This window comes from Acomys minous (genome assembly GCF_964271855.1).
Source record: "Acomys minous genome assembly, chromosome: 19".
Classification (NCBI taxonomy): domain Eukaryota; kingdom Metazoa; phylum Chordata; class Mammalia; order Rodentia; family Muridae; genus Acomys; species Acomys minous.
The window spans coordinates 56,813,055-56,934,950 of NC_140499.1; the positions used below are offsets into that span (position 1 = coordinate 56,813,055).

At 48.4% G+C, this 121,896-nt stretch overlaps 1 protein-coding gene and 1 long non-coding RNA gene across 11 annotated transcripts; one reads left to right on the top strand and one right to left on the bottom strand.

The window, feature by feature from the left end:
* Positions 1–71,866: 71,866 nt before the first annotated feature.
* On the bottom strand, positions 71,867–110,855 carry FHDC1 (FH2 domain containing 1). 8 transcript variants are annotated; one of them, XM_084768906.1, is made up of 14 exons: positions 110,714–110,844; positions 109,970–110,066; positions 109,415–109,512; positions 102,230–102,870; positions 93,450–93,511; positions 92,499–92,601; positions 86,302–86,387; positions 86,102–86,202; positions 83,868–83,938; positions 83,664–83,771; positions 82,230–82,300; positions 80,046–80,163; positions 76,446–76,610; positions 71,867–74,368 (listed from the first exon to the last, which is right to left on the bottom strand). In XM_084768906.1, the coding sequence occupies exons 4-14, from the start codon at positions 102,731–102,733 to the stop codon at positions 72,305–72,307; spliced, it is 3,453 nt and encodes a 1,150-aa protein (XP_084625032.1). In that variant the 5' UTR covers positions 102,734–102,870; positions 109,415–109,512; positions 109,970–110,066; positions 110,714–110,844; the 3' UTR covers positions 71,867–72,304. The 8 variants fall into 8 exon arrangements, with proteins under 8 accessions (XP_084625032.1, XP_084625029.1, XP_084625033.1 ...); XM_084768903.1 differs by having other exon boundaries at positions 109,341–109,512; XM_084768907.1 differs by lacking the exon at positions 109,970–110,066 and having other exon boundaries at positions 110,714–110,855.
* On the top strand, positions 109,437–118,080 carry LOC311590090. 3 transcript variants are annotated; one of them, XR_014776759.1, is made up of 5 exons: positions 109,437–109,457; positions 110,747–110,994; positions 116,120–116,310; positions 116,951–117,015; positions 117,106–118,080. It is a non-coding gene; the product is annotated as an uncharacterized lncRNA (long non-coding RNA). The 3 variants fall into 3 exon arrangements; XR_014776761.1 differs by lacking the exons at positions 109,437–109,457; positions 110,747–110,994 and adding an exon at positions 112,854–113,431; XR_014776760.1 differs by lacking the exons at positions 109,437–109,457; positions 116,951–117,015 and having other exon boundaries at positions 110,872–110,994.
* The last annotated feature ends 3,816 nt before the right edge of the window (positions 118,081–121,896 follow it).

The window sequence follows — 121,896 nt, forward strand, 5'->3', positions numbered from 1 at the left end:
CAATCTAAATGTTAGTATCATTCCAAACAGAGTGAAATTAAAACAGCTCCAACTCATCTTTACAGATACATCTAGAATAAGCTTAGACCAAATATTTTGACACCTTGGGCGAGATGACATGTGAAATAAATCATCAGACACTCAGGGAGGTTTGGGATGTCACCATCTCTCACCACACTGGCTCCCACCTTATTGTAAACCTTACAGAAAGAGCCAGAGTGTTGATTTTCACCAGTGACTGGAAGGAAACAGACAAGAGGAGGAAGGAGACTCTCAGCTCTACCACATGCTGCCTCCAGGAACCATAGAACCTTGACTAATGGAACATTTAACTTTGTTTTGTTTTGTTTCGGTTTTGGTTTTTTGAGACAGGCTTGAGATAGCCTTGACTATCCTAGACTCATTTTGTAGACCAGGCTGGCATCGAACTCACCACCCACCTCTGCCTCCCGAGTGCTGGGATTAAAGGCATGCGCTACCACCACCCGACTTGACTTTCTTTAAAGTAGTTCCTACTTAAAAGTGTAGATGTCTCAATCAATGCATAGGACTTTTTTTTCCCCCAAAAGACAAAACCTCCGAATTAAAAATTCCTAACTTTTCACGGCTCCAGCTGGATACTCGGCAGTGACAATTGGTCTGAACTCTTCCGGATCAGGAACGGAGCTCTGCCTCTAGGCGAGTCCCTTCTGACCTGCACACTGGTCCTTCCTTAGAGAGTGGCCCGCACCAGAGCCAGGAAGCACCATGGTCATGTGGCTCAGCCCATGCCAACTCCTAACTTGCCCAGGGAACCTCCAGCTAATCTGGAAGTTTGGTTGCTAGCCAAAAGGAAGGGTTGCGCAACTCTGAAAGTGTAGGCTTGAGAAAACACGCACACACACACACACACACACACACACACACACACACACACACACGTACAAACAAGAGGCCAGACAAAACTGAAAGCCACTGAGAAGGGTTCTGTTTCCCTAGCTCATTGCCCTGTAAAGCAATAAGATGTGTTAGCGATTACAGTCCCATCCAAAGGGCCGTATCATCAGTCTAAGGAGCAAGTACCCAGGGCCCCATACTGTTATCCCCTGCATGCAAGTGAAAGTTATAAAGGCCTTCTGTGCTCATCTTTGCAGGTCTTCTTTATGCCCAGGTCTGGACTAGACGTGTTTGTCTTAGAGGGATCCGGGTCAGGGGTCCTGCAGGGCATCAGCAATGCCTTCCCCAGGCTGGATGGGCCAAAAGGAGCTGCTGTGTCAGGCAAAGTGGAAGGATGGACCGAGGCCCCAGCTGAAGGGCCTAGCCTCCAGAGGTCAGTTCTGATGTCACTACCTCAGTTTCCCTCCCCTTCCCTCCAGAAAGCTTGGTGGGGTACTACAGGTCAGGTGGGACAGAGATAGATGGGGCTTTCCCAGGGGGGCGCAGAGGACAGGCAGGCAGTGGCTCTCACCACTGAGGAAGGGAGAGAGCGGCCTTGCACTAATCCCTGTGAGAACTGGCTTCAGGAGGAGCAGGGCAGGAGGCCAGCTGCAGAGCCAGGCTGCCCACAGGAGAGCCAATGCCAGCGTAGGCCTGGGGCAGAAGGTCATGAGACAGCAGGGAGCTGCTGGGCTGGGAGGTTTTCTTTGGGACCACTTTCTTGAATTTCCTCCACCCCCAACACACACACACACACACACACACACACACACACACACACACACACACCCACCAGGAAAATCTGGGCAGTTTTGCTTTGCCAACTTCTGGGAGGAGGGGGGCCTCTGGTAGCTCAGTGCTGATCACTGCTTTTTTTTTTTTTTTTTTTTTTTTTTTTTTGCTTTGAAAGGATATAAAGGACAGGACTCTGTCATAAGATTTTCCTGAAGCTACAATAGTCCTTTTTGTTCTCAGGAACATGGTCCCAGCAGATGCCTGGAACCACAAAGGGTACCAACCCTGTGTATGACTTTCGTACAGATTGTGCTAAACAACTGTAGTTAAGAATGAAATAAAACAATAATAACAAGTGCCACGTTTGCTTCAATGTCAACTTGATGCATCCATCCTAGAATCATCTGGAAGAGGCTCAGGGAGAGACTGCATTGGGTCACCTGCGGGCGTGTCTGCACAGGGTTGTCTTAGTTAATTGCTGTGAGCGGTACCATTCCCTAGGCAGGGTGTCCAGCACTGTGTAAGAGTGGAACACTCGGGAGCTGAGCACAAGCAAGCGAGCGTGCATGCATTTTTTTTCCTCTGCTCTGGACTCTGGATGTGATGTGCCAAGTTGTTGGTGCCTTGGCTTTCCCACACTGATGGAGCTGAAATAACCCTTCTTCCCCTGAGTTGCTTTTTGTCAGGTTAATTTATTACAAAAGAAATGAAACAAAGAAAATAATATAACAGCATTTACATATATTCTCTTTCTCTCTCAGAATATCTTATTGTCGATGCTGGACACAATAGCACACGCCTTTAAGCCCAGCACTCAGGAGACAGAGGCAGGAGTAGCCCTGTAACCAGAGGCAAGCTTGGTCTGCACGGCAAGGCCCAAGCCAGGCAGAGGGCACACAATAAAACCTGTCTTAAATTTTGTTTTTTAGTTAGTTTGTTTAAAATCTTATGGTACCTTACCATTTTCACCTCCCAGTCTCTCTTTGGCAGATCTAAATCCCTGGCAGCATTTTGAGTCCACCGTGAGGTAAGTTAAGGGTAACTCAAGTCCCCAGATACCGGACCATCCTGCTGATGGGGGAATCTAAGCGGGCTCGCAGGCAGCCAGCACCCGCAGCTGACAAGGGACCTCTGACAAGGGGCCATTCACATCCTGGGTGGGGCAGTAAGGCAGTACAAGCCTGCTATTCAGTACAGAACGCAGTTTGAAATGTATGCATATTTTATGTCTATAATCTACACACATTTTACATCTAAAATCTACCATTTAATATTTTCCTGTCACGGATGACCCTTTCTCTCTTGTGCTTAACTTTCCATGTCGAGTCATTTTGTCGACTAGTGAGGCTTCCTTCCCCTCAGATCTGGTCGTGAGGGGAAGAATTCAGTCAAGAGACACAGATAGTTCAGGCAGAAGTTCACTTAGCAAAGAAGAAGTGGCCTCTTGCTGGGATGCATAAGGGCACAGTGAGTTCTGCACCGGGAGATTTAAAGGCACTGGATCGACTCTGCAGTGGTTCTGACCTTGCTAATTCTGTGACCCTTTAATACATCTCCTCATGTGGTGGTGAGCCCACAACTGTAAAGTTCTTTTCTTTCTTTCTTTCTTTCTTTCTTTCTTTCTTTCTTTCTTTTAAAGATATATTTATTACGTACACAAGTGTTCTGCTTACATGTATGCCCGCCCACCAGAAGAGGGCACCAGCTCTCATTATAGATGGCTGTGAGCCACCATGTGGTTGCTGGGAACCGAACTCAGGACCTCTGGAAAACCAGACAGTGCTCTTAACCGCTGAGCCATCTCTCTAGCACCAAAGTTATTTTCATTGTTACTCCATCACTGCAGTTTTGCAACTGTTAATGAATCGTAATATAAATATTTTTTGGAGGTGAAGGTTTATCAAAGTAGTCGCAACCCACAGATTGGGAACCACTGCTTTAGGGTGGTGTGGTTTGTTTTGGTTTGGTTTTTCTTCACAGCAGTCAAAAGCCACAACATAAATGATCTAATGAACCCGGGTCCTTTTGAAGATGTAATGTGCCTGGCGGGATAACAACCTGGTGCCTTAGTTTCTGCTATAATGGAAATTAATCAGCAGCCTCCAAGACACTTCATCACAAAGGGGCGTTTTGTCAGGGTGTGTGTGGGGGGGGGGACACAGCACCCTGAGCATGGCGGTATACCCCTTGAAACTCAGAACTTGGGAGACAGAGGCAGGTGGGCCTCTGTGAGGTCAACGTCATCCTGGTCTATCAAGTTTTGGGCTACTCAGGTGTCTTCATTAGGGTTTATTGCTGTGAAGAGACACCATGACCGTGGCAACTGTTATAAGAAAAACATCTCACTGGGGCTGGCTTCCAGTTTTAGAGGTTCAGTCCATTATTATCACGGCGGGAAGCATGGCAGCGTGCAGGCAGACACGGGACTGGCGGGCGGAGAGTTCTACGTCTTGACCCGCAGGCAGCATAAGGAGACTGTGTTCCACAGTGGGCGGAGCTTGAGCATAGGTGACCTCAAAGCCCACCTCCACAGTGACACAGTCCCAAACACACACACAACAAGGCCACACCTACTTCCACAAAGCCACACCTACTTCCACAAGGCCACACCTACTTCCACAAGGCCATACCTCTTAATAGCACCACTCTTGGGCCAAGCATTCAAACACAATCCTTTATTAGGGCTATGCCACAAACCACCACACCAGGGTTACACAATGAGACCCTGAAACAAGAATAAACCAAACTGAAGTGTCCTGGTCACCTTGTGTCTAATTCCTTGCCTCCTGCATAGACTAATGTGTTAAATCGTGTATTGCCACCCAAACTTTACTCCTCCTTTAAAACTGAATACTGGGGCTGGAGAGATGGCTCAGAGGTTAAGAGCAGTGTCTGTTCTTCCAGAGGTCCTGAGTTCAATTCTTGGCAACCATATGGAGGCTCACAACCATCTATAATGTGGTCTAATGCCCTCTTCTGGCATACAGGTATACATGCAGATAGAGCACTCAAATACAAAAACAAACAAACAAACAAACAAACAAACCTGAATACTTCCTGAGGTTCTGGTGCGAGCTTCATGGTTGATGACACTATGGACAATATGTACTGGGCTTGGTGTTACCACCTCTGGGTCTGGCTCTGCACTGAGCAGAGGCCATGTGGCTCAGAATTGGGAGTGCAGGCTTCTGTCAACATTTTGTGGTGCTGAACCTGGCTGTGTAACTTCTGGCCTCTCCAAGCTCTCCTGCCCTTCAGTCAAGGTGGGGATGATCTTTCTCATGGGGCTGTGGAACACATATAATATAATTTGTGTAAGCCACTGGGCACAGTACCTGACACATAGAAGTAATTCACCAGGCACTGTGTGTTAATGAGACATCCTCACTCCGACAAAAGGCCTGAGGTAAACCAGCCTGTTGCTGTGTCAGTGGATGGTAAAGGAAGTTGCTTGCCTCACAGTGTTCAGGAGACACAAGGGACAGAGAAGGGGCTGGAATCCCACTGTCCCCTTCAAGGACACTGCCACCCGCAATAACTTAATTTTTTTCCACAAGGCTCCACCTCTTAGAGTGATCACCACCTTCCAGTAGTGTACACCTGGGGACCAAACCTTTAGTATATGGGCTTTGGGGGGACATTCCGGCCCCAAATCACTATTATGGCTTATACAGTTTTAAAGATTTATTTTTATTTATTTTATGTATGTGAGTACGCTGTCTTCACGCACACCAGAAGAGGGCATCAGATCCTATTACAGATGGTTGTGAGCCCTCATGTGGTTGCTGGGAATTGAACTCAGGACCTTGGGGAGAGCAGCCAGTGCTCTTAACCACTGAACAATCTCACCAGCCCCTATTATGGTATATATTAATAACAAGGTACAAACAACAGAATAGCTTAAAAAAGAGAAATTTACCTTCCTATTGTTATAAAGGTTCAGTCTGAAATGAAGGCATAGACAAGGTTAGGTTTGTTTTTTTTATTTTTGTTTTTGTTTTTGTTTTTCCTGAGGCCTAAGAAGGAGTCTGCCCTGGGCCTCCTCCCTGACTGACAGTAGTTTTCTGGCATTCTCCATGTGTGTGTCTGGCTCCATATGGTCAAATTCTCTGGGCACACACAACAGTGTGAATTCTCCTACAAGCAGGGTCACATTCTGAGGTCCTGGGCTCATGACTGAAACTATCCTTTGAGGAGACACGATGAAAGATAGGATTTTGTCTGTTTTATTATTATTATTATCACCATTGTCTTTTTAATTATTATTTTCTACTGCCAACTAGTTAAGCACAGTGGACCAGGAAGACCATCATTAAGTGCTGGCCAACCAGCAGCCTCAGGAAGTAGACCGTTTACTTCTAGTCACATGTGCCCAGTGCACCTGTAACCAGGGCAAATTGCTGTCCGGCACCTGTCTTTCCACAGCAGAGAGCTCCCCACGCCTGGCCGTAAGTCGTGCCTTCACTGTTTCTCCACTTTCTTTCCATCTGCAGCTGGAGTAAAGGGAAGCAGTGTACATGAGAGCCGCCTCCAACTGCTGTGTGCAGCTTATAAAACACCCAAGAGTCGGTGCTTTATGAAGAAAGTATGTTTAGAGAGGGCCTACTAGCTTGTGCCTTTAATCTCAGCATTCAGGAAACTGAGGCAAAAGGACTGCTGTGAATCTGAGGCCAGCCTGGCCTCCAAAGTGAGAAATCTGTTGGCGAAAAACACGAGCAAGGGAAAAGCTGTGGGAGAGGCAGACGAGGACGAGGAGTCATATGGTTCATTCTGGTGCCTGGGAGTTCCAAATATGGTGGCACCAGTGCCTCGGCGAGGACCCACAGGACAGGTCACAACACGGTGTAGAAGCCTAAAGGAAGCTGCCTCTGGCCAGAAGGGCCAAGCAGCATGGGATGGCCATGCTGGATGGTGCACTCTCAGGAGAACCAGCCTTATTCTGGGACGCTCATCCATTCATGACAATGGGGCTGCACAACCCGACTGCCGTTTCCTATACCCATTTCTTGGCATTCCCATCACATCACCACCTTACAAAGGGACCAGGCTTTCTGTTCGGGGACACGCCTTGTCCAAACATGAAGCTCACGGCTGCCTTACCTCACATTCGCAGTGTAACTGCGTGTTACTGTGGCAAAGTGACTGGTTCTGGACATCCAGGAAGGAATGGGAGTCTCTCTCTCTCTCTCTGTCACACACACACACACACACACACACACACACACACACACACACACACCTGTCATTCCAGCTCTCTGCAGTTGTCTCCAGCCCTTCCCCTCACAGAGGACAAACTTGCTTTTAGCATCCCTGCCCTTCCTCGGGGGTGCTGTGGCAATCCCTTCTAATTAGAATCCCGTTCTAAATGCACGAGGGGAGTTTGCTTGTTGAAGAAAGCCTAGGGACTACCCTCGTGTCAACAGAGTGACAGGATCGGTGGCTCTGGCATTTTGGGTAAGCACAGAGTTTTCTGTGTGGCTGGGGTTTGCTTCGGTTTCAAGGGCACCTAAGCACAGCTTTGCAGCCTAAAGACGGGTGTGACAGTCAGGAGGCAAGGAGGCGATGACAGCTATATCCAGGCCATTGATTCCTGACTTCTGCCAGGGCCCATCCTGCAGGATCTTTCAGCACCTGGGATTCAGTCTTTCTTCCCTGCCTGGAGGGCAGCCTCTGTAGGCCCATGTAGCACCCCAGTGGGCCCCGCCTTTTCAGTGTCTGTGGTTCCTGGGTTCTGGACCTGGAATCTCTTCTTCTTTCTAGACTGTCTGGGTCCTTTCTTCTCTCAGGAGGAGCCTAATTTCAATTTCCAAAACCAGAAGTATTCTTCTGACGACATAAATCATACTGGCTTGCAGGAAAGGAGAGCAGGAGGGGACGGGATCCCTTCCCTTTGCCAGCTGTCAGATTTAGCACACAGAAGTGCAGGCCACTCAGTTACCTTAGTCTCTCAGGATGCCTCACAAAGGTTTTTTTTCTTTTTCTTTTTCTTCTTTTCTTTCTTTCTTTCTTTTTTTTTTTTTTTTTTTTTTTTTTTTTTTGGTTTTTTTTTTTGGTTTTTTGAGACAGGGTCTCTCTGTGTTAGCCTTGGCTGTCCTGTCCTGGACTTTGTAAACCAGGCTGGCCTCGAACTCACAGTAATCCACCTGCCTCTGCCTCCCACGTGCTGGGACTAAAGGCATGGGCCACCACGCTCGGCCTTCACAAAGTTTTTAAAAACCATCTTAATTGCTTTTAATTAGAATTTATTATTTATTTTCGTAATGTGTGTGTGTGTGTGTGTGTGTGTGTGAGAGAGAGAGAGAGAGAGAGAGAGAGAGAGAGAGAGAGAGAGAGAGAGAGAGAGGGAGGGAGAGGGAGAGGGAGAGAGACAGAGAGACAGAGAGACAGAGAGACAGAGAGACAGAGAGACAGAGAGACAGAGAGCACCTGTGCAGAGGTCAGAGGACAAGTTGCAGAAATTGATTTTCTCCCTCCTCCATGTGGGTTCCATCAAACCTAAGTTGTCAGACCTGGTGACAAGTGCCTTTACCTACGTAGCCATCTCACTGACCTACCTTAACTATTTTTAGGTGTACAGTTTGGTAATATTACGTAGAGTTACATAACAATAATTAACATTGAACATAAGTATATGCTAGACAACAGTTGAGACATATGTATGCTAAAAAAAAAACCAAACAGATTTAACCAGATGTGTGTGTTTTACCTGGCAACCTATTCCATTTTTCCCAGTTTATTATATATATAGTTCTTTATTCTTTTGTATTACCAGTTTCTTGTTTTCTTCAAAGAGAAAAAAAAGTGCCCTTGGGAACTGAGGCTGTCCTGCCCCATACCCTTCCAGCGGGGGTGCTGGCAGCTGAGACACATAAGCCAGCAGCTTTGGTGGCAACTCTGAACAATCTAGATGCTGAATAAAAACACAGCTCTGGGAGGCAGCGGTGGGGGGGGGGGGTGTCCTGGCACTGTCCTTCCCTCTGTAGTGTTTACTCATTGGGCAGCCTGTCCTCTTCTAAGTCATTAGCCCAGCCCTCCCCCACCCCCAACTTCCCCACCCCCCACCCCCCACCTCCAAATGAAAGGTGTTGCTGCCGATAAGCTTAACATGTGCTCTTTGCACCCAAACTCTAAAATGATTAAAAAAAAAAAAAAAAAAAGAAGCTGGTGCCAGACAGGGTAGCAGGCATCACTGGGGGGGGGGGGCAGGGGAGGTAGGTGGGGGGGTGGTGGGTGGTGGGAGGCTTGTCCAGTATGGGGATCAAAGAACCCACAATGGGCACCTCTGCCAAGAAAGACTCCATGCCTTACAGCTCTGAGTGGAAGAAGGTAAGCTTTCTCAAGATTGTCCGTTTTAATGATGAACTCAACACCTTCCTGTTCTGTTTAGATAGTTCTAGGCCAGGGGTTCTCAACCTTCCTCGTGCCGTGACCCTCTAATACACTTCCTCATGTTGTCACGACCCCTAACCATAAAATTATTTTCACTGCACTTCATAACTGTAATGTTGCTACTGTTGTGAGTTCTTGTGTATATACATAGCAGGACATCTGATGTGTGATCCCCATGAAAATTTTGACACCCCCCTCCCCCCGCCCCAGCGAAGGGGTCTCAACCCATAGATTGAGAGCCGCTCTTCTAGACTTTCGGAGTGGAGCTCTTCAGGAGAAGAAAATTCCAAATGGGAAACACCTCAGGGCTGAAGGGCTCCCGACCTAGCTGCTCTCTGTTGCTGTGATACACATCATGACCAAAAGCAACCTGCAGAAGAACAAGTGACTTGCATCTTACAGATTACAGCCCACTGTGCAGGGAAGTGACGACGGGAACTCAGGGCAGGAACCTAGAGGCAAAGACCGAAGCGGAAGCCGTGGAGATAGGGTGCTCACTAGCTTGTCTTCCACAGCTCAGCCAGCTTGCTTTCTGAAACCACCCAGGACCACGTGCCCAGGGATGGCACCATCTACAGTGGGCAGGGCTCCTCTGCATCACTCAAGAAACTGCCTGGCAGACACCTACAGGCTAACTTGGTGGAGACAGTTTCTTACTCGAGATTCGCTCTTCTCAAATGTCTATCTTTGTGTCAAATTGATACAAGCCAACCAGCTGGGCAAGTCTTCTCCACTCTGATGCCCTAGGCTTTACCTGGCTAGCTTTAGAAACGCATGGCCAGCTTGTAGGATTTCAGCAATGATGGGTTAATATGTCAGGCACATTAAAGTATACATGTGGTCCACATATACAAACAATTCTCTCTACCTTGTAGAGACTTTTATGATAATCTGTGTTCATAATACCAAAATATGTCATCTCAACGTGTTTCTAGAAACAATTGAGTGCGATGCATATTGGGCACTCCCACATGGTAGACCGCATGATAGACTCTGGAACATAAGGCCAACTGCTAAGGCCTGCTTCGGTATGCTGATGGCCACTTGGCAAACAGTAACAACAGAACCACCAATCACAGCGGAGAGCAGTTTCATGGTCGTAGACAGTGTGCACAGGACACGGCAATGCAGAGCAGGGCATCGTGGGATGGGAGGGAGTGTCAGAAGTGCAGAGGACTAACGAAAGTGCCTGGAGGAGATGGACCCTGGGCAAGGTCTTAAAGAATAAATGGCAATTTTTAATGTTTTTAATCTTTTATTGTTTTATGTGTGTGTGGGTTTCCCCTGCATGTATGTCTGTGAACCATGTATGTGTCTGGTGCTCTTGCAGGCCAGGAGAGGGTCTTAGATTCCCTGGGACTTGGGGGTGGTGGTGGTTAAGATGGCTATGATCTAGGAATCAGACCCTAGAATCAATCCTCTAGAATGGCAGCCAATGCTCTTAACGCCTGAGCCATCTCTCCAGGTCCACAAGTGGCCATTTAAACAATGGCATCGCTCCTTTGGTGGAGAGGATTCCACAGACGCCCAGGCCTATCTCCGCTGCGATTCTGTACCCTCGGTTTCTATGGAGCATCCTGTAGAGCCCACCACGGGAAACAGACAGAGAGGCACAACGCCCTTTCTATGCCTCCATTTCGGCCAAACACTTAGTCGCTTTGGGGGAGATTCTTGGAGTGACTCCAGCCCTCCCACCCAAGCTCCAACGAATGCGAAGTTTCACAGAGGTTGGTCTCCAGAGTGCTCACACGCAGGCTGTCTCCTGTGAGCCCTGAATGGCTGCCTTTGAGGCCAGTGGCCTAGGCAGGCTGCGTCTGTCTGCTGTTCTCTGTCGTGTTTGCAGCTCAGCTGTCACTAAGGATTCTGAGGACCAGCTGGGCTTTCAACAACTACTTCAGTTCAAGGACAGAGTCACAAAAGCTGCTGTTGACTCAAAGAGACCTTGTCCCACCTTCACCTCAATAGCCACTTTCTCTGACAGCCACGTCAGCATTAATCCCATTCACCAACTTAACTCTCCATGGAAAAAGCCCCAGCGCTGCTAAAAATCTGAAGCTGTGGCAACTGTGTGCTTTCTGGGGGAGGATTGCCACTTGTGTTCACTTCATGTCCCCTATGAAGGACCCTAGCAAAGGTCAATGTCAGGGAGGAGATATGACCCCAAGGGCTCTCACTCCAAGGAAGAGGATATTTTAGTGACAATTCATACATTCGAGACTCAAGGGTCCCTTCCAGATGAAGGATCCTGAAGTCACTGTACTGTCCCGAAGCTCACAATAATAACTAGATACCCCTAAGATTAAGTTTGTTTGTTTCTGGTTTTTCAAGATAGGGTTTCATCTGTGTAGCGTTGTCTGTCTTTGGAACTCTCTGTGTAGACCAAACTGGCCTCGAACTCACTCACAGATATCCACCTGGCTCTGCCTCCTGAGTGCTGGGATTAAAGGTGTGCGCCACCACGCCCGGCCCTAAGATTAAGTTTAAAGAATGGTTAGTAGCAGCCTGGGCTGGCAGAGAGGCTCTAGAGACTGCAGAGGCCTGCTGTAAAAGGGGCCATGACCACAGCAGCAGCATTCTGAGGCTCAAGTGTCACGGGTTCTGTAGTGCCGCCCTTAACTAACCCTCAGGCCTCTCTTGACATGAGCTCTTCTTCACCTCTCTTCTTCACCCCTCTCCTCCCCGTCTTCTCTGCTTTCCTGTTTCCCCTCCCTCCCCACCCCTTCTCATAGTCTTTATGGCTCACATTTTGACCACATGTCCTAGTTTACTTTTCTGTTGCTGTGATACAATAACCAAAAACACCTGGGGGAGGAGGAGGCTAGGGGTAACTTCATCTTACACTCCCAAGTGACAGCCAATCAACTGAGAGAATTCAGAGCAGGACCTTAATCAGCAACTGTGCAGAACACACTCTCTCTCAGCTACCTTATACAGCCTAGACCAGCCTGCCTAAGAATAGGTTCTCCCTATGGTAGGTTGGGCCCTCCTCCATCAATTAACAGTTGAGAAAATGCCCTCCATGGACAAGTCCAGAATTCTTCACCTAAGGTTCCCTCTTCCCAGGTGTGTCAAGGTGACAACCAAAATTAGCCATCCCACCCCTGTTCTTGCTTGTCCATATGACTGGATTTCCTTTCCTTTTTCTTCACCCAGTTCATCTAGAAGCGAAGCCCTAGCCTCAAAAATCATGATTCTCAGGTTGATGAAACAATTAAACCAAAAGGATCAAGGGGATTCGGGGAGGAAAAATGTTTAGGGAAGACTATGCTGTAGTAAAAGAGCTTATTCGAGCAAGAATTTAACTGCTCTATAAACCCCAGAGTGATGTGAGTAAGCAGGACAGAAGACTGGTGGGCAGAGAGAGAGAGAGAGAGAGAGAGAGAGAGAGAGAGAGAGAGAGAGAGAGAGAGAGAGAGATAAAGTCTTAGCTCCAGGCTGAGGTCTCTTACTTTGTGATCGGTGACGTTCTTTCCCCACCAGATTTTCAGTCCGGAAGTGGAGTCCTCTGCTTTGCTTCACACCACTGTTTGCTTTCCCTCTTGCAAGCCAAGGAGTCTGTATTCTCAGGGGGCACTCACAAGCGGAGCCCACATCCACACCGAGTCACAAGCGGAGCCCACATCCACACCGAGGCACCTATCACGTCCGTCCTCTTGTCTCTCCCTCGCAGTGATCAGCGGTCAGTGGTGTTCCTCCAGGGTGTTCTCATGGCTCCTGTGTCTAAATGATGCATTTTCTGTTTCTATGGCTACTTCAACACACACACACACACACACACACACACACACACACACACACACACACACACTTAAAAATACTAAATAAGTAAGTAAACCCGAGGGAGGGAGATGTATGTTCAACTTGAAAGAATCTCTGTCTTGTGAATTAGATCGACAACAATAAAAATCTCCTATGCAGACATTATGATATAGAAACTTTTGAACAGATGCAAAGACAAATTGTAAAAGCTACCAGAGAGTTAAGACAGGAAATTAAATAAAGAAAATGACAGGGATATGTTATAGTTCAGTGGTAGAGCACTTGCCTAGTGGGCACAAGCCCCTGCCTTCAGTGCTACCACCGGGGGTGGGGGGGCAGGGGGGGGAGGAGATTTATCACCTAGACTATAACCAAATTAAAAATCCCTCTCTTTACCAAGAGCATTAAGAGAGGGACAAGGCATATCACGGAAAAGAGCTGCTCACAGCACCTGGTGCCCTGCTAGAGCCCAGGTAGTAAAAGCAGAGGCAAGTAACACAGATAAAAAACCATCTGTTCTTTTTCAGTGAGTAAAACATGTAGGCAGGCCCCTTGCTAAGCAAGATCTCCAACTGGCCAATGGCATGGAAAAGCCACTTATAGCACATATTCATCAGGAGGTACAAATTAAAATAACAATGAAACTCTATCACACACCCACCGGGATGACTAAAGTTAAGAGTAACAGGAGGAAGTGTTGACAACCAGGTTGAGTAATAACCCACTCACACCTTACCGGTGGGAGTGTAAGTTAGTACAACCTTTTGGAACACTGTTTGGCAATATCTACTATGGCTAACCTGTGTGTGCCCTGGGAGCTGCCAATTGTATTGTGGGGTAGACAGATAACAAGAGAAGTGAGTGTACATGACTCATGTGGGTGAATGCCCGTAAAATATTACGTCCAAACAGCCCCCAAACTGTAGCCTATCAGTAATAGAATTAAAAATGGAATATTCATGCACTGGGCAAACAGACAGCAACTGAAATTCACTGCTACACACGACACGAAGACCTGCATAGACATGTAATAAGCTACACACATGTGACTCATGAGTGTGTATTATACGGTTCCACTCCTGTGGTTTTAAAAACAGGGGGAAAACTCAACTCATGATGATAAAGTTATTAAACTTGTGTGTGAGGTTACGGTATTAACAGGGAAGAAGCATTGAGGAGCTTGTGGGATACTGGGAATGTTCTGAATCCCAACCTGAGACGTAAGATGGTATACATAGCTCATGTATGTGTATGTGTAAGTGTATGTGTAAGTGTGTGGCTTTGTGCAGATATGCACGTGTGTGAGGAGTGCAAAATTTCACTGGGCTGTATTCTTGAAATCTGTGTTCCTCATTATATATCATATATAAACTAGATAAAAGTTTTAGGTAAATCTTTGAGATAGGAAACTTAAAAACTAAAATATTCTTGGTTTTTGTTTGTTTGTTTGTTTGTGAGCTGGTTAGGGCTGTTTGTTGGGGTTTTTGTTGTTTTGTTTTGTTTTTGTCAACCTGACACAAGCTAGAATCATGAGAGCTTCAATTGAGAAAATGCCTCCATCGGATTGGCCTGTAGGCAAGTCTTGATTAACAATTGATATGGAGCTGGGCGTGGTGGTGCAGGCCTTTAATCCAAGCATGTGCGGAGGCAGAGGCAGAGGCAGGACTAGATCTCTGTGAGTTCGAGGCCAGCCAGGTCTACAAAGTGAGTCCAGGAGAGCCAAGGCTACACAGAGAAACCCTATCTCAGAAAAGCAACAAAACAAAACAACAAAAAAAAAAACCCAATTGATATGGGGGTGCTCAGCAGGGCCCAGCCACGGTAGGCAGTGCTGTCCTGGGAGATGGTCCTGGGTTGTGTATAAAAGCAGACTGAGTAAGCCATGGGGAGCAAGCCAGTGAGCAGCATCCTCCATGGCCTCTGCTTCAGTTCCTGCCTCCACGTTCCTGCCGTGAGTTCCTGCCCTGACTTGCCTAAATGATGGGGTGTGCTGTGGAAATATGAGGCAAACAAACCCTTTTCTACCCAAGTTGCTTTTGATCAGAATGTTTTATCACACTAGAAACCAAACTAGGACTGTTTTTTGTTTGTTTTTGATATGGTCTCACTATTTAGCTCTGGCTAACCTAGAACTCACTGCATAGACCAGGCTGTCCTGGAACTCACAGAGATCGCCTGCCTTTGCCTCCCGAGTGCTGAGATGAAAGGAACGTACTACCAAACCTGGAAACAAACAAACAAAAATATCCACGACTCTTTGAGCTAGGAATCTGTCTCGGTCTGTCAACACATAGGAAAATGTAGAAGAAAAAAAAATGGAGACATTTTCTAGAGAGGTGTGTGTGTGTGTGTGTGTGTAAGGCTCAAGGAATGCGGCTATATACATGTAACATGCATTCACGTAAATTTCAGCTTCATGTATGTAACATTCAGTCTCATGCGTGTAATTCATCTCGGGCAGTGTCTACACAGGCACAGATCATAGTTTGCAGAGCCCATGTTGCAACCCACTCTGCAGCAGCAAGCAGCAGTGTTTCAATGGTGAAACGTCAGGACAGCGAGAGTGGGGCCAAAGACACAGCCAGAAACAGATGCATTTAAGCTGTAGAATAAGGAAAAGAAATACAGTAAGGCAGTGCCAGCAAAGGGTCTTCAGATCAGCTGGAGAAACCTAACCATGTCAGCAAGGATGCTTGCATGTGATGGTCTGTGCTGCCAGGGTGCGTGTTAGGATCTAGACTGGACCTGAGGTAGGGCTCTCCCCTGGACAGTACCATAGGACGTCCTCCAAGCATCCCGATGGGGTGGCGCTGTGTATCAGCACCATGTTCACCATAATCGTAATTATCAATAGCGAACTGAGCAGGGTTTGACATACATGTCCCATTGAATGTGCAATAGTCCTCCACACAGGAGGTAGTACTATTATTATCCTCATTACACAGAAGAGGAAGCACAGGCTTACAGAAATGAAGTAATTTGTTCTAGGTCAAGGCATCTAGGAACACCGGAACTGCTTATTGCTTGTAGGTCATTGATTTGTCATCCCAATCCACTCCCAGAAGTCAGTCCAGTACTTGGGAGGTGTGGCTCTTAGGGAACCTGCAGCACCAGGATACTGGGACTGAGAAAATGTAGTGGCACTGGAAAAGGGCAAGTTATTAGAAGCACTGTGTTAGTCAGCTTTCTGTTACTGTAACAAAGTGTGTGAGACAAGCAAAGAGAAAAGGTTGATTTTGGCTCACAGTTCTAGGGGGTTTCGGTCCCTGGTCATTTGCCTGGCAGTAAATCATAATGGGAGCACAGGGTGAAGGAAGCTGCTCACTCATGGTGGCTAGAAGCAGAGAAACAAAAAGAGCCACACTCGTGCCCTCACACACACATCAAAAATGTAAAAACAACTAATAAAAATTCCACTACACAGTTTAAATGTTTTTTTCAAGATTTATTTATTTATTATTATATATACAGTGCTCTGCTTGCATGTACTCCTGCAAGCCAGAAGAGGGCACCATATCACATTACAGATGGTTATAAGCCACTATGTAGTTGCTGGGAATTGAACTCAGGACCTTTGGAAGAGCAGGAGGTGCTCTTAACCACTGAGCCATCTCTCCAGCCCCCAGTTTAAATTTTTTTTTCACTAGGAGAGTGTATTTTTTTCCTTCTTTTTTTAAAAATTAATTTACTCTTGTTACATCTCAATGGTTATCCCATCCCTTGTATCCTCCCATTCTTCCCTCCCTCCCATTTTCCCCTTATTCCCCTCCCCTATGACTGTGACTGAGGGGGATTACCTCCCCCTGTATATGCTCATAGGGTAACAAGTCTCTTCTTGGTAACCTGCTGTCCTTCCTCTGAGTGTCACCAGGTCTCCCCCTCCAGGGGACATGGTCAAATGTGAGGCACCAGAGTATGTGAGAAAGTCATATCCCACTCTCCACTCAGTGGAGAATGTTCTGACCATTGGCTAGATCTGGGTATGGGTTTAAATTTTTTAATCTATTATTTTATTTTTAGGTTCACAGAAAAACAGAGAGAAGATACATTCCCGACATTTCTCCTGCTTCCACAAATACACCCCTTCCCTATCAACATCCCCTCTGGACCTGCCCACTTATTACACTCGAGGGACCTAGATAGACACGTTGTCACCACTCAGAGGCCATAATGTCAGGCTCGCTTTTGGTGTTGAGGTTTGGACAAGTGTATAACAGTGTCCTCCGCTGTGATACCTGTCAAGCGTGGTGGTTTCACTGCCTCAGCTTGTTCTGTGATCTGTCCATGTTCAACCCTAGCATCCACTGGTCCACTGGCATCCCCATGAGTTTCTGTCATCTGCAGAATGTCAGCTCACTGAAGTCACAGGAGACTGTAGCATGTGAAGACGGCGTCTTTCCCCAAGAGTGCTTGGAGGGCTCCTTGTGTCTTTTCACGTCATGAAACCTCATGTCTTTGTAGCGCTGACTAGCCATCCATCACCCGGGTGTGCCAAAATTTCCTTCACCATTCACCTATCAAAGAATAGACGGCTGTTGCCACATGTTGACAACGGCGAGTAAAGCCCTATAAATCTCACACGCAGGCTTCTGTGTGTACTTTAAGTTTTCATTTGCTTTTGGGGAAAAACTAAGGTATGCGATTTCCCGGTCATACAATGGAAACGTGCTTGTTTGCTTCCTAGAGAAATTTGTCAGACTGTCTTCCGAAGCAGTCCTACCGTCTCACATTCCTGCTTATCCCCTGGACCCTTGTGCTAGCGTGCTGGGGCCTGTGTGTGTTTATTGAAATAATGGTGTTTAGCTGGGCATGGTGGTGCATGCCTGTAACCACAGCACTTGGGTGAGGGCTGGGGGCGGAGGCAAGAGGATCAGGCAAAGGGCAGCCTCGGCTACATAGCAAGCTTGAGACCATCCTGGGCTACATAAGAAGAAAGGACAACAGCAAACCCCATTTTTACACTCCTACAGTAATGAGTTATAAATCTGTCGCTCCACATCCGTGCCAACACTTGCTGTTGTCAGTGTCCTGGATTTTGGCTGCTCCACCGGCATGCAGCGGTATCTTACCCTTTTAATTTCCGTTTCCCTGATGACACATGACTGTGGGACCTGTTCTCGTTTGCTCACTTTGCCATTCTCCTTTCTAAACGGGGCTGTTTGTTTTCTTACTGTTGCGTTTCGAGCGTTTTCCGTATACTTTGAGCATTAGTCCTTTACCACACTGTCTTTGTAAGCACTTCTCCCAGCTGCACTTTGACTTTGCATTCCCCTGTGGGACTCTGACAGCAAATGTCTCCTTAACCTTTCATTAGTGAGGGTAAGAAAAGGCAAAACTCTCAGAGATTTAACTTGTATTTTTTTTGTAATTATGCATGATCCATTCTAAGTACTTTAGAGCTGTGAAGGTGCTCCAAATCCAAGGGCCCCTTTCTCCTTTCTCCAAGCCCCTCTCCTCCCAGCTAAGCCCCATCCATCCTGGGCACATGTCCCGTCCCTACCACGGACGGAAATGAACGACAAGAGAAGATTGAACTCAAAGCACTGGTAGACTGGGGCGAGATGGCCTAGCTGTTCGTATGTTACTCCAGTTTTTAAAAGCCTGAATTTCTCTCCTCTTTCTTCTTTTGTTTGTTTGTTTGTTTTTGTTTTGCGAGACAGGGTTTCTCTGTGTAGCCTTGGCTGTCCCAGACTCTCCTTGTACACCAGGCTGGACTCGAACTTACAGCGATCCGCCTGCCTCTGCCTCCCGAGTGCTGGGATTAAAGGTGTGCGCCACCATGCCTGGCTGCTCTCCTGTTTCTAATCCCGCCTCATGCGAGCGACGATGAGCGCACAAGCAGACACAGGAGTCAAAGCCCCAGAAATCAAACCTCAACTTTGCTGCGCACGCAAACTTGAGTCTATCTCTTCAACTCTCAGAGTCTTCGTTTCCTTATCACTAGTCCGAGGTTGGCCATTGCGAATCAATGCGTTTAGAGCTCAACACCCAAGCCTGGTCCACAGCAGGCTTCAGCCAATGGTAGCAATAGGAGGAAACTTCCTTGATTGCTGAGCTGGTCAGCTTGGATAGTTTCTGGCCTCATGGTTAGAACCATCTGGAAAGCTTCGAAGAGCGATGCCCAAGCCACATGAGAATCCCCAGGCAGCAGCCTTTAAAACGCTTCGAGAAGAAGCCTGCCCATGAAACTGAAGACGTTTATTGCTCAGAGCATCTTTCCATTCATCGGCCTCCAGAGACCCTCAAAAACTAATTGTATTGACCACAGGGAGATACAATACTTAGCCCAGAGGCACCTAGGCCCAAACACCAATTGTCTCTGACCTCAGAGGGACTCAACAAGTCCATTTGGTCTATGCATTTCTTCTGGACCCCTTTTTCCCCCTCCTTGGAGGGTTTTCCTCTGTGGTCCAGATCTGTTCTTTCTGTGACAGCCACAACAGCTGGTTATAGCACAGACTGGCATGCAGACCTAAGGCCTGTCAGGGACACCTTCCGATGCCCTATTTCTATTTAAAATTATTTCTTGGCTTCCATTAATAACCCCAGGGAAACACTGAGCATGCCCAGGTGCAATCTGCCTCCTGTCAGGAAACAGACAGAGAGGTCAGCAGACTCAGTATCCGCTGGTCTACAAAGGCCATCCCACAGTTGACACTACTAAAGAGAAAAAAAAATAATCCAGACTGCAAGGGATTCAAGGGGTTTTCCAGAGGCCTCGGGCACTGTGCCTTCCCACCCAGCTGGTACCAGACTTTTTCACTCTGACCCACACACATCTGTGGGAAATTTCTAGGCACGGGATTTGGATAGCGGTCTCTTAGCATTGTAGGCTGTTGGGGAGATTAGCCAATGGAAAATGGATAGGAACAGAAAAAGAGATGCACTAAAAAGTATAAAGAAGAGCATTTGGCCTTTAGGATAAATCTTTGAAAGGGAAAAAGAAAACTTAGCTAAAGGTGTAAATACAATGGAATGACTGAGTGAAAACACAAAAGCAGGCTGCTGAAATGGTCTTTTTTTTTAATTGTAAGGTATTAGAACAATGGGTGATATTTTTCTGTTTAACACTTATTTAATGAACATAGATTTTCTAATAGATAAACTTTGTTCGTTTATTTATTAGTGGGGCATAGTGAGTGTCAAGATGCATGTGTGAGTATCTTTGTGGAGTCGACTGTCTTCCACCTACATTTTTTGTTGGTGCTAGGAATTGAACACAGTTCTCTGGGGTCTTGTAATGAGCGCCTTTGCCCACTGAATCATCTTGCTCAACTCCAAACATAGAATATTGCCTTCTGAAGATATCGATCACTGGGACCAGAACCTGGGCACACCAAGTATCTACCAACATGAGAGCTGGACGCTGTGGTACCCAGAGGACTAAAGAGCAATGAAAAGTGAGCTGTGCTGCTTGAATTAGCCAAATGACCCTCATAGGCATAACGCTGGATGCCATCAGCAACAAAGATGACCAAACACAAGCCATTTCATAGCGTTGATACCAACGCTTCTAGAAAAGGTAGACACAGAGCAAGAGGGAGAATAATGGCTATAACCTATGTGAGGAGGGAGGAGGAGATCCACCAGGATGTGAGGCAGCCATATAGTTGAGGACATTCCACAACCTGGCTGAAGTGATCTTGCTCATACTTTAAAGTGTGCATATGCACCATACGGCCGTGTTCTATGTGTGATGAATTTTATAGTAATATAAAGCCTCAGGGGAAAAGATGATAAAGTTGCAAAGAAGGGCTAAGAGAAGGAAGGATGCTATGAAGAAGGAAGGGGCGAGGAAGAGAGTGCCATTGTCCTGAAAGAAGGAAGCAAACTGTGGCCAGAGTTGACATTTTCCGGGTTTGGTTGCAGCCCGAGAGCCATTGCAGTAGTAGCTGTGATCCCTGGGTCCTGTCCTTGGCCTTCTGCTCCTTCCTAGCTGATATTGTCTTCGGGAGACTCACCATCTTCAAGGGTTTGGCAGCCACTGACATACTAGTCACGGCCAAAGTTTTGCCTGTGAGCCCTGCATGCCTCTATCTCATTGCTATCCAGGCATCTCTACTTGGCAGTCCACCCAGACTCTCAAGGTCAAAGGACGTGGCAGTCAGCACTCTCTCCCTCTCCTTCGTTTTCCTCTGTGATCTCCCAACCCCAGTGTCCCCACTACCAGCAGGGACTGGAGTGGTGGGTGTAATCCTCATTTCCTTCCATCGCCTGCCACATGCGCTATCAGCCCTGAGCTCTGTCAGCACTCCTTTGTCCCTCCCAAGCGTGTTGTATTTTTCTTTCCATGGGCACTGTCACTAGCAGAGCTCAAACACCCCCTCAGATAATCATAACAGATCTTTAGTTAGACATCCGGCCTCCGGGCTGCATGCTCTGGCCTTCTTCCACCACCAGCCACCAGAGTGATCTGTCTGGCTGGAACGGGAAACACAACTGCCTGACAAAGTCTGACCCATGGTGACCCTCCAAGCGAATCTTTACTCCCCTTGACTCAAAATTTACATTCCATGTGTGTAACATGGGACCAGTTCTCGTTCTCCTGCCCGATACATGCACTCCCATATACTCTTGGACATGCACCCACACCCATATACACACACACACACACACACACACACACACACACACACACACACACACGCATCCCTACATGCACCCACACCCATACACATGTACACACACACACATTTCTACATACACCCACACCCATACACATGTACACACACACACCCCCATACACACACGCACACACACACACTTGTACACACACCCTCTTCTCAAACTGTTCACTTATTTCTCATGTTCGCCTTCTTGATTACCAGCCACTGGATGCACTCACACCGGCCCTGTCAGTGTGCCCTAGCCTGGCCTGTAATTCCTGCGCCTCTTGCCTCAGGCTCCCAGCGCCAAAACCTCACCTGGCTATATTTATCTTTTCAAGTATCTGCCTTCTTTGAAAGACTGGAAACTCTTGTCAGGGACTAATCAATACCACAATATGAGGTTTTTAGTAGAGTCGATGATGAGATATATGGCAAACTATATAAAGCAGTGCTTGGCATTTAATAAGAAACACAGAAATGTACACTAAAGCATTATTTTCTGCAGAACCACAGGTAAATAAATAATATTTTGGTGTGTATTTTATAATGGTTGTAAACCTGAGTGGGGAAAAAAGAAAATCAATGAGTGAAGCTTCCCTGGGCTGGAATGTATTTGCTGAGATTTGTATCCCTCTTGGTAACAGTCATAAACCACGGGGGCAGTGAAATCCTCTATTCACATACTGCTCAGGGATTCCGCAACACAAAGCAACCCTCATAACAGCAACCCAAGCAGTGTATAATTGCCGCTGCCTAGGATGCCATCGTCTAGGGCTTGGAAGTGTTTTGTTTCGCAGGAATTGTTACTGTTCCTGGTGCTATGTATTTAGATGTCCGTAATTTAGCTAATGGCGTTCTACAGCATGCATACGCTCCCAAAACCTAGGCGAACAGAGAGAAAACAAGCAGGACAACAGACACATGCCCAGAGCTTTCTGCTGCTGGAACCACAGTTCATGTGGCCATTTCTAAGATGTCTCCAGCGACTGGAACGTTTGGCATCCAGCCTGACACAAGACCCAAAAGACAATTCTAGGTTTCAGAACTGGCTTTTCAGATCTTTTTTTTTTTTTTTTTTTTTTTTTTGACTCTGTGGCTCACCTCAGCTGCTTGGGCCTTATAGTGGTCAATCTTTATCACCATCCTGATGGCTTTAGAGTCACCTAAGACAGTCACTATTGAGCGGCTCTGTGGAGCGAGCTACCAGCAGAGATGACATACCCTAACACGGGCAGCACCATCCCATGCTTGGGATTCCAGATAGGACAGAAAGGAGACAGGAAGGAAGCTGAGCACTGGCATTCATGTGCTTGCCTTCCTGACCAGACACCTCCCACTTGCCCTGACTTCCCCATCGTGGTGAACTGTAGCCCCTCAAACTGTGAGCTGAAGTAAAACCTTGCCTCCTTTAGGTACTTTTGCCAGATATTTCATCTCAGCAAAGGGAAACGTGTCTAACGCAGCCCTAATGTCAGACTCCAAGGAAAGAGAAAAGAAGTATTAGCAAAATCATTTTTACTCCAGAAACATTTGTTTTGACCTGACTGAGGCTTCTGAAACTAAGAATAATGTAGGAGATCCCGAAAAAGCAACACCGTACATGGCCGAGTGTCCCCCTTATGGAATCCTAGACAGGCTCCATAGAATTCCAGAGCAGCCTGGAGCAATGCTCACTAGCTAAATGTCACGCAACAAGTAGCCAATCAGAGATCTGGTATGTTAGCAGTGGAGACACCACAGTGATGAAGGCCCGGCCAGTACCTCCAAGGGGCTCACAGGGAGACAACACTGTACCTAGCCTCCCTCAGGCCAAACTCAAGAAAAACAAAGTCAAACCTATTGGCTATAATTATAAGTGAAAACCTACTGCGGCCTCCCTAGGAGTCTGGCAGAAATCCTCGCTCAGATTTACCCAGAGTGCTTCAGAATAACACATAACCTTCTCTGTTCTCTGTCTCCCTTATCAACAGAACATGTTGGGGGGGGAGGGGAGGGGGCCATAATCCCACCACTCAGGTGACTTAGGCAGGAGGAGGATCATGGGTTTAAAACAGCCTGGGGTATACAGGCAAATGTGGTTTCAAAACAGCAGAGGGAAAGAGCAAACACACCTAAACACCTCCACAGTATCTTCCTGGATCTCAGCTGGTGACCATTAGCTGCACCTAAGCGACTGGATTTCGAAAGCTGCCTTAGGCTCTCTCACTTGGACAAGGGGCTGCTCTTGCTCTCCCCCTGGCTCAGCTCTCGCCCATGATAATAACTTGTGGCAGCAGCGAGCTCTCCTGGGATACTGCTCACTATGAAAGGGAAAGAGAGTCCCTCATTTCGTTGGTTTGGATTCACAGGGAGCCATTGTGCCCCTGTGAGGAGGAAAGCTGAGTATCGGGGAGCTCAAGGGGTCATTCGCTGCCCTGTGGGGGATGTGGACGGGGAAGAGTGTTGCTGGCACCCAGTTCGCATTCTGCTTTCCTGCACAGCCGGTTCAACCATTCAACATCCTCATCTGCTAGGAGAGAATAAAATTTCTTTTCACAGCGCTCGACCTGTCATCTAGGGGGCCTGGGTGCTGGTGAGGGAGGCCTCGCCTCTTTTGAAGACCCCTTTCAGCTTCGCAGCAGGCTGGTGTGGGCCTCAGAGGCACCATCAGAGAGTCAGTGCTTGGTAATACTCCTCCTAAGGGGGCTGGTCCTCTGCTTCCAGTCACTGCACTTGCCTAGGCTCAGGATGTGTTCTGAAAGGGTTTTGGCAATGTATTAGCACATCAGTGGGTTGACCCAGTGGCACCTGAAGGTCTTCAACTGAAAGCCACAAAGCAATGGTTCCAGAAGCAGCAGCCCAGGAGCCCTGGGGAGTCCCACGCTGCTTCAGGGGTTCCACAAGACTGAGAGTCAATAGACAAGAGGATTTTGACAGAGCATACATGGAAGTTTCGCTAGAAGTTTCAGCAGCTTGTGACTCATCTCGGAAGAGATCTGTCCTTTCAAAAAGCCGTCACTTTTACCAGCCAAGGACAATATGTGCAGTAAACTTCGAACCCCGAACCAGGGTCCTAAGCAATGGATAGGACAGTCTCCACAGTTGAGTGGAGAGCGGAGAGTGGGGACTCACTTTCATATGAACTCGGGTGCACCATCTCTGACCATGTCCCCTTGATGGGGAGACCTGGTGGCCCTCAGAGGAAGGATAGCAGGCTACCCAGAAGAGACTTGATACCCTAGGAGCATATACAGGGGGAAGAGGTCCCCCTCAGTCACAGTTATAGGGGAGGGGGATAAGGGGAAAATGGGAGGGGGAAGAAATGGGAGGATACAAGGGATGGGCTAACAACTGAGATGCAATATGAATGAATTAATAAAAAAATGACATTTAAGGGGAAAAAGCTGTCAGTTTAAGGCCTTTGTATGTATGAAAAATGTCTGTATCTAAAAAGGCTAATAAACATTCTTCTATTTTTCCAAACTTTGTGTCCATGTGGTGCTTTTTTCTTATCTCCGTAAACTTCAACAAAAACAACGCATTGCAAAAGATAGAATGCAGAAGCTAGCCCCACCCACCTCCACTAAGTCAGGCATTAGATCTGAATGATGTAAAACACTATCATGTTTCTCTCTTGTTTTCCTTTGTCTGGGAACGTAGAATTGACTTGATATGCACGGCATTTGTGTTCTACAGACATGATATGTAGCCTTCACACGAATAAAGTAAATACTTTGGTCTTTTAGCTTTTGATTGCACGCTCTTTATCGTCTTCAATAACAATAAGCAGGTGAGTGCTGTAGTGTCTCGCAGTTGGAAGAAACAGCTCAAGAAGCCCTCCCTCAGTCTCCTCAGCAGCAGAGGTACCACCACAGAAAGAGTCATGAAGTACCACAAGCAGAACGCAGTTGCCTTCCCATCACCATGACGAACCATCATGTTACCCTGGCTACAGCACAGCTGTTTGTCCTCCCTCCACTCCCCCTTCTCCAACTTTCCTTTTGCTTCTTTTATTCACTCCTTCTCTCATGGTTCTCTGAGAGAGACAAGCCACGGCTTCAATACTTTGCTCAGATATCTCCTCTGGTAAATATTCAGATTTTTACCACCTGTGAGTTCTACCCTCCACAAAACCCTACACACAGTTTAGTCAAACCCTCTGGCTTTTTGCTGCACAGGGTACCTTCTCTCCACATCCCCAAAATATGTTCCCTGTCACCACCGGAGACTCCAGTCAGAACGGCCTTTGTCGGCTCTGTTTCTACCACGTACTTCAAGATTCTCCCATTAGCCGGGTCCAAAGGTGCTGGCGCCTGGTCAGCTACGGCAGCCCCTCCCCAACTCTCAGAACGGACAATTGCTTTAGCTCAGGCTGCGTTGACACAGTGTCATAAAGTGGTGGCTTAAATGACATTTGTTGTTGTTGTTGTTGTTGTTGTTGTTGTTGTTGTTGCCAGAAGTTCAAGATCAAGTTGCCTGTAGGGGCAGTTTCTGTGAGGCGTCTCCTCGTGGCCTGTGGATGGCTCACTCTTACTGTGTTCTCACATAGCAGTCAGGGAGATAAAAAAGGGAAGGAAAAGGGCAGAAGGGAAAAGATGGGGGAATGGATGGATGGATGGATGGATGGATGGATGGATGGATGGATGGACGGACAGACGGAAGGGAAGAGAGGCTAAGGGTGGAGTGGAATTCTCTGGTGTCTCCTCTAACAAGGATACTGACGCTGACCGATTCACGGCCCCTCCCCACACACTACAGGAGGGGCCAGTGCTTCGGCAAACACATTTGGGAGGGCACACTATTCATGGCACCACACCTAAGTGTGTCTCTGAGTAGGAAATTATGCCAGTTTTCTCCAGAAGAAGGGCAGACTGACGGGACCCAGCGTGGCAGGAGGGCGCTCCAGAACTCTCTTCCACATGGCCTTCCTCACCAGGCTAGACAGAGGCACCTTACACATTCTTACACGTTCAGTCGTAAGTATGTACACCTTCATTTCTCTGGCTTTAACATCCAGGAGTATAGTGCTGGGACAATGTGGAAGCTGTGTGTTTAAGTTACGTTGTTTGTTGTGGGACAGGGTCTCATTAAGCCCAGGCTGGCCTCAAACTCATAATCCCCCTGCCTCAGCCTCCCCAGTTATGGATCATTTGTATGTGCTTTAAAAAACATCCCGAGGATCGGACTACAGTTGAAACATGCGATTCATTTGTGTTGCCTGTGAGCCTGCTACGATATTCTTTTTTTTTTTTTTAAGTAAATTTTGTGCATGAAACAGTGTCTTTGTGGTGTAGAGTTTCCTGCTTGGAGCTTCATATCAGCACTCAAACAATTTTAGTTCTGGATTTTCAGATTAGGGACAACCAACCTGTTTCTACAGCCTGCGTCCTGCAGCCTTGCGGGATGAACTCTGGGGTTTTGGTAGACTCCTTGGGAATTTCTCTGTGGACAACTGTGCCATCTGCAGTCACAGAGAGTTGTGCTTTGGCCTATGGAGTTCTATACTGCTCATTTCTCTCCTTTGTCTTGTCACTGCCTAGCAACTCCAGCACAGCGCTAAACAGGCTGGGGAGAGGGCACGTCTAAGCGCTTGAATACGGCTGCAGTGTGCCTCCAGCCTGCCCTGCCCCCTTCCCTCTGTACTCTCCCCCCCTCCTTCTCCCCTTCCCTTCCTCTCTCCCCAGGTCTCTCCCTTTTCCATTACTCCTCCTTCCTCCTGCCCACCCCTCCATTTCCCATCTGCCCCTATTCTCCCATCACCATCTCTTCCCTGCCCTCCCCTCCTTTGTGCCCCCTTCCTCCGTTTCCCTCCATGCCCTCCCCTGCCAGCCTCTGCAGCCTGCGGAATCTGTAGCTCCAGCCCTCATTTCTCTCTTGATAGTGGCGCCTCCACCTCCTCCACTGTCATCTTGCCAGGCGTTTATCAGCCGAGCGGGACCTGTTCAGAGACCCACCTCTTCTTTCCATTAGTGAACGTTCTTTATTTGAACATAGACTTATTTGCTTACACTTTCGTGATTTTTGCTCTTACTTCAGTGTCCTCGCTCTTGTGTCTGCTTTGATGGTGGTGGGGTTATTTTGGTTTTGTTCTAAGTTTCCAAAGAAGGTTCTTTAATTACTTCTTTAAACTTCTTTGCCATTTCTCTAATGAATGCACTCAGTGCTGGGAGCCGAGTCCCTTCTCAGCGCCACGGGCAGTGTTGTGCTGTGTGCTACTCCTATGCCCCCTGGGACTTCCTCTTTGACGCACAGACTACGTAGAACTCGGCTACTTATTTTAGACGCGACTACAGGCTGACTTGTCATCTACCCGTTCTTGGTTTCTACTTGCCTTCTGGTGAGAGGTTACACTGTGTGACACAAACTCCTTTACGTTTGTTGAGGGGTTTTTTTTGTTTGTTTTTTGTCTGTTTGTTTGTTTTAATAGTGTAGAAAGTGTTCGGATCTGCCCTGTGGGGTCTGCAGAGCAGGTATATGCTGTTGTTTTGGGATGGGGGCGGGGGTCCTATGAGATCCTCCGTGTTGATGGTGCTGAGTTCTACAGTTCTCGTCGGCACTGCGTCTGCTTGTTCTAGCTGTGGTTGGAGGGATGCTGAACCCTATGGCTCTAATTGTGAAGTTGCCCGTTTCTCTCTTCAGATCGTCCAGCTGTTGCTTCACGTGTTTTTGAACCTCTGGTGTTTAATTTGAGCACACTGGCGGGGGGGGGGGGCTGTGTCTTCTTGGGGGGCACTCTTCTGTCATAAGGTCCTTTTCATTGTGGGCTCTGAGATCTTTGTTATCTGACATTACCATGGCCACCTCTTCTCCTCCTTTTAAAAACTTAATATTTACATTGAATCTATAGTTGCATCCTTTTTCTTTTGGTCTGCGTTTATTGTTATATTTAAAATGAGGTTCTTTTTTGTTGTTGTTGTTCTTTTTTTTTTTTTTTCCTCACCTCTGTACCACCTTGGCTGCCCTAGACTTACTTTGTGGACCAGGCTTGCCTCGACCTGACAGCCATCCACCTGTCTGTGCCTTCCGCGTGCTGGGATTAAAGGCGTGCACCACCATGCCTGGCCCTGAAGTGAGGTTCTTATAAGAAGCATATAGTTGGATGCCATGGTTTTATCCATTCTAGAAATTTCAACCCTTTAAGTGATATCTTTTAGGTCACTTACATTTGATGGAACGTTTGACACATTAGAGCTTAAGTCTATCAAATTTTCTATTTTCAGTCTGTTTTCTTACTTCTATTTTAAAGCTGGCTACACGGACATTTGTTAGATCACTGAGTTGCTTTATTTCTAGGTTTTTTTTCTTTGATTTTGTTTTTTGTTTGTTTGTTTGGCTGGTTGGTTGGGGCTTTTTTTGGTTTGGTTTGGTTTGGGTTTTGGTTTTTCGAGACAGGGTTTCTCTGTGTAGCCTTGGCTGTCCTGGACTCTTGCTTTTTTTCTTATTAAAAATTTCCATATAGCAGGGCACACACCTTTAATCCCAGCACTCAGGAGTCAGAGGCAGGTGGATCGCTGTGAGTTCCAGGCCAGCCTGGTCTACAAAGCGGGTCCAGGACAGCCAAGGCTACACAGAGAAACCCTGTCTCAAAAAACCAAAAAAAAAAAAAAAATTCATATAATGTCAGCTCTTCTCTTACCTCCCTAACCATACAACGTTCTCTTTCTCTCAAAAACAAATAAATAAATATATTGAGAAAAAAACAACAAAAACGCAAAGAACAAAAAGTAAAAATCATAACAGATAAACTAACTAAAAAGAAAGAAAATCAATAAGAAAACACCAAAACAAAAATACACACACACATGCGCACGCACACACACATATGCACATGTGCTAAGGAGTCCATTTTGTATTGGCCAACTACTCCTGGGCCTAGGGTCTGCCCAGTGAGATTCTAGTTAGGAAAACTAATCTCCTTCCGCAGCAGATGTCCATTGAAAACAGACTCTTATGAGTGGGACATTGGGTCCACTTTTCCTCCCCAGTGCTGGGATTGTCACCTGTACAGGTCACATGAGAGCTGCCACAGGTCTGTGGACTCTGTGCGTATCAGCCCTACTGTGCCGAGTGGTTTAGTTCTTTGGATCATCTATTCTGTTGTCAATCTTCTTCATTTGATCTAGAATCACCAGGGCAACACATTTCTGCATATGCCCATCATGGTGTTTCCAGAGAAGTTCAACTGAGGAGGGGAGCTCCACCCTGAAAGTCATCTCATGGGTGGAGCTCCTGAACTGAGAGAAAAGGCTAAAGGCAGTGTAGTGTGCAAGGCCTCCTCGCTCTCAGCTGCCTGACTGTGGGCACCCGATAGCCTGCAATCGTTCTGCAGCCCTTGAGCCAACACAGATCTTTCCTCCCTTAAGTTTGCTTTCTGTCAGGCACCTTGTCACAGCAGTGAGAAGAATAGCTACTGTAGCATTAGTAGCAGAGTATGAGGAGCACAGCCAGAGGCAGAAGAGGTTGTGAGGCAAAGCAGAGACACACAAATCCAGGTCTGCACAAAGCGCAATTCATTGGTGACTTATAAACCCTTACACCTTAAGGGAGGAGAAATGGGTTGTGTGTTAAACTGCACAAAATGGGCTGCAGCAAGCCAGAAAGTATCCGGACTGTCTCGAAAAACAGTGATGTATCTAACATCAGTTTAAAAAAAACAGTCAGTCCCTCACCAGGCACGGTGGCACACACCTATATTACCAGCACTTGGGGAGGCAGAGGAAAGCGGATCTCTGTGAGGTCAAGGCCAGCTTGGTCTACAAAGCGAGTCCAGGACATCTGAGGCTGCACAGAGAAGCACTTTCTGGAGAAAAACAAAACAAACAAAAGAAAAAAACAAAACAAACTAAAAAAATAAACCAAAAAACCAGCCAGATGTTCTTGGCCAGCAAAATACACTTGCCTAACTAAATGCCTTCTCCTCTCCTTCTCTCTCTCTCTCTCTCCTCCTCCTCCTCCTCCTCCTCCTCCTCTTCCTCTTCTTTCTTCTTTTTTGTCTTCTCCAGTTTGAGAGACATCTTGGGTTCCCCAGCAGGTAAACTGACAGTTGTAACCAAGGTAGCTGTAGTGAGAACAACCTAGATCCTCTCACATTGAACCTGGGTCCTTTTTCAAGATGTTATGAGACTCTGGGTTTGACGCTTTTGACTGGATTTCTCTGGCAGGGAGTAAGGGAGAGTCTCGCCTCACCGCTTTTGGATGAGAAGCTTGCAGGAGAGGTTCTGTGATGGCCAAGTGAAGATGCCCCTCACCTCTGCTGGGTGGGACAGGACTTCTGACACTGAGCTGAGAGTGGCATTACTCTGGGTGGGCAGCAGTGGACATCACACTCCTTTAGCAAGCTTTCTGGGACGCCCAACAAAGAGGAAAGGCAGTTTTGGCTTCTTTCCTGCCAGGTATATGGGTAAAGGTCACATGCCACACGTGACCTCCACTTACACGTGGGGGTGTTTGTGTGTGACACTGTAGATGTTGGGGTGCCTCACTGCAGCACGTGAGGTAGGAATCTTGACTCCTGACTCAGCCTACACTGGTGTGAATCTTCACAAGGCCATGGTTTAGGATTAGAGTAGAATAGTTATTATTTAAACATTTTTCTGTTGGGTTAAGATACCCCTTTCTTGGCCTTCGCCTAGAGAAAGGGGCTTCATGAGAGGTTTTTCTTGGCTGTGGCCACTGGTGTTTCGGAGTCATTTCTTTCTTCACACACAATGCAAAAAAGCAAACCCAAGAAATTTACCTCGTCAGTCCTTGGGTCTTGAGTCGGGCTTTTGGAACTAGGAATTGAACCCAGAGCCTCCTCTGGCTCTACCACTAAGCTGTATCCCCAGCCTCTGTGTTCAATACAGCGCCCAGAGCTGTAGGCTGTGCTTAGCAGAAGCCTATGGCCAGGTTTGTCTAACCCATCCTCAAAACACAAAAGACGCCTCAGTAATTCATTGAGAACGCATGGAGAGCTCTGAGTTTGAGAACCTCCACCGCGGAGAAAACAAAGCACAACAAAAAACAACAAACACATTAGGTCACGGCCCCTTGCTTTTGGACTTACAGTCTTGCTAAGGATATAACTCGGTAGATAGTTTTTTTTTAAACATTCTCCTCTAATGATGAACAATGCCGCAGGTGGCCAGCCAAGAGAGGCACTCTCCCGACCAGGGCTGGCACCTGGCTGGCACACTATGACACAGGTGTACAGGCCACAAAACAACAAGATATTTCTATAAAAGCTGCTACGCAGAACTCTGAGAATGCCCGTCTCCGCCACCTGGAAAACCCAGGGGTAGCCATCTGCAGAGTTAGAGGTTTTAAGCACCACTGTTCACTCATGGAACACTGAGTTTCCAGAATAAGTTACCTGTTCACATGGAAACAAAGACCTTGATCCCTTCTGTATCCAGAGTGGGCACAGGCTGCAGGATTGTGGGCCTGTCCGGAGCTGGCTCAGGAAGTCTCTGAAACCACAGTTGTGCCACTGTCTCCTCTCCACGTCTCTTCAGGGCACCTGGGAGCAGGGCACCCACTAGCATTTGGAGAGTGAAATCGGCAGTGGTCCTGTAATGAATCCCACATGCGACTTTTGAATTGTCCCCAGAGATCACGAGGAAAACAACCACATTGCTAAATGCCAGTGTGGTGCACCAAATGTGTTCCCTATCTCCCCCAAACAAACACTGAGTTGTTGGCAGAGCACAGACACAGGTGGACGGGAAGATCCACACAGGTCTTCCTGTTCCGTCCTCTGCTCTCCACCCCCAGAGTCGGGCACATGTGCAAGCCAGTGGAAAAAGAGCTGGGCAGCCTGAATTACACTCCATGCTAGGCACTCTTAAGCTTTTTGTTTGTTTGGTTGGTTGGGTGGATGTTGCTATTGTAGTTGTTGCTTGTTGGTTTTCCAACAGTGTGTTTCTCTGTGTAGCCCTGGCTGGCCTGGAACTCCCTCTGTAGACCAGGCTCACCTGGAACTCAGAGATTCCCCCCTGCCTCTGCTTCCTGAGTGCTGGGATTAAAGGTGTGCACCACCCCCACTAGGCAAAAAAAAAATTTTTTTTTCATCTGATAGGTCTATGGCTGGTCTCTCTTTATCCCCCATACAGTGTTTTAAGGTTTATCTATTTTCAAAAGTAAATTTAAAAAAAGAAGAAGAAGAAGAAGAAGAATGTTTAAGACTCAGGTGGGCTCAGGGGAAGGAGTTCTTTCTGGTGATTGAGGGTGCCCACGTGGGCAGGTTGCTGGAAGAACCAACAGGCCATCAGCAAAGGCTGTGACTCCCACTCCCCAAGTGCTTGAGGTTTCCTCAGATCAGTACAAAAGTTTTCAGAAATGCCAGGTAAAGAGCAATAGGTATGAGGTGACCCTGGAAGACCTGATGACTCCCAGCATGAGCCTATGCTGCAATGGAGACTGGTCTACTCGGGAGGACCTGGGCAGTGGGCCCCACACTCTGAGGCCCACTCAGTGGCCCTACTCTTTGTGCTCCCAGAGGCCATATTTAAGGGGCTTTGAGGAGAAAAATATCTTTAGCTTACTTGAGGTTCAGAAACTACCTGTGAGTAGCTAAGGACATTTTCCCTTCACACCAAAAGAAGCTGGCAAGATGAGAAAGCGGGAAGGGGAACAACAAGAAAAGGAAGTGAAAAGAAAGGTCTCAGGCCTGAGCCAGAGCTCGGCGACACCAGCCTGCTGCGTGTCAGCACAGAGGGTCTGGCAGGAGCCCACAGACACTGTGGGGTGCGGCCCACAGACAGCGCTGGGTTAATAAACAAAGAGGCTCGGTGGCGCTTTGTGTGGGCTTGGTGCCGATGTACTTGCTGTTCTTACACCTTCAGGCAAGAAACATGAGGCTAGAAACTTCTGTCCCTCACTGCTATGAGGGTGGAACTAAGCACGAGTACTTGAGACTGAAAAAAATCACCTCTGTCTTTGGGTGAAGCAGCTTATGGTTAGGGATGCCTGCCCCCGCCACCCCATCCCTCCCCCCCCCCCCCAGCTCCTCCCCAGACAACCAAACAGACCAGAAAAAGGCTAAGGGCACTTTTAAGGAAGTCAGTGTGCAAAGAAATGGTAGTTCCCTTTGCAAGAAGCGGGAGAGGGGTTGGGCGCGGAGCCATGAGTAGCTTCTGTTGAGCTTTTGCCCTGGATGACGTGAGCCTTGGGTATAAAAACCACACTCCACCTCCTTGGGCCACCGATGAGTGTCTGTGATAGACAATAGCTAACCGAATTATCCCAAGCTTACCTTTCAGCTCTTGTTAGCTTTGGGCCAGTGGCTAATTATGTTTACTTCAGCCTTTAGCTCTGCGGTCAGTTTAGGGCAGCAGGAGGCTCTTCTGGTTCATCTTTAACTAAGGGGGTGTGGGAGCAGGCAGTTTAGGGATTGTTTGCTAAACCGTTACTGCTTGAAAGTTTGAAACTGCCGCTTCCAATTTCCCAGCTCCTAGCCCACCCCAGCAAGAAGATACTGGTTCTATGGCAGGACTGGGGTAGCAAGAGGCGTCGATGATTCTCACAAGGTGGCCTTGAGTGGCCAGGAATTCCCTGGTGACCAAGTGCAAAAGGAACTATTTTTTACTTGTTTCAGTGGTTGTCTCAGAGGCTTCCTGCCTCTGTCTGCTAACCTAGGCCTAGTCCTGGAAGCTTCTAGCCTCCATACAATCTAACCTAGGCCTGGAATGTTTTCAGCCTCTGAGACTTACTGCTGAATAAGCTCACCTTTTCTAGCTCTTTCTGAGCTCTGGGCTGGCTGGGTCAACTCAGCTGTTCTGGCTCAAACTCCTCTCCCAGCTGATTTATATAATCTGGATTGTCTCTTGGCCCTTAATAGCTCTTTTTGGCCTCAAACTAACTCCAGCAATCTGCTCTAATCTTCTGGCTCCTTCTCATTCTCTGGCTCACCCATTTTCACCTGAGTTTTCTCTCTGTCTCTGCAACTTGTCTCTCTATTACTGTCCTGGTAAAACTGCTTTCTCTCTCTCTCTCTCTCTCTCTCTCTCTCTCTCTCTCTCTCTCTCTCTCTCTCTCTCTCTCTCTGCATTACCCCTTAAGTAGCCTTCCCTTTCCTCTCTCTTTTCCTGAGAGTCAGGCGTATCCTATTCTGTCAAATCTTCTCTGATTTTTCTGCCACTCAGTTTGACATCACTTTCCAACATGGGCGCCTCCTTCTACAAACTAACTTTACCTTCATTGTTTGAGATTAAAGGCATGCACCACCACACCTGGACCGAAGCTTTTCTTTATCTGATACTTGCTCTATACCAGGCTGGCCTTGAACTCAGATCTGCTCACCTCTGTCTCCTGGATTAAAGGTGTGTTTGTATTCTAGCCGGGTCACTCAGACCTAGAAGGTCTTTGGATGTGATCTCTTGCCAGAGCATCTATGTTCTGAATTAAAATTCCTCTACACCCAAGGACCCAACTCCTATTATTAACTGTTTTGTGGTCTCTGTGCACATCCAGTACCACACTTGGAGGTACAAACGCATGCGCGCTCCCGGTGAGAAGGGAGCGAAGATAAGGGCGTGTCCGTGTGCACACACACACACACACACACACACACACACACACACACACACACACACACAAAGAAGTGAGGCTTTGAGCCACCTTTCCTCTGGGCTTTTATGCAGCATGAAGGTGGCAGGCTAGACACTTGACTGAATTTGGGAGCGCCCCTCAAAGCTCTGCCCAGCTGGGCTGTGGCTCCACTCTCTTTCTAAAGTCAGGCCTTGGCCCAGCAACCCAGCCCGGTACAGCAAGTGTAGAAAGCTGCTGGCTTCCTGTCCCTCATCCCACTGACAGGCCTGGGCCTCACCCTTCCCTGCTCAGGACTCTTGCCTTAGTCCTTTGTCCTAGGGACTCTAGCTAGGAGCGTGTTGTTTTCCATAACTAACACTGTGGGTGGCTCCAGTGCCCTAAGAAAAACAAACAAGCTGAAATCTTCCACATTTTTTCCCACTGTGGACATTTTGTCCCCCAGGGGGTGGACAAACTCTGAGAATAGTTTTCTTTAAGATAATTACCTCTTTAAGAAATTGTGCCTGAATTTGCAATGCCCAGGGAGTTGTTTACTTTGCGTGAGGGCCACACCCACTGCTTCATTAGCCAATCACCCCAGGTTCTGGAGTGTGGGGGGAGCTGTGGGTTGGGGGGGGTGGGGGCCTTCACAGGGCAAGGGCCTCCATACTACCAGCATGAGGCAGGAGGCTGGGTGGGAGAACTCCCTGATGTGACACCCACCACTCCACCCACCCAGCTGTGGGCCGCTCAGCTGGGAAACAATGTCCTCTTTCAGGCAGGCAGGTGTTCATTGCGACAGAGTCAGGAGAAGCAGGCCCAGCTGCCAGAGGCCCTTCTAGAAAAGAAGGAAATGTATTTCCAGAGGGAAGGAAGGAGTGTGGCACACTGGGATGGTTGTGCACAGCTCTCACACCACCACATGGTCAAGGGCCGTTGGGCATACTCCAGCGTAACAGGTCCACTCATAAAACACACAAATCCTTCGCTCCTGAGTGGCAGAGAGCAGCTGTCCCGAGCCACCCATCAGGCCAGCCAGCCACCTGAGCCTCTCTGCCATGTCCTTGGAGCTTCCCATATAGCTTCTGCCATACACACAGAGCGCTCCATATCTGCTTTTCCTGGAGGGTGGGGCAACCAGTTCTAACTATTAAATTGTTTTAATGCCACCTGCTTCATAAAACTTTCCCATCCACCATCCAAATAGGAATTAATTGCCCCTCTGGAGAAGCCAGCTCACCTGGGCTTGCATTCACCAGCCCTTCCGGATTGCTTCCATACAATGTGGCTATTATATGTAGGTTCATCTCACCCTTGGTAAAGCGGACTGTCCCCAGGGCCCACGGTAGCGTTTACCCAGGCTTCTCTCCAGTATTTCATCTCATAGATGAAATAGCATGCCAGTGTCTGGGGCAGTGTTGTGAGTGTGTGTGTGAGGGTTGGCCTGGAGGCAGGAAGACCCGGTGAGAAGGGAGCGAAGATAAGGGCGTGTCCGTGTGCATGAGGAGGAGGAAGAGGAGGAGGAGGAGGAGGAGGCAAGGCAGCATTTGGCATCTCCGATGCTCTGAATTCTGAGAATGAAGACATCTCGGGTGGAAGAGGGAAGCTACAGAGGACAGTCTGGAATCAGGGCAGGCAGCGGTGAGCCACGGCCTCCACACACACATCATGGCGGCACACCGGACGTGTTAGCTTTTTCTCACTGATGCTCTAAAGTGATTCTGTGCAGTTGTCTGTGAGGTGTTGAACCAGGAGAGACCCCCTCAGGAGAGCCTCTTGCTTAGTTAGCTTTTGCACCTTAAATAAATCAAGATCTCTGGCCTGTTTCCTGCACTGTGGTGCTTCCCAAGAGACCAGGGTCACTGAGCACCCCCCAGAAGCCGAGGGAGGCCACTCTGCAAGGCTGCCTGGGGCACCCTGCCAAAGCAGCTGTGGACCTGGGTGGAGCACTGAAGAGATGCTGGGGCAAGCACAGGACCTAGGTGTAGAGACCTGTCTTTCTTCAGGAAGGGCTCTAGAAGAAGAGGAGGAGGAGGAGGAGGAGGAGGAGGAGGAAGAAAAAACCAACTCATGAAATTGTAAACACAAATGACTTGAAGGACTGAACGGTTTCTGCCCTGAGCTTCACACTGATTGAGCCTTCCATGCCACCTACTTGGAGGAGGCAGGAGCGTGTGTGGCTTCCTGTGGCTGTATTAACAAAGCTTCGTGACAAAAATCCATTACCTCACTGTTATGGGTCAGATCTGAAATCTGCCCCCCTCCCCCCCCCCCCACACACACAAGGTTAAAGTCTAGAACACCTGGTCCCCAGTTAGTGCTGCTTTGAAGAACGAAGCATGGTTGACAGAAACAGGTCAGTGGGTGATATGGGCGCTTCCTCTGCTTCATGCGCAAACACACACACACACACACACACACACACAAAAAGCACACACACACACATTCAACTTTGTTATTAAAACCTTTACGCCACAAACCAAAGAATCACCGTGAAGCGCCTTCACTAACCTACCTAGAACGTTCTATAGATGTGTGAGTGTGGATGAGGCTTGGCCCCAGAGGCTCTGGTTCTCTCTCAGCCGCCAAGAGTTCCCACCCTGCTGAGATGTATTAGTTACTTTCCATATTATTGCTGTGACCAAAAAAACCAAACCAAAGCAGCTCAAGGAAAGGGTTTGGTTTTGGCTCATAGTCAGAGTCCACTGCCTTAGCTAAGGCTTCTGTTGCCGTGAGGAGACTCCATGACCACTGCAGCACTTATAAAGGAGAGCATTTAACGGGGCTGGCTACAGAGGTTTAGTCCACTATCATTATGGCGGAAGCATGCTAGCATGCAGGCAGACATGGTGCTAGAGACGTAGCTGCGAGTCCTACATCCAGATGGGCAGCCCCCAGTAAACACACTTCCTCCAACAAGGTCCCACCTCCTAACAGTACCACTCCCTACGGGCTTTTTGGGGCCGTTTTCATTCAAACCAACACTTACATCCCCTCATGGCAAGTCCTGGTGGTGGGAGTTTGAGGCAGCTGGTTACATTACATCTGCAGTTAGGAGGCAGAAAGAGATGAAGGCTGGTGCTAATGAATCCTCTTCTTTTTGTTTTGCCCCGGAATGGATCTTTCCACGTCCACCAACCAGATATAAGATGGAGCTAACTCATGGCTTCATTTCCTAGGTGATCCAGACCCTGTGGAGTTTAAAGTCAATATTAACCATTAACAAATGCAGTTTTGCCTACAAAGCCACATGCAGGGGCAACCTGAGCCCTAAAACCTCAAAGTCAGTTCCCCACATCATTGTGCTGGGGTGAGGGGGGTTCCCCCCCATGCCTGAAACAGCAGGTAATCTGGGCTGGACTGCATCTCTGTGTGTGGTCTCCCCCAGGCCCCCAGAGCTGTATGCTCAGGGATGTTATGCTAACCCTCCAGAGTAAATTGCACTCCGTGTGCACACAGCGATACACGCAGTAGGAGTAGGGCAAAGCCTTCTGGGGGGGCTCTGTGAGCCGAGCTTGGATTTAAAACAAATATATCATCACAAAGCCAGAAGCACGCATTCTGGTTGGCCTCAGGCTGGCCAGACCGCTCCAAAGGCTGTGTGTAACCGAATGCCAGGGACGTCAGGCCCTTTTCAGTGAGTTGTGTTCCGATGACCTGCTCACACCGCCACCCAACATGGGTCATCCGCGCTGACTCAGCACATCCCTCATGCCAAGGGTCATCATCTTGCTTGTGGGTCCCCCATGCACACACGTGTGCCTGTGAGCCATGTGGGATTCCAGAGGTGAACTACATTTGGCCACGTCTGCCAGGCCCTGGCTCGGGAGTAGACTTCCACAAGAGGAGCTCCTTGGTTCTTTGGATTGTGGGATAAGGGGCAACGTCAGTCAAGTGGAGCTCTGATTGCGCATCTGTTTGTGGCCACAGGTGCAGCCCACTGGCGGATCTGTGTCGAGGGTGGGTCTGAGTTTGTTGATGGAGGCAAGCACTGTGCTGACCTACCCACAAGCAGAAAGAGAGCGGTATTCCTTGCTCCACAGATGGCCACCCAAAACTGTGTATGACTCTTTTGGCTGATGTCATTGCTCTCCAAATGTCCATCCATCTCCAAAGTCATTCAGAACTCAGTCTCCACCTTCCTAGGCAGGTAAGAACTTCTCCAGCCTGCAGCTTCCATCCATCAACTCTGGAGCCAGAGATCTGTCCCCAGCAGCAGGCAGCAGGCACGTTAGCCCGCTGAAGGGCTAGCAGGCTGCACCCAGTGCAAGCCTTTGTCCTATAGCTGTCACATGCTGGTTGGAGATGATTCCTCACAGAGTGGAAGCTGAAGGCTGCTGTGTGTGTGTGTGTGTGTGTGTGTGTGTGAGAGAGAGAGAGAGAGAGAGAGAGAGAGACAGACAGACAGACAGACAGACAGACAGACAGACAGACAGAGACAGAGAGAGAGAGACAGAGACAGAGAGAGAGAGAGAGAGAGAGAGAGAGAGAGAGAGAGAGAGAGAGAGAGATCTCACTTTGTCACTGTCATTATGACACTTGGCAATCACTACAGCTCTGGAAACATCTGTCCAGTGGTTAATATGTAACCCACAGAAGCCCATGTCTTTTCTGTGACTCAGTGATTAACTGGGTGATCAGCACAAAGAAACCTCTCACTAGGAGCTGAGTAAACACTGGACAAACAAATTAACAATGTAATGACGCAAGACATATGGTAGGACAAAGAAAAAGCATCAGGTGACCAGAGCCATCTAGAAGACTCTGGGGAAAGAGACCCAGGCTAGCAGTTGAAACCAAGGAGTGAGGGAAAAAACAAGCAAGCAAGCAAACAAACAAACCTAAAACAGTAACACTAGGCTAGCGGGGTGTGTGTGTGTGTGTGTGTGTGTGTGTGTGTGTGTGTGTGTGTGTGTGTCTGTCTGTCTGTCTGTCTGTCTGTCTGTCTGTGATCTAGGGAGTGGAGCTCAACTGCTCATACCACCCACAGCTGCCCTGCCTGGGGCCAAGCCAAGTTCTGATCCAGGAGTTTAAGGAGTTGGTGGTCACAAAGCACAGGATAGCAGGTGTGTAGCAGCCCACTGGAGCTCCCTCTGCCCAGGCATGGGAGCCAGTGGGGCATCCTACACTCTGAAGGAAAAAGATGCAGGAACGCCCACACCTTCTGCCCTGCTCAGGACCAATGACAAATTGGGATTTGTACTTGGGCTTCCTGAACTTCTCCTAAAGAACATTTTCAATAGCACCACCTCCTCGCAGGCTCCTGTCCCAAGTCCTCACAAGTTCACGCTTGCAGCCCATACTTACCCCCCATCACGGACGAAGGACACCCCTAGCAACAGCAGCCAGCTAGGCAGCCTGGGGCTTTCTCATGCTTGTGATCTCCAGCAAGGACTTTAGACAGCACCAAGGGAGACAGGAAGGAAAAAAAAAAAGACAACTTCTATTGTCAGAGGCACAGTGAGGACCCAGGCCTAAATCAGGCAGCGTGCGGAGGTGGGACAGGATCTGGGAGGCAACTTCAGATAGGATGTCGGCTAGAGAAAAGCAGCTCTGAAGAAGTGATCTTGAAGAAAAAAAAAAAACTAGTGATAAAGGGACTGAAGAGGGAGCTGGAAACGCGGTAAGGAACCGACAGCCAACAGCCAACAGCAACATCCCTTTCACTCAGGAGAGAAAGACTGGAGAGGAAAGGCGGTCTGGGCTGTTGAGTTCTCTGTCCACCTGAAGGGTTTTTCCTAGAAGTCACACCCCTGGCTTCTCATTTACACACCTGTGGAACTTCATCTCCCAGCCACCACCGGGGTGGCAACTAAGTCCTTTCTGCCACCAAGTAGCAAGCAGAAGATTAGGAGCGTGGCCTTATGTTGACCGAGTGGATGGTTCCAAAGGTCTAATTCACCCCCACGGAACCAGCTGTGCATGCCTCCATGTGTTGGCTCCTCCTGCGAATATCAGACAGACACACTGTTCTCTGCCCTGATGGGTAAGATCTGAGATGCTCCTGTTTTCAAAGTGCCCAAGGCGGATCCAAATGTAACTGCCCAAGGAATTCCGGTCCTTATTCTCCGTGCTACCTTATTTGTAAAGCAGATCTTTGCCCACGATGGGATGACATTAGGCATTTGGATATGGAGTTAGCCAGGATTACTCAAACAGACCCTCAGTGCCACCACAAGTGCCCTCATAAATGAAGCAAAGGGACTCTCGAGAGACACGGAGAAGAGGTTATAACATGACCACAGACAGAGATCAGAGGGATAGGGCCACAAGCCAGGGACACCTGGAGCCACCAGAAGTTGCATGAGGCCATGAATGAGGGCCCTGCCAAAGTCTTCAGGTCAGATTTCTGCCCTCTGCAGGCACCAGAGAATAGGTTTCTGTTGTTTAGTCAACTAGTTTGTGCTGCTTTGTTATGTCAGCTCTAGCAAATTCCCACAACCATGGCAGCCAAGGGGCCGACTCACTGAACTAGAGGCATAGCCTACACTAGTGGGCTGAAGAAGACTTTGTGGTGTGTGCACTACTAGGGAGAGAACCTAGGGCCTTGGGCATCTTGGGCAAAGGCTCTACCACTAAGCCATACTCCCAAGAGCAAAAATTAATTTTTGTTGTTGTTGTTGTTGTTTTGGTTTGTTTTGTTTTTGTCATCATTATTTTTTGAGACAGGGTTTCTCTGTGTAGCCTTGGCTGTCCTGGACTTGCTTTGTAGACCAGGCTGACCTCGAACTCACAGCGATCCACCTGCCTCTGCCTCCCGAGTGCTAGGACTAAAGGCGTGCGCCACCGCCACCCGGCTAAGAATTAATTTTTTTAAAAAAATTAATTTGGGAGCTGGAGAGATAGCTCAGAGGTTAAGAGCATTGACTGCTCTTCCAAAGGTCCTGAGTTCAATTCCCAGCAACCACATGGTGGCTCACAACCATCTATAATGAGATCTGGTGCCCTTTTCTGTTGTGGAGGTGTACATGCAGGCAAAATACTGTGTATATAATAAATAAATAAATCTTTAAAAAAAATTAATTCATGGTAAAAATAGCAGAAATTTGACAAGATGTCAAAATGGCTGCCAAAGTACTAGGCAGCTGGAAATAAAATTCTGGAATGTTGATGAGAATAAAATACAAGGTTGCTTTTGAAGGCTGGGACTGTAATGGTGTTTTAGTTTAAATAAATCTCAAAGGGAAAAATTCTACAGATTTAGATATAAAAATTTCAGAACTTCTCTTATAAAAATGACAACCTGAAAACCTTTCAAGTTGTGGCTGAAGCCACGGCTCTGGGGTTAAGAACACTTGCTACACTTGCAGAGGACCCAGGTTATGTTCTCAGCACCCACATGGTGCCTCACAACTGCCTGGAACTGGTTCCAGGGCACCTGATACCCTCTTCTCACCTCAATGGGCATTGCTCGTATGTGGTGCACATACATACATATAAACAAAACACTCATATTCAACAAAGCTTTTCCTAGTATTTAAACCTATATTGTGAGATGAAAGCCTGTCTCTAAAACCAAAGTATCCACAGGAGTCATTCACATGTATGAGAAAAAAAAAAAAAGACTAGACCCTAACTTACAGGCCAAGGAGTGTACAGAGACTTCCCACCACACAAAGCACAGTGGCTGGACACGTTTCAGCTAACATAAAGAGCTGCTATTGACTGCAGTCCTATTAGACTCTTCAGAAACAGTCTCAATCCCTATACAAATTCTTCAAGGGAAGTCTGATTATCCCCATATTTTGGATGTGTAAAGCGAGGCCTAGCTTGCCCGGGGGCTACCCACAGATATGAGGTCCTCATCTTCAGAACTTGCCATTGTGTGGAGAAACAGGGCCTCGCTGATGTAATTCGGGACATGAAAAGGAGGGTAGAGCCAAAGCTTAGGAAGAGGGAGTCTGAGCCCACATCCCAGAAAGAAGTACCCCTGCAGGAAGCCCAGCCATGTTAAATTAGCATACACTTTCCTTCTTTTCTATATTAGGATGGCGCCATGCTGAAGACTGACAGGATACTTCTTGTTTTCTTGGTGACCTGGAGGCCAAAGGAGCAAGTAAACTAGTTTTGTCAGATAGCAGCAGGAGGGGACAGGTGTGAGGCACTGGCCTCCCACAGAGGCGCAGAGCCGTAGAAGCGACTTTTGAAAATGACTTTGCAATCCAGAGCAAAAGGCAAAGAGATAAATGTGTCATTTGACTCAGTAAGTCATAACTGGGGATGGTCCGATGACTCAGAAGAAGAAAACAAACAAATAGCGAGATGTTTACGTCACTGGTGGGGCAGAACCTAGGGGCTCCCACGCTTGATAAACACGCACTTTGCCATTGAGCTAATACTCCAAGCCCTGGTGGTACAAGGCCAGCCTGTAATTGCAGCAACTCAGGAGACTGAGACAGGAGATTCCTAAGGTTAAGACTTGCCTGAGTTACAGAGTGTGTTCAAGGCCAGCCTGGGCAGCTTGGTGAGACTGTGTCTCAAAATAAAAAAGATAAAAAAGAAAATAAGTGGGGGAAGAGGAGGAAGTAGTGGTTCAGTTGTAAAGCCCTTACCTAACATGCATGAAGCCAAGGTTCAATACCCAGTATCATCAAAACCATAAACAAGATTTTTGTTGTTGTTGTTGTTGTTGTTTGAAATAGGGTTTCTCTGTGTAGCCCTGGCTGTCCTGGACTCACTTTGTAGACCAGGCTGGCCTCGAACTCACAGAGATCCTCCTGCCTCTGCCTCCCAAGTGCTGGGCATAAACAAGGATTTAAGTAAGTAAATAGCAGCAAGCCTATGGAGACACCTGGGACAAGCGCTTGAGGACAGCTGGTTGAGAGACACTCCCAGCGACAATCATTCTGAGGGCTACCAAAGTGAACGCAGGCCCTGCCCAGGCTGGAGGGGACCAAAGAGTCTCCATGTCTCAACGGAAGACAGCAGCCGAAAATAGGAGGAAGTACGGGCAGCCTTCCTAGGAGCCAGCTAGGGACGGAGACAGGATAAGTCAGAGTGCATCCTTGAGCCCGGCTCCTGCACTGCTCCCTGGAGCAGAGTCACAACAGGGCTTCTGAAGATGAGGAACAACTAACCAACAGCCAGCTGCTGTCTCTGTTCAGTTTGGACAATTGAAGCCACACTCCCCATGGACTTGGCTGCTGCCTCTACCTCAGTCTCAGGTTAGCCTGTCCGGGCCCCAGCAGGTGTCTCGGGGACCAGCTTCCTCTCCGGCCCAGACTGCACACACAGCAGAATGCCCAGCATGAGGGGAATGTGTCTTAACAGATGAGGGCGATAAACATGAGCGGGAAGGATAGCTGGTGTTGAAACAGGGAACGGTTGCCTCCCACCAGAAATGCCTAGGTGACCATGAGGAGAAAGATGCACAGGACTGTGAGAAATCAACACAATGGAACGTCACGCTGCTACTAAGAAAAGGTCCATTGTGAAAGCCTTCTGGGGACATGGAAAAAATGCAGAACATGATAACCAGCAAAATGCAGCTGAGACACCTGGGAGAGCACTGTGGCAGGTCTTTCCATTGCTTCTGCCCTGCAGGTTAGTTAATAAATAATACAACATATGTACTCTATGCATCACCGTCATTATGTGACGTGACAACTGTAAAGAATGGAATTATAATGAAATACAAACATTCTGAAATACAAGAGTGGGTGCTCACACATTGTCTTGGTGGGATAAGTGATTGACAGATCTTTCATTAACATTGTTTTGGTGGTTTTCCTTGTATTGTGTGAAAAGGGCTTTGACAAGATAATACATTTCTAACTTAGAAGAATTGCCCACACTCAGCAGAGACAGCAGTTGGTTTTTATTTGTTGGCTTGGTTCTTGTCTTCATAAGTCTTACTGTACCACTAAGCCAGGCTCAAAATCACACTCTGAGTTACCCTGTCTCCATCTGTAGCTGACTCCTAGGAAGCCTGCCCATAGCTCCTCTGATTCTTGGTTGCCATCTTCCATTGAGGAAGGGAGACTCCCTGGCCCCCTCCAAGCTGGATGGGGCCTGTATTCTCTTTGGTAGCCTGTGGTGGAGATCACACTGCTTAGAAAGCCTGGGCTTCGAGATCCCAGTTTGTCCTCATGAAAGTCAGCTGCCCTGTAAACAAATCTTACTGCTCTACAGGGTGGGGGCAGGAAGAGAGAAAGCTCAGCCACCCCCTAGCTATTTCATCCACCCCCACTGAGGTGCCAGGCTTGTGAATGAGGCCACAACCAGCTCCTCCAACTCCCGTGGAAATACCCCAGCTTAGACTATGTGGGACAGAGATGAGCCGTGCACATGCTCTCTGCTCCACTTGCAGGGCGTTGAGCAAATGATTCCTGGTTGCTGGCTTAAACCACTACAATTGGAAGTGTTGTGTTATGTAGCAACGGGTAACCGAGAAACATCTCTAATCTCCTGTAGACTGAAGGATGCTAGTATCAGGCCTGGATCTGCTCTGGCTTTGCAAGTGCCTGCTCAGAGCCTGGCACTTCGTAATAGTCGGGTAAGGATTCAAGAGAGAAACGAGAGTGGGCACTCACGCCTTGTGATGGCTCGATCGTGAGCAGCATCTTCTAAATCTTCTAAGCTCTCTCCCTGAATGCTTGCACCTGGTTCTGACCGCCTCAGTGCTGAAGGAACTCAGAGGAGAAAAAGCAGGAAACTCACTCAAGGTCGCACACACGGTGTTAAGAGTGAGTGTCAAACACAGGCTGTCCTACCCCAGCCCCGTGCTGCAGCTGCTCTGTTGTGTTAAATAACATGATGAAAATTAAGGAGTCTAAGTGCTGGCTCTCCACAGGCCCTTTCCTAAGTACAGAGAGAACCAGGACAGGATAATTAATGGGTGAGGGCCTGTGGCTGGGTTTGGTCTTGGCATGGGTGCCCGTGCCTGATTCCAAGGTGGGCAGTTCACAGGACAGGCTCTATATGCACCTGCAGCCTCCAGACTTCTGGATGACCTTTTTCACACGCTCAGCCCTGGAGGTGGCAGTTAGAAGCAAAGCAGCCCCTACCTCCCTCTCCTTGGCTTCTGTTTTACACAAACATCGTAGTGAAGGAATTACAAGAGAGCTGAACATCTCGCCCAAGGGTTGGGAAAGCACAGTCCCAGGTCTTCAAAGCTTGCCCACCACCTGCTTATCAGTGCCCTATAGGCTAAGAATATTTTCACACTTTTTAATGGTTGGGGGAAAAAAAAATAAACCGAACAAGGGTTGGGAAGATGGTTCGTTGATAAAATGCTTGCCACACAAGCCCAGGTTTGGATCTCTGGCGTGTATGTCAAAAGCCTGTTCTCCTAGCACTGGGGAGGCAGACAGAAAGAGCCCTGGGTCTCACTGGCCAGCTAGGCTAGCTGAATCAGGGAGCTCTGGGTTCAGTCTCAAAACCAACCAACAATCAAATAATAGGGTACAGAGTAAAGACACCTGAGGGTGACCTCTGGCTTGTACAAACACATACAACACACAATCAAAATAATACTATTTTCACAGGTGAAAATAATAAGAAATGCACATTTTAGGGCTGGAGAGATGGCTCAGAGGTTAAGAGCACTGACTGTTTTTCCAGAGGGCAGGGGTTCAAATCCCAGCACCCACATGGCAGCTCACACATGTCCGTAATTCCGTGAGCTGGCACCCTCACACAGACACACCTGCAGGTAAAACACATATGCACATAAAATAAAATAAAATGTTTGAAAAAAGACATGTTGGTGTCTACAGATAAAATTTTGCTGGAATAAGGTCATACCCATTTGCCTTATTCCTCTGGGTACTGTAGTAAAAAAGCAACAAGGACCAGGTGGTCCACGGACCTACAAATAGTTACCAGCTGTGTTGGCAGCATCTTTGTATAGAGACAGGAATTGAAACTACTCAAAGCATAGTGCTGTGGAGCAGGCCCACACGTAGACCAAAGATGCCGGAACAGCAGAGCCGCTGCTCCTGGTATGCCCACTTCCAATTCTTCCTTCAGTCTGTCTTCTGAATGAGTCAACACAAGATTCTGATACTTTGTCACAACTTTAGTCCCCAGGTGAACAATAGAGATGAAAATAAATTGAGTTCTAGGAAGACCGCAGGAGGATGGCTTTTATGGGCTTCTGGCCCGTGTGTGTGTGTGTGTGTGTGTGTGTGTGTGTGTGTGTGTGTCTGTCTGTCTGTCTGTCTGTCTGTCTGTCTACGTGTGTGCGCGCATGCGTGCATGCGTGTTGGGACGGAACCCATGGTTTTGTGTATGCGTGCATGCGTGTTGGGACGGAACCCATGGTTTTGTGTATGCTGGGCAAGTACTCTAACATTCAGCTACAGCGTAACCCAGGCTCACTGGATTTTGTGCTCAGGCCTCAGCCGCCAAGGAAAGAGCCTACTAGCTTGGTTGTCTGTTGACCAAGGCCTCTCCACATTGTCCAGGCACGTCTAGCCGATCTCTCCAGACAACATCACACTGAATAATACATGCTCTTGAACAAGCCGGCCTCCACCGTGAAGATCCACTGTGGACACATGCAAAAGAGAGAAGGGATCCTCAGCCACGCAGAACATGGCCAGTGGCCACCAGGTACATCTAAACCCAGATCAACAGGCTGGGCCAACGGAAACTGGATAGGCCATCAGCCCCTCCTCCTGCAACTCAAACCAAGCCAGAACAGGTCACCTCAGGTGCCTGGTAGAGACTCACTGGTTATTTGTTTACATGCAAATGACCCCTTTCCTCTGGCAACAGTCTTAGCAACTCAGTGTTTTCAGGGACCCAGATGAGCAGTCAGCCCTCAGGACTGCAGTCAGCCTCCTGGGTAGGGGGTACAGCCAGGAGACCTGTGTTGACATCCAGCTCCTGAAACTGAGTAAAGCATAGAGGGTGGCATATCCTTTAGCCGCGCATGTCTGTTTTGAGAACTAAATATGATGAATCAGGTACTAACTGTTCCTGGAAGGATTCTATGTCCTGTTATTTGGTCTTTTTCTTTATTTGGGGGGTTGGAGCCAGAAGCCAAGGCCTCACACATGCTATCCAAGTACTCTGCCACCGAACACATCTGCCACTGCACCACATCTGCCACAGCACCACATCCCAGTCCTTGGTTGCTCATTTGACTATTTCTGAAGCAACCGAGAAACTGGTGGATCTCTGAGTTTGAGGGCAGCCTGGTCTACAGAGTGAGTTCCAGGACAACCAGGGCTACACAGAACAATCCTACCTTAAACAACAAAAACAAAACAAAAGAAAGGAAAGAAGGGAGGAAGGAAGGAAGGAAGGAAGGAAGGAAGGAAGGAAGGAAGGAAGGAAAATGCCAGGCGTGGTAGTACACTCCTTTAATCCCAGCACTCAGGAGTCAGAGGCAGGTGGATTGCTGTGAGTTCGAGGCCAGCCTGGTCTACAAAGCGAGTCTAGGACAGCCAAGGTTACACAGAGAAACCCTGTCTCAAAAAACCAAAACAAAAAAAAAAAAAAAAAAAAAAGAAGATGAAGAAGAAGAAGAAAGGAAGGAAGGAAGGAAGGAAGGAAGGAAGAAGGAAAGAAAAAGTTCTACAATACAGCACAGCCTAGTTTTGCCCCAGGTCAGACAACCCTTGCCTTACAGATTTGAAAACTGAGGTAAGGAGAAGATGGTCAGCGGCCTGCTGCCAGCTCTCACAGCACAGGACTCACCCTTCCCTTCTTTCTCTGAGACTGAGGAACCTAAAGATTTAAATCAGGACGTTTCCCTGTAAACACCCTGCATATCTGATGCCAAACTGCTAGGGGTGTGTGGGGGGCATCGGTGGCAGAATTCCACAGCCCTGTGAGGTTCTTTTTGATGCTGTCCTATGGCACTTGTATCTAAGGCCACCACCACCCAATGCTAGCACACTGGAATACTTCATCTGCTCCCGAGCGCCGTGTAAATAGAATTAGACAGCAGATCATCACTGTGTGTGCCCCTGCCCACTTGTCTAGCAGTCAGGACTTATGTAGTCAGTAACCAGTTCCTTGTTACTGAGTAGTGCTGTTCCAACGTGTGGATATATCCGCTTGGTTTACTCAGTCTCCTGTTGGTGGAGGTTTTGAGGTATGTTCCGTTTGGAGACATTGTGAATAGGGTTAACATGACCATTTTCAGATAACCCTTCAGATAAACACATGCCTTCATACCTGGAAGTAGGATTGCTGACGATCAGTTATAGGACTTCTGGGTGGATGCCCAGGGTCCAGGGGCACCCATGATTCATAGGCAAGCTCTCCATGGAGTCAGCCTCTACCCTACTGCCCGCACCCCCATCTGCCAGATCTATCCTGAAGTAGGAAGGGCCATTTCTGTATTTCAGGAGCACAGCTGCCATTTTCCATGCTGCTGCCCAGCCCCTTCCTGGTGGCCTACTGACTTAGCTATCTATGTGCAGTCCGGAACTGAGAGTCAGGTTGCCAACACGCGGTGGGATTGTGAGGAAGCTGGCGTGACAGCCCAGACCTGTGTGAATTAACCTCCCAGGATTTCCTATTTTAGGCTGGCCCGAGGTGTGGCAGAGATTGAATTCAAGCTAGCCTGGCAAGGATGGCTGGTCCTCACCCAGGGTCCCTAACGCATGCATGCAGCATTCCATGGTAGTACTGAAAAGAGACTTCAGTTCCTCTGCAGCCTGGCTCCGGTGCCATTCTCAGACACACAGGAGTATCGAAAGTCACCGCAGGCCCTGCGCCAGGCTCTACAGAGACCACCTTCCCTGGTTGTGCAGATGTGGCAGCTAAGGCAGTCAAGTGACTTAGGAGCCAGGCAGGACCCATGATGTAATCTCTACTTGTGTCTTCATTTTCCTGGTTGAGGGATGTGTTATGGAGTACCTGAAGAGAAAAACTCCCGAGAGGCCTGAGTAAGTCGAAAGGAGTCTTTATTTACGGCTGACAGGAATGTCCCAAGCAGATAAGCCTGACCTCCAGTTGGTTTAAGTTTTTAAGGGCAAAACCCTGCAATTGTGAAGTATACAAAAGCGAGTGTTGTTTACCGAAGCTGGTTAGCGGTTTGCCGAAGCGGAGAGATAACAGTTAGATGCACAAACAGTTAACCTTTAGCTCAGGGTCACATTGTATAGGAATTTGGGGCTGGCCTCGAGACCAGTTTTTACCCAAGATAGTTTTAGCACTTAAAATATTCTTAGGAATACTTTCATGGGATGGCACAGCTACAGTTCAGCATTTCTACAGGTGGAACCTGGAACGTCGAACACTGAACGAACCCTAGACCACAGAGCCGCACGGCCAGTCCATGCTGCGGCTTTGAAACAGCAACCCCTCTTTCTAACAGGTATGTTTGAGGACCCAGAATGTGCTTCTTTAAGCGCTCTATGGAAAAGCATCCCACTAGCCAACGTATAGAGAGCGTCTCCCATCCATTTAGATAGCACTCGCATGCTCTAGTAAGTTTGCGGTCAAAAAAGTGGTTCAGTCAGGCTGCTTACTAAGACTGTAGTTGATAAGAAGCAGACACTCTGTGGTCTGCGGGACTGCAGGAAAAATGCGGGACTGAAGATGTGGCTCAGAGATGGAGAGCATATTCAGCGTTTGTGAGGCTCTGGCTCCCAGCCTCAACGCATGCGCATGCGCAAAACGTAAGTCTATGGCCTCTGCTACTCAGGAAGTCCAAGCAAGGGGATTGCTTGAATCCAGGAATTTCAGGACAAATTGGGCAACTTCGCCAAATCCAGACTCCAAAACAAGAGAGCAGAGGGTATTGCTTCCCTGTTCTGGAGGCTGGAAGCTGAGGTAGAGGGGCTGGCAGGGCCAGCTCCTCGCAGGCTGGGAGGGAGGATCTGCCACTCCCAGTTTCTGGTGATTGCTGGTGACCCGTGGGTAGCTCTTGACTTGTAGGTGCAGTGCCAAGCTCTGCCCCATCTTCACATGTGTGGAAATGTCTGTCTAAATTTCCCCCTTTTTTTTTTTTTAATAAGGACGAGAATCACATTGCGCGAGGGAGCTGCCTTCTTCCAGTGTGAGCTCAGCTAACAGTGTCTGTAAGGACCTATTTCCAACTCGGGTCACAGTGGAAGGTCTTGGACATGTACCCTTTGAGGTGATGCAATTCAACCCACAGCACTAGAATTTACCACCTTTAAGTTAGACTGTTGGGATTTTTGTTTCCATTGTTTTTGTTTTAGGTAGGGGTGCCTGAGAGTCTAATGGAATTGGTGAGCTCCAGGCTTAGTGAGAAACACTATTTCACAAACAACGGTGGAGAGTGATTAAGGAAGATTCTGTCCTCCATGTGCCTAAGTGTACACACACACACACACACACACACACACACACACACACACACACACACACACGTCTAGAGCCCTACTTTTGAATCCTCTTACAATCAGGTTTCACTGGTCTACTGTTCCCTAGAGATGACCGTCTAGACACCATCAGCCCCTGACAGGCAGGTGGAGGTCAGCTCAGATGGCTGACAGGAGACTCAAAGGCTCTAGGAGAAGGCAGGCCAGGCCCCTGCCCAGAGACCAAACAATGACTGCGCACTTGCTTTCTCCTCGACACAGGCCAGACCTTAGAAGGCACCGCATCCCAGAGCATGCCTTCCAGTTGAGCAAAGCAAACACCATTTCTCTGTTCCCACTCGAAGCCCTGGGCCCCCCAGGCAAGCGTGCCAGGGAGCTGCCTGCAGCTCTGGATATGTGGGAATTTGTCATGTGTCTGAGACATGAATTTGATACCAGGTTCTGGGGCAAATAGGACATATCAAAGTTAACACTGAATGAAGTCAGGTAAGCAGTCACCAACCCTAACACTTCTCTCTTCTGTCTCATGCACTCTGGAGAAATGACCTAGGCTTTTCTTTGAAAGAATAGCCCTATTGGGGTACTTCCTTCTGATTAGCTCAAGGAACCCAGGGATAGAATAGTTTTTTTTATTAAAAATGCTGTACCCAGCTGGTTCTCAACAAATCACTGAATCTGACATGAGTGGCTTATTAACCAGAGACTCACTCAAATGCCACAATGGGGGGCTGCCTTGACATCTTATTGACACAAAGAATCACATTGAAGGAGACCAGACGGGTGACATTTAGATGCATGTCGATGAGAATCAGCCGGGCCAGACAAGAGACGGGACCTTGGGTTGAGAAGAAGGTCGGAGAGAGACTGTTAAGTTTATAATCGTAAAGAAAAGAATTCATTAGGCCAGGATATAATGCAGGCTGATGATGCGATAAATAAGATGAAAGAGTTTAAGTCAATACACAACGAGTGATAGAGTGAGCTTCACCAAGTGAGGGACAGCGTGGCTCAGCAGGGGGTTCACAGGGACTAGCCCTAAAACTTCCCGGCCTGCAATCCTCCTGGGTGTCTCTCAACAGGAGAAAAAAAAAGTGGTACGAATATGCCACAGAGCACTAGTCAGGAGTAAAGAATGCACCAAAATAGATGCAGCAACTGCAGGATCCACTAGGCAAGTAAAATAAGGCAGCCGTCAAAGACAAGGGCCACATGCTTTCTCACGCATGGAAGCTAAAAAACGTCAACTAAATTTAGAATAGTAGTCGCCAGAGATTGGGAAGGGTACAGGATGGAAGAAGTAGTGAGATTTCAGGCTTCCCCCCCCCCCCTAGTTACACATTATGTATTCACTCCCTCTCCTTCTCTTTCTGCGTGTGTACGTGCGCATGTGCACGCATGCGTGTTTCTACGGTGTGGGTTCCAGAGACTGACTCAGTCCATCTGGCTTGGTAGCCTGTGCCTTTACCTGCTAAGCCACTGTGTTTCCACAATGGCCATAGAAGCTGGCTTTGCCCCTGACTTCCTCTATTCCAGCTTCACTTTCTTTTTATTTTATTTCTATTTATTTAGGAACCGTAGGCAGCATGGCATATTGGAAAGAAGAGGCCACAGGCTTAGGGTGAAGAGGTCAGTTCTGATCCTGTCCGGGCCTCTTCAGGTCAAGCAGGGAGGACCTGAGGCAAGGGGCCTGTCGAGGCCTTCCTTAATTATTGGGGTCACAGTAGTCAGGACACAGGAGAGGGGACTGAGAGAAGAAAATGGGCCCTGAGTTTTGTGAGTGAACAAACAAGAGAGCAGAGTCTGTGAAGGGGAGCATCTGCCCCAGGCCATAGGCCAGTGGCCTCAAACTTCCTATGTAGCCTAGGATGGCCCTGAACTTCTAGCCTCCACCTACCAAATGCTGTGCTTACAGGCATATGCCATCACGCCTAGTTTATGCAATACTAAGGGTGAGAGTCAGGGCTTCATGCATACTAATAAGTCCCCCCATATCTATATCTGTATCCATATCCGTATCTATATCTATACTCCATATATATATATATATATATATATATATATATATATATATATATGTGTGTGTGTGTGTGTGTGTGTGTGTGTGTGTGTGTGTGTGTGTGTGTATATATACATATACATACATATATATATATATATATATATATATATATATATATATATATATACCATACATAGATGGTATAGCACTTTGCTGCTCCTAGCTAAGGCTCATGGAAAAGCCCAAACCTCCCGAACACTAAACTAAGGAGAGATGACCATGAGCTTCTGTAATGTGCTCTATCTTAATCGACCCTGTGTCACTGTAACAGGACACCACAGACTGGGGCACAAATACAAACACAGACTACTTTCTACCATTCTGAAGGCTGGAAGGGCCAAGCCTCCTGGATTGGCATCAAGCGAGGGACTTCTTGCTGCTCCATTCCAAGGTAGAAGTCAGGAGGGAGAATTGAGGGTTGGAGGGAGAGGCTGAACTCATCTTTTCACCAGGACCCACCCCCTCCAGGGTGACCACCTCAGCCCCATGGGAGGGGGTCTACCCACTTCTGAGGGCACAGCTTGGTGACCCACTCTGTTTGGAAGTGTCCTCCTCTAACACTGCTGGGTTGACCATTGAGAATTGCTTTTTCCGGTGTGTGACCTTTGCAGGACACTTTTAAACTTCTAGAACTACACATCTCTCAGGGACATTCTCCACTCCCTTAGGGTTCCCACTGATCATGTCACTTCCCGCCCCCCACACACACACACACTAAGGATGGAGCATGCTGAAGGTAAAATATTCCAGAGACAGTAATTACTAAGCTCATTCTTAGAAACGTGATGCTATACTACTTGACCTTCCTTGGGGTGGTCACTGAAATGATCACTCCTGAAAATCGAGCCAAACCCCAAAGCCTGTAGGAAATTATGCTGAGTCTTTAAAAGCTGCGTGTGGGGGCTGCACATGCTCAAAAACCCAGCACTATTGAGCTGAGGCAGGAGGATACTGAGTTTGAGGTCAGCCTAGGCAACACAGTAAGATCTTACTTCAGAAAACAAACAGGTAGGAAATTAAAAATAAGAAAGTCAGGGTTGGTCCAGAGGGCTAAGCTTGGTAGGGGTGGAGCTCAGTAGTAGTACGCAGGTGCCAAGTAAGGACACAGCTCTAGGCTGGAAAAACAGAAGCCAGAGTAAAGGCCAAGTCAACTCAACCAGAGACATTACTTTTTTCTTGTTTTCCTCATGAATGTACCAATGTGTGACAGATGTAGACATTTTTAAGGGTGCTTGGAGCAAGTTGTCACCAGCAACTGGGCATCACCAGATCCAGGATCTCAGACCAAAATTCCCCAAGAATCTCTTTTAGCTAAAAAATGGTCATTCTGGTACTCTCTGCAAACCCAGGGAGGAGTTTCTTTAATAATGATTAAATCTTTTGTTTGTTTGTTTCTGAGACACGGTTTCTCTGTGTAGCCTTGGCTGTCCTGGACTGCCTTTATAGACCAGGCTGGCCTCGAACTCACAGCAATCCACCTGCCTTTGCCTCCCTGAGTACTGGGATTAAAGGTGTGCACCACCACACCTGGCAATAGTGCTTAAATCTTATTGTTGTAAGCCTGAGAAGTCTCTAGTCCTTCCCGTGATCCCAAAAAAGTCTCTCCTCATGTTGTCCAAAAGAGAAAAATCAGGCATTGCACCTGCCTTCCTGACCACCACAAGCTGCCACCAGCTCTCACTTGCCTGTCTCCTAAGTCTCCTCAGCCAGGGACCAAGTGCCTGCCAGAGTCCTTCCAAGCTGCCCGAGCTGTGACTTCTTTCACTTGCTATTAAACCCCTCAGGCTGGTCACAGTTCCTGTCACATGGCCAGCACGCAATCATACTGTGGCTTATTATTGACCTTAATAAAGCTAATCTTTATCAAAACCCTGAAGCGGGCAACTCCCTGGAACGAAGTCGCCTTTGTGGCTCACAGCCCAACTCCTTACAGAGTCCCAGGCCGCACAGCTGAGGTCTGTGAGCTTGCTTGATTGGCTTGCGTTTGCTCGCTGCTGCATTACTCACCATTCCTCAGCCCTCTGTGTTATGAATGAACGTGAATCAGATAGGAGCCAAAGTTCCCGGGGTGGCTTCCTTTTTTTCCCCTAAAGTGAAAGCCCAGGTGCAGGGCACAGTATTACCTCGTTAGCTAGACATCACTTCCTGTGGAGCTAGGAAGTCTACAGAGCTCACAGTGCCAGACCCTTGGGCATAGGGCCCTTATCCTAAGCAACACGTGACCTGTAAGTTATGAAAAGAAAAAGAAATCACGTGAGTCCCTCCACGTTACAGGAGGGAAGGTGGGGACTCTCCATTGCTTCCTCCTGCCTCTGGTTCTCAGGACCTAAAAACAGGTCCTTTTGGCCAAGCAAGATTTTCTTGTGTGGCTGAACTTGGGTCCCTTCTGGGCTGGCTGGCCCTGAGAGTGCTTTAGCAAACCGTATCTGCACCTTGCATTGTGATGGAGCCAAGCCAAGGGCGTCGCTTTGGTGGAGTTAGGATGTGACAAGTAACTCGGGAGCCTCTTAAGTCTGAAGGACTCTGCTTCCCCAAGGCCCGGAACCCTTCTGCCACCTTCTCTTCCAAAGGCCTGCCTTCCATCCCCTTCCTCCACGTCGTCCAGGCTCTGCCCCACCCTGTGTTTCGTTGCCCTGTGCTAGCAGTTCTGCCCCCTCCAGGCTTCCAGCAAGGGGTGGAGGGGGGCATGCAGCCGCCGGGAACTTGCAAGGTGTTGGTTTGGAGCCTGGGTTCGTCTTCTGGTGGCCACTTCCCCTAGAGATCCTGCAACCCTTGGATGAAGGGTTTTACCAAAGACCCTTCTTACCGGAGGTTGTAACCATGGCAAAGATACGGTGGGCAGAAGCAGCCACAGCACACCGTGTTTGGTCCTTCCTTGCTCTCTCTACACTCTCATTGTACAGGGGAGGAAAGGGATGCCCAGGCAAAGAGATGTTTTGTATCATGGGACACAGTAGTTCTTGGCTAGACCAGCGTCCTGGTCAGCCCTTCAAGGGTCTATTGATTCACTGGATTAATTTCCATCTCAGAGCTCATGTATGTCTGCATGATTGGTCTCCTTCCCTCCCTCCCTACACACACACACACACACACACACACACACACACACACACACACTGGCAGGGCAAGAACACTACTTGAGACTGTGTCTCTCCATCCTCATCACACCCTTACCCCCCAGAGCAGCTATTAGTTGACCGATGAGCTCCATTCAGTGGCCTTTCTATGACTTTGCCAAACCTGAGTCAATAGTCATCACACCTCTGGACTCTTACTGAAACGGACCGGGTCGTCCAAAGTAGACAAACAAGGAGGAGGGCGGCTGTGACTCATCTCTCCTGCCTTTGGCACACAGAGAGCTTACCTCATCCACCTTCGGGCAGGAAGAACTGCTGAGTTACTCATTTGCTGTAGAGCCCGGTAGGACTTCAAGTTCTCCCTGACCATCGTGAGGCCCTTTTGAGAAACCTAAGACAGTGCCTGAACTAGATGGGTGAACATTGCGTAAAATGGTCTGTGCATGTGATCTGTGGTTTTGTGCAAAGAGCTCGAGAGATAAGCATACCAGTGAGCGTATGATGGTGGCGCCCCTCAGGGCTAGGTTGATTTGGAGGTGTGGTCTGCAAGGAAGATGACATAATTCTGTGCAGTATAAACTGGTTCCAGCCTCCATTCGAAATACAAAGGAAATATACATATATATTTAAATAAACTCTCTGAGAACTCAGAATGGCTTTGCTGTCTCACCTCCTTCTCTGGCTTTTTCCACGTCCTCCCCCTCCCCTTTCTTCCTGCTCTGATTATGCCGTGGATGGACCCAGAGATGCAAAAGTCTGGCTCACTCGTTGGAAAATGGCCCAAATGCAGATACAGAAGACTGAGCTGAGCTTCAGATATCGGAGGCCCTAAGGAATGAGGTCAAAGGTTTTGTCGGCCAAGGGACCAAATAGCTCTCTGGTTCCATGGACACCAATTGCCCCTCTAACCAACACCCTCCTTTTTAATAACCTGCTTTCCCAGGCCTTGGCCCTCTATGACACAAGCCCAGTGTTTAGCATCTAAATGGCCTGGCCTTCCCCAGGGCAGCACTCAGTGCTCCAGCACTTGCAGAGACAGCTCCATGAAGCTTAGGGAGCTCCCCAATTTCACCCCAGGCACTTTGGCTGTGATTTGTGTCTTCTGAGCCGCCCCACTGAGGGCCCCCCTCCCTCCCTGGGAAGGTAGGAAGTGAGAGGGGAAAGGAGGGGAGGAGAAAGTGAGGCCCACAGAGGACCAGAGAGTTAAGCAAGCTGCTTTGAAAGAAACCAACTGAATTTGCCCACACTGCTTTCTTTAACGACATAGGCTCCCAAGATGCATTTGACATCTCTAAACCGGAGCTTCTTGGCTTCTTGGCTTTTGCATCACAGTAAGGAAGCTGGGGTGAAAAGCATCCCTGATTCTGGGGGTTGGAGACCAGATAGTTTAGTTTAACAATTAAGCTTAGTTGTTTAGGGGTTAAGATACCTTTGAGGTCTAAATAGATGTGTTTTAAGTTGATAATGATGGGATATGATAGCTACTGATATTCATTCAGAATTTTAGACACACCAAGATAGAAAAGACGTTTTCTTCAAGGCTGCCAAATACAAACAGCCAAAACACTGAGAATGTAACATTTATATAATTCCTGATTTTTGTCACGGTTCTTCTCACTGTAGGTAGTTTATTGTATATGTGTGTAATAATATGTATATGTAAAAAAGTTAATAATAATAAAAAAAAGAAAATGTCCCTGAGTCTGCTTCCCACAGGTAGCTGCTGTACTCAAACCTCCTTCAGGAAGGCCCCCATGTGCTGGAGGATGCCGCAGGAGGAAAGTGCCACAGTGCTGATGGGATGGTAGAGACTAACTGTTGGAACCTTCCTGCTTCCTCCTCTTCTTCCCTCCTTCCCTCCATTTCTTCTTTTTTCCTTTTCTCCCTTCCTCTCTCCCTTCCTTCCTTCCTCCCTTCCTTTGTTCCTCTCTCCCTCTCTTCCTTCTTTCCTTCCTTTTGAGGAGTTCACGTAGCCCAGGCTGGCCCTTGCACTTGCTGTGTAACTAAGAACGACCTTGAACTTCTGACCTTTCCTCCCTCCACCCGCTGAGTTCTGGGATTCTAGGGATGGATGCATCACCACACGTGGTTTATCTGGTGCTGGGGTGGGGGTGGGGGTCAAACACAGGACTTGGTACATGCCCAGCCAGCACTCCACCAATCGAGCCCCATTTCCAGCCTTTTGGCACCAGTCCCGAGCAGAGGGGAGTTCTAGAAACTGACTGGACACTGGAGTGTGTGTCTCCTGGTCAGGTAGGGTTTCAGGGCCCAGAGACTTCAGAGCTTTTCCATGAAGGGGCCTCAGGGGATTCTCCTGTGGGGGTGGGGAAGGCTGAGGGGGCAGGATGGCAGAAGCTGTGCAGATTTGCAGCTCTGTCTACCTGGCTGTGTGGACCTGCTGGTCAGGGGACAGAGGACAGATTCAGAGGAAACAAACAAGCCAAGCTGAGGGAAGGGGAAGGGCCAGAGACCTTCAGGCACCACAGCCTCCTCCACTCTCACCTGAGCCACAAAGCCTGAAAGGCCAGTTTGGTGAATGGGTGGAGAAGAAAGATTTCTCCTCAGCTAAGGGAAGGTTGAAGCCAACAGGAAGAGGTTCGCTGAGGCTCCATTCCGCGTGGGGATGTCCAGACGGGCCTTCTCATTTCTATTCCTTTCTTCCAGGCTGAAGTCACAGTTTCATCTTTACTGGGACCTGTGTGCAGAGTTAGTTGCAAAGCGGCTCTTTGGCTGGCAAGCTATCACAGAGCTCCCTTGCCTGGGGCTGTGTCTAAGATCTGTGCTGGCCTCTGTCCTGAGGGGGTGTGTGTTAGGGGCTGAAGCAGGGGGCCTACATGGCCTTCTCTGGGTCTAGGTGAGATATGTCCTACATCCCCCCAGCAAGATGGGACACCTGAACAGGGACCTTCTCTCATCTCTGGACAGCATTGCCTATGGTTGTTTTCTTCCAGGCACTGGAGACCCTACCCCTGACAGAAAGGTACCTCTCTGGCTTGCAGAGCTCTGTTTCTCAGCCGTCCCTATCCAGTTACCTCAGATGTGTCAATTCTCAGGACACCCCACAGTATGCATTTCTGCCCCCTTGCGTGAGCGTGTGTGAAGTGCTGACTCTGGGGTCCGGGACCCGTCTATCTCCTTCCTGCGCACCCACCTCAGCAGCCTCAGGCGGCAGCGCCACCTCCCACTCCCCACACTGAGGCAGAACCGCAGCCTGGCCCAGCTGTCTCTGCTCATCATGACTTCAGACTACCCCGAAACGTGCCAACTTGCCTTCACTCTTCTGGTCCCATTCAGTGAGCCCCTGGCCTCGGATACGGCCCACGATTCTCCTGTTCCTTCCATTCCTTCTAGGCTTTGAACTTCGCAATCCAGAAGCACCTGAGGCTGCGCTGCTTAGAGCACCTTCTTTCACCTGTTACCTTCCTGACAGACTCAACCCTCACATAGCTGGCGATTAGTCCCCATCTCTGCCCGAATGAGCACTGTTCTCTCTCTCTGTGTTTTGGTTTGGTTTTTGGAGACAGGGTTTCTCTGTGTAGCCCTGGATATCTGGTTGGAACTCACTCTGTAGACCAGGCTGGCCTGGCACTCACAGAGATCCCCCTGCCTCTGCCTCCTGAGTGCTGGGATTAAAGGCAGTTTTGGGTTTTTTTTTCTTTGTCTCTTAACTCTCCTTGCACTGTGCTTTGCTGTCTTGTCCCTCCCTTGCCGTACAGGGATTCCAGCAAATCTCTGGACGTCTGGTGTGGGCTCAGGCCCAGCTTGACACTGATGCTCAGTGCAAGAGAATGAAGAGTTGGGAGGAAGAGGAGGGGCCTAGGGTAGATGCTGGACTTAGGTCAGAACTTGTCCTAGTGGTACCTGCAGGTCGGAGGCGCCCCATTCTCCCTCCTGCCTGAGTGGACCAGCAGCCTCCGAGAGAGCCCCTCAGTGCCACTTCTAAGCCTTTCCTGCCCCGAACTAGTCCCTGCTGACCCTGTGGCAGCCTCTGATTTGTTTGTCCCAGCTCAAGTATCCTTCTTAACACACTGCTTCACTGGCTCTGTCTGAGGCCTGGTGGAGCACAGCTGTGGTTGGGGGAAGCACTGGACTGGTCCTAGAAGGGTCCATGATCTGGGAGGGGGAGCTACACTACCTCGACGTAGTAACTTGAATCACACCTGTTTATAAACCATTACATGGCCTAAGGGGACTGCAGCTTGGCTTTTGGTCTGGTGCGCTTTAAGTTTGTTTATACACCGTGGCTCTTAAATAAGGCCCAAGCAATTAAAGCATGCGCCTTTTGCAGAGAACCGAGCAGCCCAGCGATGGCTCTCGTTCAGCAAGCCCTTTGCCTGACTCTGCCACCCAGTGCAGTGGCTTCAGCTACCACTGACCCCAGGCCACCAGGCAGTGCTTGGTGACAATGACTGTAACTCCGCTTAATGAGGTCCTCCCTTGCAGGCCCTTGGAGGAGAGTGTGGTATGTTCACTGTGGCCCTGTGTGCCATGGTGTGTGGTCTTGTAAAACAGGTAGATGTCTAGTCGTAGGAGGATGGGTGAGAACAGTGAGTCGTCACACACAAAGGGACTCTGCATCAGTGAGAGTTAGCCGGCAGCTGCACACACAGCAAGCAGATCATAGAGACATGCAGAACGAAGGAGTGGGGGAGTGTCGGTAGCACCCTACCATTTATGGAAAACTCTTAGGGTTCTCTTTTTTGTACCCGGACTCCTAGGTTGTCTAAGCTGGCCTTGAACTTGTGCCCCTCCTGCCTCTGCCTCCAAAGGGCTGGAATTATAGGAATGTGCCATCATGCCTGACTCATGTACATGAATTATGAAAACAAAAACAAAAAACCCAAACTGTGCTACGTGACTTTCAAGAGTAGTATCTATATGGAAACGGAGAGGCATACTCACTCTTGCCCATAAACACACACAATATCTAAGGACCGGTATCAAATACAGTGTGGTCGGTACCTGCTGGGGAAAGGGTGGGTGGTGGTGGAGACTAGAGGCAAAGGGTAAAAATGCAGTGCTACCCACTTGAAAGGGCTTTGCACAACCTGGTCATAACTGCACACCACAGCCAGCGTCATTCCCCGCTGTCACGGTATCACACAAAACAAGGCCATACACTTCCAGCCACCCAGCCTGAGAGACCTGAGCTTCTCAGGGGCAAGGCAATTTGACTCTCATTTGTAGAGGTCTTTCGAATGACTTCACTCAAGCCCCCACGCGCAAGGGCTAAGACTCTCAAAGCTTAGAGGGCAGAAAAGCTGCTCCATCCATCCATAGCAGTGACAGGAGGAAAGATTCACTCTAGCCCCCTCTGCCACTTCCTGTCCCACCCAGACTCTGCCAGGCTCCGTTTTCCAATGTTCCCTCTTGTTTGTTTGAAGGGCTTGGCTGTGTTTGTCTTAGCACACGGGCACCCAATCTGAAGCAGCGCCCTGTGCCGGCGTGCGTGCCGTTCAGTGGGAAGGTCTCCTAGTGAGTGCGGAGGCCCTGTCCTGTGCTGTCAGTGTTGTTGGGTGTTTTCCTCTTTCCAGGACAACGGCCTCAAAGCTCCGATGAGCTCATGCTCACTGGACAGGTGAGAGCAGAGCCCAGGCTTCAGTGGGAGGGACCCTGCTGGAGGCTATGATGTCACCATGGCACTGGGGCAGAAGAAGGTATTGAAGGGACCACGTTTTCCCACAGCCTGTTGGGCATTCACCGGCTCTAATGGCAGCAGAGCCAGAACCCTTGGCCTGTGTGGGCACACTGTGCTGATGTCAACAGTTTGCCAGGACCACAGGTCCATAAAGCTGCTGACAGAAGAGCTGCACAGGTATCAGCGTGGGCCCTGGTCAGGGTTTATGATTGTCATTTTCTAGCAGATGGTATAGAACAGTAAGTCCTCAGAAGAGCAGCTTCCAGAATGGATTTCTATTCCTAGCGTCCCCCAAGTCCTTTGTGAATCATTTGTTACTGTGTTGTTGTTGTTAAACCACAGTGTATATATATATATACACATAGGGGGAAATTGCACATCTCAAAAGAATACATTTTCAGCATCTACATATGCCCACGGAATCAGCACTCAGTGTTCCCAGACCACAGAAGCCCCTCCCACCTGTCCCTTTCACGTGACTACTTTACCCTCCAACGGGCAGCTATGCTTCTAACACAACAGATGGGCACCATCTGTTGTGTGTGTGTGTGTGTGTGTGTGTGTGTGTGTGTGTGTGTGTCTGTGTATTCGTGCATGTGTGCGCTTGCACGCTGCAGGTTCATGTGTGCCTGCATATGGAAGTCAGACTCCAGCATCATCCTCTACCCTGTCCATCTTATTTGGGAGGAGGGGACAGGATCTCTCACTAAGTCTGAAGCTCGTCCATTGACTACACTGACTGGCCAGTACGTGTCAGGGGCTCTATCTGTCTTTGTCTCCCCAGAACTGGGATTATAGGCCTTTCTTGCCTCGTTTGGCTTTTTGACATGGGTGTTAGGGATCCGAACTCTGGCCCTCATGCTTGTACATCAAGCACTTTACCCAGTGAGCCGTCTCCCTAGCTACCTCTTGCCTCAGTTTTGACTTTATGAACATCAGGGGCAGAGAAGTTAGCAGCCGAGAAAACCTGCACCGGCTGACTCGGCTGCAGGCTGCCAAGCTAGCACAGGCTCAAGGGCACATCCTTTTTAAGCCCTTTACTGACACGGGTGAGACAGATGTGCCACTAGTTCTGTTTGTGGCCAGGCAGAGATCCAATCGTCTGGAAGAAATCTCTGGAGAAGGTCAATTTAGCAGCCAGCAGAATGAAAAGGAAACAAGTCAGCAGCATTTGTCTCCCACTGGCTCTTCGTCTTCAAGTTAAATCCATGGCAGAGTGTCAGTGCATTTGGAAAGAACACCCTGTGGCCAAAGGCACCACCCAGTTCTGATCTGCACATATCACTCAAAATCAAAGCCCCTTTGAAATGAGCTGCCTTGTCCCCACTGCACTCTAAGTGAGATAGACAAGGGGCCAGCCACATTCCCAACCTGCTGCTGCTGAGGCTTGAGGGGAAACGAGTGACTGGCTTAGTGACCAGGCCCCCCCAACCCCCAACCCCCCACCCCGCATTGAGTTGGCAGCAATCCAGATGATCAGCAGGGGACCCAGGCTCACCCTGGACCACCTACACCCAAGCACTAGCCAGTGGCCGCAGCAATTTGCTGAGTACCCTGGGCCATGCCGGAGGAGGGAGTCTGCATGGACAGGACAGGCATGGCACAGGCTTGAGACATAGACTCCCTCCCCACGCTGAGGCCTCTGGAGGAAAGTGTCCCTGTGATGTGGCCCTTGAATGTGAAAGACGGTCACTGGGAACATGACCGTTTGGGTGTGGTTAGCCACACATGAGAAGCAGTGGTTTGCTGTGCTCAAGTCACTCTTCGAATTCCTTCTGGAAGTTCTCTGCACGTAGATGACAAGCCAGGGTCCTTTCCTCTTAGGAGTTGTTTCTCTTTTGTGAAAAAGAGTGGCATAAGCTATTTAAGTCCCATTGCTTTAAAAAACAAAACAAAACAATGTCCTCGTGAAGGTGCTGAGACCCGACCAGTCACAAAGTGCTCAGTAAATAGTCACAAGTCGGACTTTCCTAAGCGCCAAGTCACCGTTGACTCAGCAGCTTCTGTGCCCCACACTGGTTCCGTTGTATTAATTGCCTCAGAAGGTAGGCTCCCGAGGCCTTTCTTAGTTTACACACAAGAAACTTAGGGGACCCAGCTAGAAAACAGCAAGGTTGGGGTTTGAGCCTAGGCACCTGGCTCCAGTGGCCATGTTCTCTGCACAAAGGCTGAGATGAGCAAGCGAGCTTTGCACTCTGGGTAAAAGCCGGCAGGGTGACATGAACCAGGAAGTAAAGAAGACGGACTCAACATCCCTGTCACTCTTACAAGAGGCTGTCCATCAGCATCCAAGTACCACAGCCCTGGAGGGGGGGTGGGGCAGGGCACTTGGCAATCCCTGAGACTTCCCTTCATTGGACAACAAGAAAACCCATTTAAAGAGGATAGGTAACTGGCCCTGGACTAACTGGTATGAAAAGAGAGGAGCATCTCATGAGTCCTTGGCCAGTATCCTACAGCCTTCCTCTTTGCCAGTGGCCCTGAAGTCTCTCCCCAACCCCACCCCACCCCACCCGACCCCACCCTCTGCCTTACTTCTTTGCAACAGGGCTGGAAGGTTTGATGTAGGCAGATACACCACAGCAGAGCTGTGAGAAGGCAGCAGGTGACCCTGGAATGACTTACAGGGCCCCAGAGATGAGGCCTCTTATGCCTCGTGATCATAATGAACTTGCTGACTTTGAGGGTGAACTCTTGTCACACTTTGTTCCTTTGACCTCTCCTGACACCGCACAGTGCTCACTGCACGTAGAGGGCACCTTGCTCCCTCGTAGATGTTGGGCAAACATTGCCCAGGAAAGAGAAGGACTCCAGGAGATCTGGATAGGAGGAAACCTCCTGAAGACTTTGGCCTCTAGGATGAGATCATGGGCTTTAGAAGCAAATGTATTTTATAGATCCAATAAATGTGACACAACCTGGGTATTATGTATGGTCAGGTGTCGTGATACTCTGCCTTGAATTTTCCGCTGGAAGAGGAAGCAAAAATAAGACCTATTTCAGGTCAGTGGCCTGCCCAAGGGATCATGGTGTCACATGGGGCAGTGACGGAGCCTGCTAGCCTGTGTGCCTGCCACAGGGAAGTCTCTCAAGACTTCTTCATCCTGCAGGCATAGATGGAGCCAGCCTGCCTCACTCATCCCCAGTAGGGCACTCTCCCAGTGGAGATGTCACATCTGGGCTCTGACCTGGTATCAATGGCAGACAATCCTGCTTCAAGATAGTCGTGTGCTGTGGGGCTGCTCTGAGGCTTCTCAAAGCTTGGTTCTCAAGCGGAGATGCCCAGCACAGTTCGCCAGTGTCATGCAACTACTAAACAGCAGTGCTGACTGGAGCCAAATGCCGGCGAGAGCAGGCGGTTCCATGAGGTACAGGGCTGACAGTGGTGATCAGGAGCATCTCCTCAAGTACATGTGAAGGTACTGGGAGGGACAGCTGTGTCCCTTGCATGGGAAAATGCCCTTCGGGGACTTCTAGGTCAAATCAGTTATTGAGTCAAGGACAGTCCTTCCACAGGGCTGGAGCATTTCAGTAGAGGGGGCACAGAAGTCTCTCGCTTAGCGAGGGGGACGTGCAGCTTCGGTGTTCACCTGAAGAGTTGTCATCTTTGGAATGACACAGAATAAGATGACTCTTCTACTCAGTTCTTCCTCTCTCGGTTTGAATGATTTTAGTAGCCTTGGCTATGTATCCGTAGACATGTTGACCAGTCTGTGTCATTCTCTGTCATACCTGGCCTCGGTGAGTATCCTTCTTGGAAGGCAGGTCCCCAGGCTGAAGACAGTGTCCAGACATGGACAGACCAGATGACCTTACCTTGGTACTATGGCTCCTTGAGAGTGGCCAAAGGCAGTGTTTTGGTGGCCATCTGGCTCACAGAATTCCTCTGTTGATAAGCGGGCTTTCCTGCTCAGTGGCTGGGACATTTGCAAAGCCGTACACTTTTGGGGGGTGGGGGGGGAACAAACTGCAGCTAGGGTTCAGTGATCTGAGCTACTGAAGATAAGAGGGGCTTGAGAGAGCGCTATGAGCAATCAGGCCTGTGAGCCAGCTGCTTGCCTAGCAACTCCAACTCCTATTGTATTGAAGTGGATCTTGAACTTGGGAGTAGGAGGTCCTGTGGGGGTGGGGGGCGGTTCTGTTGTCTGTCTCTCAGCCCAGTGAAGAAGCCTGCCCTGCAGGCAGCCCACTGCTTTCCTCTCCTCCCCAGAGATGAGTCAGCTGCTGGGAAGAAGCACTTAGGCCTTGGGAAACAAGGAGATAGCCCTGACCGGTGAGCTGCAGCTCAAAGGGGGTACTGTTTGCTTTTGCTGGAGCAGTTTCCGAAGCTGCCTCAGCATTTTCACCCACAGAGCTCAAGCCTGTCTCTAGTGCTTGCCCATATAATGGCTGTCCCTGAAAGAACTGAGACTCGCTGTGTCCTGTCCTCGGGCCTTCTCAGACCAGTGATGACAGGTGAAGTACCATAAGTGACAGCTGTGGGAAGAGGTTGGTCTATGCTTCTGCTCAGGGCTGAGGGCTGTCTGCCTCCATACCCGTCTCCTTGTGCACTGAATGGTTGCAGAGAACACGTAGGGTTTATGCAGGATGCAAAGTCGGCACCTTGGAGAGCTGTGCCCACCCTCCATCCTGTGAGTAAGATCAGCAAGGATGCTGGCCTGCCTGGCTCCAGGGATGCACGCAAGAGGGAAGACGCCACAGCCCCTACTCACCCCGGCCTCGGTGGGTATCCTTCTTGGTAGGCAGGTCGCCAGGCTGAAGACAGTGTCCAGACATGGACAGACCAGATGACCTTACCTTGGTACTATGGCTCCATGAGAGTGGCCAAAGGTAGTGTTTCGGTGGCCATCTGGCTCACAGAATTCCTCTGTTGATAAGCCGTCAAAGAATCCTGTCAAAGTAGCCCAAGGTTGTGGAACACTCCAGCACCTGGGATGCCAGGCAATAAAGTCCCCAAGAGTACCTTCACTAACAGCCTTATTGTGAGCACTCAAGAAGTGCTTGGCAAGGTTCAACATGTCTTAGCAGTGCTGCTTCCTATGAGCTGGTCTTTCTAAAGGCCTGCCGCTGCAAGCCGGAGTGAAGTGTCACTTCCTGCGCTTTCTGGAGTGGTCCTCACGGAAGTGGAAGCACTAAGGCTGCAATGGCTGAAAGCTCCAGATTCAAAGGTCAAGTATGCAGGATTTGCCTGGAGAGTGAGGCACCTGCAATGACCAACACAGGCTCCCGGAGTGACCAACTGACCAACTTAACCTCCTCATCCTGGAGGCGATGCCCCAGAGGGACGACACAGGCATTTAGACTAAAGCAGAGAAGCCAGGTAGCCTCCCAGCCTGCCTCAGTGGCAGGATGAATAGCGAACCACTGGGAAGTTGTTGAATCAAAACTGGGAGCACCTTAGGAAGATCCTGACTCAGTGGTTTGGGGGTGGGTCTGAGAATCATTGACCCCAATGATCCTGTTGTTCATAGGAGTCCGCTACACAGCTGGTACTGCTGGGTGCCTAAATGGCTTTGGTTTGAAAGGCTCCAAGGAGAACTCACTGTCTGCATGGAACATCCTATCTGTCACCAAGGCTGCCTACTTGCTTAGCTACCAGCTGGCACCACTGGCTACCTTCATACCATCCTTGCCACCTCCCTGAGGGTATCCAGGCAGCAAGTGGCTGAAGCCAGCCTTCTTTCTAGAAAATGGAAAACAGGGAGCAATCTCCTTTCTGAGAGCGGCCAGTGTAAGCCTCATCAAGAACAGGCGAAAGGAAGTCGCAGACACAGAAGTGGCCCTGTTTCCTGGGGCTGGCCTAGAAGACAGTTGCACTTCTGCCTGGCCCTGCATTTGCCCTGAGGGGACTAACTTTGAGTTGAGAAGCTAGTTCACTGGTTTCTTGTTCCCTCAGGTCACAGTGCCTTCGCCACTACCTGCTGTTAAGAAATCAGGGAGGAATGCTCCTGACACCCCTGGAATGCTGTACTTTGACCCAAGAAACGATGCTATTAGTGGGGTTCTCTTTTTATGGCATGTTATAACCACAGCCTTCTTATAGATGACATCAGAGTCCATGCAAGTTACTATAACAAGAACAGCACACACCAAAAATACTTATAAAGGACAGAACTTTATTTCTCATAGAGAATACAGAGGCTACAAAGTCCAAGGTCAAGAAACCAGAAAATCCTGCTTCCTGGTTCATGATGGCTCCTTCTCACTTGGTGGAAGGCTCTCCTATAAGTGCACTAACCCTATTCACAAAAGTTCCACCCTCACACTAAGCATTTCCCAGAGGCCTTAGCTCCTAACACTACCATCTTGGCTTCCACCAGATGGAGTGAGTAGAGGCAGAGGGCTGACACAAGCATTCAGACTAGATAGGAGAAGGACTGTTTTGGGTAACTGCTTCTGGGGTGAGACACGGTTACCAAGGGAAGGTGCATTCCCAAACTCCCCAAATAAAACCCAGATAAACTTTGAATCTATTACCACCCACTTGCAGGTGAGACACTGTCTGCACGATCTGGCCCATGGGAATATCTGAGGAGGCCTGGGACCATGTTCTAAGCTCCCCACATGAACCCAACAATGGGGACTTCTAGCAGACTCCCTCATTGAAAAGTCCAGCCCCTTCACCCCAGAAGCTGGTGGCATGGATGCCAGGCTCCCTGACGGTGCAGCCACAGGTCCAGGCATGGACAGACTGGCTAACAAAGACCATGATGATCTTTGGCTGCAGTCAGAGTTCTGAGCTGGAAGACAAGAAGCCATTGGAGGCTACTCTTGTTTCCACTGAGGTGGCCCAGTGAAGAGTGGCATATGCTAACTGGAAGACATTGGGCATGGCTAAGCCCCCAGGAAAGGTTGCTCAGGGTTATGTGTTCAGTTGTGCCACATTCCTGGGATACCACAGTCTTGCCCTCTACAGGCTCTGAGCTACACAACCTTACCCTGTGGATGCTAAGTATGGTGACTGCAGACCCACTATGCTCACAGCCCACATCCTTCTAAGAAGCACTTGCTGAGTGTCCAGATGCATGTTCCTTACTCAGATCTTATAATGTTTAATACTTATGTTTTAATCATGAATTGAACATGAGCAAAAGTATAATGAGAAATTAAGGAAAATGTTTCAATGAAAATTTTCTACATTTACAAAATGGAGTCCTTGCCCTGCCCTGAGGACACGGGAGCAGGAGAGCTGGCCCTGCCCTGAGGACACAGGAGCTGGAGAGCTGGCCCTGCCATGATGACATGGGGGTGGGAGAGTGGGCCCTGCCCTGAGGACAAGAGAGCGGGCCCTGATCCAGGGCTCTGAGTGGACCTCACCCCAACATCTACCGCATGTATGACCTGCTGGAACACATGAAGGGGCTAGACCTGCAGATTCAAAGATTAAGAATCTTCTTGACACATGGCAACAATGGGATATCCAACAGCAGTCCCGGTGAGGATCCAGTAACGATAGTGTAGGCCTCAAAACAGACCCATGACTCACTCGTAGCAATGAACATTTGAAAGTAAACATACGTGGACAAAAGGCTATACTGCTTGATACACTACAGCTTCTGTGACAAGATTTTTTGTTCATCTGTCCATTTTATTTTACTGGGGGGAAGAGAGGGGTTTTGATGCATGATGTGTAAATCATAGACATTCAATAAAAGTAAAATATATAAAATAAAATAAATCTGGATCCATGATTTAAAAAAACAAAACAAAACAAAATGGAGTCCTTGCCGAGGGACAGACCTAGGGGAAGGACACTGCATATTTGAAAGCAGATGTTCGTGAGTTTGTACACTGCAGAAAGGTCACTAATAGTTCTCCTGAAATGATCCAGGGCCTCCCATCTTAACCCGTGGATGTGCAGAATCTCGGATGCTGATGCTCACATGCATCTCTCTGGCCTGCTCCCAGACAGAGCAGCCAGGACTACAGCATGATATAAACCTGAGGTATGAGGTACCATCTACCAACAATGCTCCTTTCTTCTTTTAAATATGCACCCACAGTGCAATTCAAACTCAACACTTCCCTTCCTCCCTCAGCTCGTTCCTGAGCCAGGCACAGAAATGAGCTGTGATTTCCCAATGAGTGTCCCGATTCAAACGCGACACATGGGGACAGATCCGGACTTGCCAGCCCCATGGAGATCACACAAAGCCTGACCCTGCGTGGAATGAAAGCTCCAAGGAGCATCACGCGTTCCAGTGATGGCTTGTGAGATAAACCTGTGCCTGGATCCCTGTGGGCCAGCAGCAAAGCCCAGCCCCCAAGCCCTCAGTTATGTGTGCATTGTATGGAGCCAACACCAAGTCACAAGAGCCTTTATTATGACTCTTGAGCCTTTGGAAGGCCAGCCTGTCAAATCCCAGCCCCCTCCCCCACTTCTTCCTGCACCTCACCTTCTTTCTGGGAAAGAAATTAAACACCTTCCTACCAGGTCAGCTAAGACACACGCACAAAGGTAAAAACATAGCTTTAACTCCTACAAACAGCCTTATTAAACTACTGGCTCCATGATGCACACAGAAATGGACCTTTAAATGCATTCAGTTCACCCTCAACACGTGGAGAAACATATTTATTTCTCGGCTGCATAGACTATTCTTCCAGACTTACTGTTTATAAAAGGTAATGAGAGAGAGTGACTGCCTGTCCACATAGACGCGCACAGGGCCAGAGATACCACCACTTTTGCAAAGCAGGTTGCCGATGTGGTCCGAGAGCACCACAGTAACAGGCTCTCTGGAGCAGCCCTGGAGCCTCATCCTCTGCTGAGGGTCCTAGAAGCTGCTCCAGGTGCAGATGTGGGACCACTGAGATGCTGGGTCACTGGAGACCATTGTGGAGGCTGCGGCTCACTTCTGTGGACCAGGAGACAGACAACGTAGGGAGCGTAGATGCTTGCAATATGGGGTTGGAATTCGGGGGGAAAAAAAATGGGGCCCTGCCCCCACCTCAGTGGGTCTACTCCGCAAGCATATGCTTCCTTCACCCATTCCCACCCGCCTTTAGGCCTTCCATTTGAGAGTTTTATCTACCTGATTCTGGATGGTTCTAGAGGTCTCCCTAGCAGCCCAGACATACCTGCTCACGGCTGCTTTTTTTTTTTTAATAAGAGGCGGTGGCTGCTTTTTTGAGACAGGGTTTCTCTGTGTAGCCTTGACTGTCCCAGACTTGCTTTGTAGATCAGGCTGGCCTTGAACTCGCAGTGATCCACCTGCCTCTGCCTCCCAAGTGCTGGGATCAAAGGCGTGCGCCACCACCGCCCGGCTTGCGCAGTGCCTTGTACCTGTTATCCCAGCACTCGGGAGGCTGAGGCAGGAGGATGGGAAGTAAGACGCCAGCCTAGACTACACAGCAAGACCATCTTAAAAAGCAAAATAAAAAAACGGGTATGGGGACGGGGCACTGAAGCTCTGGGAGAAAAGAAAGCCCAGTCCACAGAAAGGGTCATTTCCTTCTCCCCCCAGAGCGAACAAAAGCGAGTGACCATCACTGTGCAAATGTAAAGCTGAACAGGAAGGAACTAAAACAGGACCCGGACTGTGGGAAACCCAGTCCCCTACACAATTAACCCATCGTCAGGGCACACTTCCCTACAGACATGGGCTCCCCAGTGCGTCTCACAGCCTTGGGCCTGCCAGCACTCACATTAGCATCTACTCACAAACGTTTAACATTCCTCCTAGTGACATAGAATCCTCACCCACCTCATGCAGTCATTCATTAGAAGAGAACCCAAGCTGGCTGGAAAGTCCTCAAGGGGACTGACTGTCTTTACCCTACAAACACCCAAGAGTTTACAGAGAGGCCACACTGCTGGCTTGGGATGGCGTATGTGTGGATGGAACCCAGAGGCTGGGGGTGGGGCCAAGAAGGTACAAACAATCTTCATATTAAGGGTAACGCCCCTTCCCCCACACCCCTGGGAGTTATTTCACTCTGAAAAAGGAACCAACTAAAACATTTTATTTTTTAGAATATTAAAAAATAAGTCTTCAATATATAAAAACTGGCCAGAAATTTTCTTTTTACTTGTTACATGAGAATTGTCATCTTACACGTCCAGATCATCACTGGATCTTTATCTTGGGGCAGGAGTTAGGGTTAGGGTCCTGAGTACGAGTGGCACGGGGTGCTGGGGCCTTGCAAAGTACTATGCAGAATAAGAATACTCTCAGCTTTGATTTCGAAGCAGAAGTCTGCACAGCAGGCTACAGATTTCCATGTGTACCTTTAGTGACGTGACCTTGAGCAGGTGGCACCAGTGAGTTGCTTGATGTGTAACAAGACATTAAAGATTGGCCTCTGTGTCCTGCCCCCAGGAGCCAGTCCTGGCAGCTAAAAAAAAAAAAATCCCAGAAGGCAGAGAAGCAAACAGGCCTCCCTCGTCATTTCTGCAGGGGCTGGAGGATCCTCCCTAGGGTGGCCCGCCCTGAGTCCTTGAGTCTGAGAGAGGATCTATCCGTAGTCCCTCTGCCCTTCAGTGGGGTTTCTGCATTGGCGCTAGAACCCCCAGCAGATTCGGGACACTTCTTGGAGGCTCGGGCGCTGCTGGCCCTCTTCAAAGTGCCACTGTCCTTGGAGGCAGAATCCTCGGGGCCACCTTTGACCCTAAGCTGACGCTGGGAGACTGTCCTGGTGATGCCAGCGCCTCGGGCCACCGGTGGAGCATCCGTTCGCATGCACCGAGACGAGGAGGCCACCGTGTTTCGAGCAAAGCTCGGGACGGGAGGAAGTGCTCGAGAGACACCTGGAGCCTGAGACGCCTTGGGCTCTTCCTTGGGGCTCTCAAGGTCTCGTGAGTTGGGGCTGTTGACCTTGTTTTCTTCGGGTTTCTGCCTGGGGATGTTTCTGAGGGGCTTGGCGCTGGGCTTCCTGAACGAGGCCCTGGGCTGCAGCGGGACGTCCTTCCCTGGCCGCCCACTGATGCTGCCACTCGAACGGGGCAGCCTGGGCTCCTCTGCCCCAGACCCACTCACGTGGGGCCTTCTGGGAGAAGTGTCGGAGGTCCCCCGCACCGAGCTCCTTCGTGATAGCAGTGTGTCTGTGCTGCTGGGTGTCTCCCGAGGGGAAGCCCTGGATGTCGGCTCTGGACGCTTCCAGGACCCAGCTCCCCTGCTGGACTTGGAGATGGGCACTACCTTGCGCATGTGCTCGGTCTCAGAGGAGTTCAAGGTTCGCACAGGCTTGGGTGCTGCTCCTTGGCTGCGTCGAGCACTGACAGGCTTTGAGGCTCCCTGTGCTGTCTCTTTGAGAGAATTTCTCTTTGGCGCTATAGTATCTTTCCCTCTGCTGGGCTTGTCCTTAGGAAGGCCACCCTGGCAGCTGAGTTCACTCTTAGTGGACTCGGGTGTAGGCACCTCCCCAGGGGGGCTAAAAGCAGGGTTGGAGGAGACCTGGCTGCTGCCTGCCTCTCCAGCCCCAGAGGACACTGAGCCATCCCCTTCCGGTTCCTCCTCCAGCTGTTCTCCAGGTCTGGAGTCAGTTCCTTCCGAGCAGTCCAGAGTCAGTGAGCAGTCCGTGGTATCTGAGACATACAACAGAGGCCTGGGATCCTTATCTTCAGTGTCGGTGACAACCACAGACACAAGAGCCTCACTGCTGGCTTCACCAGAGACCGCCCTGTCACCCTCCCCAGCTGGGCTCAGAATCTCCTGGGGGCCTGTGTCCTTGGGTGTGAGGCTGTCACCGCCGGCATCAAAGGACTGTGAGCTCCTATCCCCTGGAGACTGCAGCTTTGTAGGACAAAAGTCATTCAGAGTCAGTTGGGATGCCTCCTCCAGGCTCTTGGGACTCTGGAGGTCAAACTGAGTCAGCCCCGTGACCAATTCGTGCTCCCTAATGCCCAGATCTAATGGTAAGAGTGGGGGGCTTTGTGAGGGACCCAAGCCCACAGGTTCACTGTTCCTCTTTCGGAGAGTGCCCGCCCTGCTCCGTCCAGCCAGCGGAAAAGGAGAAGCAGGCTCCTCCGGCCAGGGTGTCGGGCGCTGACTCTGCCAAGCAGGGTGGGGATCTTTCTCCTGGTTCTTTGAGGCCTGAGGTTCACGTGTAAAGTTAGGGTCAGGGTTCTGTTGTTCCCTGGGCTCTATCCAGGCAATGGTGGGCCGAGCCTGCCGGGGACTGCTCCGGGGCAAGCTGTTGAATTTGTTGGGGTCCTCTGGACTGCCCGTGGTACTCTCCAAGAACGTCAGAAGCTCACGGTCAGCAGAGACGCCCAGGGAGAGGCGGGAGCGACGGGTGTTGGGGGGCCGATAGGAGGGGCTGGTGGGCCTGGGCTTCAGAAAGGATGGCAGGTCTTCTGTGCCCTTCTTAGCTAGCATCTGCACATCATTCTCACTGCTGCTCCTGCCAAAGCCCCCGAGGTCCCCGGTCGTCCAGGAGTGCCGCTTCTGTTCCAGTGCCTTCAACCTCTGTAGCTGCTTCTGCTCCTGTTCCTCCCGGTCATGGTTGTCCTAATAGTGTGGAGAGAAGCCAGCGTGAGAAACACAGAGCTCCTGTACCTTAATAGGCCCACTCGCTGTGAGACTTCATGAGAGATGCTTTCACAGACAGCCCTGCGACCCGCCCCGCACAGACTCCACCTTTCGCCTGCGTGCGTGTATGTGTGTAGGGTGGGGAAACTTCCTAACACAACCTAGGGATCTGGCAAAGGAGCGTGCCCGGCTTGGCTCCTACAATCTGCCTGCCATCCTCACATAATCCCTTGGCCCAGTGTCCAGCTTCCACCATGGGCTGGGATTCCATAGATGCATGCAGTCTCAGCACCAGGGAGGCCACCTAAGCCGTTGTACAGAGGCAGACACCACAGATGCCGAGAGCATGCACACAGAATCATGCGACCCAGTTGTGTGGCTCTGTCCATAAGCCTGTATAAGTCAACACACATAGCCTTATAAACAGGACATTCTATTTAACGCTGCTGCGGGTACATAAGTGAGCGCCACAGACACTGAGAGATGCCTTTCCTTGTGTTCTTGGCGTGCTCCTTGGACAAAAATAAATGAACGCATACTGAAAATGCCCTGGTGGCTCTGCCAACCACAGCCTGAAGTGGAGGTGACATTGACTCTACACTACTTATAGCTAATGCAGCGTAAGAGTTACATATGTAAGGCACAACAACAACAACAACAACAACAACAACAACAAAAAGATCTATAGATGTTTAGCACAGATACAATTTTTAAACGCTATCTTCAATTTGTGGTCGGCTGAATCTGCAGACAGAGACGGCTGCATTTGAGTCACAATTCATGAGTTTCTTTTGGCTCCTAAGGCTCATGTAATCATGTAGTTACAAAGCCACCTCAACTCTGTTGTTGTTAGCAGTTTTTATTCGACAGTAAGTCTCTTCCAGTGGGCTTTCTTTTCCAAGGTCCTGTGGAGCTCTGCCTGGGGAGTCTTGGCTCCTGCAACATTAGCCACAACCTCCTCTGGGCGCCCAAGCTCTTGGGCTTCTCATTTTAAGCTTTCACATAATAGGGGGTGGTCCAGGCCCTGCCTCTCATGACAACTGAGCTAAGAGCATCCGCAGTGGCCTCACAGGCCTGCAGTATCCAGACGGAGAGGGAGAGCCTCAGAGTCACTTTGGCTTCGGTTAACCCCCTCCTCCTCCCTCCTCCCCCCTCCCAAAGGCCTCCCACAGCTGAGCTCACTGCTTGGGCAGAAGTATGTTAACGTGGCAGCAGGCTCAGCTTCCTTCCCTCAGCTAGATAAAGACGTGGATCGGAACCCAAAGGAATTCTGAACTTGGAAGAAATGTGAACGGTTTGCTAAGAAACCCATCTATGGACAAGTCTGCATTCAAAACAGCAATAGCACGAGCCCTGGGCTGAATCAAATAAATGAGCAGGCAGGTAAGTAAATAAAATATGGTCAGCAGATGAATCGGGCGGGGTAGCTTGTCCCTCAGTGTCACCTGAAATAATGGGATCTGGGGTGCTGTGATGTTTTTATTGACGGAGAAATGCTTCATTTACTAAGGCCCAGCAACCTGGGAAATTTTCTGGCTTCTTAATTCAACTAAGGGACTACTGCCAGAATTAAGGCAGCAGGGCCCCTTAATCTTGGAGACCTTTAAGGACTTGCTAAGGATGGCTTGGTCCCCATGGTGGTGTATGGCTCTGGAAACAGGCTTGAGGAAGGCCTGTCTTCTATGGGATTCAAACCTCCTTAGAGGCTAACACTTCCTCTTAGGGCGTGGCCGAGCAAAACAGTCAAATGTGCAGGAAATGTCTGAGTCTCGCTATCATTAAGCAGTGTCAGCTAGCAAAAACGCTCCTAGGGTGTTCTGCATGATGTATGAGCAGCAAAGGCTGGAGGCCACTGTGCCAGACTCCTGATGCCACAGCAGAGCTACCTCCCACTCACCCTTGCCAAGAGCCTGGCACGCCAGCTGGCCAGACGGTCCTGAAACCAAAGAACCGATGACCATCTTCCTGCCATGGGCAGAGGACTGACTGGGTCAGTAAGCAGAAACGCATGACAATCCCAAGGACCCTGGGAACAGGCCAGCGCCACCAGCCATACCTTCACTGCTTTGTTGAACCTGGTGCAAAAATCTCTGAATATCTGGAAGCATTCGTCCAGTTTCATGGTTTCTTTGTCTTCGCAGAAAAAATCTATAAGGGTGTGAGCCTCGCACTGCAGCTCCCGTTTCCAAAGCTCCAGCTCCGCCAGCTTTTCCACCGCAAACTACAGGGGGAAAAAAAATCAAAACAGGGACACGTGTGGTAAACAGGGTCAGCTGAGGTGGACGCGCTGTCAGGGTTCGATTTCAGGTCTCTGGAAGAGGGGGAGGCGGTGGAAGGGCACTCTGAGCCAAAAGGAAAATGAGTCAACCCAAACCAAACCCCACGAGAACGAGGTGACCTCATACCTGAGACCCAGAAGCCACAACGTGAACGAAAGAAGCCGGGAGTGCAAGTGCACACTTGTGATCCCAGCATGGGGGAGATGGAAGCCGGGGGATTTAGAAGTTCAAAGCCAACTGGGTTACGTAGCAAGACCCTGTCTCTAAGGAAGTAAATATAAGAGCCGGAACCCTCCTGTAGAATGTCAGTAACCAAAAGTTCACCTTTAAGACCACTAGAAAAGTTGCCAAGGAAAACAGCTTTGTTGTCCTTAAGAAGTTCAGATGGATACATTTGTTTTCCCCTCTTCTTAAAGCAGACTCTTCCTTGGGCCAAGGCCTCGGAAGTTAACTTGTCTCGACAAGCTGCCCATGCTGCCCTGCTGAGAGGCGATCTACACTTTCTCCCAAACACACTCTACTGGGTCACTGTCCCCACTGCTCAGGATAAGATCCTGGGGTTCTCCCTGAGTCTCCCTGTATCAGAACTCCCCAGGAGATTCGGGTGGGTCCTATCCCCAGTCTCTACTTTCCTGCTTCATACCCCCCGCCGGCTCCTCTGGGTGTGTCTGTTTCTAGGACTGTCATGGATTTCAGTGCTACTTCATCAAAGTAGTGGGAGTGACAGAAGTCTGTGTGTCCCCAGCACGTTCCTAAGCCATCTAGAACAGGGTTGGTGATGTCCAAGGGTCATGGGCACAGTTCCCTGACACAGGTGAGCGACATATGGCTCAGGTCTGAGGCCATAACAAGGTGACAGTGTTGGGACTGACTGTCTGAGTTACTTCATGGGAGCCTCTCATTGCTGCCATGCGTACAAGGCTTCTATGAAGAAGGAATGTAGGAAGTATATTATTTCACGAAAGGATTCGTACATACGTAATTTTAAGAAAGTCTACCCGTGAACAAGTTCTTTTGGAGTGAGGGGCTGGGCCTAAGGTGTGGGAAAGAAAGGGGGTGGCCTGCCTTGGAGGAGGGGAGCACACAGCAGAAGTGGAAATTCCTTTCAGATGTGCCACCTCCCACCAGTCCAACCACTTTCCCCCTTAGTAAGCCTTTGCTTCAACCAGATGCAACCAGGGGTTGGTGGGAAAACTAAAAACTATTTAGGAAAGTGAATACCAAAGAGAGTAAGCATCTGAGTCAGTGGCCCAAGGCAGTGAGAGCCTTCACCGTGTGTTTTCTTCACAGAGAAGAGGGTATTCACAGAAGGATAGCCCTCTATCTGTCATTCCTCTGTGGGGCAAAAAAAATGGATTCAAGCCAAGAACATCTCTCTGGCTGCGAGAAAGCGGGCCTCCTGACAAGAATCCGCACCGCCTTTGACTTATCTACAGACCCCATGGGGATACGTGGGTGGATACCAAGGAAGAAAAGCCCAACAGAATTCAGGCTGCTCTCAGCACCTGGGACACCCAAGCACTCTGAACGTCGGCCTGAAAAGCAGCCACAGTTTGAGTTTGATGCCATAAATTCCATAGCATCCCGCCCAAAACCAGAACAAAGCTGCACTGGGCCAAGGAGGTGACAGTTCAGCAGCTGTGAATTGGATCTGAACTTTCATCACTCACTTACTGACCTACTGTGGGCCAAAGCCGAAGGCCCATATGCCTTGCCCAAAGTGGGGTCAAAATGATGAAATAAAGCTGGGGGAAAAATGTGCTTCTGTCATCTTTCTGTTCAAAAACCTTGCATAAGGGCTGGAAAGACTTATCTAGCTATGTGTGGGGCCCTGCGTTCCCGCCCCAGCACACGCTCACACACAAACAGACCCAATCGCCAAACGGATGAGAAAAGCCTCATGCCTTGAACAGCTCTGAGCTGCCCATAGTGGAAGATGCGTCATCTTTAGACTAGCGTCCAGGGGCCAGTGGCCTCACCCCAGCCCACTCCCAGGACCCTCATCTCACTCTCTAGACAATGCCCATCTGACAATGCCCATCTGTGTGGCACCTTCTGTTTCTACTGGCCGTAAGGGCTGCCGAGGCTGGGCTATAATGAAAGGTCCTATCCTGGTCTAGCATGAACAAGATTCCAGTGTCAGCATTGTTAAGACAAACAAACACTACCCCTCCCCCTGCCCCCAACCACCACCCCCCCTCCCATATTTAAAGCTCTAAAGCAAGGTTGCCACCGAAAAGCAGCCAGGGACGAGAAGGCAAGTGGTAAGATCTGGTCTAGGATTACATCTGGAGGTGTAGCTCAGTGGAGGGCGTGTGCTTAGCATGTACCATAGGTTTAAAGCCCGGCTCCTCCAGCACAACAAGATTTAATATAAGCTCTTGATATTTAAAAATAAGAACTGGGGCCAGGCAGTGGTGGTGCATGACTTTCATCCCAGCATTCGGAAGGTAGATCTCTGTGAGTTCGAGGCCAGCCTGGTCTACAAAGCAAGTCCAGGACAGTTAAGGCTACACAGAGAAATCCTGTCTTGAAAAACCAAAAAAAAAAAAAAAAAAAAAAAAAAAACAGAAAAGAAAGAAAGAAAGAAGCAGAAGCTAAGTTTTGATGTGTGACAGGACAGTTCTTGGATTTCTGCGCCTAACCACGCTTATTACTGCTCTGTGTTCAGAGATGGTGGCAGCCTCTGCATTGCAGTTGTGCCATGGGTGGGACTGGACATGCAGGTCGGGGTACATACAGCACCTGCCTAGCAGGCTCGAGGCCTTGGGTTCCAGGGCAGTGAAGACTTTGACAGCTAAGCACCTGTCCTTGCCTCCAGCCGTGGCAGCCCTGCCATAGTTCAAGGGTCTCACAGAAGGCTGAACGCAAAACGCAGGTATTAGTTTGGTTTTGAAACAAGGAAGGTTTAAAAAAAAAAACTACATCAGACTCTGACTAGTGAGTCACCATGAGCTGTCACAAACATATCCACTCTACTGGTTTTTGTTGATGTTATTCAGAGTGGCTCCTGACACACCCTGTGGGCTGATGATGTATTTGGGTGCTGATGGGCTGTGTGTTCCCCTGCTGCTCCCAGGAGAAATCACGACAGGTACCATCGGCCTCTCTCTTCTACAGAAACACGTGAAGGAGCATCAGCCCAAGTCCTCCAGTGTCAGGGTGCTCTGTAGAACTCTCTCCTGTTGTCCAGAACTATGAAGGCTACAGAATCAAGCCTCAGGTTGCCAGTCTCAGAGACCTGGACTGCTGCCATGTCAGCGCAGGAAACCCGGGGATCACAGACCCCAGGCATAGGCATCGCTGCTGCACAGATTGTCATCTGTGTAGCTCACAGGCAAGGCCTCTGAGACTGCTGCATGACGGGAGGGACTGACCTGGAGGAAGTCTTCCATCTGCTGACACAGCTCCTGGTCCCGCTGAATGTTTTCCTGTAGCGATTTTGTTCTGACAAAGAGCGAGTGCAGCTCTGCCTCAGTGACATCCAGGGACAGTCTGAAGAGAGAAGGGGAGAGTGGGCAGCTGGCACCAAGACATCATGAGTCATGTGGCTAAGCAAGACCCATCTTTGGCTGAGCCAGTGAGGTCACATCTACCCACTCCTGTGTTTTAGGTCCTGAGTGAGTCTCCACCTGTTTGCTCAAAGAGGGAAGGGCTTACTCAAGACACAGGATTTAAGGAAAGCAGGCTGCACCCCTGTGCATCATAACTATAATCCAGCGAGACTCGGAGCAGCGGCCTGCCCTATGTTAGGATGCTGTCACCCACGAGGACGCAGGCAATGGAGGCTGGCATTCAGACTTCCTCTTGTGGCTCACAGGCAGCCAGACGCCACCTCTCCCCATACGGTACTAAGACATGGCCAACAGCCCTGCGGCTGCGCGGCTGGACCAGTTGCCATGCGTGCACTTGTTCTGGCCGTCAACTCAAGATCAACAGAATGGCTCATGATGGATTTGTCACTAGGAAGGGGAGCAGAACCCAAAACCCAGGGGAATTTTATACATTTGGATGCATTTGCGTTGCTATTGTAAATTTTAGGGTTTTTGTTGTTTAAAAAAAAATTGGTTTCCACCTTTACGGGTCATTGGTGCCATTGGGGAATTAATTGTACTTCACTTGTGTGCGCCTTCCACTTCACATAAACAACTCTTACCGGGAGGGGTCTTACCTAAAGCTATCCAGTACCAACAGGAAATGCTAACTCAAAAACATAACATTAATTTTTTTTACTATGTATAATGTACTATGTCTATAGTACTAATACTGTAAGACATTTGCATATCAGTTTCTTTTAGGAAATTAAAAATGTCTGTATCTTACATCTGTTTTTCTTGGAGCATAATCTAGTGACTTGTAAACATGAATTATGAAGTGTTTAATCTTTTGCGCTGGTAATCCTCCTGTCTGAGAGACATTATCTGTGGCTGGATGTCAATAACAGATACTGTCTAATGACAGGGCTGTGAGCTGTGGTTTGTTTCCTTGTGTGCACATGGCTCATGCTGTCATGGCTGGATATAGTCACTCACATAATAAGGATATTATGTAGCCAGCCGTGGTAGCATGCACCTGTAGCGCCAGATACTCAGGAAGGTGAAGGCAGGAAGATCATCTCAGCCCAGAGATTCCAGGCTAGCCAGGGCAACAAAGTAAGACCTCACTGGAAAGGAAAAAAAAAGTATATGCTATTAACCTGTCTGATTTAAGCCATGGTGAGCAGAGCCGGCACATCAGGGGCAATTGTGTATATTTCTTCCTAACTCTGCATTAAGTAGTCCCATGCTGGCAGCCAGAAACCAGCCAGGTTAGCACTAGTTAAGACATAGATATCGGCAAATGTGAAAAAAAAAGATTTTTTTTTCTTGAGGAATTGATTGGCTGCAGTGTTTACCAGAGGATACTGGGACCTACTGTAAGTTAAGCAGCAGAACAGAGGTGACATGCACACAGATCACGTCTGCATTAAAGCATGAATCTATATTAAGGCTAGAAGCAAATTAGAGCAATGTAATTAGGGCTTCATGCTTGGTGGACACTTTCTCTGTAAAGCTCAGTGACTAACTTAGAATCGAGCCCTTTCACAGGCCTTGGTGTGGTTCCAAACTCTTTAAGTACAATAGAAAATAAATGTACCATGTTCAAGTCCGCAGGGAAACAGTGATGTACGGCCCTGCACGTTTGATGTAAACCAACTCTCAAGGTAATAAGCTGTGCCCTTCCAGCCTCTTGGGCGTAGGAGGGATTTGAAGCTCTAATCCCTTATTTTTCTTACGCTGAATGGAATTCTTTAGAATAAATAGAATAAAAATAACAATTAATTGTTCAAAAATCCCCAAATTTCAAAGGTACACACAGACACAGACCCACAGACAGACATACACACACACACACACACACACACACACACACACACACACACGTGTGCCCAGCACATGAAAAGAAGCCCAAAAGTTCAACAAAATGGTTCGGAGTTCAGATGGGAATGAGAGCGTTCACTGCTCGGCCATTTCCATGGGAAGGCCACCAAGTCTCCGAGCGCACCCCGTCTCTGTGCTCACCTCGACGTCTCCTGCACATGCTGCAACTTCTCCGAAAAGTTTAGAAGGATGGCATCTTGCTTCTGGGCTTCCTGGAACAAAAAAACCAGACTTTCCTCTTACTGGATGAATTCACCTGGGAGAGAAGCCCTCATTCCTGCAGAGCCTCAGGGAGTCTTGGAAACAACACTTAAGTCTTCAGCTTGCTGCATTGAAAGCAACCCCCTGAGACACGAGCTCCGATATTCTGCTAAGATTTACCAGAACTGCCCCTTACTGTTCAGATGCACTTAACCTTCCCGAGACAAACAATCCCCACGTGAAATTCAACTCATGTGCACGGAAACTCAGTGGAATGAGATAGCAGCTTAGCGCCCATTGTCTTCAAGAGAACCCAATACGCTCTGCGTAAACGCCAGCCATCTCCGGGAGCACACACTCTTCCGTGAAGGCGTAAGATGCTTTTGACTGTTAAACCTGTTTGCAAACCAACTTTAATGAGAGGCGTACAAGCTGAGGAGGTGTCTGCATTCTCCGGCTGTTTGGAGGCTGAAGTGGGAAGGAACCACTTAGGGAGTTCCTTCCTACAGGAGCAGGAGCCAAGCCAGCTAGAGCTGATGTGCACATCTGGCAGAAAGAGCCCCACCGGACAGCATTTCAAGCTAGATGACTTTTCAATCAAGTACCGAGGACTCGAGGAGGCTGGGCTGGGGAAACTCTCTTGATTGACTGACTGCTCAGCACAGCAAGACCCTGGTTTCCAGGCCCATATTTCAAAGAAAAGGAGATCCAGATAGAGTCAGACTCCAAATCCTACAATAACAGACAGCACTCCAAGGCACAGTTCCCAAGAGACTGATCACAAATCAAATCCATCTCATATCGGAAGTTTCAATACCCAGCCTTCTACTCTATCCCTACAGTGGATACCCTTTCCAGCTACTGCCAGGATAGGTCTTCCTTTCTTCTTTCTTTCTTTCTTTCTTTTTTTTTTTTTGGGGGGGGGGCGGTTCAAGACATGGTTTCTCTGTGTAGCCTTGGCTGTCCTTGGTCACTTTGTAGACCAGGCTGGCCTTGAACTCACAGAGATCCTCTTGCCTCGGCCTCCTGAGTGCTGTGCCACCGTGCCCATCTGGGTCTTATTTTGTTAAAACAGAAAGCCTAGTCAATGCCGTTACACCCTGCAAGCTTCTGCCTGCTTTCCCGCGGCTAAAGCATGAACTCTAAATCAGCTCCTCCAGTGTTTGATTCCTTCCCCGCTTCCCGAACCCAGCCTCACTGCCTCCCCCCCATCCCCCCAATTGTCCAGTCCCCTCCAGTTGCTCAAACTGGGAATCCGCAAAGCTTCCGAAACCAGAATCTTCTTGGTACAGCCCCTGTCCTTTCCCTAAGCGACACCCACGCCATCCTCTCAAGGTATCCACAGGCATCTCCCTCCCTCTCTGCTTCACTCACCTGAGCGACAAAATGCAGAAGATTCATGCCGGGTTTGTTCGCTTTTGTGTCCGCCAATTTGAGTAAAGAAGACAGTTTAAATCCCACAGCGTTGCCAGCATACCCTCCCTACAGGAGACAAGGCGAGAGAGAGAGAGAGAGGCATTGAGCTTCCAGACAGACAGTGAGTTGGCAAGCACACTTCTTGTTTTGGATTTTACTTACCGCATTCATGATATTCCCAGCCTGGAGCACCAAGTGTAATATTGAATGTAGCTCCTCACATGACGTCAGCTCTGTCAAAAAAGGAACATACCACTGCATCTTAGAAAGGCCTGCCACGCACAAAAGACGGCTACCACATCTAGGTTCCGGGATGTCTGAAGCAAGCTCTGACCCCAGACCAAAGCGCACTCTCTGCTGTATTCACGTCATATTATATCTCTAACAATAGAAATATAATATGCTGTAGGCTCTGGTGTTTAGCTGGGGAGGATCAAACACGTAAGGGAGTCAAATACAAAATTGTTCACTAGCTATTTCCAACTCCCAGAAAACACAAAACCCCAAGGGAACACTGCTGTGGAGGCTGACCTGCCCCTGTTTAGTAGTTAATTCTTTCATTTTTTCCCCCTCCTTTCACTCACTACCCTTTGAGACTGTTTTTATGAAACAAGAAAAAAAACAATAGCCAGAAACATTTTGCTTAGCCAATGAGTTATGCAAAGATAAAAAAATAAACAAGATGGGATGCCATGTAAATAACTTGCAAACCACCAACCCTCAAGGCCCCTGGCACCCAGAACGTCTTCCCATCTTATTCAAAGCACATTTCCTTTGGATTGGCTGAAGGCTATAAAAGGGAACTTATGGTAATGTATTGGTAAAGTAATTCTTTATTAACAAAGTCTCTTATAAAGAAACACAATTAAATTATATATTTGGAAAGCTAAAACAAACACCTGGTTATTAAAATGACAGCACAGGTAATAAAATGTCACCTATGCTATTTGCAGGTCACGATTCTCCACTAAGGCTGGTATGACTTTCAAAACATTGCATTTGGATCAGTGCCTGTACTTTGTTATCTAAGAAGGCCAGTTTGGGAAGGCTCCACAGATAAGGAACATTTCCTCCATGCCCACAAATTTATATTGCTCAGTGGGAAAACAAGCGCTTCCATTGCTGCTTGAACAGGAAACTCAGTCCTGTCCCAGATGCTGCAACAAATAGTCTCAGAATGAGAACTGTAAGAGGCCTCCATATTGGAAGAAGAAGATGAATTCCTTTTCTTTCTTAGTGTTGCTCCAGCGTGAAGAAAATGTGCTGGTCTGGAGGGAAAGCTTTCCTCTTGCCAAAGGCATGCACAATTGAACAGGAACATCAAATAGAAATAGACAGTTCCAAAAAACAAACCCAAAAAAACCCCTAAAGAACTAACTTGGAGGAAACCAGGCTGGCTCTAGTGAAGGCTGGAGAGCTGCAGATGGGAGGGCGGGAGGACCTGCCTGTGCCAGGGCAGTGAGTGCCAGGCAGCTGCGGTGTTGCCATCCTACACTCTCAAGACTCACACAAAATGCCAGAAACAAAGGCCGCAAGCCCTAGGAGGCAAGGCATGAGGGAGGAGGCTGGGCAGGAGAAGTGAAAGGATCAGCTGACCCATCTCAGACTTAACAGGCCTCCTCATATGAAGCCTGGAGGGGCAGTAGGTGAGAGAAGCCACAGAACAGAGACCCCAGAAGCCCTGGCAGGAAAAGATGCAGTGCTGTAGCCTAGAAAGGAAGTCGGCTTGCTTTTGGAAGATCAGTCCCAGTCAACAGAAGCCAGAAAATGAAGATGGCCAGGACATATAGGCATTGTGCCTACATGTACCACACTCATCTACACCCTATATACCGTAGCACACTCACCAGCATCACATCCCTCATATTATACACCAAACTCCACACACAAACACAATAAATAGTACATACAATACCAGAAACACCGCATACAAACATAATGCAAATACACCTTATACCATATACAAGACACACAATATACAACATACCACAGGCATACACACACTACATACCATCTAACACACACACACACACACACACACACACACACACACACACACACACCACAGAAAGCTAACCATGCCGAGAAGCAAGACAGGCTATGACTTGCAATGTTTACTCTGAAGCCCGAGATGAAAGAAAGTTTCTTCCATGGAAAGATAATATGCAAATTAACATTCATTACGTGATGACTTTCCATTTCTAACTTCACCTAAATTTTTTTTTTTTTTTTAAAGACAGGGTTTCTCTATGTAAGCCTGCTTCTGCCTCCCTGAGTGCTGGGATTATAGGCATGAGCCACCAAGCCCGGCTTCATCTTGATTTTTTTTAAAGAAACATAAATGGCTACTAAAATTGACGAAAGCAAACTATATGTAGAAACATGTATTTAATTACCTTTCGTAGCAGTCCTTAGAATGGTTATGTCTTTGTATAGAGAGGAACAAGACGGCAAGAACTCCTTTTTTAGCACCATAGCTTCCATCCGAAGGGAATAGCTATGAAAGCAATGGAAAATAGAATGAAATAATACTGCAGCACTAAAGTCAGTGACAGCCCCACTCCACAAAGGACAGTGACCAGGACTGGATCCTTACTTTGGCACCTGAATCAAGCAGTACAGAAAGGAATCTGCCAGAGAGAGCTTGGACACATCGCCGTTAAAAGCCTTTAACTTCTTTACCTAAAAGACAAAGAAAAGGGGAGAGGACAATAAATAAATAAATAAATAAATAAATAAATAAATAAAAATAAAACATTAAAAAAACAAATTCACTGGTTAAAATTTAAGATTACTTTAAATTTCATCTTTGATTCCTTCTAAGAAAATAATGTTTCAGTATAAAATTGAAATTAATAAACTGTAGATCTAAGAAAAGGCATTCCACACCTACAACTGTGCCATTTGCTTGCTTTCTTAGCCACCTTTACATCTGGGGATGAGGCCAGGCCCTGAGCATCCTGGCCAAACATTCTACCACAGAGTCTCAGGCTCAGGCCTAGTGCTGGGCAGGTAGATGCTGTGACCAGGGCTCTTGCTGACTGACAGAGAACCCAACCGAAGGATGGAGGAGATTTTCTAAATTCCAAGGGCACGCTAGTCACTTCCACACCAAAAGAATGACCTTGCCACAACAACGAGGCAACCTGGGGCCCAGGATAGGGCAGGTAAAGCTCCCAGCTGAATCCACACATTTTCTGCCCTTGGCCTCAAGGCTTTCTATAAAGTCCACGAGTGCCCTTGGACACACCAGTGGGGAGAACAATTCAGATCCGCCCCCCTTTTAGTGGCTGATCTAATGAACTCGTTCTTTTTTCTTTACTAATTTCTTTCAGAACAAGGCAGCAGGCTGTGGATCTAAGTAACAATAACCGTTGTTTCTGTTTGCTCTTTTTATACAGAGTTTCGCTATTTAACTTAAACTAACCTCAAACTTTTGATCCTCTTGCCTCAGCCTTCTGAATGCAAGGATTGCAGATTTGTGGCTACTGCACCTCCAACTCTCCCCAGTGTTGGGGATAGAGTCCAAGGCCTGGGCATGGCAGCATGTGCTCTACCACTGGGCTACGCCCCAGCCCGGGCTACATTAGTGGAGCGAGCACAGGTTGGATCTCTAGCAGGTAGTAAGAAGGAAAAAAAAGTTTCAACTGAACAACAGGTGTTAAGATTTCTGCCTGTGAGTAGGTAAAGTATAGAACAGGCCTGGATGCCAATCAGCAGATAGATAGAAAAAGACACCATGGGATTATACTCAGTGGAGTGTCACTCAGCTATAGGAGAGAGCCAAAGCCTGTCCTTCGAAACAGATGAAGTAAGCCTGACCCTGAAAGACAGGGCAGCTCAAACTCCCTGCCCTAGACAGAAACCAAGAAACGTCTTGACTGTAGAATGGTGACTAGTAAGGCTGTCCAGGGGGTGGGAGGACATGGACAGGGGACGCTGGATTTGATCAGCACACACTGTTATGCACATTATAGGGAACGCCGTCAATACGTATAAGAAATGCACTTACTCTAAAGTAAAATACTTAAAAATGACTTGCCCTATGAAAAGACAAGGTAAATAAGAAGTCTATACAGTATGGAGATCACATTTCCATAAATTAAGAGGGAAAGATGTCTACCAGCCCCGCCCACATACAGGCACGTGTGTGCAAGCCCATGAAAAAGGAAATACCAGGTCTCTGTACACAGAGTGGCAATGTTACGGGTGGCTTTTCTTTTAACTTGTTCCTCGTTTTAGTTATTTTTGCATATCTACTATGAACATGCTGCTGTCATTTTTTTTAAAAATCAGACTAAATGAAAGTTTTTAAACACACACACACACGTGCTCCCTTCCTGTGGTGAAGGGCTCTGACGCAGTCGTGCAGCCAAACTAGCCAGCAGAGGTGGAGGCAGACTCTCCTCTGCTCTCAAACCGCGCCAGGAAGGTCCTGCCTTCCCCACACAGAAAACGGGACCATGCTGAGAGAAAAACCACATCTCAGGACACTCTTCAGAGTCTTTATGGTAAGTGGCACCTCAGTCCCATGCTTGCAGCTCACTGTTGACAGGAAGTACTAGCCAGTTTTATGTTTTTCCTTTATCCTAATGCTATTCATCCCAGGGTCCTGCAATGCTAAATACGAGCTCTACCCCGGAGCCTCACACCCAGCCGTATTAGACCTCATGAAATGTGCCCTCTACAAGTCTGTTCTCTTCCTCTTTCTGCATTATGACTGGCAACATGATTTCAAGACCTTTGAATCAAGAAACTGTGGGCTGTCCTGGTGGCAGCTCCCAGTAGGCTGAGGATTAAGTTCAAGGCCAGCTTAGGCTGTATAGCAAGACCTTGTCTAGAAAACAAACAAACCGAAAAACAGAAAGAAAAAGAGAGAGAAAATATAAAATTATAATTTAAAAACCTACCAATTAACCTATTCATATCAGTTATGTGAAAATATAAAATCTAATTTTTACTTTATTTTCCTTTTCGAGGTCCTGGGGTGGACCCCAGGACCTTGTGCTTGCTATGCAAATGCTCTGCTGTTGAACTCACCCATTTGGATTTTGGTTTGTTGCTCTTGTTTGTTTTTCAGTTAGGACAGAAAACAGCCATTCGTAAAACTGCACTTGTCCCACTTGCAGAGAGCCATAAAGTGAATTTAGCATTTATTTTTTATTTTTTATTTTTTTTAGCCTTGCTACATGTAAGGACTCAGGATACTTCCGGTTTAGATCAAGCCCCAAGTAGCACCTGGCCTGTGAACTGAGACAGCCTTAGGCTGAATTCTGATTCCTCCCGGAGCAGTTCAGCAGCTCACTATGTATGAGCAGGGGCAGAGTGAGGCCGGCCCCTTTAGAAGAGCCTATGCTGGCTGTGCTCAAAGCTTAGGAAACCACAGCTCACGGTTCAGGCCTCAAGCTTGAGAACCGGAACGGGTCATTCTGAGTAAACTTTAAATGCTTCTATTAAACATACGCTAAACTGTGCCTGAGCAAGGATTACTCTCCTTCACTTAGGCCGAAGGCCAAAAATGGTTATGGATCTTAAGAGAATGGAGATGGAAAACAGAAATATACACGCCATCTATATAGTTTTTCATCCTAGTTCCCGGCAAGCCTTGCGTTCATTAAGAGGGATTACGGTGCCTTCCCAGTGGTGGGGAAGGAAAGAGGAGAGGTGAGAAACTCTAATTATTATGCATTCTTGTCATTATCAAAAATGACCCTTTAAACACTGTTGGGCACAATTTAGCTGGCTGAGCCGAGGGCCTCTCATTAAGACCCCTGCTGTGCTGAGTTTCCATCCTAAGAGCCTGAACCTGCTCTTAAGATCCACAAGGGCAAAGGGCAGCCTGGCCTCCTCATCAGGCCCTGTTCTTCGCACAGCCTCAGGGAGGTAGGACTTCCTACACACGACGCCTGCTACAAGAAGAGCCAGTGGCTGAGTTATGAAGAGGCTGGGGAGGAGGGTGCACTCAGTGACAAAGGGCTACGCCAGCATTCAGGAAGCCCCCTCAGTTTCTTCCTCAGCACAGGGCAGTGGGAAGTGTCACCAGAGCAGGCACCTCAACAGCCACCTTCCAGCTGTGTGCTCGGGGGACACTGAGATGGTCAATGGAGCAGTGGCCCACAGCCAAAGCAGGGCTGGCCAGGCCTCGCCCTCATCCCTGGCATGGGAACCGCTGGCAGACAAAAGCACACCCAGGATTTTTATTTGGCTCCGCCTCTTCCTCTGGAAGGGTTAACCACACATTAGAAGAAAGATGAACAAACATGCCAGATAAAAGATAAGTGGTGAAGGGTAGAGTAATTCCTGATGACAAATTAACCCTGGCTTCGGTTGGCCTGTGAGCTGAGGAGTCCGGGACAGGAGAGAAAACGGCTGTTTCCGCTCATATTTTTCAGCGTGCTGATAAGGTTACAGGAGGAATCGAATGACACTTGCTCACACAAGCGACTGGGGACTGTGACAGCAGAGGTGATGAAAAGGCTGCCAGACCACGTGGTGTGAGAGGCACAGTTTTGACAACCTTTGCCCTTCCTTCCTCCAAGAAAGGTAGCAGAGGGCAACAGAAAGAACTGCTGGGGGGGGTGTGGTCAAAGAAATTAGGGTTCAAGTCCACCCTCTTGGATCCTCCGCAATCCTAACACCATCTAAACTGTGAGAGCCTATGCAATTTGCATCTCACAATGCTCCTGTGAATGGACGAATGAAGAAAAAGCCACAGAATAACCATCTCAGGGACCGACAGACTTTCTCTGTGTCAGTCCCTGGAATAAGCACTGCAAATATGACGTCACTGCATCTCATTCCGTCCTGTATAGGGCCGGGCATAGGAGGGCATAGGAAGGCATCAGTAGATGTCTGGTCCTTTCCTGTGCTAACAGTGAGAACTGTGCAACATCCCAGGCTAGGGGTGGCTATGCATCCACTTAAGCATCTATTACTGTATTTCTGTCACGTTCCTAAACCTCTCTCACTTGGCCCAGCCTCCTCCCGGGCCTCCTCCTCATCACTCACATAGACCACTAGGGTCTTCATGAGCCAAGTAGCATTCTATAGCCAGCTTCTGCTTCCCCGGCAGCCCCTTGGACAGTAAGAACACCCGGAAGATCCAGGAAGGGTGGCTTGGCAGGGTGTTCCTGCAGAAGCTGAGGGTGGAGGGTGTGGTAAGCTACAGCCAAGAGTCAGTAATGTAAACAAGAAGTGTGACCGGCCTGTCACACAATTAGACTGAGGATGACACCCCACCCCCACCCCCCCCTCAGCCCCCACCCCCCCCTCAGCCCCCACCCCCCCCCTCAGCCCCCACCCCCCCACCCCCGCGCGTAACCCCCTGTGTGTTCGTGCAGGCGCACTCTGGCCTGTGTCAGACACCTCAGGGGTCCTAATAGCCTGGGCTTCTTTAAGATTAGCTCACTAACTGGAACCACAAAACCTGGGGAGACCTGGAGAGCTCTCAGGTACTTCCCAGTCACTCACGCACCCCTCGCCCCCAGCTGTCTTGGCTCCACTGATAGCCCACGAAACTCAAACAACAAAACAGGTTCTTTAAACTAGAGGAGATTTGATAGCTATTTGCTCTTTCGAAAAACTCCTCTGCGCTTTCTAATCATTTTTGAACTGGACCTGAAAAATGCAAATATTAAGAAAACGGTTCTCAGTCTCTCCCAGCTCGTCAGGGCTCTAGGTTGGCAGCCTCCCTCGGGGGCCTCGCGCCTGACTCTCGTTTACCATGAGCTGATTTCTGAGCACTTCCACCTGCCCTGTCAAATTGGATATTCCCTTTTAAAAAAAACAAAAAAAAAACAAAACGATGAGGTCAGTTAGGAGTGAGAGCTCAGAGCAGTTCTAAGGAGAGTGAGGAAAGAAGCCATGCAGGAATACAAGTTCAAAAGCCAGTCTGTCTTGTCCCCAACCCCTTGGTGCTGGGACTCAAGCCCAGGGCCGCCCATATACTAGGGAGACACACTGATCTACATCACTAGCTGAAAGCAAATGATCCTTTTAAAACTCAAATTAGACCCTATTCATCCTAGCAAAGATTCTTAAGCCCTCGGGACCCACAGAAAGGTGAAAGGTTAGAACCAACGTCATAAAGCTGCCCTCTGACCTCCAGTGGGCACCTTGTCACTCCCTTGCCCTCCACACACACAATAATTGTAAGTATATTTTTTAAAAAGTTTTAAATTGCTATTGTCTCTTCTCCTATGAAGTTCCTAACTACCCAATGACTAACTAATCTGGTCCAAACAAAATTAATACCTTTCTATCTCGGTACTTTCTATGACCATAGCAACTTCCCCCTGTTAGTCAATTACGCAAACATATCTTTATCCAAAACTGCTTTTCTTAAAACAAAAACAAACCAACAAAACAAACAAAAAACCCAAGGTATACATATTATAACCCAGGTTCATTGTAAGCAAAGGTCAAATGTTAAGATGATGGAGAGGAAAACTGAAATTTATTGTGCTCCCGAGTGCCAAGTACCATGCCTGCTGCACAAGCAGGGCTTAGTCATCTTGGGAACCGATGAGGTAAGGGTCATTGTCCTCACTTTACAGGCGAGGAATCTAAAGTCCGCAGGTGTTCAGAACCTGGCCCCACAGGTGTCTCAGTTACGGCATCCCTCCATGTGAACAGCAGCTCCGAGTCCATAAGCCTGGCTCTTTCTGTCAGACTTTTATGTGTGACCCCTCTGGCCCTGGGAAGGGCGCTACCCTGCCTACTGGGCCTCTGACATGTAGTTTCTTGCCCCACTCCAAAAACTCGCAAGCTCAACTCACTCGCAGAGTTCCTTACCTCTTCTGACTCTGGCAGAAGCTTAAGGATTTCTCGAAGCGTCTCTGACCCATAATGCTCACTCTTTCCTTGATGGATATCTTCTACGATGCACTGAGGAGACCTTGAAAAGATAAGGAATTGCATTTGTTACCGTGGCAACAAGGACACAAGCCTATGGAAATTAAAGCGCCCTGCCCTGCCCTCTCTTCTGTCTGTTTCTTCCTGGTCCAGAGGCTCCAACCAGTTCCAACACTGGAAACCACTCTAAGGCTCCTCCAGAAAAAGTCCCCAGGAATCCCAGCAGCACCGGTGGACCACTGGGATCTTTAGGGGAAGATGAACGAAAACTCTCCCTGACCAGGGTGGGGAGGATGAGAACTGAGGACCAGTGGGGGGTGGGGGGAGAGGGGCGGACTGGGGAGGGGGGCAGGAGAATCCCACTGAGGCACTATGAACAATTAATGGGTAGTGCGACCGGGATTATTCTCCTCAGCAGTATAGACACTGGTAAGTTGCCAATGTTCCTGTAAATGACCCCGCCCTCATGTAAGTAACCATAATTAATCTCAGTAGGTTAAGAGAAAAAAAAAAAAGACATCAAAGTAGACGATGACTTGTTGGGGAGAAATTTCAGGGCTGGAGGTTGGGGGTGGGGGGAGGGGGGGAGATGAGAGAAGGTGGTGAGGAACAAAACGCGCACACACACACACACACACACACACACACACACACACACACACACACGCTTCTTGACATACAGGCCTCCAGTGACACTGCAGGACATCTCTCCCTCACCTCAAGACTGTGAGCTCACAGCAAAGGACAGACACTCGTAGACCGTGGAGCCACACATCTAGGAAGGACGTGGGGGAGTATGGAATGGCCCCCAGCTCAGATCACAATCTGAATTTCAGCTCAGTCACACCCTCATAGCATGGAAAGTTCTAGACGTGTGCAAAACAATCTTACTTTTTAAACTGCTTAAGAAATATCCCAATGTTCATACTTCGTTTTGCGTCCAAGACGGTAATCTGGAAAGAAAAAAAAAAGGTGCATAAAATATTTTAAGTATGAGTAAAAACCAGCTCACTCCAGGTGTGGTGGCACATGCTCTTGATCTCAGCACTCTGGGAGGTAGAGGCAGGCCAGTCTCTGTGGGTTCTAGGTCTGCCTGGTTTCCATAGCGAGTTCTAGTATAGCCAGGGCTACACAGAGAGGGCCTGTCTCAAAGCACCAAGATAACAAACTAAAATAAAACAAAAGCAGATGGACGAAAGAAGGGAGTTAAAACCCTGTCAAAGTACAATACTCATGTACAAGGAGGCAATTTTAATATGTAAATCTGGTACTTAACACATGCTTCTAATATAGTTTTATGAACATTTTATTGTTTTTCCTTACAGTAAAAATGACACACATCACTGGGTGTGGTGGCACACACCTGTCATCCTAGCATTAAAAAACAGAGGTAAGAGGAGGAGTTCAAGGCTAGCCTACGCTACATAGTGAGTTGGAGACAAGCCTGGTCTACATGACAGTAGACACACACACACACACACACACACACACACACACACACACACACACACTATCATTCTTGGACTGGGTAGTTCAGTGGTAGAACACTTTTCTAGCATGTATAGGCCCTGGATTCTGGTTTCAAAACAATACACAAGATGTATGTTTATTGTACTAGTATATACATTCAAATAGCTATATATATGTATTATATATATTTTATATATATATTGTATATATTTTGTTTTTGTTTTTGTTTTTCGAGACAAGGTTTCTCTGTGTAGCCCGGCTCAAATAGTTATATTTTATTTAAAATTTTCTTTTACATATACAGCCCATACTTAAACGCTTAAGTAGATATATTACCATAGCAAGAATCATATGAGAGTTGAAATGGAAAAATAAAACAATGATTGCGCTGAGGCTGGGTCCCAGTTCTGGTTTACAGACCCATTTAGAAGAAAGGAAGGAAGCCGGGTGGTGGTGGCGCACGCCTTTGATCCCAGCACTCGGGAGACAGAGGCAGGCAGATCGCTGTAAGTTCGAGGCCAGCCTGCTCTGCAAAGCGAGTTCAGGACAGTCAACAGTCAAGGCTCCACAGAGAAATCTTGTCTCAAAAAACAAGAAGAAGAAGAAGAAGAAGAAGAAGAAGAAGAAGAAGAAGAAGAAGAAGAAGAAGAAGAAGAAGAAGAAGAAGAAGAAGAAGAAAAGAAGAAGAAGAAGGAAGGAAGGAATTATAGCCATGCATACCTGTGATCCTAGCGCTCAAGAAGTTGAGGCAGGAGGATTATCAGAAGTTCAAGGCCAGTCAGAGGCTATGGGGGGGGGGGAGGGAAGGATCCTACATCTTGTTTGCTTAGAATTTTTTTTAAAATTGTCTTTTACCAGGAAGTCTCAGACCCATCCATTTTTCCTACATTTTTTCTGTCTGTGAGTTAGGAGGTACCTTGTAATACATCATTTATTTGTGTAGACCAGGCTACCCCCAAACCCCAGAGATCGGCCTGCTCGGACTAAAGGTGTGCACCACCATGCCTGCCTGGCATTAAATGGAGTCTTTTGATTTAACAAATGCTGATATAGCCACCCTATTCTACTATCAAACCCCAGACTGGACTGTAACAAGTCTTAAATGTTCAAAAGTAATAATTTGAGAATATTTTTATTAAACTATAGATTATAGCTCCTAGGGGTTTGCTGAGAAGTGGTCTTTGCCTCTGCAAGTAGGTATCCAGGATGGGGATGGAAGAAAACCTAGCACCTTTCCTTTTGTCGCTTGGTAAACGTAGGCTGCATGAACTGGAGACTAACAGAGGACAAAAGAGAATCAGGTTTCAGACCAAATCCTGCATCTCTGGGTCGTTTCAAGTTTGTCAACAACAGCAAGACCGTTAATGCCACTTCCTGGCTGTAAGGTTAAATTTTTACAAGGTAGGGCTGTCTCCTTTTGAAGAGTAATCTTGAACAATCTCATTATTTACCAACCTATGGGCTTATTTGATGTTAACACAATCACCTGCCAGCCATAAAATAAGCTTCCAAACTCAGAGGGCACTCTCCTAACAGGAGTCCTACCCAGGGGCTGCGGTTCAAGTTCAGTGTGAAGGGAGAGAGAGAGAGAGAGAGAGAGAGAGAGAGAGAGAGAGAGAGAGAGAGAGAGAAGAAGAAGGAGGAGGAGGAGGAGGAGGAGGAGGAGGAGGAGGAGGAGGAGGAGGAGGAGGAGGAGGAAGAGAAGAAGAAGAAGAAGAAGAAGAAGAAGAAGAAGAAGAAGAAGAAGAAGAAGAAGAAGAAGAAGAAGAAGAAGAAGAAGAAGAAGAAGAAAGCCCGTGAAACCTAACACTCTAAGGAGGAATGTTCCTACTGGGACTCTCAATTAATTAAGACAGAAAACCGGTCATTAAAGCTTGTAAATGAAAAGGCCGCAAGTATAGACACGTACACTGATAAAGCTGTATACTTGTCTACCTAGAATGGAAACAAGCCTGTTGTGTAATTCTCTCGCTAAATTGCCACCTCTTGCTGTGTTTAACCCTGGACGACAGCATCCTCCCCCACCCCCACCCCCCTACACTTCCAACTCCACCCTCATCCTGTTCAGCCATCCACCCTCTGGGGCTCTGTATACTTGGCATCGGTCCATAGCCACCGTGGCTGGAAAGCAAAGGGAGAAATCACTCTTAATATCCCTTATTTGTCAGATAAGGGAACTGCACCTCAGAGATGTCATTTTGTGGCTTCTCCAAAGCGGTGTTGGGACGGAGTGTTACCCTGGTTCTCTCTGATTCTTTCTCCTCTGAGAAACTGAGAGTTTAGTACTGGGGGGTGGGGGGTGGGGCGGGGGTCCCTTGAGGAGTCACTAAATGTAGCGACAGGTCTGTGAAAAGCAGCCAGTCATGGTGTCTGGTCAGGTCTAAGGTCATCCCCGGAGTCCTTGGTATGGGATGGATGGCGGGTGACATCGCGCTCTCACCAGGTAGGCCAGGCTGCAGGAGCCAAAGTCACCCCAATGGGGCAGCCAACAAGCTCAAGTCGAAGGGCAGTTCTAGCCTGTGGGAGGTGTTCCACACAGCCCAGGCAGTTTCTGAAATTGGTCACCAGTCCCTAAGGAAAGCCTGGGCTGGTCATGACTGATCAGCTTCCCAAGGAAACAAAGGGCAGCGCTTCACCCAAACAAAGAACAAGAGACTAACGATAGCATTTCAGGACAGCGCCTGCTCTCCGGCACCCTCAGACGTAGCCAGTGACCGATTCTGCTGCCTTATCAAACGGGATCCTTATAACAGCTATAAAGACATTTGTTAAAGCCCTTCAAAGAGGGTTATCACCGCCCGTGTAAGGAGCTTATCTCACTTCCCAAACTCTGGCTGCCACAGAGCTAGTGTTTCGGCTGTAAAGCCCTTTAGGAGTGGCTGCTGGTGTGCTGGGACCACACACACACACAGTGGCGTTTGACAGAGATCCCCAGTGGGCTGTAAAAGCTAAGACAAAGGAGACAAACTGCCAAGAGATGTGTCAACCCAGCCGTGAAGGCACCGTCACCTCTCCCTCCAGCCTCCATTCCACCTGTATGTGGCACACCAAGTCTCCCCTTATCTTTCTGGTAGGGGACGATCCCAAGGCCTGGCATGTCCTTCAAGACAAGAGCCCTGCCACTATGCTAACCCCAGCCCACAGTTCTTACACTTTTCCTTAGCATCAATCAGATACAAAGCCCACGTCTTAAATTAAGCAAGCTTACTTGTATTTAGTATTGTGACCATTTTTGGGGGGTACAGCTCGGTGGCACTAAGTGTACCCACATGGTACCTATCCAGCTCCAAAGTGTTCACACTTTGCAAGAAGCCCTGAATCCACTAAACAGCAGTTATCCCATCCCACCCTAGCCTAGAACCCTGGCTGCTACTTCCTATGCCCATGAGTTTTCCACCCTTTTTCTGTTTTTTAAGGTGTGTGTGTGTGTGTGTGTGTGTGTGTGCGCGCGCGCACACGCGCGCATGCAGTTATATGCACTGGTATGCACCTGTGTAGACCAGACAACTGCCCAAGTCATCCTTAGGAACACTGCTCACTTCCTTTGAGACACGGTCTGTCATTGGCCTAGAAGTCACCAGTTAGGCTAGACCGACAAGCCAGTGCACCCCAGGGATCCCACTGTTTCCACCTCCCCAGTGTTAGGAGTCCAAGCACTCAGCACTTTCATGTGGGTCCCGGCATTGAGACTCAGGTCTCTGAGTTTTTCATTGCTTTAGTTTTGGTTGGCTACCTATTGGAACCTCTTATTTTATGAGAAAAGAAAGAAAGGAAGAAAGAAAGGAAGGAAGGAAGGAAGGAAGGAAGAAAGAAAGAAAGAAAGAAAGAAAGAAAGAAAGAAAGAAGCCTGAAGCATACGCATTGTTTTAATCTACACACTCTGGTCTATAGAGCTCTGGATTGTGAGCACATCACAGATTCTCAAGACATACCAGGGATGTCACTGTGACTACAGGAGAATGACTGGTTCCCAAATGAGGGTGTGGGAGGATGGAGCAGCATTGCTCATGGGTGTAGAGAGAGCCATCATTCCTCCAGCCTCCCTCCCAGCTCCTAACTCCTCCTCTTCCCTCTTCTGTCACTCATCTTCCTGTCCACCATCTGTACAGTGGAAGCATTCACTCAGTGTCACACAGTCACCATGGTGACTGACAGCTGGTGAGGCGCCCCTCCCCCACCTCCCACCCCACCCCCGTTCTCATCTGTCCTCACCTAGGAAGATGGATCCTTCGCCCTGGGCCAGCTCTGTTTGCTTTAGTCTCCTTTCGTTTTCTTTAGAGTTCACCAGCTTGATAAACCATATTGCTATCCTTAAGAGTCACTAAAGCGATGGTCTCAGTGGCTAAAAGCACTTACTGCTTTAGCAGAGGACCCAGGCTCAGTTCCCAGCACACACACACACACACACACACACACACACACACACACACACACACACACACACAGTAGCTCACAACTACCTGTAACTTGGTTCCAGGGATCTGAATCTCTTTTCTGGGCCTCTGAGTGCTGTTGTGTGTATGTGGTGCACAGGCAGACAAGAGAGCATGTACAATAAATAAATAAACATTAAAAATATAAAATAGTATTTAAAGAAGTGCTCAGATTACAAAGGAAGACAGAAACCCACCTAACACCAGTGTTCAGAGACAGAGACCACTAACACCAGTGTTGAGAGGCCTTGGGACCCCTGGAATGTATGGACAGGAACCCGGCAGCTTCTCAGGGGATGGCACCAGTGAATTGTGAGATGAAATCTGAGCTGAACCCTTTATTAGGAGCCCAGTCTATATCAGCGTATCTCCAATTGCTTATTACAGCTTAATTACTATGACACCATCACATCTATGATCTCCCCCAAGTTAATTTTTAGTAACAAGGATACATGGATGGTGGCATTTCATAACCACCTTCCGCCAGTTGACTATTTTAAATACTGCTCTTTCTGTGCCCAGCATTCCCAAAGCAAAATCTTCCCTACCTTCCAGCAGATTCTTCCTCTGGAACACAATGGAACATTCTCGCAATGCCCAATAAAGCCCTTTCAAATGAAAACCAATCAATCACAGACTATCAGGCCATTTCTATGTAAGGATATTATGTGACAAGGGACCCAACCTGCTCCTCTGCACGTCTGAATTATGGCTTATTGTGACACGCTAGTGTCTCTTGTCTGGGTTCAGGCCCTCTGAGGAACAGCATGTTCTCCCGGGACAGAGGGTGAGGGACTATAGCTTTTGACCCTGGACTCCACTCACTTGTAGGCTGAGCTGGAAGATTTATGGCTGATCTTTGTCAAAGTGTAGCCTTGCTGATCTATAGCTTCTGTAGGAGGAGAAGTTCCAGTCAGGAAAGAAAATGGCACACACCAGGCTATTTCGACAAGAAAAATCCCACTCCACGCATGCTGAAGGTAATGTAGAAAATGGAAAAGAATCCCTAGTAACCTCTTAGCTGGGCAATGTCACCTGGCCCAGACTTATAAGGACCAGTCTAAACTTCTTACTTCTGCATAATGGAGTCATCTCTTGGCAGTTGGCTATGTTAACTAACCTTTTAACGTGCTGTCTCTTACAGTCAGACCCGTAAGTGTCAGAAGTACTATCTCTGCATCCCATGTTCTCAACAGCATCATTTGTAAACAGTAAAAGCAGCACACCTATCCAGGGATGGAGGAATCTATAGCAAAATGTGGTCTAAGCACACAAAGGAATATCGCATGGACTTGACTCTGACACGTGCTATAGCATGGATGAACCTCCCGGGTATCAGGTTAAGAGAAATAAATCGGCCGTGAAAAGACAAAAATGCCAAGTGAGTCGACCTCTATTTGGTATCTAGAGTTATAACATTCACAGAGACAGAAAGAAAAATGAGGTTGCCAAGGGCCAGAGGGAGTGGGGACGGGAAGTCCTTGTTTAGTGGGTTTGCAGCTCAGGCTTGCAGGGAGAAAGATTTCCCGGGGACGAATTGCGGTGGCTGCACCTCAGTACGGATGCACTAGATACCACTCAGTTAATAGTTAAGGTGGTAAAGTTCACGTGTAATTTACCATGAAGTATATACTTTTAGGGTGGGGGGGGCGAGTGCAGCTCAATATTGGAATACTTGCCTCACATACGCAATGCCCTGGATTCCACTCTCAGCATCTAAACAACAATAACAAAATCAAGGGCTGGAGAGAAGGCTCGGTGGTAAAGGGCACTGCCTGCTCATATAAGGGGACCCGGGTTTGGTGAGCGCCCTCATAGCAGCTCACGACCATCTCTTAACTCCAGTTTATCCTGATGCCTTCTTCCAAGGACACAGCACACACATGAAACACAGAAACACATGCAAGCAAAACCCTCATGAGCATAAAAATCGAAGGAATAAATCTCTTACAAAATGAAAAATAACTTTTTTTTTTAGAGCTAGGGAGATAGCTCGGTGGGTAAAGTGTTAGTGTTTGCCAATCAGGCCTGATGACCTGATTGTCCGTCATCCTGGTGGGACCCTGAGAATCTATTCACAAAACCACACCGTGGTAGCACAAGTTTCCAGCCCCAGCCCTCCTGGCCGGAGGCGGGAAGCAGAGACAGGAAAATCTCTGGGGCTCGTGGGTCCGCTGACTTGGCATTAACTTGTGGTGAACAACAAAAGAGACCCTGTCTCAAAGAAGATGAAAGGCAAGGACCTCCCAGCAGGAAGATCTACTGACCTCTACCCACACATTGTGGCATATGAGCACTCCTCAGTTCAAGCGAGCAGGCACTCACATACTATTTTTAAAAAAAAAAACTCTTTTAAAAAGGAAGATAAAGGAAAAATAGAAAAGTCTATGGTGTCGGCTGCAGAGATGGGAGAAGGTGGACAGAGAGACATTCGCTCCTGAACCCCTTCTATTCCAGGTGCTCCTCGGGGGGCATATGCCCCAAGTCCACACACACACACACACCTGTCCAGTCACCCTAGCAAGGAGAACTAGAAGCCAAGGGTGAGAAGTGACTGGCTGTACAGTCAGACACCTCTGCTGAGAGCTGGGCCAAGGCCAAGACACTAAGGAAATGACTCTGAGGCTCTTCCAATACTGAAAGGGCATTTGACCAAAGGGACAGACAGAAAAGCCTGTGACCAGTACTGAAGACACCATAGCTTATCCTAAGGACTCCCTTTTCCAACTCACTTCACAGTTTGGTTTGGTTTGGTTTGGTTTTGTTTTTGTCACAACAATGGTAGTGTTCCCTGTATTTCTAAAGAATGCCCTTAGTAATTTCAGGGGGGACATACAATCAGCTTATAGGGCCCTGGAGGGGGCCTGGTAAAAGGAGTTAACAAGTTCCTAAGCCAGGGAGAGAAAAGAGGTCAATACTGTTGGGCTCAAGAATTCAATAATGCATGAGGCAAATACTTCACCCCAGGGCCCCGCCCACTTTCTTATCTATGCAGCACCATGACCTACTTTCTGGGCTCCTTTACAACAGATTAAAAAAAAAAACCACCAAGGATTCACATTGAGTTGTGTATATGTTTGGTAACTTCACGGCCGTTTCCTCCTTCAAAGTCACACATTTAGCGTTAAGTGGAAAACACACTTCATATAGACTGTCTGGAAATAAGCTTGATGGCCTGGGCTGTTTAGAAATCTGTCTCCGTGAAGGCCATGACTCAATTCAGAGATCTCAAAACTCATGCTGAGGGCTCACCAGAGGGCAAGGAACCCCAAGGTTCTCTAGTAGTTATGTCGCTTAATGAAAGGCATTTTGATTCCAGATAAGCTGCAGCTCATCCGAGATAGCAGGGATGGGAGGGGGTGGGGGCGTTTCCTGGGGCTCAGCCTTCTGTCCCAGGGGATAAACTATAGACCCTAGGTTCCAGCTGAACCTTCTCTCCCTGAGAAAACTCCAGCAGATTCGCTAGCAACAGGGTGGTGCTGAGTGGCCAGAGCCCAACCAACAGCCCCAGCTGATGTGTTCTGTGTATGAGGTCACAATCCATGGGGACGCCTGGGAGGATGCTGCTTGCACACTCCCTACGCTTTTGCTGCTCAGCTCCGCCTCACCGTGTGAGCCCTTCCCTGCCGTTTCCAGAGCACATCTATCCAGCTGCCCTGCTCTCATGTCTCAGTGAAACCTACCAAATGCCAACTCCCAACACAGAGCAGCCGCGGCCACCTCCCCCTCCTGCTGCTGCTCCACCCCAACCAGGCTCCTTTTTCTTACTTCTTCCCGGCAATCTCTGAAGGACGAATTCAAAGCTCCTCCTCTCTTGGGGAGAGAAGCCTTGGAGGTGTCTTCTTGCTGTCCGAAAAGCTCCTCGATGGTCTTCTTGTCAATCTGGTAGTGCTGCTGCTGCTTGGCCGCTAAGGTCCAGATGTTGGTCTTGCCGCGAACTTGCTCCTCTGGAATGGTTTTCCAGAAGAAGCTTCGCATCCGTTTCTTCTTACCCGGGGAGCTGTAGCCATTCACGTGAGAAACTGGGGGTAGTCCTGGAGGAGGAGGGGGGATGGGAGGTCCCCCCGGAAGTGGAGGTGGCAGAGGAGGAGGTGGGGAGGGAGGAAAGCCCTCTCCCGAGTGTGGGCAAGGTGGAGGTGGAGGCGGTGGAGGAGGAGGAGGTGGAGGAGATGCAGAGGGTGACGTGGTGTGCCCAGTCATGAATGCAGCTGCCGTGGCAAGAGTCCCATTTTCTTTATCGCTGGCCAGGGAGACACAATTCATAACATGCATAGTACTGTTGCCTTCTAAGGAGCTAATTCCTTGACCTTGGGGAAGCAGACACAAACATCAAACCCCGGTCGTGCTTCTTGGCTCACGAGTCTGCTGCCAGGAGAGAAGGCAACCCTGCTGCATGTCAGCTTCCAGACCTGTGAAAAACAGAGCAAGTTTAAAGTCAGCACTGGCCAACGTTTCCATGCTTTTTTCCCCTTCAGAGGCCAGGGTCCGCCGGCCCACAGTGCAGGGTCAAGAGGAAGATCTCAAAGCACACCGGAGTGAGCGCATATCTTTCTAAATCCAAACCACATTTTGCTACTGGGAAGAACTGCCAGCAATAAAACCAATTTGGAACTCTCCCATTAATCAATGAGGCACGTCCACAGCCAAGCGCCTGCTGTAGGATCGGGAGTGTTCTCTCTATGAATAAACTGCTTGTTCGCCGAGATGTTCCTGGCTTTCTTGGACCATGTAGAGCCGCCCTTGGGGAAACTGCCCAAATTGCTGAAGCGTTAGGTTCTTAGTGACCCTGCCTTTTTTCCAGTCTGGACACGTTTTCTCCAATCACTGGGTCAAAAGGCATCTTCGTGTTGAAGGGAGCAGGTGGGGCACTTAAACACAGTAATGGCCCAGCTTGTTTCCCCGGAGCCAGGGTCACCATGTTCCTGTTCCCCCAATCAGGGGAAAGCATGCCAGGCGCCTTACATCACTTCACTAGACTCCCGTTCTCTCTACAAAGTTTCAGTGCATTAAATGACTCCCATCACCCCTTCAGAGCCTGTCATTTTGGAGTCTAAAAAAGCCACTCTTCGGAGACCCTAAACTTGTCACCTGCTTTGTCTGACCCTGTAACGCTATTAGCAAAGAGGAGAAGGACAAGGACACAGTTGCCCCTTATCAAGTTCGCCACGGCTCTAGCCCTTAGCCACACAGCTCACTTACCTTAGAGACCTGCATTTTTATGGACCTACGGATACTCAGTTTTGGCCTTCTATTCTACCGGCTATTGCCAAATTCCAAACAGGATGAAGATAACTTCATTTCTTCTCCTAAGAAGCCAGGTTGAGAGAGGAAGCAAAGAGAGCCCACAGAGGGTCTTGATGGAGCACCCCAATGTGTGACTAGGAAGCTTTTTACATGATTTTTTTTTCTGGCTATAATTATCCACTTATGTCATCACGGTTAGAGCCTCGACTTGCAGGCACAAGTGGATCACACAACACTGGGTTATACAGAAGCAGAGCATCTGATACCACTAATTCAGACATTATGAAACATTGTAATAAACCACATATAATAAGGCAGAAGTTCCTGGGGAGCGAGAGTGGAGTCCAGAAACATTTTCCCTTCAGCGCTCAGCTCTGCAACTTCCTCCAGCTGCAATCTGAGCAGGGGTGGATGACCTCACCTACATCTCAGCATTTTTCACCTATGAAATAGGAGAACACCTTTTCCATTGGCTCGTGTAAGAAAAATGCACTAATGCAGGAATGCAGTTAACTATTTCTAATAACAATTGCTCATATGCACACTTTTCCTTTATCTTCACAAACAACACCTTTGCTTTAAAAGCCCGCCTCACGGGGAGGGCTCTGCCGAGATGGCTCAGTGGTTAGTAGTGAATGCTGCTCTTTCAAGGACTCAGCACCCATGTCAGGTGGCTCGGAACCACCTGTAACTCCGGCTCCGGGGGATCTGACCCTTGGGACTCCAAAGGTATCTATCTGCACTCAAGCACTACACATATATACACTGTACACAAACATACGCCATCATGCATCATGCGCATACATAACATAGTTTAAAAAAATCTTTTTAAAAAATCGAGTTTATAGGAGAAACACTGCTAGAAATATATGTAATATCTCCCCTTTGCTACTAAAATTAGCAAACTGTGAGTTTTTTTTCTCTTTTAATATTCAGCAGGCACATATTAAACCACCTTTGTGTTACAAGTCAAATATATTTATGACAGGTTTGACTGTCTGCGGTTTATTTATCTTATTTGTGGTGCTGGGGACTGAACCCCTGGCCCTTTTGCTTACCATCCAGGTGGTCCTCATCAACTGCTGAGCTACTGTCCTGTCTTTATTTACTTTGGAGCTGGGCATTCAATCCACATGCTCAGGATATGCTCTACCACTAAGCTACATGTCCAGCCCCTGACACTTAAAGTATTGAATAGAAAATGTCATTTCCAGCTATTAACTTGATACCTTAAAAAAAAATCATCTCCATGATTTCATGTGTGTAATTCGGCAGCAGCATTGGTTGTCCCCACTGGGTAATTTCTAAATAAGTAAAGTTATAAGTATGTATCTAAGATGACTTCTGGTTTGCTAGCGATGGAGCTGACTTTTAGAAGGAGTTTTCATAATTATCATTAGGGGCATAACTAGGCTGTCTTCATAGTTGGCACCCCTAGAGCGGTCATGACTCATTGTCAATTACAGTTTATAGTTACATTTGAACTCCTCTTTTTTCAAGACTGTACAGGTAATTTTGGCAGTTTGTTCTTACATATTTTATATTCTTCTGTGCATAAAACAACCCTTACAAGAAGTTGCTAATTCTCCAATTCATTTCCGGTTCCATATATACCTATGTATTTCTATATCATCACCACCACCACCGCCATCACCACCCCCACCCCAGTGACAGTAACTGAATACAGAAGCCTCATGGACGCCAGGCAAGCCTTTACCTTGAGACCCTGAGTAATCCCCAGCACTGAGGGGGCTACAAGTGGGGGGAAAGCTAAAATAAAACTGATCTGGAAAGTAATAATTTATCTGTTTCAGATAAGTATATTTCCAGGTGTAGCAATACACCCTTCAGTGCATATACAGAAATACTGAATGAAGAAGCTGCAGAACTCAAAGGGAGTATGACATCATCAGCCACTGTCTTCTGACACCTACAGCCCAAAGGACTAAGGCTCTTTTGACTAATGTGCTGTGCATAGCAGAAGTACCACATACAAACTTGCAAAAGTTAAAATGTGACACAAATGAATTTGCATTGATAAGATACTACACAGCCCTGCCTGACAGAAGAATGTCACTTTAAGACAATGAAGGAGCAAAGATACTGCCTTGGTCCCTTTATCTGGTACCTCCCCCATAACATCTCCAGCAGCATCTAGTGAATCAGTTCACTGGCAAAGATTAGCTATGTGCTAATGTTTTTACTCCCATTATTTCAGTGTTGCATCCCTGCTACTAACACTGGGCAGGATTTCCAGTGTTAAAGATGTGGTAGGAAAAGGAGGGCTCAGATAGGATTCTAACTCCTTCTAGTCACCTGTGGGATTAAGGAGATGCACCAGAAAATTCTATTATACTATCCACAGCAGAGATGACACTGCACTCTTGTGGGAAGGATTGTAAGCAACACACTTTCAAGGACACTGGGAGAAACGCAGGTGATGCAAACACCCTGACAGATGACACTGTTGCCTGCTTCTCACAGCCGGCAATTGGCAGCAGGGGACAAAAGAATCAGCCCTACTTCTGTCTGGGACTCGCCAAATACCCCATCAATCTCTCCAAGACAAACAGAGGCAGACTTGTATTTAACATCTCCCCTATAGGGGGACCTCAACAGCAGGGAGGAGGCTATTAAATGCAGAACTGTCACGAATTGGCTCTGTGAAGACAGAACCCATCTTTAAGTCCTCTGAGCCGTAACCATGGTCCATCAGAGCTGGGGGTTGCTGTCCCGCCCTCTGGGGTGGATGCTGCTCAGTTGAGCATCTTTTAACGCAGAATTCAGTAAGGGCTGCATATGATCAGGAATCTTCAGCATATGATCAGCCAGCACATAAGGTTAGATTAAGAATATTCCTAAGGGCTCCTGGAAGAGCTATCTGGCTCCTGGCTAACCTCTCTTAACTGGGGCTCTCTCAAAGGAGGGTCTGCACCGCTGTTCAACAATAACAAAAAGTGACACAGCACCAGGTGGCTTTCCTCTTGCCTCCTGACCAATGTGTCACGGATGAGGCCTGAGTTGGAAGTGCAGCCATACACCTGATGAACTGAGGACAAAGAGGCAGAGCTACATACACAGTTTTGGTTGAGAAAAGTGAGATAGGGCTGGGGCAAGTTCCTGTCTTCCCTTCTCTCTACTCCTTAAGGGACATTCCTCCATCTCGACTTGCCTTTTCAAAGCCTTTCTTGATCAAGAAATACAGACTGTCAGTTTGCGAACAACAACACAGTCTGATTTGGCACTTCAGTCGGCAGCTGAATCCAGGACGACAGGTTTAATCTGTCACGTCACATAAACAAACACTCACAGCTGCGGGAGAATGCCGCCGCCTGTTTCTGAATGCACATTTTCAGTTTCTTCTCTAACAATCTCCCCCAAACCAGGAAGAATAGGTCTGGGAGTGCCAAAGGATGCTCCTGGAGAGACAGAAGCTCCTGGAAGGCAAGCGGGGACCAGAGAGGGTGCCCGCGGAAGGCCTAACTTAAGGCAGAATTTCTTTAAACACTACCTCCAGGTCTTCATGAAAGTCGTCCCGACCAAGGTAGGAAAGGAGCAAGCAGAAAGCGATTTCTTTCCGGTCAGGATGGACACAGTTGTTTCCCAAGTCTTTGCCCACCACTTCCTTTGGTCTCTAGCCCCGCGCTCTGACTTATCCACTCACCAGAAGGTCCTCAGCTCCACCGGCTCACTCTGAGCTTAGCCCAAGTTCCCCAAGGCCACTAGCTTCTAGCAGCAGCAGCCTCAGCTAGGATCCCGGGACAGCAGGCGAGCTCCGAGTGGGCGGTCCCCGGGCCGTGCTAGCTCAGAGGCCGCCTTATCTGGGACGGGAAGGCGCGCGTCGCGGCGAAGAGACGCCCACACGCGCCGCACAGGATCCCCGGCGGGGACAGTGGGGACAGCCCTCCCGGGAAGGGCTCGACCCTCCGCTTCTAGGAATGCCCAGTACTCCCCAGTCCGGGACCAGCTCAGAGGCCATCGGAGGCTAGCTGTGCGACCCCTGGGAACCCCTTCGGTGCCGACCTGACCCAAGGTGGCTCGCCCTTTCCTGGCTTCCCCTCCAACTCTAGGCTCCCAGTTCTCAGCGGAGCTCATGGTTTTCAGACCCAGTGGCCTCCAGCTACTTGGAGTACCGCTGCGGCGACACCGTGTGGTCCCCAGCGCCGCACTGCGGCTCTGCACCAAGGGAGAGGGGATGAGCCCGGGATAGAAACGCAAAAAGGAGTCTCCGGGGCTGGAGGCGGAGACCCGGCACGGCCCGGGACTAGGGGCGATTGGCAACCCGCTGCTCCACAAGCCCCAACACCATTTCCGACGTGAACTTCCAGCGAGGTGTGAAGGCTCAGGAAGCCTCCTTACACCACTGTGGCAGGAGCGAGCCCTCGCTGAAAGGGGCTCCGTGACCGGCGTGGCCTGCGTAAGTGCCAAGAAGCTAACCGAAGCTCTGAGGTCCCACCCGAGGACAGCGCCGCGCTAGGCTCGGACTCCGAAGCCGGGCCGGTCCAGCCCGTGTGCGCCTCGGGGCACAGGGCCTGCCCTCCTGGATCAGGTTCCCGGAGTGGGAGTGGGGTGCAGAGCTCGCGCTTCCCCGCATTCTCCCCGGGCCGCCGCTCTGCCCAGCATCCCCTCCTCCCCCGCCCCGCAACCCAGCCCCGGCTCTCGTTCCCATCCCGCACTCACCGCGCCCGCGCTCCCGGCGCCCGCGCAGCCTCCGCCCGCTGTCCCGGCGCCGCGGTCTCTCCGCAGGACTGCAGGCCAGGGACTGTGAGGGGGTAGGGCGGTGCGGAGGGGCGGGGCCGCTGCAGGTAACAATGCTGCCTACCCGGCTGCTCCTCGAGCCGGCCGCAAAGGACAGCACGCCCTTTCCTGCTCGGCTGCCTCCCTCGCTCCCCCTTCCACTAGAACAGCACCGCCACCGCGCTCGTCCTCGCCTTCGCCAGCTCCGGGCTCCGGAGACTCGAAGGCCACCGCCCAGCACGCTGCTCCTGGCACCTGAAGACCAGCGCGGGGCTGGGCGGGCAACCACAGAGGGAGATGGAAATTGCTGCAGGGCGAAGATGAGCCCTGGTGTCCTAGTGGAGCGAAGGAGCGAGGGGGAGGCGCCACGCTCGCTACTGAGCAGGTCACCGCCTTCCACAAAAGGAACCTCTGCAGCACTCTAGTGGACACCCTCCCCTGCGCACACGCATGACTTTCACACCCCACACAAATTCGTAGGCACGCACGCACCTTCTTTACACACATTCACACACCTCCGCGCGCCAGCATGCTTCTCCTTGGGGCGTTGGGCAAAGCTAGGAGAGCTCCTAGGCGGTCCAGAGCTTGTCTGGAGGTCAGATCCTCTGTGGGGCACGCCGAATTGTCTCTTCTCCCGTCCCCTTCCCACACTTTCCTCTCCTTCCCCTCCCCTCCCCTTTATTTTCTTTTGTCTCATGATGGTAACAAACTTTTCAGCTTTATTTAAGAAAAAAAAAAAAAAGTCTGGCCGACCTAGCTGAATGAAGCAGCTGTCTGGGAACTGGAAAGAGCCCGCCCACTCATGAAGGAAACAGGGAAGTCAGTCTAATCGCTTTTTTTTTTTCCAAAGTGGCTTGCGACGACGCCAGGCAGAGAGGAGTAGTCAAAGAAAACTTACCCTGGACAGACCTGCTGCTGGCACCTCAGCTGCCGGGGAGGGAAGCGCCCTCTGCGGGAATGAAGTCACCCTACCCTTTTCTGGGTGCGTTCTGAGGACTTGCAGTTACTCCACCAGGTCCGAGGTCCCAGGTCCTGGACACTGACACAATTCCTCACCTCCTTCTGCTAGCCTTGCATAGAAAAAGAGAAGCACTAGTTCAAAGCAGCCCACTATCCAAGACCCCAAAGCCGTGCCTGCCTATTTCTTGACCTTCTTGAATGGTTCTTTGGCCATTAATGTAGTTCACGATTTAACACAAGCAACAAACACTGAAAATATCAAGGCCAGTCTAAGGCTGGGAATTCATATTAGTCCACATGAATACTGACTGCTACCCAGGTAAAAGTAAAAAAAAAAAAAAGTATGAGTTGTGGGATGGCATCCTTTTGCCTTCTTTTTATTTTATTGATTGATTGATTGATTGATTGAGACAGGATCTTTCTGTATAGCCCTGGCTGTCCTCCAACATACAGAGATCTGCATCGGTCACCAGGCCCGCCCCTGTATCTCTTCTTTACTTAGTCAGAACCTGCTATCTTCTTCCCCTCACCATGCATGCCTGCATGGGGCCCCACACTTCAGGGTACCTTTCTGTAAGACCAGTCCTTTCCTGCTCCTGTGTGTGGTCCAGCTATCCCAGAAGCTGAGGCAAACTGATAGCTTGAGCTTAGGAATTTAGCCAGCCTGGGCAACATGGTGAGATTTTCAAAGAAAAAAAAAAAGCCACTTCAGAGGAGTCAAGCCCAGTGGCCTGTCCTCCTCCCTCTGGCCTTTCATCTCCAGCGCCATTGTGGCCCCGGGGGGCCTTCCTCGGCTTCTCTAGCTCTCCCTGGCTGAACCTTCCTTTCCTCTGAGCACATTCACGAGGCCCTTACGACCCTCCATCTCCTATTGTCCCTTATTATCCCTTGGGAATCCGTTCTGATTTTAATCTGGGTGCCTTTTTCAAAGAAAGGCAATAAAACCGAATAAACATGGCCTTAGGTTTCCATCCTTGGAAAGGGGCCCAGGAAAAAACGAGGGCCAATTGTCTTCAGTTATGCCAGCGACTGAGATCCACATCCTCCTGGTGGTGGGCCAAGTCCGGAGTCAGTGCCTGGAAGTCAACTCACCTTCCCCTCAAACCAGCACCTCTCCCGTCTTCCCTTTCTCTATAATGCCTGGCTTGGGGAGTCAAAGCCCCGCTGCCGCCATACTAGTTCTAAGTAGAGTAAGGTGGTCTTACGATCATCACCTACCAGCCTTCCATTTTGTTTTCCACCCCAGGGAAGTGTAATTGGACACCTATGTCCTGAAGCTTGAGCAAGCTTCTCCTCACCAAATTCACTCACCCTCAAACTACCGCAGGACTACTGTGTTTACAGGTCAATCTTACAGCTTTCCACATCCGTCTCATCCCTTCTGGTGGGTCATCCGACAAGGCAGTGGCACCCTGCGTCATCTCCTGCTGGTTGGGCATCCCTTTCCTGCAAGGAGCTTGGCATGAGGCCCCTGCATCGACAGACCTTCCTTAGTTCGACTTGTTCTTCTTTTGACCAGTAGACGGTCTGAAAGTGCCAGAAGGAAGCAATGCAGAGCTCTCCAGTCTAGGAGGCAATTTCGTCATATGCAGGTTTGCTATGACCAGCAAAGAGCTTTGCCACATCTACAATAGGAAAATGTGCCAACCAGCCTTCGGAGGCGGCTCAGGAGGTCCCTAAAGCAGTGTGCCCCAAGTCAGCCTGGCTACCAGATTAGTGGCTGGAAAATAGCTGCGGCTGTCCCTTGGCATCGAATGGAGGGGGGTGTGGCCAGCCTCTTCCCAAGGGAGACATTCAGAGTATTTAGTTTCTTAGCGTGACTGGGACATCCCCGAGAGCCAGCAGAATATCCTCTGGGATATACCTGCTTTCCCTGTTCTCTGTGCAGCTTGCTCTGCCCTCTTCCAGAATAGCCTTTCCAGAAAGTTCCATTTCTACCACCGTGCGCAATTCCTTTCTTCTGGCTTCCGCTTCTGAGACGCTCTCAGTTTTTTCTTCCCCACCCTACCCCGACCCCAAGACACAGATTGTGTTTAATCTGTCATTGGGTACCACTGACCGAACAAAACGTTCAAATTGGCATGACTCAATTTCAGCATCCATGCTAACAATGCACATCTCACCATTATAGCCCAGACTTAGCTGCTAAAGGAGTAGACCCAGCCTTTGTGCTGACTCCACGGGGCCTTGGACACAGTGAAGCAACAGGCTCACTTTAAACCTCTCTCTCCCTTCCCCCTCCCTCCACTGCTTTTCCTATTTTGATGGTACAGAGAGAGGTTTGCTCTGCTTAGGGTTTCCCTCTTTATTCTCCTTTCAAAGTGCACCCGATGGGGTTACTTGCTCAGGGTTGTACATCACAGGTTGTGGCTTTGCCTCTCAAGATCTGAAACAGCAGGAAGAAATAAGTGGTTAATTCTATAGTTAAACAGTCTGGCCGATAAATGAAAGTGTTACAAACCTACCTAACTGCTGCCCCTGCTGAGACTGGCACATTGTCTCCTCTGAAGGGTAGAAATCTCAACAAACAGAGCCTGCAGATGCGATTCTCAGGCTGAATGCAAACTTGGCTCAAACACCTAATTGGAAAAAAGGCAAATGCCATATTCCTATAATCTTCCAAACAACTTTTATGAGATTTCCCCCCTATTTTTTGTTCCACTTAATTTATTTTGCGTGTGTGTGTGTGTGTGTGTGTGTGTGTGTGTGTGTGTGCGCGTGCATGCGTGCCTGAGCCACAGTATGCATGTTATGGCTAGGGACATTTCAGGACATTTTTTTGTCTTACCACTTGGAGTCTAGGGATCAAACCTGAGTCACAAGGCTTAACAAGCACTTTTAAACACTGAGCCATGCTTCTCTGTCCCCATTGACTGGGCTCCGATCATTAAGAGGGCAGAACCTTTTTTTTTTTTTTTGGTCAGATGCTAAGTAACGATTTCCAAACATATTATATAGAAAGTACTTTCTCCTGTGTTAATATCCATGGCAGCATCAACGCCATCTCCCATGTCGTTGTGCAGGTGCTTGTCCATAACAGCGGCGGTTTGTTTGAGTTAAGGGTCAAGAGACTAAAAACAACTCTTACCCAACATAGGTATGGGGTAATAAGAAATCAGAGGGCCCTTGTCCCTACCTGCCTGTAAAGCAAATCATCCATTTTCCCCCCTTCAGGTGTGTGAGAGAGTTCTGGAAGGTAAGGACAGAGCAAAGAGACCCAAAGGAGACAGTGGTAGCATTATACATTGAATTTCCTCAGAAAGCCTTCACCCGTACCTATTTCAGTTTACCCCGGGTCAGTGGTTAGAACGCACTGGCTGAGACAACATTACGGCCGGACGCAGAACACAAGGAGTCAACATGTGCTGGGACAGCTCAGCCCGGCACTTCTTTCCTTATCCGTCTCCCAAAACAAGCAGGTGGGCCTGGATGAGAATGAGGTTAGGGTGGCCATTTGCCGGTTTATTTTGCTACCAGCTTTAACTTTTCAAACTGTTTACCCTTCCAAGAAGATGGAAGGACAAATAGAGTAATTTGAAGCCGTAACTCTCGAGCTATAAGCAGTTCCCAAACAAACTAAGGAATCAGCAATAGAGTGGTGTGTGTGTGTGTGTGTGTGTGTGTGTGTGTGTGTGTGTGTGTGTGTGTGTCCCTGTGGGAACGCTATGTAAAGACTTGTAGGAGGTATATAGCTAGAAGAAAGACCAGTTGTTGACTTAGTAAGTTGTTCATTAAAAAAAAAAAAGGCCCTTTGCCTCAGGGAATCAAGTGTATGCTGGTGAAACAGCTTGGAAGATAATGCTTTGCAGTAAGTCTCTCTTTTTAATAAGCAGGTTCAATAATCATACTTGGGCTCTGATAGGAAATAATAAGACCAGCCTGTAGCAACTCGTGCTTTATTTTGGCTCGACTTGCTTTTGGCAGTGTTTGGGATGGACCCCAAAGCTCCATGTAGCCTAGCCCTAACCAGAACCCTGATGTTTCTCAAGTGGACATAGAGAAGTAACCTGAAACCATTTTCTTGAGCAAGTAAGTAAGGTGTTTTGTTGTTGATTCTATCGGTCAAGTTTAGCTTGACATTGGGTGCAAACAGAAATCCTATGAGATGCTTGGTGCTGTAATTAGCTCATGTTTACATAGTTTTGTGGGCCAGGTCAGGATAAGGTTGAAAGGGAGCTGGGTCTGTTGGGGTTAAAGCTAGGAGTTACCTTTCATCCTTTCTAAGTTCTGCCTTCCTTCTAAAACAAAGGGATACTGAATGCTTGACAGTAGCCTCTTAGAATGGACTAAAACATTTCCTCACATTCCTAAATCTCTTTTATGTAGTGTTGTGTACATACAATTGACTTCTGTGTAGTAGCCATTAAACCGTTCACTGGATAAAGAGTAAAATGCATTTGTACAATGGACTCTGCTGGTGAGGTACTCTCAGGTCTAGGTACAGAGAAGAGAGCACAACTTCACATTTAATTTTTTTTTCTTGAAATATTGCAGAGTTCCTAAACAACCCCAGTTCTTCAATACACTCCAGCCCTTTGTGGAAGGCAACAGTAAGTGGATTTAGGGAGTTTGTTTTTTTTTTTTTTTTAAGATTTATTTATTTATTACGTACACAGTGTTTTGCTTCCATATATGCCTGAATACCAGAAAAGGGCACCAGATCTCATTATAGATGGTTGTGAGCCACCATGTGGTTGCTGGGAATTGAACTCAGGGCCTCTGGAAAAGCAACCAGTGCTCCTAACCTCTGAACCATCTCTCTAGGACCGAATTTAGGGTTTTAAATGGTCACGCTTCCTGTAGGGTGACTGATGGACACCTTCTTTACAAGAGAGGGAGGGCAGTGGATTCAGAACAGCACACCTACAGGAGGCATTCCACACTGAGACATGGAATTTAATTTATTTTTATGCTATACACACACTACAATTTCTCATCCTAGGATAATTGCAAGCCACTGGCTGTGAATTCTTATTTAGCCAAAATTTGGGGTCAGAAACATTTACAGTTTTAAAGGGAGTCTAAGGCCAGTACAGAACCACGGTACCTGTCCACGCATCTCCATTCCTAGCCCACATGCCCTGCCACGAGGATTTGCAGTTTCCACCTTAAGCCTTCTTTCCTCTGTAAGCAACACAGCTTCTGTCTGTAAGGACACCAGTTTCTGAGGTGGCTGTTTGTCAAGGAGCTCATGAGCTGCAGGAAGCCTGGGATCTCCACGCTCATGGTCTGGGGTCTAGAGAACTGCCTGATGGCTCAGGCTCCTTGCTGTATGAATCAGTTGGCCGGGAAAGCTGGAGCAGGGTTTCTACATCCAAGGAGAATAGAGCTGAGGCCAGTCTGACTCATCACAGTTTTTATTAGCATCTAGACTTTCAATAAAGTCACACGCTTTTAGCCAAAGCAGTTGAGAAGACCGACAAGGACTTTTATTTTAAAGTACTAGGTATTTTTGGATGTGTCGCCTGTCATGAAAAGCCCGTTTCTTCTGCACTGTGCTGCACTAAAGGGCTTATCTTTCAGAGCTGTTCCAGAAAACCCATCTGCATAGGTTCTGAGGTCTTCCTGCCCCCCAGTCTGCATGCGTGGGTGGCGGCTACTTGCTGATTTCTTTTCCTTCTAAAAGATGGCAGCACTCGGGCTGGCCTCTAGAAGGAAACTGAGTCAGATGGTCAACAGTTCGTCTTCTAAGAACCCATCTCCCCCGGACCTACAAGGCTCAAATGACTCTGCCACGTCAACTGCCCATCTATATCCTAGTGCTGAGAAGAGCCAGACAGACAGAAGGAGAAAAAAGGCAGCGTGCATGATGGCAGGAGGCGGTGCTCTACAGAACTGCTACAACAGGACATTATGTGACCACTCACACAGTAGACACAAGACCACCCCAAAGCAGTGGATCTCACATGGCCCAAGACAACAGCTGACTGGTCTATGCATTGTTCTAACGGCATTTCCATATTAACTTTGCAGTTGCCCATGGTTATCATGCGTCTGACACCATGCCACACATGAAACGCCTTTTAAAGATTAGAAAAGGGAGTAAACCCTTTATCAATTCCTGGAATACTCCACCATGCAACATCCAGAATCCTTCTCTCTTAAGCTTGGCCCTAAAGTGAGCTACCCAAATTCCCACAGAGAACTCCGCGCTCCCTCTTGCATGTACTTACACTCTGTAATAAAATTTCCCAATAGTTTTGCCTGGTCTCACTTCTGCATTCCTTCTCTGATGATAAGAACCTGAAAACACTGGGAAGTGCCAGTGTTTTCTGCTCTGTCCCTGAGAGGTCCCCGGGTATGATCCACTGGTGACAATGCCACTGATATAAAAAGGAGTCAAGCCTCCAAGTATTCTGTATTGGGTTGACTGGTAGTTGGGGGTGGGGTTGCTAAGCATGAAAGCCTACAAAGGGAATATTGTGCTGTGGAATTGATTGATGTGAGGCTTAGTCGGGCAGCATGGATGGGACTGTGTTCACAGATCACGCTGCAAATATCTGCCTACTTACCTACACCCATCTTAGATGTAAGCAGTATGCGCTCCGGATTGGTCCTTCTGTCCCCTACAAGCACCCAATGACACCAGCAGGCCCTCCGTCACTCAAGTCCAGAGGTCCCAAGTAATAGGAATCCTTTTATTGAGAACACCATGCTTTAACATGCAAACCACAGGGAAAGTTACAAAATGCTCACATCAGTTGTTGTCTTCCACAGGCCTCTACAGTACGGAGGAAGCCGTCAGAGAGATGCAAGCTCTTTGAAGCAGGATATTAAAAAAAAACATGAAGGCAACAGTCAGGCATCATAACATTTTATGGTGAACTGAAGAAACGTAGGCTTGCACAGGCTGGTTAACATTTCAGAAGACATGCTGGTGCTCGACCCAAAGCAAGACTGGCCCACAGGTAGACTGAAAAAACAACACCAGTGCGCTCTCACAGGGCCTGGGACGGAAAGGGATGGAGAGGGGGGTTTTTCTCAGGTGGGATTCAAGAAAACCATAGCAAAGAGGAGTGAGGACCAAAGCATGTCATGTGTAATGTCTACTGTTTTAAAGTTACACTTGAGAGTGGAGAGTACTCCTAACTTCAACAGAAGGGAGACTAAGTATGCCCTTGGAAAGAGTTGTCTAACTCTTTACAGCTTGGGACCAAACTGCTTCCACAAGCCCTGTGTAAGACTACAAAGGGGACACATAAGAGGAAAATGTTGTAACAGTGAAATGTCAGCAGGTTAATAATCGTGAATGCTTCCTTAGTTGAGTGAACCCAATTCACAACCAGTGAGCAGGAATTCACAGTGTAAAAAAAAAAAAAAAGAGCTCAAAGAACCAAATAGGCAGAGTTCTTCCTAGAATAAACCAAGGTCATTGTGGAGGTCACTGGCAAGGAAGTCTAAGTGGCCTGGACTAAAGTGACTTGTGTTGAAGGGAAAAAAGACTTGTTTTCACTGTCCCGCTCATGGGCACAAATAGTGACTCTGAAGTCTTGAAAACCCCAACACAGCACAACAGCCCATTATGTCACTGTGGTTTTGTTTTAAAAGGACAAAGAGGCAAGTTAGGACCAGAGCCTGCTGAGAAGCGTTCATGCCGCACTTCTCCGCTCCCTGTGAGTTCAGGCTCCAAGAATTTTTCCCCCCTTTTGTCATATTAGTAGCTGTTAATTTAGGATTTCTAACTAATTTCTCTTATTTTACAGCTGGCTTTAACAGGAGGAAAATGCTAATAACTAAAAGTCATGACGAAAAGCCAGGCTTTTTAGAGAAAATGTTAACTGAAAGTCATGAAGAAAGACTGGTCTTTTTGAAAAATAAAGACATTTCAGTGATGGTGCTGGTGGTGGTGGTGGTGATTCTCAGGCAGAAAAGCAGTGTCACCAAACCACACTACCAGGCCTTTGGATTAACCTGTACACAGGAAACGGACAGTGATTGAGAGTCTGCCCTCCAAGGAGAGCTTGCTGGCATCTGACCCAGGAATCAGAGTCCTCTTCAGGGTATGCCTGGGATCAGGTGATGAAGGTCAACACCAGTCGTTCAGCAAATACTCATGACTGTTTGAACTCGCACTTAAAGCTCCTGCGATAAGCTCTATAGTAACCATTGTCATGGTTAGGCCTCTGTGCTCAAACACTGCCTGCGTTTCTGCCTGCGTTTCTGCGGCTTCGCCTAGGACGGGGACCCAGCTAGGATGCTGGGATCTGGAGTAATGTTCCCAGTCTTCCCAGTCTTAGCCGGGAAAGGACTGATGGAAGAGGCAACCCTTGAGAATGCACACACCTAGGATTTATCTTCATAGAGTGGGGCTACTTTACTAATTTACTGGTGTGAATTAGGGAAAATCTGGCTACCTCAAAAAATAACTTTTTAGATGAAAAAAAATCAGTTGTCAGCAACTGGAGTGTTAGTGTAGAAAAGTGCTATACTGTGTGCTTGCTCATGAACAGAAAGCACACAACCAAGACAGAAGAAATCATTCTAACTGAGCTAAAATAAAGTTAGCTCTGTTTTGCTCCCAATTCCCTTGAACTTTCAAAACAGCTAGAGATGAGCCAAAGACAAAACTGAGGGGGAAAATACCTCACTTAGTGAATGCGCTTCCTTCCATTCCTCAGCCTCATTTCCCAGACTCAGCCTGTGCCTTTGCTTGATGCTGATGTTTTCTCTTTTCACATGCTGGGGGGGGTGGGGGGGGGTGGGCGGTGTATTCTAGGATCTTTATGCATGGGGCAAGAAGTGTCACCGACTATATTAAAAAGAAAAAGAAGAAAGACTTGACAGAATCCTATTGCCTTTCTAGACCAAACTGACACTTAAAAATTAATTTTATAGCCAGATATGGTGGCGCATGCCTCTAATCCCAGCACTCAGGAGGCAGAGGCAGGCGGATCACTGTGATTTTGAGGCCAGCCTGGTCTACTAAGTGAGTCCAGGACTGCCAAGACTACACAGAGAAACTCTGTCTCAAAAAAGCAAAAATAAAATAATAATAATAATAATAATAGTTGTTGTTGTTGTTGTTGTTATTATTATTATTATTATTATTATTATTATTATTATTATATGGAAAATGTAAGAAATTTGATTAGGACTATAACCACCCACATATACACCCATCTGTCTCACCAAGTGGCATTTTGCCATTATTTAAGAAGCTTTTTCCTGCTGGGCACAACCGTGCATGCCTTTAAATTCAGCACTCAAGAGGCAGATGGAGGTGATCTCTTGAGTTCAGGCTAGCTAGGGATACATAGCGAGGTCCTGTCTCAAAACATGTGTGTGCATGTGTGTGTGGGGCACCTATTCCTTTCTTTCTCCCAGGTGCGGTTATACACCAACACACTGCAGCTAAGCCTTTAAAAAAAAAAAAAAGCAAACTTCATGATCCTTGCATTTGAAGTGTTCTGGGCACACATATTGTCCCCTACAGTGGCAGAGCTGAAAATTCAATGCAAAACCTCTCACAGCATCGAACACATTCAAGGTAGCCAGCTGTTCTCCCAATGTTTCATGTAGCTGTTTGTCTTTTTAAACCACGGGCTACAGATTCAAGGTGAAAAACTGCATGCGTGCCTTTCTCAGGAGTTCAGTGTCTAGCCATAGTAAGTACCTATTTCTCAAGGAAAGTTATAATTACCTGCCCCAAACTCTAGGTATGGTTTTTTTTTATATAATAAACTTTCTAATGTAGAGGCAGAAATCACTTAGAGGGAGAATAAACGTAGGACAGTGGGCTCTCTCGATGGGCTCAGCAGGCATTTGCTGCCAAGCCTGATGCCCTAAGTTTGATTCTTGAACCTACATGGTGCAAGGAGAGAACCGAGTTCTGCAAGTTGACCTCTGACCTCCACTCATGCTGCGACCCTGATGTGCCTACACACAAAAGTAGTAGTAAGTCAATGTACAAACAGTTTTTAGGTGGGGTAGCATATATAATTTATCGAGTATTTTATTCATTGTTCCAAAAAGTTACTATTTTACTTTTTTTTTTTAAAAGGAAGATCACATGGGTCATTTACCTTGTTCCCTGTCTCACGTGAAACAAGCGAAGTAGCTCCCTGCCACCACAGTGAGGGTCTGGCTATGTCTGACACCAAAGCTCCAAGACAGCATGACTATGATCTGGCTTACTTTTCTGACTGTGTCTACACTGCACAGGCCCACATTTCACACGATCTATACAAACACATGTGCACACCCAAGCCAGAAGCCGGACAATAAGAAAGTATGTTAGAGAAAGCCACCTTTAAAACCAGCACAAGTTTTTACCTGTGTGTGTGTGTGTGTGTGTGTGTGTGTGTGTGTGTGGCAGAGGCTGATGTCTGACGTCTCTCAGTAGCTCTCCACCCAAGTGTCTGAGAGGTTCTCTCACGGAACCTGGAGATCAGTGGTTCAGGCCAGCAAGCTCCAGGGTTCCTCCAGTCTCCAGCTGCTCAGCATCAGTCTTACAGCCACACTGCTCCATGAATGGCTTTTAAGTGGGAGCTGGGGATCTGAACTCAGGACCTCATGCTTGCACAGAAAGCACTGTACTGACTGATCATCACATCTCCTTGGCTCCCTCTTTGACCTCCACCCCCCTTTTGGTTTTGTTTTTGTTTTTTTGTTTTGAGACAGTTTCTTTGTGTAGCTCCGGCTGTCCTGGAACTCTGCAGAGCAGACTGGCCTCAAACTCACAGCGATCCACCTGCCTCTGCCTCCCAAGAGCTGGGATTAAAGGTGTGCGCCACCACTACCTGGCTCTCACAGACCTTTCTTGTGACTCAACAGCTAATTTGAACCACAGTCGCAGAAAGGTCACTTAGACAGACTTCAGCTCAAGTGAAGACTGTGTTTCCGGAAAAGCATGCTGGGACCAAGCACAAGTCTTAGGTGCTTTTAGTTTTTGTGCAGTTTTCCTAACTGTCACCTAAGTTCCCAGTTCTGACAGTGTATTAGTGAACTAACTGCAGTGGTGTTAGGGGCCTCGGCCTCAGCCGTGTGGATAGCGTCCTCCCTCCGCGTCGGGGCTAAGAGCAGAGTGACAATTCTTCCTTCTTATACATAACCCTGAAGAGCAGCCTTTGTTTCTATTCCATCTGGGAGGGACACTTGGCAGTTTATCATGAAGAATCATTTATGCAAGGAAACCTGCTGGGCAGGAAACCTTTAAATGTGAACACAGAATCTAGTGAAAGCTGTTTGCACTTTCTGTTTTAATAATAGCTTCTGCTACACCGTAATAATAGTTAAGGACGAATGGCCTTGGAAAAGCTTTGAACTAATGCAAAATTAACTGGATCTTTGATCAGAAAACAGCAAATTCAGACCTGGAAAGCCCTAGGCCAACATATAAATTTGTAATCTTAAAAGGGGGCAATCAGTATTATTTATATTTGTTTTTATCTGTGCGTGTGAATTGCGCTCGCTAGTTTTAGGCCAGCTTGGCACACAAACTAGAGTTATCTGAACGGATGGAAGCATACTTGAGAAAACGCCTCCGTAAGACCCTGCTGTACAGCGTTAGTAAAGGGCAACACACTGGGGGTGGGGCAACCCCTGGACTTGTGGTCCTAGGTTCTTTAAGCAAACAGGCTGAGGGGCTGAAGAAATAGCTCAGAGGTCAAGAGCATTGACTGCTCTCCCAGAGGTCCTGAGTTCAATTCCCAGCAGCCACATGGTGGCTCACAACCATCTATAATGAGATCTGGTGTCCTCTTCTGGCACACAGGTGGACATACAGGCAGAACACTGTATTTTTTTCCTTTTTCTTTTTCTTTCTTTTTTTTTTTGAGCACTGTATTTTTAATAATAAATAAATAAAATCTTAAAAAGAAAACAGGCTGAGCAAGCCACGGGGTGCAAGCTGGCAAAGCAGCACCCCTCCACAGCCTTCGCATCAGCACCAGGTTCCTGCAGTGACTTCCTCTATGATGAACAGCGATGATACAGAAATATAAGCCAAATAAACCCTTTCTTCCCCAACTTGATTTTTGGTCATGCTGTTTCATTGCAACAGAAATAGAAACTCTAAGTAAGACACCAGTGTATCAGTGTGTGTGTGTTACATTTAGGTAGGTGCTCTTGGAAACCAAAAAAAAAAGGGGGGGGGGGAGGAGTTGGATGCCCTAGAACTAGCATAGTCAGTTTACAAGTGCCTAACATGGGTGTTGGGAACCAAATTTAAGTCTTCTGGAAGAGCAGCAAGTGCTCTTACCTGCTGAGTCATCTCTCCAGTCCCCCACCCCTCTGTTGGTTGGTCTACCTGTGTATAAAGGACATCCATGTATAAGGAAGTTAAAGGACAACTTGCAGCAGTCTTCTTCTACCATGTGGTGGTGTGAATAAGCATGACCCCCAGAGACTCGTGTCTTTGAATACTTGGCCATAGGGAGTGGCACTATTGTAGGTGTGGCCTTGTTGGAGGAAGTGGGTCACTGTGGGAGTGGGCTATGAGGTCATACATGCTCAAGCTATGCCCATGTGGCACACAGTCTCCTTCTGTTGCCCGC

Excerpts from the sequence above, each read along its gene's own strand:
- FHDC1 (XM_084768907.1), bottom strand. The coding sequence starts at position 102,733 with ATGCATGTTATGAATTGTGTCTCCCTGGCCAGCGATAAAGAAAATGGG. Across the intron at positions 86,203-86,301 it reads TGCTTGATTCAGGTGCCAAA|CTATTCCCTTCGGATGGAAG; the intron begins GTAAGGATCCAG and ends TTGCTTTCATAG. Across the intron at positions 76,611-80,045 it reads AGATGGAAGACTTCCTCCAG|TTTGCGGTGGAAAAGCTGGC; the intron begins GTCAGTCCCTCC and ends TTCCCCCTGTAG.